This window comes from Cucumis sativus, chromosome 6, assembly GCF_000004075.3.
Source record: "Cucumis sativus cultivar 9930 chromosome 6, Cucumber_9930_V3, whole genome shotgun sequence".
Classification (NCBI taxonomy): Eukaryota; Viridiplantae; Streptophyta; class Magnoliopsida; order Cucurbitales; family Cucurbitaceae; genus Cucumis; species Cucumis sativus.
Genome location: NC_026660.2, coordinates 30,677,752 through 30,816,192, shown reverse-complemented (window position 1 = coordinate 30,816,192; position 138,441 = coordinate 30,677,752). Strand labels below are relative to the sequence as shown.

Genomic DNA, 138,441 nt, shown 5'->3' with positions numbered 1-138,441 from the left:
TTAAACTTGAAATCAGGGGGAAAATGAAGCTACAGATAGCAACCCCATAAACATTTCTGGAAGAAGTTGTCTTATATCCCCTCAACGGCAATATAAACAGGAATCCAAGAAGAGGATTAATTATGACTCAAAACAGCAGAACCAAACACTTTGGGGATGTTTAGAAATTGAACTTAAAAGTTACTTTCCCGTTTAGAAATTGGAAATAAGCATAGCTGTTGTACCCAGCTCTTTAACTTGATTCTCCCGTGTATATACTAGTCTTTATATGCTGTATTTTTAAGCTGGCATCAAAGAGAAAATGAATACAGACGAGAAGATAAAAACTCACTCTTCCAACAGCTTTCTAAATTAGAAAATAGATACAATATAAAAAAAATATAGGGATCTTTTTTCAGAAACGATTCTCCCAAAACCAAGCAACAGAGCCCATTACCATTTCCTAAGTTCCAATGTTAGACCAACGAAATCACCGGGGTTGAACCAGAAAATCTCACAAATTAGGAAAGAGTTGATGTCTCGGAATACAGAAGCGATCAGGAAAAAAAAGAAGATAAATAGAAATGAAAAGAAAAGTATACCATCTTTCGTAATTGCAACTCCACCGAGCTCAAGAAGTGAAGAGACAGGCTGCGTCCATTTCTTCCGGTGAAGGCTATCGGAGGAAATAGCTGAGGAGGAGGAGAAAGATGCATAGAGGACAGAGGTTCTAAGACAGTTTCTGCGTAGAAGATTTGAAGCAGTGGTGAAGAGAAGAGCCTGAGTAAGTGACAGAGTCGACGCCATGTCGTTCCGTCTACTTCTCGTCCTGCTCTAACGTAATCTTATCGCTTTTCAGGTGCCGTCGACCCAACCTGGGCTTTCTAGGCCCAGATTTTAAAACACCTTCAAGGCCCAATATAACTTCAGATTTTGAAACCACCAATCACCAATTTGGATATAATAACATTTTTTAAAAATTATAAAGGTTATAAACTTTTGATTGACCAACATTTGCAACATGGTCTATTGGTAATAGACTTATATGGATTAAACAAATTTTGCTATATTTGTAAATTTTTTAAAATGTTGCTATATACTTAATTATTTTGAATCTAGTTATTGATTTTGCAACTATCTTTTCAATAAATTCAAATAAAAATAACATTCTTTTTATTAGACAATATAGACGTACATGTGTATTTAACAGTAACAAAATATTAAATTTTTCAATTTCGATTTTTTACAAGTCCAAACTTTATAAAGGTATGTATCTATTCATTTGTGTCAAATAAACTGTATATGTTCTATTTTTATTCTATAGGCCTTTAAACACAAAAATAAGACATTAATGGTATGAATTCTTACACTACACTAATTCAATGAGAGAAATTTAAAAGTTCAGAATTTGTAATTCAACCAAATAAATGAAGTATGTTTAGTTAATTCTAACGGTATATGTCTTATTTTCAACTTAGCTATGCTCAAAGCCTCCAACCACCCAAAATAACTAACGTAAGTATTCAATTTCGTTTGCCAAGTGAAATGAATGGTATTAGCTTAATTTTCTTTTCGTAGTACTACTAGTGGTTAGTAACATTTCATGAAAATTAACAAAAAAAATTCCTTCCAAAAAAAGAGTATAAACCCGTGTCTCTAACTCTCAAATTTGCCTTAAATAACTATCAAATTGCAAATCTTCATACTCCACAAAAATTCTGTATCAATTCTCTCGTTAAACATTTTCGGCAAAAGGATTCTCATCATCGCACGAAAGAACAACTTGTTTACAACTTTTTATCGGTCATCACATTATGATGAAGGTTATCAAATTTCGTAACACTGTTAAATTTAAATACCAACAGTGAATTTCAGAATCTACTTGTCATCAAGTCGTAAACAACCTGCTATGTAATGGGATAAAGCAAAATAGTCATTTTTTGTAAACCTTCTCCATCATATGTTTAATGCCTGCGACATCAGCACCCACAATTTTACCAGCCTCTTTGCCATCCTGAAAGAAATGAAGTGTTGGCTGTTTGCCAAACACAAAAAATATGCGTATGAGATATAAATTGATCTACTACACAAATAAATATAACAAAATGAATTCTGACAAGTTTTTATGGTCGATTGAACGATAACCTTTTTGGATTTAATATAAAACTGCGTTCATAATGAGAGGCGCTTTAAAACAACCTAAAATTAAAATTACTGGACACTCCACATTCACTATTCATATTCATCATAGTCAAGGAAAATCACATGAGCTGATGAAATGTTGCTATGGGGAAATGTATAAGAAAATAAGAGTGTTTGTTCGTAAGTTTCGAAGACAAACAAATAAGGCCAATGTGACTGAAGGTTTTTCCCCGATCTCCCCTCTCATTTTCACTTAAACAAAGTGGAACGAAACCAAGTATATAATAAATGATAAAACTAACAAAGCAAAGCTAAAATGTCATCCAACAATTCTAAGAACTCGAGTATAAGTTGTACAATCTATAGAATAGATCTTGTTCAACTCGGTCATAAATGTGATCTAAAAGTTCTAAGTGGAGTGAAAATATGTACTCACTTACCACCTGTTAGAACTGACAAATGCAAGCAATGCAGAAACAAAGTTAATTACCTTGAGAAAAATAATCTGATTGGTTTGTCCTCTCAAGATTAAATCATATAGCAAAATTAGACGTAAACGGATAGATCAAATTGTGGAATGCAATCAGTAAACCTTGGTTGAAATTAGGCACGAAATTAGAAATGCTTGAGCTCTTGAGTTATTCACAAAACAAATAACAAGGCTGTAGTAAATTACAAGAGTTGAGACTCTTACCACAGAGGTAATATTTAAGTCGTTCAAAGTCCTTTCGAGGCCTTCCTGTAAAAGGAATACCAATATTCAATATGACCCATTTATAGTGCAAGAGATGATAAAGACAGTACAGTAAAGCGTGAAAGCATAAAGCAATAACCACAGGAAATGAAGTCCGCAAAAGATTCAATATTTTACAAGGCATAAAGTATTCTAAAATAGGCTTCTCTAGCATTGACAAAAATGGGAGAATGCTTTCAAATTTTAAAATACATCTTTTCTATTTATAATAATAATAATTTATTAAAAAAAATACATACACGCTCACACCCTTTGATTAGGAACTTCATCTAGAAGCTAGAAATAAACCGATGTCCTTTCTAACTAAAAGACCCAATATGAATCCTCAGAAACCTCCTCTTACTCTCTAACAAAACCGTTCACACTGAACCACAACATGCATTGATCTACAAAGATTATATATTTTAATCCTTCACTTAACCGGCATTGCAAAAATACCAAACTCCTTTCAAGTTCACAATACAGAAGGTGCTATTACCCTGACTGTTTTGTTCCATATGTGCCCCTTTGCAGATACAGTTACAAACTTACAATGGAGTCCGACCCTTCAATTTGAACAATTGTTTGATGTTCTCATGTAATAGGGCCCAAAGAAAGACTTCCCCTTGTGCAAAATACATTATTGCTAACTTACAAATCCCTTTTCTCAAAGTCGTCACTCACTGTTAACAATTAGTTGAACCTTATTCCACAAGATTATGGAACTTAAAAAGCTTAAGCCAACAGTGAAGTTAAATTTAATTATACACCACTAACACTCTCCCTCATTTGTAGACTTGAAATATTTAAAAAGGCTGAACAAGTAAAAATTAATTTTAATAGAGGAGTAAATAACATTGTAGGAGCTCCAACATAAAACCTCCCAAAGCCACCACTTTGATATCATCTTAAATTACCAATTAACCCAAAAACTTAAGCTAATTGGTGAAGGTAAATTTAATTATATATCATATTATCAGTAACAAAGTACAAACAAATCCAACATTGACAGTCAAACCTTGACAGTCATTTGAGTAATGATTCCAAAGAATTTTGCCTAATTTAAGGAATGCTGATCCTTTATTCTCTTTCATTCTTTTTCTTTCTTTCCCCCTTTTTAAATTCAACAATATGCGAAGATGGGGTGGGATTTCAACCCCTGTACTTTTGGTCGATTTAATGCCTCAAGAAAGTGAAACAATCAACATTGAGTACCAACCTGATCGATGTCAATTTTATATGTTGTCACCTCAGGATAGGTCTTACTCAAATCTTTGATCACGGGAGCTAATAATCTGCCTGCAGATATAGAAAGAAAACAGGTTGAGAGTTCATACAAATTATAATGCATCAAACAACTCCAGGAAAACTATAGTTTAGTTCAAATGTTTGTGTAGAAAAAAATAATAACAATAAACAACAAATTGAATTGAATGTACGTAATACTGGTTTGGAACTCACAAGGGCCACACCAGGCAGCTGTGAAGTAGAAAATTGCCGGCAAAGCTTCCTCTGATATGTTTTTGGCCAGGAAAAAAATCCGACAGTATTAAGCATCATAAAAAGGCAAAGTACGAAATTTATTGACCAAAATGATATTGCTAAAGGTGTATACCTCGTGCTTTGCTTAGTGACTCCTTTAATAGATTTTCAGACTTTACCAAGATAATGTTCGAAGGATCTGAAATCACGTTACTAAATCATCACTCATAGCAAGTTATAAGGTCACTGACAAAGAAGTAATGTTATCCACACCAAATGCCTGATAGAGAAGAACCGTTTCTCACTTAATTTCAGCCGAAGTGTAAAGAATAGCAGTATTCAAATCCCAAAAACCTCCAAAAGGAATGAAAAACGAAAAGAGCATACACCAATGTTTGAGATGTTAAGAGTCCACGTTCTAAAAAACAAGGAGGAGATTCACAGCATATAATATGGATGGGCTACTCCTTCCTCTCATTGCCAATTTTTTTGAGATGGAACTCATACTATCAAACATGCTATTGGGCTTGGCACCATCTAGAGACTGACGCTCTAATGATGGGCTTGGAACCCCATATTATCAAGAAACCAACCTAACGATAACTACTTTAAATAATTGTGCTAGAAACGAAATGGCAAGAATAAATACAACGGTTTCTCGGTACTTATTTGAGGAAAAATTTTAAGATCGCAATTTATCCATACCAGAAACAAGTCAATTCGCAGGAAATATCAGAGAACAAGAAATATTTATGGTGGTTTAATAATAATAACAAATAAATAAAAGACCTACGTCAATTGGTTCGTTTATCGAGCAGTGAACGTTGAGTACCGAAGAAAACAAATAGAAATGCTAACCTGACGCTGAGCATAGAGATCGACAGTGATGGCAATGCACACTTGGGAAATGAAAGTCCGGCGCGTGACAAAGGGAGGAACCGGAGGAGGTGAAGAGCAACTTGGAGAACGAAGACAACGAAGACGACGAGCTTCCAAGAAGTGTTCCAGAGCAACGGAGGGTAGAATAGTTGCGACAAAATGGAGCTCGGAGTCGATTGTCGTCAAGAACTCGACGGAGTAGACGCCAGTGAGGGACTAAATTTTTTCCCATTCTGCCGGTTCGCCAAAATTGAGGATCACTCTTTTCCCTCTTTCGTGTTTCCCTTTAACGGTGAAGTTTTCTGAATTGGAGAAAACCCGATGATGACAATTGAAAGGGAACTCTGCCTTGCTGGGCCCAATTCTGGTCCACAAAGCTAGCCCAATATAAGGCCCAGTCTGTTTGTAGGCAAACTTCAATGGGTGTTCCCTTTTGACACTTCTTCGCACCTTTCTTAGATTTTTTGCACATCTGATGTGAGTCTCCGCCTAAAACTCGATTTTGTTGGGTTACTTCTTTAATTCTATTTTAAAATAAAAAATTTATGTTATTAAACAATCTAAAAGTAAATATATAAATTTAGAAGAAAAAAAAATATTTTACATAAAAAACACCAAAAAGACAAAAATCATTATATTTGATTTTTTGTATGTACGATAATTTATAAATTTTACAGTTTACTATATTATACATACATATAAACATATAAATGTATGTATATATATAACACAATTTAAAATTATTATGGATAGTGATTAGAGTCTCAATCTCCTAATATAATGTAGGATTATAAATAATAGTGTGTTTTAGAAAAGTTGGTTTAGATCACCTGCTTTAACTGCCTTTTCGGACTTTGTGAATGGGTAGGTGGCCGGCTCCTCTAATCAAAATTATGTTAATTAGCTTAATTATAGTTCTTGGATTAATAGTTGGTTAATTAAATAAATAGATTTTTGTTAGAAATATTTAAATAAAATAATGTTAAATTTTATGTACCAAAAACACTTCTGATTTGAACAAAGTAGAAGCAAGGATATGATCACAGCCGTTTTCTTTTTTAACCAAGAATTAAGGGCAACAACTAAGTTAATTACCCACCACATCATGGTTGTCACTTCTGTCAATAATATTCTTTTTTATTGCCGTAAATAGAGAGTGTAAAAATTTAGACCTCTGACTTTAGAGCAATAAATGGTTATTTGTCAAATTTTATTATAAAATATGAAATATATACCCACTTCTACACGTAAAAATTAGGTGGTATTTTGGTCCCGGCGTTGGCCAATCCACTTGGAGCAACTTCTTTTCCTCTTTTAATTTTCCTTCATCATCAGTATCTTCAAATATATAAATCAATTCCCCATGCTTTTAACAAAAAGAAAAAGAAAAAAGAAAGGTTTGTGCATGGCCTTAACTTTTAAAAAAGGAAAAATAAAACAATAATGAAACATACCTCTCTTCTCTTATTCCATGTAAGCTATTATTGTTCTTAATTTTGTAACGTAATAATTATTTATATCGGATAATTTTTTAAAAGATTTTGGAGTATAAAAATGATGTAGTTATGGAATCAATTATATTTTGGGGGTAGAGGGTGTGAAAATGAATGCCTCAGTCAAACTTTAATTGGGGGTTGTGGACTTTATATCCCCATCCAACTTTAAATTAAAAAAAGTAGAGGACATAATTGTAAAAATATGGGTTCCACGTACTAAAAATATCCAGGTGGTGGAAGAGTGATCAAAAGTATATTCCTCTATTATTTGAACCAATTTCACCATCGTCTTCTTATATATATATGTATATTCGTGGACATTGATTATCTCTTTCCTTTTTGTTTGTATCCATAGTGGAATTTCAGTCACCTCTCCATTTTCCATTTTTCACAACACTACAATAATCAATATCATATTTATACCCACATTTCCACATCTCACATGCCCAATGAAAATTGCGTGTATTCTATATAATTTATACCCAAAAAACGTTGATAAAAATATGTGTACTCTGCACATTGTTGTTCTACTTCGACCAAAAGGAGTGGTGTATTGAGAAGTTTTAACACGTCTAGACAAAACACTTGCTTCCTTATCTTGTATCTTGGAAGCCATACTGATATCACACCTAATAAAATCGCCTATGTGCTTTCTTACCTCGTATCTCACGTAAGGTGTTGGTATCACGCCTAATCAAGTTACGTACTAGTCAATATGTCAAATGATTAAATGTTTAGTTAAATCGTATACTGATCAAAACACGTACTACAGAGTTTAGCATGTATATATATATATATATATATATTACTCTTTTCACCACGTCCGCCCGATAGTAGCGCGTGTAGAGATATCGACAAACTTATACTTGTCTATCTCTTCATCCCTTCTAACACTTGAGTGCCCTTATGGCCAAAACCTATGAATGAATGTATGGTTTTATAAATGAGACATTCACGTTACTATACAAGCAACGTGGGAATACATATTTTGAATATAATAATGAATGTATATTTGCTTACTCAAAATTTCCATTTAACACACGTGCACACTGTCACAAAAACTTATGTTTATGAGTCATTTTGACCAAAGTGAACATATAGTGAAAGTTAATTATAATCAACTATTGTTGTTTTTTTAATAAAGTTAAAACTTAATTAACACATATTATATAGAGAACTTGTCACGAAAGTGAAGTATGTTAACTGATCGATCAAAATATATGGTGAAATTTGTCTCAATTGCATAAACAAACACAACCAACTTTACTCTACAAAATCTTTCTAAAAAGACACATTGAAAATAAATGAACTAAAATTGAACAAATTTACGGGTAACCATGTTTTAATTAAACATACTTATGAATAAGCTAAATTACATTTATCTCCCTTCGAGCACAAAATAAATAACAATATTATATTAAAAAAAAAAAAAAAAAAAAAAAAAAAAAAAAAAACAACAACAACGCTGATTGAATAGTCACGTGAAGGGCACAAAAATGGGTTGGTGTGTGCTAAATGGACTTTGTCTATTTTTGATAGCCAAATACATAGCCAAGCGTAGTATGATGACCGGCCGTGTCCCATGACAATCTAACACCCTTACCGTGTTTACAAGGATATATGTATACATATCGCATACTTTTTGCTCTCAAAGCAGGAAATGGACAATGGAATTACACAAGGATACAATTACTAAATACACACATCTTTAAATGCCAAATCTGTCCTTCTTTTAATTCTCACATTTTTATTCACTTTTTCATATAGAAATATGAGGAAGAAAAGACAATGAACCAGCGTTAACGCCAAATGGGCAACAAGACAAGCAGGAAAAATCCCCATCAGTTACAACACGTTGAAACCAAGAAACAGGCCCATTTTATTACTTTTAGATTCTTACAATTCTATATGAAATCTTTTATTTTTTTAAATCTTCATTCTCAACTATTTACAATATATATTAGATTAACAATTTTGGTTTTAAGACATTATTCATTTTTGCATGACGTAAGAATTAGACATGAAAGCTTTTAACACCTAATTGATCTTCTTATCATAATTCACCTTTTATGGTTATCATAAATATGTTATTAACAATGCATGCTACTAATGAATGCACATTAATATAAAATTTATTGACTAACGATTATTTGAATACAGGGATTAAAAGGTGACTGCTCCTATAACTCCATAGATAATTGAATACACAATTATATTAAAATAATTATTTTATCAAAATAGAAAACTGAATAAACTGTATTATTGTGTAAATTAGATTTATATGAGAACTTATTTTTCACGTGGTAGTACAAGAAGTGAGTGAAAGGGAGGGGATGGGCCTGGATTGGCAGTACTAGAAGCCAAGGGAGTACAATTTGTAGTAATAATAATAACAAGAATGATATTTTAATTTGTTGGAAGGGGCAAAATGGGAAACGTAAGAAAAAGTATCGTTTCCCCACCACCACCACCACGACCACCTTCTCGATGCTGTCCCACCACCTCCACCTGCTTTAGTTAGAAAATTGCTGTCTCAACCTCTCTTCTTCTTCGGATAAAAGTCTCCCATTCCCTTCCTCATTTCAATCAATCCTCTTAAATATCTTTCCCAATTTATCTCTTTCATTTCTCTTTGTTCTTTTGTTTTTCTTTTGCTTCTGCTTCATTTCCCTTTTTCATTTTTGCTCGGGGGACCTTCAATGGCGCCGGGCCTCAGAGACCTCCAGCTGGCCCATGTCGCCGCCGATGACCGTCGCCTACCGGCTATTTCTGCGGCTGATGACATCCCCGAAGATCTTGAGGATGTTCGTTTGCTTGATTCGTACGAGAGGCAGGAAGAGAATTTGGGTCAAATTCGGGATGGTATGAACAGGGTTCAGGTCACAGTTTCTGGGATGACTTGCGCTGCTTGTTCTAATTCCGTGGAGGCTGCTCTCAGGGGCGTTAATGGCGTTTTGATGGCTTCCGTTGCATTGCTTCAGAACAGAGCTGACGTGGTGTTTGATCCCAGCTTGGTTAAGGTTTCTCTATTTCCTTTTATCTTGGTTTCTTCTTTCGGCCATAGCGTTTGATGTTAGATTGATGATGTAGGGACGAAATTTAGTTAACTGGATGAGGTTGTTGCATTGCAGAGTGTTTTATGAGGTTATGTTATGTAGGATATGACGAGAATTTTGGAAAGTTAGAGAAGCAAGTGGAATTTAACGAATTGAAATTCGGGAAGAAGAGACAACTATTTGTTTTGACACCATAAAATCAATGAGAATCAATCTCTTAGGCTTTAGGTTTAGATCATTCGTCAGTAACTTCTTTTGTCATTGGCTATCCATTTGGAGTTTATCGGTCTCCTATGGACCATCAAAAGTGATTTTAGTTTCCAAAAGAACTTGTATAAAAAATATATGTAGCTACCGAATTGCAATTTTTTCTTCCTAATTGTTAAAGAAAATCAGGAGGAGGACATCAAGGAAGCAATCGAAGATGCTGGATTTGAGGCTGAGATTATACCTGAAACCACTTCAGTTGGAAAGAAGTCGCATGGAACACTGGTGGGTCAATTTACCATAGGTGGTATGACATGTGCAGCATGTGTGAATTCGGTAGAAGGCATATTAAAAGATCTTCCCGGTGTTAGAAGAGCAGTAGTTGCTTTGGCCACATCGTTGGGAGAAGTTGAATATGATCCAACAATAACCAGTAAAGACGATATAGTTAACGCAATTGAGGATGCTGGATTTGAAGCTTCATTTGTACAGAGCAGTGAGCAAGATAAAATTTTACTCACGGTTGCAGGCATTGCTGGTGAGGTTGATGTACAGTTTTTGGAAGCCATACTTAGTAACTTGAAAGGGGTGAAACGGTTTCTTTTTGACAGTACATCAGGAAGACTTGAAATTGTTTTTGACCCAGAAGTTGTTGGTCCCAGATCCTTAGTGGATGAGATTGAGGGAAGAAGCAACAGGAAATTTAAACTGCATGTTACAAGCCCTTACACAAGGTTAACATCTAAAGATGTTGAAGAGGCTAACAACATGTTTCGGCTTTTTATCTCCAGTCTGTTTCTCAGTGTACGTGAATTTTCTTCCCTCTCGGCTACATGCCAATCTTAAGTTGAATATGCAATTTTTCATGCTTGATATCCATAGTTCTTAGGCTTAGCGTTACTTCAAATAACTACTTCTTTCACCACGTGATAACAAAAAATCCATAATTTGAGATCATGTTTTATTTGAATTTTCTTATTTGTATATTTGATCCCATTGTTACATAAAGAGAAGAGTTCAGTTTATTAAGAGATTTAAGAAACTAGGCACTTTGTTTACATGTATCTAACAGAAATTTTAATTTGAGTCCACGGAAGGTCTTTTGTCCTAACATTTGTGAAACCCTTGTAACTTGAATTTAAAGCAAACTCCTCTCCTCTGATATATTGGAAAATTTTCACGGTTACGTTTCTTCCAGGTACTCATCTTTCTCCAAAGAGTAATATGTCCTCACATTCCTTTAATCTACTCATTGTTACTCTGGCGCTGTGGGCCCTTCCTCATGGATGATTGGTTAAAGTGGGCATTGGTGACTGTTGTGCAATTTGTCATTGGAAAGCGCTTTTATGTTGCAGCTGCTAGAGCCCTTCGAAATGGTTCAACTAACATGGATGTCTTGGTTGCTTTGGGTACTACGGCCTCTTACGTCTATTCTGTTTGTGCACTACTCTATGGTGCAGTCACTGGATTCTGGTCTCCGACGTATTTTGAAACAAGTGCTATGTTGATAACTTTTGTATTATTGGGAAAGTATTTGGAGTGTCTTGCCAAGGGGAAAACATCAGATGCCATCAAGAAGTTGGTAGAACTTGCTCCTGCAACTGCTTTACTGCTTATCCGAGATAAAGGTACTTGGACTTTAAGGAATCAATAGATTTATAGTTCTCTTTATTAGGTTATGGGCATTTTAATGAATGACATTCCAGATATTTCAGCGTTCATTAATAAAAAATCCAGGTTGAGCATATTGCTGATATATGACCCCTGAACCATCTAGAAGTCATGAATCAAGTTACTTAAGAGAGATCAATATTGGGAATGAAAAAATTGGAGAGATCCCCCCTTTTCTATTTTATTTTATCACTATTATTATTATAAAAAAATCAAACTTAAGAGATCTTTTAGCACAGAGAAAAGTTGTTACCTGTCTTCTATATATTTGAGTGGTCCTTATTTGTGTTTCTAGGTGGGAATCTTATAGAAGAAAGGGAGATCGATGCTCTGTTAATTCAACCTGGAGATGTGTTGAAGGTTCTTCCTGGTACAAAAATTCCAGCGGATGGTGTTGTTGTTTGGGGTTCAAGTTATGTTAATGAGAGTATGGTTACTGGAGAATCTATACCTGTATTGAAGGAGGTTAGCTTGAACGTTATTGGTGGTACAATTAATTTTCATGGAGCCCTTCACATTCGAGCAACAAAAGTAGGGTCTGATGCAGTTTTGAACCAGATTATCAGTTTGGTTGAGACAGCTCAGATGTCTAAAGCCCCCATTCAGAAATTTGCTGACTTTGTAAGTATCATGATGAGTACTTTTACTTTTATTAGACAAACGTGTAAATCTAATCTAAGGCCTTCATTTATGGAACAAATAATAGTTTTTCTAGTGTGCTTATTTTCTACTGGGGGAGGGATCGTTTCTTTTTAATATTTTGTTGCATGAAGCGAAGTGGAATAGTAAGATATGAACTCAACAAAAGTATCATGAGTGGATGTGGAAGCTTATGTACCTTGGTTTTTCTAGCTTTTCACTAGAGTTAAGAAGTTACTAGAACATTGAAATACAACACCTAAGAACGAGCTGCTCGAATTATCACCTCCTGGCGTGGAACTTCATTAAATGTGAATGAGTGATATCCATCATATTCGTTTGATGAAGTGACCTACAGATTGTTGAGCATGCCATTTGGTTTATATATTAGTGGAATTTGCATATATGGTGATTAATTATATCTGATCTTATAGGCAGTATCGTTGAATGGGACATTGTATTTAAGCTTTTCCTTTTCCCTCCTTTAACTCCGTTTAGTTGTTTTAACTTCTATTTTGCTCCCAGTTCTACTCTGCTTCTTCTTCCTTTCCATGGACCAAATATTTTCTCGATGTTGCCAAGGGCTTGACCTGTTGATCTATTGATATATGTTTTTAAAACTCTCTTAAAAAAAAGAAGAAGAAAGGAAGGAAGAAAGAGAGAGAAAAAATAAATAAAAAGGCACATGGAAAACATTAAACATATATAGGTTTTGTTTTGTTTTTTTCCCTACCGGGATAAACGTAGCTGCACATTAAACAAAGATGTTAAAAATAAATTGTCAAATTGATTTGTTGGGCATGCATGCATACATATTTATATATATATATATACATACAATACATACATACGTATATATATAGGAGAGTGATGCAAAATCATCTAGAATCTGTCTTCCACGCTGCTGCACTCTATTTGGACGTGTGTTTCTTATACACATGGGGCTCTCAGAAATGTTGCCAATTTATTAATTTTGGTATTAATACGCTTCTCTTTGGCCTGCAGGTTGCAAGCATATTTGTTCCAACCGTCGTTGCTATGGCATTATGTACCTTATTTGGTTGGTAAGCATGACATCGATGCATTTGAAGTATTAGCTGAGTTGACAAATTTGCAGTGTGATTAAGAGTTGGACAAAAACATTATCTAAAGTGCTTGATGACATCTGTAGGTACGTTGGAGGAATCCTTGGGGCTTATCCTGCTGAATGGCTCCCAGAAAATGGAAATTACTTTGTATTTTCCCTCATGTTCGCAATAGCAGTGGTAGTTATTGCATGTCCTTGTGCACTAGGCTTGGCCACACCTACTGCTGTCATGGTTGCTACAGGGGTTGGCGCCAGCAATGGTGTCTTGATCAAAGGAGGAGATGCTTTGGAGAGGGCCCAAAAGGTTAAGTACGTGATTTTTGATAAAACAGGCACACTAACCCAAGGGAAAGCGACCGTTACTACGGCCAAAATTTTCACAGAAATTTCTCGAGGAGATTTTCTTAAGTTGGTTGCTTCAGCAGAGGTGAATTGCAATTTTTGATAACTTTAACCCATCTTTGAGTAAAAGACTTTAAACGTTATTATGTATGCTTAAAGGACACAAATTGAATCTTTTAGTATCTGTTGATAATTGGGTGTTGTGATGAATATTTCTGGTATGTTTTTGTGAACCTTCTCAACCATTAACTACTACTGCTCTTTCTTTTGGCCAGGCTAGCAGTGAACACCCACTGGGAAAAGCTATAGTTGAGTATGCACGTCATTTCCATTTCTTTGATGAGCCTTCTGCCACCAAAAATGTGGAAAATCAAAGTAAAGAGTCTTCTGGATGGCTTTTTGATGTCACAGATTTCTCTGCATTGCCAGGCCAAGGCATTCAGTGCACTATTGAGGGAAAAAGGATTCTGGTAAGAGTTCATTTTATTAGTTTAAGGAAATATGTGCGCTGATTTCTTCCATCCTGGAATATATATAGTTCTATTTCGTGGTTCTGCTTCTCAAAAAACCGTTGTCCTTAACAGGTTGGCAACAGGAAGTTGATGAATGAAAGAGGAATATCCATAGCACCTCATGTAGATAATTTCGTTATAGAACTTGAAGAAAGTGCAAAGACAGGCATTCTTGTTGCATGTGATGACAACTTAATTGGAGTTGTGGGAATTGCAGATCCACTGAAGCGAGAAGCTGCAGTTGTTGTTGAGGGTCTTGTAAAAATGGGAGTATCTCCAGTCATGGTTACAGGGGATAATTGGAGAACAGCTCGAGCTGTCGCCAAAGAGGTTGGCATAAATTTCTCTTTTCCATATCTTGGTCTGTTAAATCCTAATTTAGAGAATTAAACAATTGCATAAGCCTCCTGTTAGGACGTTATCAATTAAATTCAAGCTCTAAAAAATAATGTTGGACACTGAATTTCACGATGGTTGCTCATAGATCAAAATTGGGTCCGTTCGTGTTTTCTAATAGACAAACGTTCTCGAGGTAAAAGTTAATGTGTTGCATTCAATTTTTTGTGCAGCTTGGTATACAAGATGTGAGGGCAGAAGTAATGCCAGCAGGAAAAGCCGAAGTCATCCAAAACTTCCAAAAGGATGGAAGCACAGTTGCAATGGTAGGCGATGGTATCAATGACTCGCCAGCTCTAGCTGCTTCTGACATTGGAATCGCAATTGGTGCTGGAACTGATATTGCCATTGAGGCAGCCGACTTCGTCTTGATGAGAAATAATTTAGAAGATGTAATTACAGCCATCGATCTCTCAAGGAAGACTTTCAATCGAATTCGATTGAATTACGTGTTTGCAATGGCCTACAATGTAATAGCAATTCCTATTGCTGCCGGAGTCTTCTTTCCTTCTTTGGGGGTTAAATTGCCTCCATGGGCAGCCGGTGCGTGCATGGCTTTGTCATCTGTAAGTGTTGTTTGCTCATCTCTACTTCTTAGAAGATATAAAAGACCAAGACTTACAACAATACTCGAAATAACTGTAGAATAGGGAAATATCTTCAGTTTTATAATGTAAAAGGAAAATTGGAGGTAGAGAAAAAAACACTCAAGCTTTAGCTCTTTAGGGGAGGAGTGTGATAAAAAGAAAAGCCATTGTGTCCCATTTTTTGTGTTGAGATTAGCATACCAATCCCCTTGTAAATTGCACATGTATGATAATTTGTTTATGCCCTTCTCATTGTCTTTTTTCCAAGTAAAGTGATCTATAGTTGTTGGGGTTCATCCTACTCACACACAGCTCAATTGTAAGACGTTTCTCTGATTTTATTGATTTTTCTTTTGACTTTTGAACACTTTGAACATTCAATCTTATACTTGTTTTTGGAAGGACTGAAAAAAATTACAAGGTGGTTTGACCATTTGTCTCCAATTGATGAAATAACTGTGTGGGTTCACGAAAAGAGTTAAAGCAACTTCTTAAAAGCTGAGTTCTGCTAAAGGGAAAGTTCAATTTAAATTCAACTCTTTAAATTTTGTATTATATAAAACCTATATATATATATATATATATCTATGTATGTATGTATATATTATAATGAATTAGGACCAGGTCAAAAACTTGAACAGAAAAATTCAAAAGTGAGAGGGGATTGAATGGGATAGAGAGAGAATGGGAAGGGATACTTGTTGAAGTTCAATATCTAATGTTTTAAAAATTATTTAACAGTTTGTTTAATGTTATATGTTTACAAATTTTAATAAATGTCTTGAAGTTCACAAAGTTGCAAACATAAGCTGTGTTCCAAGTCATTCATTGACTTTGAATTTTCATTTTTCTCACATTTTGATCCACAGCAGCTTAGGTCTTCAATAAAAGAAAAAACCTTAAATTTGAGATGTAGCACCTATATTCCAGGACTTGACTATTCTTCTTATTTAACTTAATATGATAATTCAATCAAAGTAACTTTTTATTAATAAAAAAAAATGACAAATATTTAAAATAGAATTAAATCTGCTTGATAGTTGATAGACATAGACGTACAAGATGAATCAACAAAATCCTTTTTCTGGTTTAGCAAGATTACCTTTGAATCTCGATGATAATTTAGAATCACTTCAAACTTTCAAATTGGACAAAGGTTGTTACCCTAATCGCAGCATATTGACATATCAATTTTAAGTAAATGTAATCAAACGGTGACGTAATTGTAAAATTATTGAAATCGATAATTTTTTAGTTGTAGTAATAACAACAATGGTAGCTGTAATGTATTAAGACACAACCATACCATGTAATATTGGATTAAGCACTGTCAATTTATCCACCTGTATGCTTCTATATCATTACATATTTGAACATGGACTCCATAAGTCGGTACAATATACAAGTAAACGATAACGAAAATAAACAACTGAAGTTCACTATCTAGCACATTCTTACCGCAGGAGTAAACGCAACCAAATTCGTAGAGAAGGAAGGGCTTGTAATTTATTAGTACCAAACAGAAGTTAGAAAATGTGGAAGAAAGATAAAGACTGATTCAAAGTTCGGAATTTGGGGGAAAAAGATTGAAGATGTCAATTCCCCACTTTTCCTTACACTAATCATTGTCCCAAAATTTGACCCTTGGAATTTTGATGTTCAAAACAAACTATTTTTCTCTTGATCAAGTCATCTCCTCACCTCCTCTGGTTTCACACTAGCTATTGCCTTTATCTTTGTTTGCACCATTTGAAATCCTTTCCTCAGGGCTCATGTAGTTGAATCTTCTTTGTCAAAAGCTTAAAATGTTTACTTTTATGCTTTTTTAACTTCCCTTTTATAGTCCTTTTTTTTTAAAAAAAAATATTATTATTATTATTTTGGAGAGAATGGACATGTAATAATTAACTTCGAAAATTCTAAAAAATCTTAAAATTTAGAAAAGGCATAGAGGATTAGAGAAGGAGAAGGGTCGTCTTCTTGGTCTTTCTTGAAGGAGAAGAAGAAGAAGAAGAAGAAGAGTCTTTTCTTGTTTTCGTTTTTTAATACCCCATGATCAATGTTAATTTTGAAAATTTGAATTTATTTGTAGCATATAAGAAATTTGGTTATATTTAATCAATGTTAAGTAATGTACAGATTTGTTTTTTTTTTAACAAAAAATGGATGACAGCTTCAAAATACACAAATTAATCAGTTTCTTCTTACTACCATAGACGAAAAGTTTGATGGGGACCTCATTCTAAATCATTTTTTTTCAAGAACTCTAATAAACTAAAGTGGTTGAATGGAAAAATTTATACTATTTATTCCGTTCACACTCACTACTGCAAAGCCACTACTTATTCTTCTGTTCATCTAACTCTAAGAATTTTAGAAAATAATAGAGATCTTTGGAAAAATCCTTAGGTTTTGAAGATTTTATTTTTGAGATTATGAAGTGGAGTTTAGACGTAAGACATCCTTTTCAAATATTAAAATAATGATGTAATCTTGACCAATCTTTTTTACTTATTTGAATATTAATTAATCATATTGTAATTATATCCAACTATATGGGTCTTTATTTATCATTTCTCATTTTTATACATAGCACGTGACCAAAAACATTATTCAGTTGCCCCCTCCTTCATTCATTCTTTCATACACTCAATATTTGGATTTATAAGATTTTAGATCATCCATTCAATTCAATCAATTCAATATCTTTTCATTTCTAAATATTCTTTTCATATTTTGTGATAATTAAAATACGTTTCTTGTGTTTTTATTATATCCTAAATTTGAATTTTGAGTACTAAACTGTATCATTATATCAAATAAAGATTAAATATCGATGATAGCTTATTTTTAACTACGCAACTATAACTAATTTTATGATTCTTAAATATAATAAACACGTTTTTAAAATTGTTTAAATTATAATTTTGAATTTTCTATAGCAAATGCACATTATATTTTCCAATTTGGTGTGAAACAAACTCTAATGCATGCTTATTTATTTTAAAATTACAAGAGACGGGAGGATAAAATGTCAATTCAAATACATCAATATTATTGAACAATTGACTAAGACCATATCGAGAAGCAAGAGATTTGAGGTTTAAATTCTTTGTCATCACTAGTGAATTTAGTGTAGATCCGGGGGGCTCGAACCCTCATCAACTTTATTGTCTTTATATAATATGTATAAACAAACTCAATCAATACTTAATATTTGTAAACAGTTTAGGAGTAACTATACTTGTTGGTTTGTCTTCCAACTAGAGTTCAAGTTTTATCTATGTAGATTTTTTTTAGATTTTTATTTTTCTTCTCAGTTACAACTTGAAGTTTCCTGTCAATAAATTGACAAATATTGGCACTAAAATGAATAAAGAAAATGAGAAATGAGGGTTAGTTAAAGGGTCAAAATCACGTGTTGTTACTTTAATGAAGAACCTAATCTTTTACAATATCAAGGTATTGAATTTTATCCTTCTTCTTGCTATCTCGTTGACCCATTAAAATATGATGTATAAAATCATTTTAATTACAATTACTTACTACTTAATACTCATTTTCTTCTTGATCTTAATCCTACATCTATAAACACATATACACATTAATTTTTTAGTTCGAAAATAAAAGTCCTTTTTTTTTTTGTTTAACAATATTTTCTATACAAAAAAAAAAAAAAGTTGTTTATTAAATGACAGCAAAATCTATTTGAATTTCAATAATTTTCATTATTCGATCTAGAAGGAGGAATTGGGAAAGTCACCAACAGCAACCTCTAAGAAAAACAAGAAGATTTGTTTTGAGTGTTAAATTAATTAATTAATTAATTAAATAGGTTTTAGGATTTGCCTTTTTCTTTTTTCTAAAATAAGTATTACATTGAACAAGTTGGATAAAATATTCTAAAATTAAACAAAGTTCTTGGTCTTCTAACACGTTTCAATATATATTCAAAGCAGTGAGCAAAGCCATGAGCAATGTTGCACATATATTTTTTTACTTCTTACCCAATCTCCTCTAATATTTTTAATTATAACTGATATGTTAACTATTTTAAAATATATTTTGTTATAAATTTTACTATTTTTTATAAATATTTGAGATTGTGTTTTCTTTAAATATAAAAAATAAACCTAAGTTGAGTAAAAATTGCATTACACGTGGTATTGAATACTTGGTCACACAAAATGATTATAAAAAAATGTCAACTGGTTATAAAAATAACACATATTAGAAATCAGCTTTGAATTTGAGGGTACTCTTGAATTTGGGTTTTTATGAGTTTGTTAATTAAATTTTGATATTTATCTCTTTTTTTATTTTTCTATGCATAACAAATCATTTTAGAGCTTTTATTAATCCAAATGGCACGGACGTGTATATGTATATCATACAATTACGAACGTATCTTATTTTATACTAAGAATTAAACCACGAGGTTTGGTGGCACTCCAACCTCCCACAATCTCACCCTTTAACATGGAGGGAAAAAGAAAAAGAAATAAGCAAAGTGATAGCAACTAATATGAATATACAAAGAAAAGTTAGATTAGAGGGTTGGTGGGTGGCAAAGGTAACAAATTCTAACAAGGAAGGAAACGTATAGAGTATAGCATAGCCTCCTTAACTCCCAACCCATTTTTTATTTTCTAAAAAGAAAAAAAATTAATTGACCATAGAAAATGAAAGTGATATTATATAATAATATATATATTGATTAACTTAATTACCCATTATTATCACTTTATAAATTTTAATTTACCATTTTATGTCACCGTTAGCTTTGATGTTTACTTACGTAGCTTCCGGGAAGCATCACTTTCTTCCTCTTCACGTTCTCTTCCTTTTTTGTTTTCCAAATTTTCCATATATATTATAAATATTTATCCAATTCTTCTCCCAATTTAATTCCTCCCATCACCACAACACTATTCGCTCTCTCCTCCATTTTTAACTTCTTAATTTAATTACTTACTTACACATATGTCTATCACCAGCGATCAATGGGCCACCCAGTTCTACGGCCACCACTCCCACGGTGGTGTCTCCACCTCTTCCGCCGTCGCCCACCACGGCCCCAACACTAACAACTCCAACTCCATTTCCAAGCCCCGGCGCCGATCCCGGGCTTCCCGGAAAGCCCCGACAACTCTCCTCAACGCCAGCACCTCCAACTTCAGGGACTTGGTGCAGCAGTTCACTGGGTTTCATGCCGCCGGTGCCTCCATGCCTTTGGGCAGCCATAAGGGTCCGGTCAACCTTAGCTTCGGCCAGGGTGGAGATGATCACCTTCATAACAACCACCCTTCTGTTATGCTCCCGTTCTCCGACGGCGGCCTTCTTCAGCGCCGACAGCAGGCGACGCCGGAGCACCGGTTCCCTGTCCCGGTGGAAAGTAATGGGTTTTCAGTGGCGGGGGCGGCGGATCAATTGATGGAAATTCAAAATCTGATTGACGAGGATTTGAGTTACGATCTGCAGGAATTGGGGATGGAGTTTTGTTCTTCAAGTGGGAATGGGAATTACGGCGGTGGATACTTCCATTGAACAGATAAGATTAATTAATCTCATAATTAAATTAATTAAAATGCAATTTGTTGTAATAATATGAACATGAACAACACTAGCTACTACTTCAAATGCTAATCAAACAGTATGTAGCTGCATGCTCTTTGTCCAAATTTATTTTATTTTATTTTATTTAATCATCTCTTTTGTTTGTTTTTTCTGTCAATTTTGTAATACATCAGATTAGTGAATAGATTATTTAATTCTCAAATGAAAATTGGAAGTTAATTAGTTTTTGCTTTACTTGCAATGTGAACATTATTCTTGGTGCAGGTTTGTTGAAGTCTTCCAAAAAACCATTAAATCAAATATATCATTTATGAGGTCTTTGACCCCAATTTCACAACTAATTCCTGATTTAATCAGGTAGGATTTTATTGTACAATGTAAAATACTTTCTTCTATACCATTATTTTCTACACTTTTCTCTCCCTCCATATTTATCTTCTCTCTTTTCTCCTCTAACATTTTAACCAATGTTTAAAGCTTAAAATACTATTTGTAATGGTTCTTTTTAACTTCAACAGACATACATGGAACCAGCAACAATAAACTAACTGCATCACTGTTTAATTAATAGAGACAAAAAAAACACAACAATAATAAATTAATTACACTATTTTTAATAACCCAACCCTTATACTTACTATACTAATAATATGTTAGCTAAGTGAAAACAATATTATCAAATATTGTTACGTCTTTGAATCTTTCTATCATAATCGTAAACATTAATTACACATGTTATGTTGAATACAAATTACAAATAACAAACTCAGTAGATTCCAACAGTGATATGAATTGATAATATTAATTTAAGAGTATTGCTTGCAGCAACACACTATTAAAGGAGTCATGTGGTGTCTAAGTGTTTGACTTGAATGGAGTGATGAAATGAAGAGGACATACTGATAAGAAAGAATGAAGGGCCATTTTCTCCATTCTCTTTTTCTATAATAAATTCATTTTGTCTCAGTCAATGGTAAACTAATTTTGTTTGATTTTCAGTCAACCCTTTGAATACCAAAACCTTTTTCTAACATTATCTCAATTTTTGGCTCTACATATCCATTTTAGTTTTCTTTTTCTTTTTTCCTATTGAGAAATTGATTTTAGCCACTGTATATAAGATATGATTATGTTAGAATCACAATGACGCATATATATATATATAGTACAAATGACGATCGTAACTTAAATTAATTTATTTATAAATCATAAGTGTTTTTGCTGCCATAACCTAGGAAGATAGGCTAAAGAGTACATAATCTTTATTTGAGTGAATCAATTATTTAAAAATATCATATGTTTGAAGATAAAATGTATTGTATAGTAATTTTTAGCATATGACTACCAACCTTATTTGAAATATATATATATATATATATTTTCAATTTGACGTGTAAATTAAAACACACAAAATATTTATGTATATTAGTTTGTGTTGTTGACATGAGTGAAAATATTTATATCTAAGGATGAGTTGATTTAGAATGTTATAGTTTTATAGGTTAATAAATGTTATTTAATATAAAATAAATTCACATTTATGAGGCATAATGATGATAATTTTGAAGGATGATGGGGTGAGATTGAGCTACTTTGGCTCCTACACTACATATCTACCCCTTACGGCTTACATTACTTATTACTACCCCTACCACTTAGGCCAAACCAAAATCATTTAGGTTATTGTCACTAACGTCTATTTCTTTAGTTTTTTATTTTTTTCGTATCTTATCAACACGAGAATCTCCTTCTATAACCAATAATTTATAACATGCATCAAATGACTACTGTTTTAAGTTAAGTTAAAATTATACAATATTAGTGAGAAATTTTGAGATAGTTGTATAATTTAATCTATTAAGATTAAAAATGTATATTTTTAAAATTTAGGAACCAAAAGCAGAAGTAGTTTTTCCCAAAATTAAAACTGTTCGGTGTTATGAAAATAAGAAGCCGCGAATTCGGGTTTTGAGGTGCGATCGATCGAACGAACGAAGCTCCAGGGCGTGGACTGAGCAGATTTGAGCGCCAATATGTGGGCGACCACCGTCTCCTTCCCTTCAGTTTCAAATCTTCGGGGACCCATTTTTCCGAATAATCGACTTGTCGCTTCCAATCGCATATCTCTGAATCTTCGAGCTTCTTTCTTTGATTATCCTCTTGCCAGTAGACTCATGGTTAGAAGTAAATTCACTTCCCTCTTCCTTTCGTTTCATGTGATTTTCTTGATTTCCCATTTCGAATTTCCCCCCAATTTGTCGTATTTGCTGTTATTTCAGTTTTTCTGTTTCTCCTCTTAGGGTTTTCCTGTTCCTTTCCTTTTATTTTAGCTTTTTTGGTTGCTATCTTGATTCTTCTTGATTTTGCCCTATTGTTGTTATTTATGCTATTTTTGTGGTTTTGGTTTATTTTTCAAGGCTTTCTTCTGCTGAAAGTTTACGCCGTTGTCTCAGTTTGGTTTGTTTATTATTAGCAATGATGAAATTTGTACGGAAGCATAGAAGGCACCATGAAAGTTCTGCAGCGTTCATTGTAAACAACCTAGAAAGTTAGATATTCATTGCCATTGAATTGAAAATTTCCCAAGTTTGTTAAGTATTGTTTATGGAGTTGTAAGAAAGAAATTGACCCTACACGTAAAAAGGTGGGGGTGATAAATTATCCCCCTCCCCAAGAAAGGGAAAACTCCAAGAAAGTTCTTGAATCTAAATTAATGAACCAATCAGTAAGTGAAATTGTTTATGAAACTGTAAACTACCTAGCAGTGAGAGAAGCCCAGGACTTCGACCATGCGCCTGTTTAAAAGAAAAATGAACTGTATATAAATTGGGGACAATGTTAAAACAAAACCTGGTGACAATGTTAAAATAAAATCTTTTGTTGAATTGATTTAGATTGAAACTTTTCTTACATTTTCTGTGTGTAGGTGACTAGAGATACAGACTTGATTATCTTGCTAATGGAAATTTTAATGCCTTTAGATTCTTAGCATATTTTATGGCTTATTTGGCTCACTGAACTTTTAGTTAAATAGATTTAGAAGCTAGAAGGATAGTTTTTTTTAAAAAAAAAATTATTATACTTTCCATTAAGGTGACACATATCAATTTGGTCCAATTTGATTCCTGAAAATGGGATTAGGAAGTAAAAGCATAATAATGTTGACACCTTAGATGTCCACTAACATAATGATAATGATGCTTAATGCAAGTGATGTGGAGTGGATAATAAAGCATTTATGGAGTACGGGAACTCATGTATTGATAATTATGTGAGTTTCGACACAGCTCTTTTTCTCCTTACTTTTAAGAATACGGACATAAAGGATTAATAATTTATTTGAAGTGAAAAAAAAAAAAAAGTTAAGGTGAACTGTGGCTCTTGGTGTATATCTATGAAAATTATCCAGACCTTCCCATTAGCCTTTTTTTGGAGTTTCCAGTCAACTTCCTTTCCTCATTTTTTGTTGTTATGTGTTTTCCTGCAATATGAATGACTTTCACCCTGACCCAACTATCCAACCCAACCATCGTCACATTTGGAGTGTACTTATCCATATTGAGGTTTTCATGGAAAACTATTGGTGACGTTCTTCACTTATTTTAATTGATTCAGGACAGGTGAGAAGAGAAGAAACAAAGTAGCATTGCCCTGTTTTCTATCTGTTAGCTATTTTTATTTTCATCTTTTCCTGTTTTCATTACACTGATAATTTATTTAGAGTGCAGAGTTCTGTTTAAGCATGGTGTAACTTAATATTAGTCAAAGTAAAAAGTCAACAGAAAACAAATACAATAGCAAAAGAACCTTTGCAAACTGTCTTCTGAAGTAAACTAATTGAAAATATTTTTATTATTTTTGGAAAGCAGATTTTCAATAATTTGTGAGAGAAGTTTAAGAGGTCATTGTTCACTTGTAATTCATATGCCTTCCGAATGCAACTTTTTCTTCATGAATTTTCTTCTGCTATATTCTTGTTCTCGCTTTTTTTTTTTTTTGATGTCTTGTGAAGTTGTCTAGATTTTAAGAAGCCTTGTATAGGAGGTTATTGCAATATCAAATCAATGGAATACTTTTTCTTGAGCACCTTTGAATGCTCAAACTCTGCTTCCATTAATTAAAAAACTATATGCAGATTTACCATACTCCACCAATGAGAGTCGACTGCAAGAAGAATTCTCGAATTTTGGTGAGATTGCTGAAGGTAATTGCATTTTTTGTTGGCTAATCTCCAACCAAGTCCAATAAGCCTTTTAATCTTGTTGCTTCACTTATCAACCCATGGCAGTGTTATTAGCAAAAGATCGATCAACAAAAAGACCAAAAGGTTACGCGTTTATTCAATACACGTGCCAAGACGATGCGATGCTCGCTCTGGAAACTATGGATTGCAAGGTTAAAAACTTCACCTAGCTTTGTCTTTTGTAGATAAGGTAAATCATGCTTGAAAGTTAATGTTGTTTCTTCTGGGAGACAGATATTTGATGGAAGGATGATCTATGTGGAAATTGCAACACCTGGTAGTGGTTCCTTTGGAGGATATCCAAGAGCCTCTGGACCCCCAAAAGAGCGGCCTAATGAGCGGGCTAACGTGGATCAAGAAGATGTGGCAGATTGTTGGTATTGATCTTCCTTTTTCTGAGAAGCAAAATATTTATATAGGAAAGAGATGGCTTGACAGTTAATGACAGTTATGCCCAAGGAGATTTAGATCAATTTCAAAGAATCAATGAGTGCTGAAGTGTTTGCTGAGATGGATTCATTACATCTATCTTCGTAGTTCCAAGCGTTAGATGCTGATAAGATTGTGAAACTCTTCTCTTGTATTTTGTAACAGGAACAAAATATCTGTATTTGTAAATACACTGTTTAGGACACTTGACTGCATCTCCCAGTGCGTATTGCTTTTTGTAGCGTTGCAATTCAGATTGTGGCGAATGCGGAAATTCGTAATTACCTTTACAAGTCCTTTTTTTTTAAAGAAAAATTCCTTATCCAATAATCAGTTTCCAAATTTAAAGTTCCTTATTGTCTTTGCAATCAGATTTTAATTTCTTGACTTGCACTCAGCGGGTTTCATATCTTATACGCATGATCTACTTCCACAGTAAAAAACACTTTACTTCTTAAGTTTCAATTTTTAAAAAATTAAGCTCATTTCTTGCATGGTTATGTTTTGAAAACCTAGCTAAATTAGCCAACTTTTGAAAACTGAAAAGGTCATTTTTAAAATTTTGGTGTTTGCAATTTGAGTAAACAATTGGAACAAAAATAAATAAATTTTCAAATTCAAGGAGTTGTAAAACAGATTTAAATTTTCTACTTAGGACTTGATTTTTTTGAAACCATGGAGGTGTCTTCAAGGAGAATAATATATTGATTCTCCTGTATCTTCCACTTCTAGACGGGTCACAGTCCAACCACTCAAAGTGCTTTGTTCTATCTTCTCAAAAGGGAGACAATTCTAAAGTAGCTTTTATTTAGCTTTTGAAGCTTGATCGATGGATGTGTCGACTCTATACAGTTACCTAGTTTTATAGCCTTGATCAATAGAGTTCTATCTTCAACTCAAAAGAAGATAATCAAAAGCATAGGAAACACCAAAATCTAGTTTTATTGCTTACTCACTTCAACTAATTTTATCAATCAATCTCAACTCTTGGAATCATTTTTATTTCTTACCTGATTCACTTTAAGTCTACTGCTTCTTCACTTGTTCAATTTTACTTGACATTATTACACAATGTGATCTATAGAGTCCTTGGACTTGAGCTGATGCCTGCAGGTGGGGCAAGAAGAGTGAGACAGCAACCATTTATCAATGCAACTGACATGATACCTATGAGCACAGTTCGGCAGCACTCGTACTTTATCCCCGTTTGAGAAGTCGATGAGGCAGATAGCACAGGCTGAAGTAGATGAAGGCGAAATCGGTGATCCAGAGTTGGTGTAAGTTGAAGTTGGGAGGGCAACCATGTCTTGCTTCTTCATGCCTGAGTTCAGTCCCCTTAAAGCCACCCATTGGACTGTTTGTCTAAGAGAGTGATTCGCACATTGAAGTATACATATCAGCATGGTATTTAGACCAAGCGTGCAAACAACGGCGCAAACAATTGCAACGACGAGAACAATGAGGTTGAAGTTGCCACCTAGTACATGCTCGTGAGGGTCCGTGATAGACACGCTTGGGGATGGATTAAGGGAAGGAGAAGGTGAGGGCTCCATGAACGAAGAAGCAAGCATTCTCCACTAGGTGAAATGGGTGAGAAGAAAGCAATATAAACACAGTCTCATACAAAACAAGTTAAGATGAAGAAACATAAGATTTGAAGAAGGGCATAGGATCAAAATTAGATATTTGTGGACAGAGAGATAGGTGGGTTGAATGCAAGAGGGAGGGGGAGAATGTGATGGGGTAGTGGGGTTATTCGAAAAATGAATCAACCTCTTTGTTGTCTTTTGTTTGTGCACTATAAAGAGAAAAGACAGTCTCATTGTCCCCTCACTTTCTTTCATCTTAGCACCCAAGAGTTTAATCAATTTTCCACGTGCCTCTATTTTGATTGTCATGGACCATTCTTACAAAGAATCATCGAGTGATGAAACGGGCTCTCTCGAGAAGGAAGAGACCAAAAGAAGAGAGGAAATTGGGCTGAGCGGCCCAAGGTGCTGGCCTCGGCCTTGATTGATTATTATTTGAGTGTGTGATGTTGGCGTCAGGCGTGGGTTAAAAAAAGAAAGGGAAAAAGAGAAGATGAGTTGGTTCGAGACGAAAAAGCAAGTCTTGTTTTTATCGTTCTTCCAGACTTGACAAAACATTTGCGAAAGCAGAGAACAAAGCCAACATTTCACATTGCCTTCTTTTCCATCCTTCCACCCAATTTTGAAACTACCAATCACTCTACTTACTTACACTTTCTGTGGTCAAATTCAATCATAATTTATTTCATTCATAAAATCTAATTTATTAACTTTTCTTTTTCTTTTTCTTTTTTAACCATTCTTTGTCTAAACTAACTCGTCCCCTGATCCACCCTCGCAAACACGCTTCCCACCACCGCAACGTCCGTCTCAATCACCACCCGATTATCCGATACATTTCTCACTATATGCTTCGGAAATCCGTTGTCAATGCTTCGAAACGTGTACTGAACGTTCTTAATGAGATTTGGAAACAACAGAACAGGATTGAAATCCAGAACCCATGAAGTTCCGTTTCCTTCCAATTCTGCGCTTCCAACCGTTGATTTCGCTTGCATTCCTCTCACGTTGTTTCTCTCTACCACCACTTGATCTACTTGCTTGAATGCCGATTTGGATTCGTCCAGTTGAACGATGGCCACTCCTTTGTCCGATCCACTGAACATATTGTCCACGATGTTCACTCCACTCGCCACGCCGTTCATTGATTTCAGCGTGATATAAGAGTCGCCAAGGAAGAATGTGTTGGCAATCTGGAGTTGAACTGGATCTTCCGCTACGATTCCGGTGTAATCCATGTACGAATTCAAGATTCTAGTCTGCGTTAATCCTGGTAATTGCAAGTAAATTCCTGTACCCCCGAATCCAGTAGCCTTGTTGTAGCAATGAACGCCCGTGAGAACGTTGGCTTGACCTTGGACGAGGACTCCAGTGGCAGCGGAGAAAATGACAACGTCAGTGACGGCGTTGTCATTGCCAAGGAGACTGATTCCAGTTCCGGAGAAGTTTCGTTCACCTGGATCACCGCCGGCAGTAATGTGTTGGCCGAGGAAAGAGGAGCGGATGTAGGTCTCGTGACCGCCTTGAACAGAAATACCGATGGTGGTGAAATGAGTAATGTAGCAATTGTCGATGGTTATTCTTAAGGAATTGAGGACGGAAATGCCGCCACCTCTGAAATTGGAATCCAAGAGAAGGTCTTTGAAAGAGATATATTCGTAATTATAGGATGAAGGAGAAGAAATAAGGATCGCATCTTGAGATGAAGAGTTGATGGTTTTTTGGTTATCAAAACTGTTCTTGGGGGCTGAGGAAGACGATGATAATTCGATTAGGTATCCATCCGAAGGAAAATCATCTGAAGCTCGTAGACTGCCTCCGTGTATCTGAAATTTCAAAAACCATATCTCAAACACCAATTTGGATTTTTGTTTTTGTGTTTTCAATAATCATGCTGAAAATTAATTTTGATATTGTAAAAACGAGTTGGTTGGATTTGAAATAGATATGAGAGTGAAGGCGTTTTGTTTGATATTTTTCATAATCCCAAGATTTGAAAAATCGTTTCTTCCCACTCATTCCATTAGTACTACACATGTGGGTGTATAATACAATTATAAAATACACAAACGTGATTAATCTTTTATATAATCCACACACACAAATCGTTGTTTGCTTTTTTATACAATTATATGACATTTCAATTACAAAAACAAATTTATAAATATTTTAGAAAATGTAAATAATCTTTTTTATTCTACTAAAGATGTGTATTCAAAACTCATGCTAAACATTAGTATTCTGACTACAAAATAAAATGTATTTTTCTCTTATTATATTGTGAGGGGTAGATAATTGGTATAAACGACGTAAAAGGTATCAAGTTAAATACACCAATTGGAAGAAAACTTAAAAAAGGAGAACAAAAAAGAAAGAAAGAAAACTTAATTAATTGTTTTGGATGACTTTGTGAGAAATCAAGAAAGCAAGATTTGGATTTGAAGAAACAGAAATGCGTTTCCGTAGGAAATTAATTAATTGAGACCAAGAAAAACAAAGCACATTGTTTGAAAAAAGTAATGCTTTTCTTTCCATTTTCAAACAGCTACCCATACCCTTAATATTATTTCATTTTCAATTAAGTGTTTGAAATCTGAGTCTTCATCTATAATTAAAATTTATATATAATGGACACCTCTTTTATTTGATGTGAATGTGCCATATTTTATTTTTTTAATTTCTTAATTTAAATCGCGCCATCCAAAACTTCTATAAATTTAAATTTAAAAAAATACATAAATTCTTATGTTTCATTATAATATAGTATAGATTTGGCAAGGACAAAATGATATTCGAAAACACAAACTTGACTCCAAAGAAATTATGAAATTGAAATCATTAAATTGTAGTGGGAGTGAAAAATAAAAGATTAGATTAAAATTGATTTAAAATAATAATAAGAAGAAGAAGAATGAAAATAAAGAAAATAATTTGGATAGAAATACTTTTATGACCCTCCAAAATTGGAGTTTGGAGCATGCAGGGAGAGAAGGGGTAAGTGAATTGACTTTTAAGACCCTCTTAATAATTTTCACCAACAACCTTCCTTACCATTTCTAACGGGCGTTACCAAAATTAGTTGCACTGCTCACTTCACCTAATTAAACACTTTTCAATTTCCAATTAAATTCAACCTTTCTTTTTCCCTTTTCTTTCTAAGAATAATAAATAAATTAGCACAAAAGTGAAAATCATGTAATCAAGTGGGGGAAGGCGTACCACGACATTGCCTACACCGACACCAGGTAAGCGCAAAGGACGACTAATCATGAAATTACCACCGTCCAGATTAATCTGAACGCCTCCTAGATTCTTGATGCCCTCCATCAACGAGCCTTCACCGTTAGAATTGTAAACGTCCGAAAATGCCTTCAGAAGCGAATCTGTGCTATCGGTTTTTCCGGTGGGATCGGCTCCATACGATGTCACGTGATACACACGAGCGCCAGATGGTGGCTACACCAAGCAGTCAGCACATCCTCAATTACGTCAACACATTTTACCCAATGATTCGGTAAACGTGCAACATTTTGAAAATATAATTAAACACAAGAAAACAATAATAACTTACTGTCGTTATAAAACTGGGATTTGGGGCAGAGGGGGCGGACTCGTGGCGAACAGAGAGGGAGGATTTGAGTTTGCGTAAATTAGAGAAATGGCGGTGGTAATGGGAGGAGCTTCCGCCTGAAAAATGGGTGGGTGGCGCCGGAGAAGAATGGGAATCCAAACTTGGTGTTGCAGAAGAAAGAAATGGGAGGATTGGAAGGGATAGTAATATGAAAAAGAGGAGTGGTTTTGATGCCATTGTTGTTTATTGGTGTGTGGAGGAATATTGTGTTTAAGGAGAGAAGGGGGTTTTATAGAGATCACAGGGAGAGAGAGAAATAAAGGTGGGAAATTGGGATGCATGGAGAAAAGAGAAGGGGTTTAACTGCAAAAAGAAACCAAAAGGGGTCTAGAAAGATAATTAATTATTTCTTTTTATATTGTTTAGGGAAATGTGATAAAGAATATGAACTTAGCAACATAACATTATTATTATTTTCTAGGAATTTTGTATTTATTATTTATTGAACTATGTATTAATGCTAGTTTAGGTAACTGTTGTGTTTAGTGATTATTACACCCAAACTCTTGACGTGTACATGTGTTCTTTAAATTACAATACATAATTAGCGTGTTGGGTAAATGTTTAATAGATAAAAAAAATCTTAATGGTTAATTAATAGAAACAAAATTAAAATTTTAGAATAAAAGAGTAATCCTGAAATTTCAACTATATGATTTTAAAAACCATGGAATAAAGTGTAATTGAATGTAAGAAATTAGGAAAAAAAGAAAGAGGAAGAGGAAATTAAAAAAAAAGTGGGACATGTGATAGTTCGTTTAGAAATGGGAAAAGAGAAAAAAAGAAAAGAAAGGTTTGATGCAAAGGTTTTTTCATTTTAAAATTTGGTGTGGGTTTGGTTTGGTAGCCTAACGAAATTGACAAAAGGGTTTAGGGGTAAGGTATTTTTACCAACTAGGTAAAGGTTATTGTTGAAGCAACCCCAAACCCCTATGTCAATAATACCCTTTTTTATTTTCTATTCTTTTTATTTTTTAAAGTTTATGATGTCACAATCTGTCAACTTTCCTAAATATTGTTTGCTTTAATATTAAAACAACAAAAAATAAACAATTGTTTAAATTCAGATTTTTTCAATTATTTAAATGTAAAATGAATAATGTGAATGAGAGATTAGTTTTAAATTATATGTTTGTAATAGATTATTTATAGTTTAATCAAATTTGTTGGCGTTTGGATCTCGTTTGTGTTGGTTGTGGTTGGAATCCTCTCCTGGATTTGCCATTCTTCTCTCTATCTCATTTTGCTTTCCTGGTTTGCATGTGTAAGAATGTTTAATATTGGTGTGGTGTCGAGCCTATCACGCTCAAATGCATGGTAGAAAATGTATAGTTCATCTAAACATACGAGTCATAGAGGTTATAACTCTTTTCTTTTCTTAAATTACTTACCTTTTTTCTTTATCTTGGCTACGTGTAACACCAACGTTGTTATGGTTGTTTTTAGCATTTGAAGTTATAATGTGTCGAATAGAGTACAACTCAACTATTTATTATGATTTTGGTATATATTTACGGGCTTCGTTGATCGGTATATATAGTCTTTGATATACTAACTTTTTCTTATAGGGATGCATGCATTCTCTCAACCGCTTTTCAATTTGGTTATTGCCTATCGATCACTTTATATATTTAGTCTACAATTTTTTCAATTATGTAGGTATATATGTTTTTTATAATATATTTGTTATGTTTGATTTCATGTCTAATGTTGAGTGATATGGACATAACTCAACTATTAATACGTTATTTTTTAAAAAGAAATTTGTCCAAAATATATAAAATATTTATATTTTATATAAATCAAGCGTAATTAATTTTGTTTCTTAGTGATTTTTTTCATATTGTGGAAATAGATTTTTTTTATATTTGAAAAAACATTGTTTTAATCGAAGAGATAATTTGATCGTTTGACATTAAACAAATAGACAATATATATAAACTTATCCTATCAACTAAATACAATTGAACTTTAAATAATTTATTTTTCATTTTTTTTTCTAACCGGCACAACGTTGGTTGTTGTCTCTTTTACGTCCATTTTTTGTATAATTTATTTTCGGATACGACCGAATGATCACTTACTTAATTTTCTTATCCTCGTCATCACCGGTATTATTTGTAAAGTCTATGATTGTACATACTTATAAATGTTTTGGTACAAAACCTAAATATGGTAATAATTGGAGAAGATGATTAATTATTAACATATTAAATGTGGTCTAAACCTACAAACATAGGGTGCAATACAATGACAACGGGACAACAAGGACTATTAGAACCTAAGTCATTTCAAGCCTCTCAATCTAACTATGTGACATTTTTTTTTTGTTAAACTAAACAATAGTTTCAATATAATTTTCCACGTCCACTTTAAAAAAGAACACATACAATTAATAAATATTGATAATATATTTTCAGCAGAAAATAAAACAACCTACAAAATTTATATTGAAGCTATTTTTAAGTGATATATTTAAAATTAAATTTCAGCCAATAATAATGAGGAGATACAATCAGAAGTAAACATGTAATATAATGAATTAATATTATGATTGCAATATTTAACCACAAACATTATTAAAGAAGCAACCTTGAATGGGAAGTTATTCTTATATTAAATATGCTTTTTCTGAAAACGAGTTAATTGTTTACAAATTCAAATGATAAAAAGTTGGTACTATGACATAAAATGTATATATAACACAATATTATTCTTTTCCATAAATATATAATATGTTATTTGATCAATTAAAAAAAAAGAAATATAAATATATATCATCCAAACTTAATAAATTTTAACTTGTTATAAAAGTAATGACAATAAATTTCAACTAATATACTTATGCTTCATATTTTATTGTTAACAATTAGTTCGTTTGGATCGTGGTTAGTAATTAAATTAAATATTTAATACACCAAATTTAATGAATGTTTAACGTAAAATTTTGATTTTGTAATTCATTTCCAATATTGATGTTTATTTTGTAGGTTCGTATGAAATAGAGTTTAATTTAGCTATAATTATAAATTAATTATAACATTTTTATAAAAAAATATATCATATTTTCATAAAAGGGAGACTTTGATGGTTTCAATGATAAGTTTTAATTTATAATAAACAGCAATATTACATTAAAAACAAATAACTTGAAATAATTAATTAATCTACATGATTTCCATATGTTTAACACAATGCCTAAGGCCTTCATACTCATCATAGATCTTTCTTTATTATGACTTGTGAGGATGTAATGCAATCGTAGCATAACATAGAAGATTAGGACACGATCAAAACATGTTGATTCCCTAACATCGATCATACATGGTCTTCCACTAATTGCTAATGCTAAGGTATATATGGAAAAAGGAGACTTATTAATAAGTTTATTATTAATCATAATAAACTTAGCACGATTCAATTTCCTTCCTCCTTTGCTATACTGCACTATACAGCCCTAAAATCAAATAATTAAAGAATACACGAGAGAACAAATCATTTTATGAGATAGTTACAAATTTAGCAATTAAATTCAAAATAATTAAGTATATAGTAATAATTTAATTTTTTTACAAATATAGCAAAATTTATCAAATTTTATCAATGTTATAAGTCTATCATCGATAGACCATGTTGTAAATATTGGTATATCACTGATAGACCATACGAAGTCCATCAACGATATAAATCTATCAGTGATAGTTTTGTTATATTTACAATTTTTTTAAAATATTACTATATTTTTAACTATTATTCATAAAATGATCATCAATTGCAATTTTCCATTATTTTATGGAGAGTGAGGTAGGTATCAATATCATATTGTAAAAAAAAAAAATATCATTTACGAAGAAATTCAGAATAATGACAAAAATTTTGGGTATATTTTTACAAATAATTTTACAAGTACCATATTTCATAAAATAGCATTACTTTTATTGTTTAGCTTCAGCTCAGCCCCTTTCCTAAAAAACAAACCCTAAACTACTCCTCTCCATTCTTCAACCTTCGGCCTCTCCCCTCCGATCAGACGACGCCGGCGAATTTAACTCCGATCAGACCACCCCACTCGCCCTCCGTTTTGGTTATCGGTTTAAAGGTTTTTCCCTTCTTCTTCTTTCTTTCTCTCTCTCTCTCTCTCTCTCTCTTTTTTTTTTGTTGTGTATCGATGTTTAAGAAATGTTTCAACTGGTTTGGTCAAACACACACATATATGTACGTAAATGTGTAAATATGTAGTCCTAACCGAGATGTTGAAAGTTATATGAAACATGGTTATGGTTTAGGCCTTGAGCTTTTGTGGTACATTTTTTTGTATTATGTATTTTTGTACTTATTTAATCTTTAGTAATTATCACTCAGTGTCCAGTTATTAGAAGTGCAATTGTTGTACATTAAAATGATGGGCTTGTCCTTCACTAAAATGGTTTAGGAAAGGCTCCCAGTACTGTAAAAGAAACCTTGCCTTTGGTTTTTTCAATTGTGCAGCTTAAATTTACTTTAATCCTGGTGTGTATTGGTAATGACCAGCGGTTAGGGAAAGCGGGAAGGTGAGCGGCAGATCGGTTCAGGGCGGTGCAAATTAGGGTCGTCGTTTGACGGTGTCTGCAGCAGGACAAACGAGGGTTCCCGGGCTCAAGCATATCTGGGCAGCTGGAACTCCACGAAGGTAAGCGGTGTGAACAGTGCAGATCGTCGGCACGGTCTGGACAGTGCAGCACAGTCGGGTCAGAGGCTGTTAATGGTGGCAGGGTGAACTGAGGTAGGCGGCCGCTGAAACTTGATAAATTGATACCATGTTGATAATGATATCTTATTGAATGAATAATTGGACGGTTCTCTGCATATCTAGATACAAAAACATATATACGTGGTGGTCTCGTATACATGGTAACATTTAACAATACGAATTATGTAATATGTATATATGGAACTTGTAATCGAGACTGCATATTTATTTGGTGGTTTTTTACTTCTTCTTCTTCTTCTTCTTTTTTGTTTTGTTTTATTATTTCAACCGTAGATGATTTGAATTGAATGCTTTACTGTCTTTCCGTTTTCATTCAACTGCTTGTTCTTGTGGTATACATGATACTAATGAAGTTGATGAAATCTAATTTGGGTGGATTTTCGTATTATGTTGTTAAATTGTGAATCAAAACGCAAATTACTCTCTGAAATAGTGTATGCTATTTAATGTTTCTTTACGCCGCACTTCAAAGTATTTTACCTACAATACTCTATTTTGCCACTTGCCCTTAGAATCTCCACATGTGCAAGAATAAAGAAGAGGGCCGAACAAAGAGCTTACTTTAGTAAAGCCATCTCTTTTCTACTTTTTAGGTTTAGTTCTTTGTCTTCTTCTTTCATTTACTTGCAGAAATCTTTCTACACCTTCCTTTTCCATTTAGAGAAATTGAAATCGATCTCATAAGGATTTCTTTGTTTGCTGTATGGCTAATCTCAAATCTTCTGGAATCCATTGTGTCCTCCAAGGATAATCCTGGAACTTCTCATAAGGGTTTTATTTGTTACTAAATTTGTTCTATTTTCTATTTTGAAAAAAATTTGTTTGAAGGCACTTAAACTCTTCTTCTTGTTTAGTATTTTATTGATCGTACATCTAACAACTCTCTCTTTCCAGGCATTGTTGACAAATTGGAGGTACCAATGGCAAACGTCATTATGAAGTTCTTTATTGCATCCCTGTTTATGTGGATAACTCCCATCACATTGTTACATGGTTTTAACCATAATTGGATTCCTGGTAAGATTTATTGATATGACATAAAATCTAGCTACTATCACCTATGTGGTTGCTTTGCACTCGTTTGGTGGTCATCTTTTTATTCTGCACGGTTGTTTGTGGAGATTTGTGTTATGCATCCAAGATTAGTTTTATGTTGGTGCCGGATGGTCTTTCTTTTAATTAGTGTGATTGGCCCTTCATTAGAATGATCAACTGCCCCCCTCACCCACTTGACTGACTGGTTAGTGATTTGGTGGAAAGGCCAACTTAGCTATCATCTGTCCAAAAGCACCCTTCATAACACACATTCCCTAGCATCCTTAAAAATCCTGCTCCATATTACACTAAATTTCGGAATTGGACTTCCTATTTGCATTTTTTTTTCCAAAACCACGCCTCTATGCATTTGTAATTGGAGGCCTGACACTAATTTACCTCCTTTTTATCTTAAGAACCCAGCCTCTTCTAGGTTTTTTTTTTATATCCTGATAATTACCGGTAAGTACAATACAATAAGTGCATTTTTGTCTTGTCTAGATGGTGTTACTTAAAAAGCATGGTTTAGTATGTGATGGTCTAAGAGTGGGTGACTAGGGAGAGTTACCTCAAAGAATCAAATCAAGGATCTTTATTTAGAATGAAAGGTGTTTAATACGTGAGAGGTGGTCAGGCGGGAAAAGGGAGCTGTCATAGAGTCCTTCCCGACCAACAAATAAGATTTATAGTTACCGATCTAAACTACTTATTCTACCGAGTAGCAGTATTATTGGAAACCTTGAGGCCCACATGTTTCTTCCTAAACTAGCTCAATGTAAACTTCTCAAGAATAGTTGTTTGATTCCTCACTACCCTCTTTACTCATAACCGCTGGTCATTACCAAATCACTCACATTACCTTTGATTGGTTCCTTTAAGATGGTAATCTTTCTTTTTAGCAAAAATATCACTTCATATTAGTTGTTATTGTGTGGATATTATCATATTAATGTCATCTTTTATTGGCCTTTTATTCATTCTTATAGTTTTGATCTTCTACTTTTTGTTGACAATAACCGTCTTTTCTTTTCCTCTACTTTCTTCTTCCCTTTTATTTGCTTGTGTTTGATTACACTTCTCAGTAAATACTCTTCTTGGGCAGGTTCAACACAATTAAACCCTCATTCTCTTACACTATTGAGTGGATTCCTTGCTGTCATATCAGTCAACGTTGTCATTGCTATCTATATTATAATGGCAATGAAAGAACCTTCTAGTAAACATGAACCGGATCCTACATTCCTTGCCGAGGCGAAGGCTAGCATAAACCAGTCTACTGGGAAAGCAGATGGCCCCTCGCAAGCTCAAAATAAGAAGGAAGAATAGGCAATGAGAGAGGGAGGCTCTGATTAGGAACAATCTCAAGGCTAATCTCCCAGGATTTTTTATGATAATCAGTTTGATATGCGGTCAGAGTGCCTGCTTGTCGATTGGGACTTGGGAAGAAAGGAGGCTTTGTTTCACTAAAATAAATGCGAATTAGATTTGATCCTATTTTACCACTAGCGATGTTCTTTACTATGTGTTGTGAAATCTTCGCTTCTGCCGTCATTACGTGAAGGGATGTATAGCATTTTGGGAAAATTAAAAAGAAAACTTAGATTGTTTGTATTTGTGGAATCCGGATGGTTTCAATCCTTTCATATTACGAGGAAAAGACCATTTCACCACTCATACTTTCAGCAAGAACAAGAGCTTTGAATCTTTCATGAGTAAATTTTATGGCTTTCGTGCAGTTTGAATTGATGAGATAAACTAACATCTTAGCAAAGTTGCTTATCATTGTTCATCATCAACCATCGTGAAATGTTTTCCAATTCATCTTTTTAAGATGTCTAGTTTAACCATCGTTTTTGTCATCACAAACTATGTCAAAAAGGCACTTGCGAGGTTCCTGCTATTTATTGATTCATCTGTTTTAATTAACTTTTTTCTTCACATTGATTTTCCTCGTTTTCATTGAAGTATGTTCTCCCCCAAACCGCAGATACAACATATGATTCTTTTTCTTTTTTTGGCTCAAACTGCACTTCAATCTTGAAAGTATATTTATTTGGTTTGTTAACTAATTAGACAAGTAACTGCATTTGTAATTTTTTTATAAAAAAATTGGTATAACATTATTACATTTGCATCAAGAGTGAACTAGATATTAAACACAACTCATCACTAAGTTCACAATAAACTTGTAATTGTTGTTAGTAGCATACCCAATTATAATGGGGACTTGGTAGGTTTTAAGTTTTATCCCATATAATGAGGTGTACATAATAATTAATTATTGAGTAAGCAAATAAAAATTTCAAATTGCACTCATTTTTGTTACATAATTACAAGTTACTGACTTGGTATATGATTTTTTTTCTCCACTTGTAATTATAAGGAAATAAGAGAAGCACGAAGATGAAATGTACATGTAGGATGTATTACTCGAAGTAGTATGCATGTAGCATCCATAAAACATTAGGAAAGTCTCTTATTGTATGCGTTCATACTTCTCTTAAATCACGTCATACTAAATCCATATCTAAACAATTTTTTTCTATTTTATGAAAAAGTGGAATGTTAGTATGAGATTGTATCCTTCTGCATTCTTAATTTTTTTTAAAAAAATAAAATATAAAGTAATAAAAGAAATAATGGGTGAAACTATATACATGTTTTATTTAATTAATTTATAGATATTGAACTTAAAAGTTTAAAATTGAAATATCATTTTTCTAAACAGAAAAATATATTTTCATTTATAATTTTAAAGGTTATGGATATACCAATAATTTATTACAGAGGAAGAAAAAGAAAATATAGAATTAAATAGAGAAAAAAAAGGGAAATTGTAAAACCTAACTAATACGTATAGGGTATAGTATAAACAATATAAATATAAACAACTATGCATTTAGAAGGGGAAGAAAATTAGAAAGTGAAAAATCGAAAATTGGAGGAAGCGGGTAAAATCAGAGATCGGCGTGAGACAAACGAAACCCCCCTTCCCTTTCCAGATAGGAGAACGCCACGAACAAAACCCTAAATCTTCGTGATCTCTGCTCGTTTCATTCTCTCCGGTTCTTGTTTTTTTCCCCCCATAATCCTGTGCCTTGGTAACCACTCTATTGGTTTCGGGATTTGAATTGAGAGCGCTACGGTTTGTGTTCTCGTTATGGGGAAGAAGAAGAAGAGAGTTTCGTCTAAGGTATGGTGCTACTATTGCGATAGAGAATTCGATGACGAGAAGATATTGGTTCAGCATCAGAAGGCTAAACACTTCAAATGCCATGTCTGTCACAAGAAGCTTTCTACTGCCGGCGGTATGGTCATCCACGTTCTTCAGGTCCACAAAGAGTCAGTCACCAAGTATGTCAACTCTTTCCCTCGCTCTTCCTTTCTCTCCTCAACTACAAGTCTACAATCAACTTCTTTTTTTTTTTTTTTTTTTTTTTTGCTTTATTGAGTGCAAAGATTCGAGGAATCGAGGGTATACTGTTTTGCTCAACCCACTTATTTTACGACCGGTTGTGGTTTATAATTTAATTTATCTTTCTTAATGTGTTTGAATGATGAAATTTTTGTTCACCAACAGTAAATTGTTCCATCGATGGACTGGATTATAAACTGCTCACTGTCGTAGGAATTAATTTCGTAGAGTCCACTTTTCTTCATTTCATAGATTTCCACATGCTGGGTTCTAAGATTATGAAAAGATATTGAGATATTGAAAGATATGCTAGGTAGAATTGCCCGTTCTCTCAATGGAGCTCTTAATTTTTCTATGTTCAAACACTTTCCTATTAATTAGTTAACTTTTGATTCTTAAATGGTGCTTTTTGTACTGGTCACGTTTATATTCTAACGTTTCTATTGTTGGTGGTATTTTCGTGATAGAGTTCCTAATGCAAAACCAGGCAGAGAAGCAACAGATATTGAAATCTATGGAATGCAAGGAATTCCTCCTGATGTGTTGGCAGCACACTATGGAGAGGAGGGTAAGGAATCTGTATAACTTATCCATGCTCTGTCTTTATTTTTATCTCTACTTATTATCTGTTATTCTTCTTCCTCTCAAACTCTTTCATGCATGCATATACATATGTGCAAATAGACATATAAGAAGACTACGAGTTTATGGGTATGTTATGCTTGTGTTTAGGCGAGGATAACTCTCCTATAATTACAAAGAACTTATATTCTTTCTATTTTCCAAACTGCCTCTTATTCTCATTTCTTGTCTAATGGGGGACAACCTTTAACTTGGAAGTTCAGTAAAAACGTTAATTTGTCCCACCTCCACCCAGATCATAGTATCTTGGAGTTTCTTTTTCTGATTGGATCAGTCTGCGTGCGTTTTATTATTAATTACTGAAAATAATTTATATTTGATTTTTTTGGACTTGGAAATGATTGATAAGATGGAATGTACAAAGGAGTAGTGCCCACCAAAGAAACTGGAAATTATCAACCTGCCCAGGCCACCAACAAAAGGTTCTTTCCGGAAGTTATGTGTAAAAGTTGAAACAGATTGATCATATGACCTTATGTCAGGAAGTTAGTTGGAAGGGACCTGCATCTATGTTCAGTTGGTAGCAAATTGAGCCATGGCTATGTTAATTTTTGAATAGGTGACAATCTTCAAAGTTTCTACATGACATGTACTGTTCAAGGGCCAAGGAGTAGAAATGTATTTGTATTGGGTTCTTAGGATAATGATACATTCAAATCTACCCATGGAAACTAACCATAACACAGATCTGATTGTCTATCGTGACTATTGGTTAAGTCAGAGTGTCCATGGAGACTAGACTAGCTGTTGTAGCCTGTAGGTTAGGAAATATAACGCTTTGTTTTTAGAAGAGGAATTTTTCTTGCATGTCATCCAATAAGATCTGAGGATGTTTGTGTCTGCCATTTGAATTAGTTGTTGTTCAGAAATGCAAGGCATGAGACAATAGAACTTGAGTTGAGAACCCTATTTTATGATGAAGGAGCTTGTTCTAGTTAGTGTGATAAGGGAGGGTGAATAGGTGGACCCATTAGACCTAATAGGTAATTAAAGTGGGAAAATTCTTGGAGACTGATGCTTAGATTGAGGCAGTAAACCTAGCTAATGACCGGACCTCCTTACAAGCTCTCTACAAGCTCCCATAAAATTTTGTTATTCCTTTTAAGCCGATGACTCCAAACGACCACAAAGCCAACTTGCCACAAAACTTGATGCTTGTCATGCTTAATTATAAATATTCTTTATTGTCCAATATGCTTGTCAAGCTTAGCTATTGATTGATCCTAAAAAATCTAATATTGTTGGATCTTTTTTTAAGAAAAGAAAATTATGAGGGGGATGCGGTATGCTTATTTTTGCTGTTCTTCAAACTTTTCTACTCTCTTATATTGAAGGAGTTGATTTCTTTTCCACTCTCCCTGAGCCTTTATACTGCTCACTGATGAATGCCATTTTTTTGTGTTGTTTCTTATTGCGAGTGGTGTTGGAGAAAGTGGTACAACTAAGAAATTATTGTCTCTCTTGTAGAAGAAGAGTCCTTGTCAAAGGTGGCCAAAGTGGAGATGCCATCAACTCAGATGGTTGGAGGTGTGGTGCCCGGATCGCTGGGTATAATGTACCCTCCTCAGCCTGGTTTAGCTTCAATGCAACCTATGTAAGTATCTACCTGCATTTTTCTCTTCCATTCACTATTACTGCTTCACGTGAAGTTTTTGCATCTTATTGTGTTATCTTCAGTAATATGTAGAGCAAACCTCTACTAATTTTTATCAATTACGATGTGACTTTAGTTATCCTTCAACTGGACAAGCACAGCCTACTGCCTGGCCTGTTCCACCGCGTCCCCAACCTTGGTTCCCCCCAAATTCAGCTGTTTCAATTCCTCCTCCTGTCCAATTGGGCTATGCTCAGCAGCCCCTATTTCCTGTGCAGACTGCAAGGCCTCCACTTCCAGTATCATCAACTCCTATGCTCCAGCCTTTACAGATAACGCCTCCTGGATTGACTTCAACTACACCTACAGCTTCTGTATCTCAACCGTTGTTCCCTGTTGTTAGTAATAGCCATGGACCTACCCAAAGCTCTCCTTTTTCTTCATCTACACTTTCAGCAAGCATTCCTTTGACCTCGGCAGCAGATATAAAGGGCTCAGTGACACATCTCGGTACCAACTTTTCTACAATTGGAAATCAAGTTGCAAACATTCCAGGTTCAATTAATTACTTTATGCAGTCCCTTATATTCATGTTTGTTGATAATTGAAGTTTGGCTTTTGCTTAAACAACTAATCTTAAATCTTATATATTCGAGCATGTTTGCCACTTCCACTACTAATTTCAATTGAGACTACAATCTATGCATCTGTTACTGTAGTTTCTGTTACAAACTCTTGCACAAAATTTAGAAAGTTAATAGAGCCATTATCGGACTGAACCTTCAAATTGTGTATGAAAGTGACCAATGCCCATCCAACATTTATGGGAATAGCCTTTTCTTCTTTCTCTATTCTAAGAGATAAATCTTTGCAATTTCCAAAAAACTTATAATCTGAGGAATTATTAAAATTGTGACTCCCAAATCCATTTGTTAGAACTTGTCTTTGTCTTGAAGTAGAATTTTTTTTAAAAAAAATTATTATTATTATTATTATTATTATATGTGTGTATGTATATATAAAATTTACTTAACAGGTTATGTAACTCCATTTGATGCTGTAGGTGGAATATTAAGCAATTCACACTCCTATGCTTCGGGACCAAATACAGGTGGTCCTTCTATCGGACCACCTCCTGTAATTGCAAATAAAGCTCCTACTCAACCATCAACAAATGAAGTATATTTGGTTTGGGATGATGAGGCAATGTCTATGGTAAGTTTTCTGGTGCGCTTATTTACCATGATTTATCTTTGATATTTCCAACATATTTTCACTTTCTTATGATAAACATGTGCAGGAGGAGAGAAGAATGTCCTTAACTAAGTATCAGGTGCATGATGAAACTAGCCAGGTAAGTTATACTACAACTTAAATACCACGTGCGGTAGGCTATACATGTTTCTGATTTTGGATTCTTTGTGATATACAATTGGAAATGTAGGATGCGAACGAATCTGACTTTTAATTCATTTACAATTTATATAATGTATTTTTCTAAGAACCTTGAGCCTGAACTCACTTTTTGCCTTGAAATTCATCATCAAATGTAAATGCTGTTTTCTTTTAACTGACATTTTCCAGTTTGCACGCCATACCACCAAATCTTGTGGGCATCAAAAGGCTCAAGTAGGTATTTATGTTATCCCACTTACAGTGTGTGTATAAAACCTTTCCAAATCTTGCTGTAAGAAATTTCTACCTATTGCAACAATATGATTAAGAAAGTAGTATATTCAATTCTTCCTTTTGGTTTTGCAATCTATTATATGTGATTCACTCTCCCTATGCTTGATGCCAAAGTGTGGGGATTTGGGTGGAACAAGATTATACCCTACAGATTTTTGCTCATTCGTAGCATCATTACAATTTATTTTATGATCGATCAGTGAATACGACTTTGACCAGGTCAGCCTCTTTTGCAAAGTTTGGCACCTCTTGCATAGGACTCAACCATATGATTTGGCGATGGCATCATTTCTATAATTTCTGTCTAATCATTTTTGTGTTGTATTCTTGTTTCAGATGAGTTCAATTGATGCAGCCATAGACAAACGAATCTTGGAAAGCAGGCTTGCTGGCCGAATGCCATTTTAGTTCAAGCCACGATGACAGTTTCATGAAGCTCTTCCAAATAGGTGGTTGGTTGGCTGCTGTAGGTTCCAGAAGAAGCTATGACATTTGTAAGTCAGTCAGCAGGCAATGTGTTGGGAACATATTTTCTTCACAGATTAACTGAAAACATCTACATTGAATTCATTGCCATAAATTGGATAGGAGAGGACAGAGTTTTCTTTTTCATGTTTATGTTGTCAATTATCTCTAGGCGATTTAAATGAGAGCAGGGTGCCTTCTTTTCTATCTTCTTTTCCCTCTTTGTATCAATTTTATTCACCCGTTTTCACAAGAAAACCCTACTAGTGTCTAATGTTAGAGGAAGATTTATATTTTGTTGGTTCTCTATTCCTTTCTGCCCTTGGAAACATGTTCTGCAGTTTGTTATATAAAGTTCTATCTTCAAACGAAATTAAAATTGATTAAAGTATAACTTTTAGTCTGTTGAATCAATCTTCTTGTCAACCTCCCTCACCATCTTCCTAAATAAGATTGTTGCCTAAGTTTTATATCATAGCCTCTAATTTTAAAGTCAAGAGTCATGTAATTGTATTGCATTCCTTTTCTATAATTTGATCACAAACTTCATTGTAAAATTTGATTAGAGTGAGTTTTAGGTTTCACAGTACCTGTACTCATGTCATCACCATCCTTTCTTCTCTAAACTAAGGTCTGGGAAATATCTTTCAATGAAAAATATTGATGTTCTTAAAACTTGCCAAAAGTATATTTTAGATTTTCTTTTCTTTGTTTCTAGAAATTCTAATTATTCAGACAATAAGATAATGTAAAAAGAAAAAAAACTACTTGACCCTAAATAATGTTTCCCTAATTATCATTCGTAACAATAATAGAAACATATGGCATAAAAATAGGTTTGATTGAAGATTCATCAAAATCTATAAATTTCAACAAAAGAAAAAAAAAACAGAAAATTTTCAAAATAAAATTTGAATAAAGAGCAAAATTGTATTATAAGGATTAGGTTGCACTATACAAAAAGGTTAGCAACATTTATCTTTTCCTTTTTTCTAAAAAAAAAAATTGTTTATGTAAGTTAAAAGTGGAATTTGATGAAATTACAAAATTTAGGGCTAAAATGGATTATAACTCAGAAGGATTATAAGGTTAGGGTCAAAAGTGAAATTGATATTGAAAGGATCGCTGATTGAGTAATAGCCTTTAAGCACAGGAGTGAGCTTTGTAAACCCCAAAAACCCCGACGGCAGTGAGCAGAGACCCAAAACCTCTACTTCGCTTCTTCACTTCTTCACTTCATATCTTCCTTCTTTCATTGATGCTTTGAATGAGAATTTGAGATGAAGGCTTTAAGGGCTCTGAGAATAGCCACCACCATTCCTCCTAAATCCCACCGGCCTTTCCTCACGAATCCAATCTTTCCCCCTCGATATTACTCTGCTCAACCTGAGCAAGATGATTCCAATCACAACCCTACTCTCTCCGACACTGAAAATGCCCCCGATTCTGTATTTGATAGTTCGCAGTTCGACATTCCAACCATGGATTCAACTACTAAAACCGAGCCTGACTCTGGTTGGGATAAGAAATATAGGGCAAAAGCCGACAAACTGATATTTGGGAAAGATTCCGAGGGAGTGAAATACAAGCTTATGGAGGAGGAGGAGGAAAGGCGACGGAGAGCGCTTGCCAAGTCTCTCCTTGAGGCGGTTTTGGAAACTGCTGATGATGACCAAGAGGATGGCGAGAGAACTGTGAAAGAGGAAGACCAGAAGTCTCTGGCAGTTGGGATAGTTGGCGCACCAAACGCGGGCAAGTCCGCACTGACTAATTATATGGTTTGTTCTTTAAGCTTTCAAGCCTCTTGACTGCACAACTTAGCTAATTTTCGTGTGATTTTTTAAACTTACGGTTGCTTAGAGCATGGAAGGTGTTTTCTTTTACATGCTTAGCTTTCCTTTTATAACAAATTCTAGTTTGATATGACTTCCTTTGTTGCAAATTCGTCGGATTTGTGGAGAATTTTTGGGTTGTTATTCGTCCTTTCTTGCTTCGAATTGTTGTTCGTTTCCTTAAAATGCAGAATTGCCTCCTTCGCCTCTTTTAGTCATAAGTTCTTCATTTATTTAGTTTTAACGTTTCTTATTATGAAGGGGGTTATGTGGAAGCAATCAGCTTTTATTGATTATGACATGAGAGATTGTAAATAGTAATTTTGTTATGTTTTTTTTTTTTTGTTTAGGTGGGAACTAAAGTTGCGGCAGTTTCACGGAAAATAAATACCACTACTCACGAAGTCCTAGGAACAATGACTAAAGGAAATACCCAAATTGTATGTATCATATTTTTATTTATCTGTAACTATTCAATTACAAGTGGTGTTGCTACTCTTTACCTAGTGCTTCTAGTTGGAGTTGTTTCTCAGTTTTTCGTAGTCATCCTAGTTTTTTCACATTAATTCATTGGAGAAGTTGTTAATCTTCCGTTGTTTTTGGGATGGAGCATAAAAGCTGAAGTGTGTCTCCTTTTCAAATAGAATGCATTTGCCTGTATGAACATGATTTGGTACATAAAAGCTATAGCTGTGTCGTCTATCAGAGATTTAGGGCAGTGATATTACTGTGAGAAGAATTCAAGTAATTTTAGTAGGATTGAATGTTTGTTGGAGATTTATTGGTTTGACCATAGGAATGTTGAAGGTGTTCGTTTAATTTAATTTGATTTAGTTTTCCATATAATGGCTCCTTTAGAAACTAAATATTATTGTGAAAGAGAGAACGATATGTAAAATCTCATATTATGCATCTTGAAGAGATTCGTCACTGTGTTCTTTCTTTTTGTTATTGCTACAGACTACAGAGGTAGTTAATTTGGGCTTTTTCTGATTTATTATGCCAATTCAGTGTTTCTTCGATACACCAGGGCTAATGTTAAAGAGCAAGGGATTCCCTCATAAAGATATGAAAGCTCGTGTGCAAAGTGCTTGGAGTTCAGTTGAACTTTATGATGTGTTGATAGTTATTTTTGACGTTCATAGACATCTTGCAAGGTTAGTAGTAATTTCTTCTGTCTCATTATAGAATATAGGGTTCTCAAATATGAAACTTAGTAACCACAAGCTTTACAATTTTTCCTAGTTTTTCCTTGAATGGTTTAGAAATTTTAGAATTACACCAGAAATTTTCTTTTTTTCAAAACTTCTCTTTTGTTATACTTTGAGTTGATTCCAGCTCCATTATGCTAGTATTGTGGTCAACCCTGATGGTTTAGCAGTTGACTCTTGGACTTTGTTTAGGCCTGATTCGAGGGTGGTAGGATTGATCAAACGAATGGGAGCATCCCCACACCCAAAACAGAAGCGTGTATTGTGTATGAACAAAGTTGATTTAGTCGAAAACAAAAAAGACTTGTTAACAGTTGCAGAACAATTTAAAGATCTTCCTGGATACGAAAGGTATTGCTGGTTCTTGTTTCAGATAGTTGACTCGCTTAGAGGCTCTTGAACATTCGTTTTCACTGAGAGAACAAACTTTGTATAGGTACTTCATGATCTCAGGGCTAAAGGGAGCTGGAGTAAAAGATCTTTCAAAATATTTAACGGAACAGGCATGTTTCCTATTTGTTCACTGCTATTATTCAGGCAAATATACCTAACGAGGATTCTCCACCTGATAAATGAATATTCCAAATGGTCTTCAACTCACCTGTGCTTGAACTAAGTTGAATTATAGTTTTAAAATTTGAAAATTAATTCTTTTAATGGTCATGCACTTTAGTAACAGGCATGCTTCCTATTTGTTCAATTCTATTGTTGTGTTTTAAGAAAACTAATGTTAAGAATTTATTTTTTATTATAACAATTCTATACTTGGAGGGATTTGTTTTAGCAACACTTGTAGTTCATCGTCATGTTCATTGGTGGTTTGTGCATTTAGCAACATTTAGAGGCTTAAATGCAACAGCTTAACCTTTGAAGGTGATTGATCAAATTGAAGTTTTGAGGTTTTGAATGTAACGACTCCCTATAGTTTAAGGGTGGCTTTATCAACTTTTTCTATCTTTTATTGTCATTGTCACCACCAATTATTCTGTTTATTCAGCTTAGACCTGCATTTAACTGGCTTACCCATCCCATATTAGGCCGTCAAAAGACCTTGGGATGAAGATCCATACACTATGAATGAAGAAATGATGAAGAACATATCACTTGAAGTTGTCCGGGAACGATTATTAGACCATGTGCATCAGGTGGAGATTATCACTATTTCCTTTTTTCTGAGTTGGCCAAGATATTCTTTTTGGTTCATTAACTTTGCTTCATATTTCAGGAAATTCCTTATGGAATTGAGCATCGCCTGGTTGATTGGAAAGAATTTCGAAATGGTTCTCTTAGGATCGAGCAACACTTTATCACTAACAAACCAAGTCAGCGCAAAATTCTAGTGGGGAAAAACGGCTCAAAAATCGGGTAAAGTGATACCTTGTGAATTGGGCGTATGTCTAGACTTCTCGCACTTTTTGCATTCAATTGAATTTTTATTACACTTTTTTGTTTTCCTCGAACTAAATATTAATCTTTAGTTTCCAGCGTTCCTCTAGTTCTTCACAATAAATTCCAACCATGGTAATTTTGGTTCCTAATCACCAGAAGGAAATCCATGTTCTGAATTTCAGGAGAATAGGTGTTGAAGCAAATGAAGAGCTAAGGTCTATCTTCAAGAAAACAGTGCATCTCATCCTCCAAGTTAAACTTAAATAATGCATCTGCCTGCTTCAACCAATTGAATGGAGAAAACTATAGCTCCCCTTTGTACATATACAAAATTGTTGTCGATTATCCTAAATTTGCAGATATCTTTCACTCCTTTAACTTATGTTAGGCATGAAGATGGAGGCTTCAGACACGTTTATTGTTTTAGAAGGATGGAAAAGCAAATTGAGGAAGAGAAGATTGTGGAGGACATTGTTCATGAAGTCGTCGGTGAGAAATGAGGTAGTGAGATTAAGAACTACTTGCTTGGAAGATTTTTGATCTATAATTCTAGTTTTTTCTTTCTCTTGTTCTAGAAAGTTTACTTTTTGGTCTTTATTACAATGTTGTAATTGTAAGCATAATGCAAGGTGCTTCAATTTTCAAGAGACAGGCATCTTGGCGTTGGTATTTAATTTAAACAAACTAGGATGGTAAATCAATTTATTTATATTTTTTTTTTTGAATTGTTGGTTTTATTTCTTTAATAATGAGATCCATGTCATGTTGTGGCTTATTTTGATATTCAATTTAACCCCCCCAAAAAAATTGTGAATATATATGTGTGTTGTGTATTTGAGTTTGGGAATTATTACCCTTAAACATTGAAATAACAGCAACACAACTCCTGAAAAATGATACGTATTTAAGTCTTGGTAAGAAGCTAGATATGGTATCCAATGTCATATTTTAAGATATACTTTCAACCATCAAACTTTCACTCTAGTTTCCAAATATGTTTTTAGTTAAAACATTTAAAAGTTTAGTTTGGTTTGTTGGTGGTTGGGATTGTTCAATTTGGATTTTGGATATCGTGTGTTCATCCTAAATTAGCAAATGTTGAAGTTGGAATAAGATGTTGAGTTTTTTATTTCAAGCATCTGAAGAGTTTTAGATGTGAATTCTTGAATTGAAGATATCTTTTTTTTTTCAACCTTCTTTTCTTCATTTATATAAATTTTACCTTTCTTTAATTTATTAAAATAAACATAGTCTATTATATTACTTTTCTTCGAGTGTATTGTAGTTAATTTATTTATTAAAGAGAGATCCGAACCCACCACTCCATTTTTACCTTAAGGCCCATTACGCAAATAAAGATGCAAGAGATTTTTTTTCTTCATATTAAATCTTCGTAAATGAAACCCTTTCTTTTATATTCTTTCACCTCATTCTTCAAGATTCAAAATTCAAAGAATTTAAGCCATAGCGATACATGTATGAATGGAATCATGAAAATAGTCGTGTAACGGTACTTGACATCGTCTTCATTCTTAACACCGATTTAACGGTAATGTAATGTAGAGGCAGCACAGAAAGTAACAATGAACCTCAAGACCAAGTCTTTTGCCGTAATCTGGTAATGGTTAAGCCACCGACTCCGAAGCCATCCATTATAGCGTTTGCTGAAGGGAACTCGGCTCTTGATGTCAAACTACAAAGAAGCAACCATGAAGTTGTTATATTACATCTAGAATTGCAGATTAAGTCGATTGCTATAAACGATATGGACAATAGTTTTTCTTTTTATCCAAGTCCCACTCAACTCGAGAAAAACTTTTCCTCCTGAATCAGAAACAAAGTTGACGAGATATATAATCAAGGAGTCTAGCCTCTTAGAGAAATGTAAATGCTACCTTTTTTCTATATATTGTAATGATGGAACCAATTTGGTAATGTAAAGAGTCTCGTCAGAGGTAACAGATTGAAAGCACATCTCATACGAAGAATGAAAGTGATTGGGTCGCTTAAACACAGTAAATACAAGAGTGATGGAATGTGTCGACTATGAGTCATTTCAATATTCAATCTAGACCCTAGATGATATATTGACAAGGAAGAGGAAGGAGAAGGAGAAGATGGCATTCCAACAGTTGTATTCAAGAGTTATCGGGTCTATCCTAGCTCAAACCAACTACATTGGGGATTACCTGCTTCGGATCACAATACGTGGCATTCCTATTCGTTCAGCTCCATCAATCCCTGACTGGGTTCCTGCAACAAGGATGCAATTGGAAACGGGTGTGCCAGCAAGTTCTGATCCAGCACGCAATGCACATATGATCTTGTCCAAACTTTATATAAAAAAAAAAAAGTCATTAAATAATGCACGTGATAATACTTTTTTGTAATCAACATATGTAATATTAAACATTGCAGTCAAATAAATCATCCATTCAATTATTTAAAATAAAATTAATAAAATTTAATTGAATTTTTCCCCTGTAAGAAACAACTTCTCGTTGACGTAATGAGAAGGAATAAATCTTCAAGGAATGCCAACTCTCCAAGGAAGTGAAAATAAAGAAAAAAGCAAAAAATTAGAGACAATCACAATCAGATCAAACTCGAACATGAGAAAACATTTAAAAAACAATGGACCGTTCCACTATTCCAAGATTCTCGCCATTTGAGAACCATACGATTCATAAACCACATAATGAAGATACTAAAAGTGTCCCATAAATACTACAAAGTTCACTACCAAGATACACGTGCATGTACATGTAAGTTAATAAGATTGAAAAGCATGCACAATACGTATTTTTGTGCAGAGATGAAATAGAAGAGTTTCCAAGAACGGTGACATATCTTTTTTCTACAACCATAAGTGAATTGAACCATTGGTCCATATTGGTTGCTTCTATTGCATCTCCATTGTTGCATTGTCTTCTAACACTCATTAATTTTCATTAAGAGGACATTTTGTACGACAGAAGGTGAAAGCAGCTGTGAAATTAAGTTCAAGAAGAGATGATGAAAGGTTTGTGCTATCTCCCTCACTTGGTAGCTTACTCTCCATCCCATGAGATCAGATACCAGGACCAGTAAGCTGTAAAAATCCAGGGCCATCTGTTTTCTTAAACTCTATATGACTTCTCGAAAAGTGGCAATCAAGCTAAACCACAATGATGAAGCTCTCCAAGAAATTAAGGCCAAGAAAAGAACTTTTTCCAAAGTTTCAAGTCCTCAAAAATATGTGTAATGTTATGTGTGGATTGGACCGCAATTATCCACTTCTTTCTTCTCATATTCCTTTTAAAAATTGCATGCCAACTAATTCATTTAGATGATGCATTATGTCTAGAAGACTTGAAGTATCAAATAATTGCAGATCCTACATTTCATCGTAGTCTGTTGGCCATTAACATGAAAACTATAATAAGAACAATAACAATAATAATAACAGAGAAATTTTACAACAGGAGTAAAAGCAAATCATAATATACATTCATCAACTTTATTTTAAAAAAAAAACAAACGGACCTTTCAGATGAGGTAGTATTTATCTCGACACTCAACTTCAGCGCCGATGCAACCTTCTTGGCTATCCTTTGTTTCTCAGCAGAAGCTAGCCCGTCAAGCAAGAATACAGCCCTTCAGTATCCAACCTTCAATATTTAAATTTGGAATAACAGAAAGCATGTCAACCAACATTGAAAAGGGACTACCTGCCTTCATTGCTTCTTTAGCTAGTTCCTCTTCCAAACCTGACTGCTTTGCTTGACCACTCACAAATTCACTATATAAACTCTGTCTCATCTCCTCATTCCCAACAATCTTTACTTTGGATATTCTCTCAGGTCCAAGCTTATTGATGATAGATCTAACAATTAAGCAACACATATTGGAAATCGTAGCATTAACATTGAGATTATGAAATTGTAGAAAAACAAATGAGCAAACAAGAAAACGAGAACATTGTGACAAAACATTCTGTAAATTGTGTGAAAGACTTTTGATCCAAATTTTCATCTGTGGTAATACTTTAATGGTAACAGAAACAGACCTAGCAATTTCTTCTCCACTCTTGCTGTAGGCTGTGAGAATAATCACAGGTATTCCCTCGTTATGAGCATTGTCAATGAAACTGCAGAAATGAAATGTAGCTCCTATTAATAAAAGGAACAATCGAGAGTAATTTGTAGATACAATTTGATAATTGACAATAGCTTCTGATATCAACTACTATTGTATGTGTAATCTTATTCAAAGTGAAGTGTAGAAAGTGACCAGCAATCATGCATAACATGATATTGCACAATATCTGAAATGTTAAATGCGAGTTAAACTGCAGATGCATAACCTGATATTGAGCACTATCTGAAATGTTAGTGTGAGTTTTAAACTGTAGATCATACTGTTATATTGAGAAATATCTGAAACCGTGCCTAAAATCGTATCTTCCCTTACAACGTTCCTAACATTTATTAGATTGATAAATGACAAATGAGTTGCTAATAATATTTAGTTTCCCCAATTTTCATAACATATCAAGGATAAAATCCTTACATTTTGTAGAATTTCATAAGCCAACTTCATTTAATGAGGATATTGATTTAGCTTAAGCTAAACTTGCTAATATGCCTGCCTATTTTATCTATCTGTCTTTTGATGCTGCTGCCAAGAAGATTGATAAGCTAACTGGGACTACTTCGGAAAGATCCCACTCTTGCAGGTCATGGTCATTTGAACTAAATGAGCATTACGAGAATCACTCCCGGATGATTTCATTAGAAATAAGAGAAGAATCAAGAACTTGCGTACCCTCCACAAAGGTGTATTCATAATCCATGATGATTGATGGAAGCACCTTCTACCATCATGGATTGAAGGTTAATTTCAACCACAAAGGTGCTTCCATCAGGCATCAACCATCAAGGATTATCAATTTTTCAACACTCTATCCAAGCATCATAGAAAAACCATATATTTCCACTTGAATATGAAACAGAAGCCTTCAAATTAAAAGAAGATGGATTAACTGACCATGTACCATTCAAACAGGATGCAGTTCAGAGACTTACTCTTCAACTCCAGGCCGTAGAGGTAAACTTTGTGAAACCATCAATTCATCTGATGCCTTTTTCTGCCAACGATGGATAAAAAAATGTTTCTTCATATTTTAAAACAAAACAAATTAAATTAAAAATTAAGAGAGAGAAATGGAGGGAGAGAGGGGGGTGGGAGAGAGAAAGACAGAGAAATTGTTGCTAGCCTCAATTTGTATTGTTAACAGTAAATAACAAAAGATTTATGTTCTAAAAAAATAGTTACAGACGAAGAGGGGAGGATAGGGGCATGCAAAGCAACTTATGCACCTGAAGAGATTAATGAAAATTGAAAAATAGGACCTAGATGGAGATGTTACTGGTTAATCCATAAATTTTTCGTTGTCAATAGACTCAATACACTGTAACATTATAAGCATTTATGTTCAAATCCAATATCAACTAGACCATAGATTTGTGTTTTAGATTGCTTATTCACTGGCGGGTCCTCTCTTCACGATGAAAAATGCCATGAGGTAGTTTAGAAAGGGATAAATAAAAGATAGTTTTAGGAAAGGGATACAGGGTCTTGTATAAAGGGGAGTCAGTCAGTTTTTTTTTTTTTTTGAAAAAGTCTTATTAAGTACAACTTGGGGATGAGGGGATTTGGACCCAGGACCTCTTATCGGAAACATACAGATGCCAGTTGAGCCGAGCTCATTGGCAAGTCAATTGGGATTATCAAGGCTAGATGTTTGTTTTCTACAAGGAAGTGCTTTAATTTTCCATTTTGCTTTATCATTCATCCAGTTCAAAACTTTTGTCAAGTAATTCATGGATGTCAGGAATTGAAGGATGGCAAATCCTCACCGGAAGCTTTTTTACCAAGTACATTTCAATACACAGAATAAACTAGTGGTCAAACCCTCTTCTCGTGAGGAGAGGAAACTTAAAGATATATGCGTACATTTTACAGAACTGGAAGTGTCTTTATATAAGCAAATATCTTTAAGAAAAAGAATGGTTATAGACTTCTCTTTGAACTACCTGCCTAAGGGAACCTACAATCAAGCAACTTAGCAATAATTGTCAGGTATTTCATTCATATATGGTTTATAGTACCTTTTCTCGCAGAACACTTTTAATAAACGATTCCTTCTCATTTGTTGGTAGTGAAGTCGGCCAACCAATCTATAATGAAAGTGTTACATAACCAATGAAAAAAAACAATGACCAAAAGTAATAGTTCATAATTCCAATACAAGAAAAGAAACTTACACGATTAAAATACATAATTAGCATCCGTTCCTCGTTAGCAGCATTCTTCCTGTGATAGAAATTAATACGATTTTCAATAATCTTAACTCACAATAGTGATAGAGCCTTAATTAGAATAAAGCTGTGCTGCTGTGACAAGTTACTGAAACAAGTAGATTTCTCCTCTTCAATGATCTTTTGTTTTTTACTATAAATTGGCTGATAACCTCTTCCCTATTTTCCTTAATCATCCGTTAGAAGATGAGGCAAAATTTCTCTGGCTCAACTGTATGAAAAGCTTTTCATGGCAGGTCAGATAGAAACATCAAATAAGACTTGAGATGAGGAAAGAGAGAGAGTAAAGTTACAAGTCTTTTCTATGAGAAACAAATTTCATCAAAGAAATTAGAAACATAAAGTTATAAGTCCAACTTAAATCTGAGTTATAAATATAGTTGCCATGGTTCGAAGTTTGATAAGTTTGAGGGATAAAAGTAAATATAATCTTTAAGATGCCAAATTTATCATATATTCAATTTAAAAACGAGAAAATTAAGAAACCACAATGACATCCTTTCAAAATATAGATAGATTAGATAGTATCAACAAGAGTTACACCTGACAAGGTCTGAATATACAGGTTCAGTCCAATTTGCACAGTCAAGTCCAAGCTTACGAAATGCTGTCAGCGCAAAGTTAGATAATGATCATTCAAAACACATATAAATCCCAATTAAATTAACTACAGAATTCAGATAGGTATGATAATTTGAGCACCTTCATTAAAAGCTTGGCGATTAGTTGAGCGATATGCATCCACAAGGACTCTGGAAGGAAGGGAGAAAAGAGTTAAGGGAAGAAACTCCAACCTTGCTTGACTTGTGAAACATTGCAAACTTAAAAAAGCATAGAAATATTGATTGTTTATTATGTCAAATCACCTAGACAATATTGTCCAACAACCCGAACTCAAATCAATGTTGCCTTGAGCCTATTGCCACCCTGGGAACATCCCGTTTACACTTGGCTACCTTTCTTAGCTTTTATTGTCAATATTTTTTCGGCTATTTTTTTTAGCTTTTAATGTCAATAATTTTTCTTTCTTTCTTTCTCTTGGTTTATCTGCAGAAGCTTTTATGGGCAACACTGTCGTCAAAACTTAAAAAGAACTTAGTACATATTGGATCTAGATTTTGTAAGAGAAAAGGGTTAAGTCATCCAAATGCATGGTTAGAAAAATAAATACCTTCTTGGTCTACTTTAACTACAGACAAGGGCCTTTTTAACGTGATTGGTAGATTGACGGGAACAAGGCCACGGCTTAAGATGAGTGATCCAGTACTTGCTTGGTTCTTCTTAGTTAAATCTTATTGGAACTGGTTGTTTACCTTGTATATTTAGTTATTTTCCCCCACGTCAAGCGGCCAGGTGTAGTTAAAACTGTCAGTTATTCCTAAGGAAGTTCGATCATTTTTCAAGTCTGAATCGGATATCTTCCGTCTCCTAAAAATTTATTATTATTAAAATGAAAAAAAAAAAATCAAAGAACTTTCCCACTTTCTGATTCTTTAACATTTATGTACAGTTTATGGTGGCTAACGTTGTCTCTATTGATGAAAGTGCTCGTCTAAGATTTAATTCAGCGTTTTTTTTTTCCATTCAGATCTATAAATGAGGGAAGACAACCAATCTTCCGGTTTCCATGCTTGGGCCGTTCGAAAGATCGTAGGTCCAATAATTTAAGAGTCCTGTCTACCGAACTTCAGATGGTGTGCAATAATGGCCAAAACTTTTCTTTAATTCAAAATGCCAACAAGATAAAATGACGAGTATGGTCAGGAACGTGATAAAACAAAAGAGCCTACAGAAGTAAAACTGCAAGCAGTAAACACACTGAATTAGAAGTCTAAAGATATATTGGTGAGGTAAAAATGGTGGGATTAATCGTCGCAACCCAATCATCTAGTAGACTTTACTTAAATGGTGTCCATCGGAAGGGCGTTTATGCGGGCAGATAAAAGAAAACAATAATACTGGTAACAGTACAGAAGAAACCATAAAGCTAGAAACAAACCAGCTTCGTGAATTTAAAACATAAATCGAACGGAGAACAAGAAGCGGTGTTACAGCGTCATTACGTCTTTGAAATTGAAAACTGGCTAGATATTTGTCTAGTACTTATCCATAAAGAGAAGAAGCAAACTCAGATAAACCGAACAATTCAAACCACAAAGAATGAGTAAAAAGATTGAATGCATGAAATAAAAATAACAATAGAGGGAAAATCACCCTTCGACTTCGAGAAGAACTGCGAGTTCTTGGGGTGAGTCATTGTTAGAACTGCTGGAACTGCTGAAAGCTGTTAATCTTCTAATTCGTAAACTCGAGTCTACAATGAAATTGTAGCTTCTGGAGAAAACAGATAGACGTGGAGAAGACGGATAGAATCTGCTTGGAAGGTGTTTAGGAATGGCATGGGAGTATGAGCAATTGCAAGCTGTGGTTCTTTTGATAGGGTGAGTATAGAGAATGGAGGAGTAGGTAATTTCCATGGCAGTTGCTGAAGGTTTTGGAGCGCAGCTCTGATGACCTTCGCGCTGATTTCACTACTACTTAAGTTTTTTCTTTTTGCCCTTTGCAAAAAAAGATCTGTCCACGTCCGCTACTCAGATTATAGGGAAATAAACACTTGGACCATTGTTGTTTAGTGTAAATCACTCAAATTAATTGACCAAACTGTGTTAGTTATCTATAAACAGTTATTTAAGAATCCGTTGGACCGTTGTTTATGAAGATAATTATAATTAGTAAATAAATTATGGGATACGGAATTTGGACTACGCTAAATACGTGAAATCTTCAAGCCTCGTTTTTTATTTTTCCATTTTTTTTTTTTTTACCTTTTTACATATTGTTTTTGCTAGGTATTAAGTCGCGGTGAGTTTATAAATATTTAAAGATATGGTATATTGGTCTACGAAATTATTTTCTCCTAGTAGTTATTACGGTGTATCTATAGGCATAGTTGATTAGATCTTTTGTATAAGGTTCATAAATGTTGAAACCAAACACCTTTTTGGTTGTATCTTGTACCTAAATGAGTGAAGCATGCACCATGGGAGGTCTTGTAGGGTCGTATCTTATACCTAATATTATCTATTGGAGATCAATATAAGTAAAACATGCACTGTTGGACGTTTTGGTATGACTGGTGTTGACTCGTTTTTACTGGACTTGCACTGTCACGTTTTCAACTATGACTTTGTGTGTATTCATGGATTTATTGTTTTTGTTGTTGTATGTGTCAATTATTTATTTTTATCAAATATCATGCATACAAAGTATAGATGTTGATATTATTGAAGTGGAGAAAATAAAATAAAATATGCATAAACGATCAATCAAGTCCAAATGAACGTGCATCGTATTTAGTTGGTTGATACATATGGTTAACACCGCAAGACTCGCACCTAAGAAAGGCAAAACTTTGGCTAAGTGTTAAAAGAATGTGTTTTGATTGGAGTTGGGGCAGTAAGAGATTGGTGATTTGACGTAGTACGCTAGAAAACAAGGTTATGCGATAAGACTCTTAGTAGAAAAAGTATTGTTATGCACACTACGAGAGAATAAAGACTTTGCGATAAGAAGTTCAAGTAAGGAAACTTCTCGAAAATCTTATAAGCATGTTTAAGTTAAATCTGAAGCTAACACGTGCACCACTAAAAGTATGAGTTGGCGAGCTAACAAGATTTTAAGGGTAATTAAGCTAATTTGGAAGTAGTATAAATATAGAGCTTTAGCCAACTTTTTTAGTATTGTTATTATGAATATTTTTTTAGAGGAAAACTCGAGAGTTTAAATGCTTCCATCGTGTATGCGCAAGAAGAATAGGAAAAGAGTCATTTTGAGGTTAAGTATTTAAGTATTCTTAGTATTTTTTATTTCAAAATATTTTAAAGTATTGTTGATTTAAAATGATGATTTCGACGTGAATGTTTTCAAAGAGATTCATAACCAAAGTTTATTATATGGTTTAAGCATGTTTATTATGTTTTAAATCATGTTTTAAGTTTGTGTGATCATGAAATGGTATTCAAACAATCGACTTACTTCCTATTAATGAACTAACTATTGTGTGAACATAAAAAAATGTAAAGGCATACATGTAGAAAAAGATTGTATGGTGGAGTGAAGCTGACCAATATAGAAAATGATTGCATTGTGTTTAGCGGACTGAGCAACAGTAACTAATCAAGAAAAATTCTCATGTATCGATGGTGAAAAGACAATTTAAGTAGTCTAAATGCGGGATAATAAATCCCTTGCATAAATAATAATTTGTTATAATTGGCCAAAGGAATGACTCGATTAACGTGTGACATGTGAAATGTATATTTGACGAGAGATGTGAAATGACATGTTTATATGAAAAGATGAATTTATGTGATTTGATATGTTTTATGAAAATAATATTACGAAAGGTATTTCACAAAAACGACTTCTTAAAGCTTCACTGAATATTATGACTTATGTTTTAAAGTTTTATCTTTTGGACATCAAACATTAAGACCAAAATAAGGAAAATGTGAAAAGTTTGCTAGGCGATAAGAGATGCATGTTGTTTTGCTTTTTAAATTTTAAGAGTTGTGTTTGTGTTATATTGCAAAGCTTGTTGTAAAACGTTTTGTAATGGTTAACAAAGATTGTTTTGTCTTCATTCAAGGTTAAGTTATTCATAGCGCCTAAAGTTTAATTAGGCTTCCAAGTTAAGACAAAGAAAAATTACCAGGCAATTAAGTAAGCTTAAGAATCTAAAGACATTTAACGCGTGAGAGATACTCAATTCATGCCACATCATGCATACCAATCAAGGGTGGGGTGAGATGTGACACGTGCTCCATCACATCATCGATTTTTGTATTTGAATAATTAAATTACAATATATATTAAAAAAGAATTGATTTTTGTTTTTTATATATTTTTTTGGTGAAAGAATATTAAAAAAAATGATTTATTGATTGATATGGAAATATTAATTTGATAAGTTGTTAAATAGTATTAAGAGAAGGGAAAGAGAAGAAATTTAAAATAACAACGGAGAAATGAGAGGGGGAGTTAATTGGAAAAATGGGCATTTGGGAGCTTTTGAAGGGTTTGAAAACGCGAATGGCCTAATTTAAATAAAATCAGAATTAATACAAAAAAGAAAATCCAACGGGCAGTTGGAATGGATCAGTATCCGCTCCCCTTCAAGTCTCACTATAGTCTTGTTTATAGCTTTGTTTCGGACCCCACCCATGGACCCTACAATTTGAACCGCTCAACCATTGTAAAATTAAATATAAAATTACTTCACGCGCCAAGATAAATGTTGGCAACACCACCCGCTTTTTACTGCCACGTTGTCATTTTATGATTGGCTTGTGCTGACACGGGTGCAGGCCGACGACTGGGGAAATGGCTTTCCCCGAATGCGTACACCCCAAAATACCCTTCTGCCTCACAGGGAATGAGAAACGAAAAAAGGGAAGAGCAAAATCTCTTTCTTCCACTCTCTCCTCCCCCCATCGCTTCTTCTCTCTCCCCTCCCCTTCCTTCTCTGTTTGTTTCCTCCGATTTAGGGCATCGCTTCCAAGCATTTGTTCCTCCACCCTCCTCTCTTCTACCTGTTGCAGGTATTTGCCGGAGAGGATTGTAGAGATAGAGCCAATTCTGCATTTGTTTTTCTTTTTGTAGATAGGATCAATAGTTAGTGAAAATGTCGGAGGAAGAGAAACTGCTCAAGGAGGCGAAGAAACTACCGTGGGAGGATCGGCTTTCCCACAAGAATTGGAAGGTCAGGAACGAAGCCAACATTGATCTAGCTGCCGTATGCGACTCCATTACGGATCCTAAGGATTCTCGTCTCCGTGAATTTGGTGAGTCTACTTAGGTTTATTTCCACTTATTAGATCTGGTATCGTGGCTTTGGAGCTCAGTGTTGACGATCGAGTGCACTGATTGCTATAGATCTTTGCTCATGCATTTTGTTTCTCATTTCTTTAGGTCCGTTATTTAGGAAGACCGTTGCGGATTCTAATGCACCAGTGCAAGAGAAGGCACTGGATGCGTTAATTGCTTACTTACGAGCTGCTGACGCAGATGCGGGGAGGTGGGAATTCTTTTGTTTTTCTACCTGAACGTGTAACTTTTTTTAGTCATCTACATTTGTGTTTCTGGTGATTTAGAGTTATCAGTGAATGTTCTGATTGTGTTTGCTTTTGGAAATTTTCGTTTATAGATTTGCCAAAGAAACTTGTGACGCAATTGTTGCAAAATGCTTAACTGGTAGACCTAAGACCGTGGAGAAGGCCCAAGCAGTTTTTATGTTGTGGGTAGAACTCGAAGCCGCGGATGTTTTCCTGGTAATTTTTTTTTCTATGCATCTCATAGCTTCAATCATCGATTTCAGAATGTGGCATTTTTATTTTAGCCGTTTATCTTTTGCGTTAGAAAATGTACTTTCATTACATAACAGTTTTTTAGGATTGCGAGTGGCTAATGAAACCTATAGAGAATTTTACTATTTGGATGTTTTTACATGTTTTCCTGGTAATGGAGGCTTTATTTATTTATTATTATTTTTTTAAAATTTACCAGGGGTAAAACTTCAAACTTATCTGCCATTTTAATGTTGTAATCAAAGTTAATTTTGAAACTACTTGTTTATTTCCGATAATAATAAATATAATAATAATAGTATAATGCATTCGTGCACTATTCCATTGGAATTGGCTCGACCATGATGGTGTAGTCTCATGGTGGAGGACATCTTCATCATCCCTCTTTCGTGAGAAGGGTGCTTCTTTGAGGCTCAATAGGCGCAATAGGCATGTGCTTTTCAAGAATATGTGGGCTAGAGTTTAATAAAAAAATAAATTATTATATATATTTTGATTGTTGTTGAATGCTGACTAGTTTTCTGTTAGTGTTTTGTTTTTTTGGGTTGAAAACTAATATTGTAATACTTTGTACATTATAGTTAAGTCTCATTTCCACCTTGCTTATATATTTATATTTTATACATTGTTGCTCCTTTCAATTTTGTAGATACATATGTATATATACATATACTTATATATACACACACACACACACACACACACACATATTATTTATATATAGTGCGCCTCATGAAAAAAAGCCCGCGCCTTTTTGTGTGCCTTGCGCCTAGGCTCCAGAGGACCATTGTGCATTAGTGTGCCTTGCGCCTAGGTTCTAGAGGACCATTGTGCATTAGTGTGCCTTGAGCCTTTAAAAACATCGGGCTGGAGAGGCCTTATGGTGTGGCCTTGCTAGAGTCCCTTGTTTGTTTAACTGGGCCCTTGCCTTTTATTTTTAGTTTCCAATTTGCCTATTATTTTTTTTGTTTGATCTTCATGAGAACTTGGTCTCTTATATGAAAATGACAATAATGTGTACATGCCTTCAAAAGATATTTTTTTCCTTTGAGAAAGATGCCTTCAAAAGATTTATCTTTTACTAATATTCAGGGTTTGGTGTATAGGTCACCTTTTCCTTAGATCAACCAAATGCCCTTGTCAAAACCATTTAGGCAACCTACTTTCGATGTTTGATCATTTTGCTAACTTGACTACCAAACTTTGTACAATGAGATTTGGTCCCCATTTTCAGTGTTTATTTAAGATGTCCTCCACCATGAGAGGTCCCCGAACTTTGTACACGAGGGCTTGGTAAAGTCAAACCTTTTGAGAAATTCCATTTTTCACAATAGATGGGAGTTCTTGGAGAGTGAAGTGGATGATCAGCTGATGTCTAGTTACACATCGTTGATGACTGGAAAGTAGAAACTGAATTTATTGAAGAAAAATTAAGAGAGTTTATATTGATTGTTGCTTTCACTGAAGGCTAAGTTTAAAATTGCTTCCAATTAAAAAGTTTCACTGATTTTTATGCTGCCAAAGCATAATATTATGAAGTCCATCTAATGGTGCTAAGCTCACTTTGTCTGTTGATGGCTTCCTCGATTCAATGTACTAGGGTATATTTTTGAGTCTAGCATGGGCTTCTGTTTCTCAATACAAACTATCTTGCTTCTTTCTTTCTTCTTCTACTTTTAAATTTTTTTCTGTGTGCTTGCATGATTTTTCTGGTGAACTGGATTTTCTTTTCTATGGATCGCATTTATATATTTCATTTTTTAAAAATGAAAAACAAACACAAACTGCAATTTCAATTAATTTGAAGATATATATGTATATATGTATGCATTGAGGTTTGTTCTTGTATCTCACTAGAAGGCTTATGCTAATATAGGATGCAATGGAGAAAGCTATAAAGAATAAAGTTGCAAAAGCAGTTGTACCTGCTATTGATGTCATGTTTCAAGCTTTGAGGTTTGTACTTTGAATTTTATCATTTATTTTTACTTTTTACTGTGTAATTCATCTATGGCTTTCCTTTCTAAAATAGTGACTTTGGAGCAAAAGTTGTTCCTCCAAAACGAATTTTAAAGATGCTTCCAGAACTCTTTGACCATCAAGATCAAAATGTTCGTGCATCTTCTAAGGGGTTGACGCTTGAGCTTTGTCGTTGGATTGGGAAAGACCCAGTAAAGTCGATTTTGTTTGAAAAAATGAGGGATACAATGGTATGATCAATATTGATGGCTAATAATTTATATAACGTTCTTTATCAGTTTCTTATTGTAATATAATTTTTTAATCTTGAATTTTCAGAAAAAAGAGTTGGAGGCGGAGCTTGTCAATGTCACGGGGTCTGCTAGGCCTTCTCGAAAAATAAGGTTAACATCTAGTCCTTTTACATTCTTGCCAGTGCACTATTTTTTTTGTAAATATATTATTATTAGCCTGATAGTGACTAGTTCATGCTTTCTAAGCTGCCATAATTCACTTGCCGTGTTCACTTCATTTTTTCTTTCATTGGAATGGCTAGCATGTCAATTACTACTATGCTGGATCCTCTCGATTTTCTCTTCTTCTTCTTTAAGTAATGTAATATATTGTTCAGGTTGTGGTTTAAATGACATTTTTTGACGTGAAATACTTTTCATTGCTATATGAAAAGGAAGATAAAAAGATACAAGTTTCCATTGGAAATGAAGGAAGACAATACAGTAAAAAAGAAACAAGGGCCCAAAAATATAAGAAGATAAAAGTCAAACAATAAAAAACAAATAACAAATAACAAAGCAAAGACACAACTGATAATCTTCAGAAGGAGCTTCACTCTAACTAAAATTTCAGAAACTTCTTATGGTAGAAAATAAGCAGGAATCTCTAAATTGTTGTTTTCCTCGAAAAATAAAAAATAAATCCACGAGTAGAAAATTCTAATGATACACTCTCTGCTGCATGGATGGAATCGGAAGGCTAATTTTAAGATCCAAATAGCTGCACCAATTAATCTAGTTTTTGATAAAATTCTTCATTAGATACTCACAGCTATTTTGGGGCTGATCATGGAAAAAGAAAAAAGCTAGTCTTAAAAACCAGGAATTAAAAAATAGATTGTCCGATTCCTTATAAACAGATAACCTGTCAAATAATGAGTGAGAAGTTGCGTCGCCACACTGTGAATAGATGTAATTTCAGCATACCAAGGTCTTCAACAATATTGTTCTTTCTCTCGCAGTCACGATTCACACCCTTCATTTGCCTGCCAACTGGGTCCAAGTTGATCTACCCATTTTCTGTCAACCGTTCCGATATTTATCTCCCTGAATTATGACCATATCTAGGCACTGATTTTGAAGATCTAAAAGAAAAACAAATCACTTTGAAGGAACCTAAGTCCTCTAATACTCTATGAAATTATCTTTATTGAGGAAATAACCAAAGAGGAACTATTGAAACTCTTATCTGAGCCTATGAGGTGACAAAGGTGAAATTGCATGAACCAGTTCTTATTTTTACTAGGACATTGGCAATTGTTTTTTTGGGTTTGCTAACACCGATGGTAGATTCAAGGTGGTGTGTTTGGTGTGTGTCTGTGTTCTTGGACAGAAAACACGTAAAAGAGACCAAAAATCTTCTTTTGGAATTTTTTATTATTAAAAAACACAAAATGACAAACTAAGGATTTTTATACTAAAACCCAAAAGCAAAAAAATTACATCAGCCTAATTATACAGCTTCTAAAATATCAGAACACATTTAAGATAGTAACAGTAACTAAACAGTGAGCACAAACTAAATACATCACAAGGTAAATTTTCTTTTATCAATTTAAGATATAATTTTTTTAAATTGTAAATAAGTCTGACATAGTTATGATGATCAGTTGAATATTGTCGCTGTGTCAACAGTTCATTGGATTGTTAATTTGAGAATAACTTGAAAATTTTGCTATTTCTGAAGACTCTCATGAGTTATACGTACACATGCTTCTTGCATTCTATTAGTGGGGCTTGCCCCAGGGAAACAAAATGAAAGGAAGAAACATGGGGGTAGTCGACAGCATATGTAAAATAAAAAGAGGAGGAATGGATAAAAGAGTAAAAGAATGGGAGAAAAGTTAAATGTAGAGAAAGAGAGGACAAGCAAGCTGTAGAGTATTGTGGGTGGTATACAGATGATTGGTGGGTGGACGACTAAACTTATGGTGCTTATCTTGTATGAAGCTTTTTGCTGCAAAGGTATAATGATAGCATAATACCACAAAAAATTCAGCGTCTGCTGCTAATGCTAGCCAATGTATCATAATATTTGTGATTTTACTCCAATTAACTTTTATTCAGCTCCTTCTCTGTTGTTCTTCCTTCTACTTCATTTTAAACTGTTCAAATGATTTTTTTAATTCCTCAAATTCTTCAAATTTAGAACTTCATTTTATTTTTCAATACTAACATTTTCTCTATTGATTGCTTACCAAGATGTTCTTTGTCGTTTAACAAGATGATCAGTGTTCTGTAGTTAGTTCTGGATTTTGCATGTCTCTTATATAAATCCCAAATTAGCTATTTTTATATGTACCTCTTCCATAGCAACCATTTTAAAGGTTTCTTTATTGTATTTGTGTTGAGATTAATTATGTTACTTAGTTAGGTCCGAGCAAGACAAAGAACCAGAAAAGGAAGATACTTCTGAGGCTGTCGGTACAGGACCTTCTGAAGAATCTGTAGCTGATGGTATGCAGAAGTTTGTGTGACTATTTTATTCATTTATTGATTAATTTTTGTTTGTTTAATGCTATGTATTGAACAAAGCATTTATTAGTCACAAGCTTCTAGTTCTAACACTCCAATACACTTAATTTTTTTTTTTGCTTATTTTTCTATTTTCCCTTTCATAGGTTAATGTCACTTTGAGCATTAATCTATTTTCATTATATCAACAAAAAATTCATTTTCCTTTTTTTTTTTTTTTGAAAAAAGACTAATACACTTCAATTGTCAGTTCCTCAGGAAATAGATGAATACGATCTTGTTGATCCAGTAGACATATTGACTCCATTGGAGAAGTCAGGATTTTGGGATGGCGTGGTTGGTGATTTTAATCTTTTGTCTTACAGTATATATTTTCTTTTCAAATATATATTCTGTACTCAACCATTAAACTTAATGTTTGTAGTTCTGAACTGCACTAATTTTACTACCCCCACAAACTTATTTGTTTATCCTTGTTTTTTTCAGAAAGCTACAAAATGGTCAGAAAGAAAAGAGGCTGTTGCTGAACTGAGCAAACTTGCTTCAACAAGAAAGATTGCGCCCGGTGACTTCTCAGAAGTTTGTAGAACTTTAAAAAAGGTATGATATCTTCCACGTGGCCCTGTTTTCTCTCCCAGAGATTGAATTGATTTTTTTGGACAGCCGTATACCTGAATTTGCTTGCACTTGTTGAAGAAAACTTACATGCATAAAAAATGAGTTCCGGTTCCACTATTTGACTTACCAACAAAAAATTGAAAAAACATTGCAGCTGATCACGGATGTGAACATTGCTGTTGCTGTTGAAGCCATTCAAGCTATTGGCAATCTTTCCAGAGGCCTCAGAGCTAACTTTTCTGCGAGTTCACGATTCCTATTGCCAGTTTTACTTGTATGTATATTAGCTCAACTTTTCCTCCAGTAAATTATTATAGATATCACAATCAATATATTTGCTTTACATGCCACAACGATTTATATCTTTTTTCTATGTTAGTGGTAAATTTTGTTAATAATTTTTTTTTCTTATGCTTTTTGGCACTCGCCTTCATAGCATGCTTAACAACTTGCTCTCATTGTTTTTATAGGAAAAATTAAAAGAAAAAAAACCTGCTCTAATGGAGTCCTTAACTCAAACTCTCCAAGCGATGCATAAGGCTGGGTGCCTAAGTCTTTCTGACGTCATTGAAGGTGAGTTCAATTTGTTAGATTCATCAAATAGCAACTTTTTAGGTTTGCCTCTGCGGCAATTTATTTGACACAGTTACCAATACTTGTTCACTTTCTTTTTCGTGGTAAACTTGGCTGGAGAAAATGAGGAGACTATTTCCATTACTATTGGTTGCTTAAACAATGAAAGTGAAAGTTACAAAGGCAAATGTCCTTGAGGTTTTAGGTCTAAATTATTGTAACCTTATCTGATATTGTAATAGATCCTTTAGAATGCCCTCCAATTGTTGCACTAACAGAAAGTATTATTAAAATGATATCCTATAGGTTTCTCCGTGAACACATTTCTCTAGAACTATATGGTGTTCTTGGTTAGTTTGCGTGGATGCTTACCAGAATCCAAAAAGACAGAAAAATGAGAATAGTTTTAGCTGTTCAAACTTTTGTCTCTCATCCCTAATTAATTTACCTTATATCATTTTCAATCCTTTTTTGTTTTTCAAGAAACGGATATATTAAAAAAAACAAAAGAGATCAGTCTAAGGGCAGGGGTCGAGAGAAACTAATAAATAAGAGCCTTCTAATTGTTGAAAATCATAGAAAGGATATAATTACAAAAGTGTTTGGTGTAATTGGTACTCCACCAAGACGCTGGATGGTGAACCACAGTCCAAAAAGAAACAAAAAGTTCTACTGTTTCACTCATTCCAAATGCTCCACGAAAGAGATCAAGTAGCGCAACATAACAGCATGTTACCCTTTGGATGAAAAACTTTGCCATTGAGCCCTTCAATCATCCAAGTATCAAACTTGCTAGGAAGACAGCAATCCAGATTGAAAGTTCTGAAGATCAGAGACCAGCTTTCATACGAAATCGCAGTGCAGGAATAAGTGGTTTGAGGTCTCCTCATTATTAAACCAAAGGCAGCACATAGATGGATTAAGAGCAGCATGATGAAACTTTCTTTGGAGCATATCATGAGCATTAAGGCTTCTATAAGCTAGAGACCATAGGAAGAACTTGACCTTTTTCTGGACTTTATCCTCCAAATATTGTGCACCAAGTGTAAGGCGATAGTGGGAGATCTTTTGGTTAAGTTTAGAAAGGTCGACTTTGTAGTGAAATTTCCAGAAGCATTGAGCTTCCATTTAAGACTACGCGCTCACCAATTGGAGCCCATGAATGAAGAATTTCCAGAATAGCAGTCACATTGTCAAATTCACTATCCAACACATTTCTTCTTAGACCCAAATTCCTGGAGTGACTGACGGTGCACCAATAATCAGCAACAAAAGCGTCCTTATTCAAAGATAAGGAAAAACATCTAGGAAGTGCAAGGGGTTGAGACTGACTCAGACCAACTATCTTTCCAAAAGCTGATGTTTTTAACGTCCTCAACATAAAAGCCGCGGAATTAAACCTTATATCATTTTCAATTGAAGAATAATTTTTTGCCATTCTTTCCCAAGTTGAACATGGTGGCAATGATTTTTAATCAATACTTTTCTTGCAGATGTCAAGACAGCAAGCAAAAACAAAGTTCCTCTTGTGCGCTCATCAACTTTAAGCTGGGTTACTTTCTGTATTGAAACTAGTAACAAAGCTGTTATCCTGAAGGTGCATAAGGAATATGTCCCTATATTTATGGAGGTCAGTGAATCACATGCTTCTTCTATAGTTAATTCAGTATTGTTTTTTCTGTTTCTTTTTCTGGTTTTCATCTTGTGCATTCTTAACTATTTCAGAAATTTTCACGGTTGTTTCTCTTTCAATTCTTTCATCTTTTTTCATGGTTGAGGCTGTGAGATGGGAAGTTCTGATAGGGAGAAGCAAGACAGTTCTATGACATGGATATATACGGAGGGGATACTTTTTTTTCCTTCTGTTTTTTCTTTTTTCTTTTGCTTCCTTGTAATTTATTTTGCAAACTACTCTATTTCTGTGATTGTTGCCACTTAGCGAGTTAAACCCTCTTTTTCTTGAAGCTTGCCGAGCAATTTTGTTTAGTATCCTAACAATTTAGTTTCCTGTTGGAAAGGAAAGCTAAATCTCTTTTCAAACGTTTTGAACAAGTATCATTACTTATTCATATGGACAGTGTGCATAAACTATGCTACTTAATGCTCATGTCATTTTTATGTGTATGTGTCTGACTATGGACTACTAACACTTTCTATTATTATTCCCTTTCTTTAGGCTCTACCCCTTTGTTTATACTATTGAATCTTAATATAAATTGTTTTCTTCATTTTAGAGCCTTAATGATGGAACCCCTGAAGTGAGGGATGCTGCATTTTTGGCTTTGGCAGCAGTAGCTAAGGTAAGTAATTTTAGTCAACTATATATTTTATGTACTTTTAAAAGATAATTCTCTGCCTCCGTGTGGTTTTAACCAAAATAACCAAATTTTCTATTAAAAAACCAATTGGATACAAAAGGTTGGGCATTTACACTAGTTGGCCCAATAATAAAAGACCCAACCCATTAACCCAATAGTAACTCAATTACAGGTAAAATCACAACCTAAACTAGCCGTAACAGAATGTTTTAAAAGAGAGAACTAGGTATGGACTATGATATGACATTACGGCTGCTTTAACAAACTTTCTTCTTTCACTATGATAGTTGGTTGGCATGAGACCTCTTGAGAAGTCCGTGGAGAAACTTGATGATGTGAGAAGGAAGAGATTATCTGAGATGATTATGGGCTCTGAAAGCAGCGTACCCTCTAATGGCTCAGGTTATTGACATTCTAGTAATTCGACATTTGATTAAATATTTAATATTACTTCATCAAAATTTCTTTCATTGATTTTCTAACTTTCATGCCCCCCCCCCCCCCCCCCCCCTCCACCACCTCACACACAACTTTTGACGAAGTTTGCTCTCCTATATTTAATGTCAACTTTCTAAAGTATGTCTCGTGGCAATGCAGCAAACCCAGTTCCTGGAGCAAGCATGCCATCGGTTTCGGTAGGTCATAGATATTAAGATGTGTTTCTACCTATGTTCCCTGCTTTGTTGCTGTATTTAGTCTATATAGTTTTTCATGAAATATTATTAATAGCAGTCTACATTAAAATGATTTAAACTTTAACTGTTTATGAATCCAAATGAATGATGCATTTCTATATCATTTTTTAATATAAGAACCTAAGCTTTCTGGGAAAATGAGAGGGTACAACGTTTCATTTCTATATCATATACAAATTGGATTACTTGGTGCCTTGATTAAATGGGCAAGCTGTTAGGCGTATACCTTACGGTTACAAGTCATAGCTTTAAACCATGGAAGTTGCCTTTAAGGGTCATAGCTGTAAACCCATATGCTTTTCTATGAATTTAGATACTTAATCCTGTCAAGTTGGGCTGTCTTGTGGGATCTATTCAATGTGTGTGTGATAATGTGAAATTCCATGATTAGAAAAAGAAAAAGCACTTGTATTTATGTTAGTTATAATGAAACAATAAAAAATAATAATAAAGAGTAAAATGATAAGTTGTCATCAAAGATGTGAACTTTCCAGATTGAATCTCTCTCTCTCTCTCTCTCTTCCGGTTTTGGCATGTTGGTTCCTATTTACTTTGCCTTCATTGTTAACAATCAGTTGGATCTTGTATTGGTTTGTCTCCACATGATATTATCTTAGTCTGTCTTGGTCCTATTTTCTCCTTTTCTATTCTGCTAGTATCTGTTTTCTTTTCATCAATAATTTAACTTTTCCTTCCAGAAAATTCTTCAAGTATTTTTTGTTTATTCTCTTAGTTATTATATAATGGTAACATATCTGATCAAACATTTATGCAGGATTCAGATGGTTTATTTGTCAAAAAATCTGCAGCCAGCATGCTTAGTGGAAAGAGGCCTGCACAGGCAGCTGTGAGTAAAATTTACAAGTGTTCTGGTTTTGAAGGCAAAGAAATTTATTCACTTTTTATGCAGTACTTTCTTGTCATTATAATATATCGTAATAGGTTTATTTTTATTTTCCAGCCTTCTAGTAAAAAAGGAAACTTGGCAAAATCAGGCACCAATAAGAAAGCAGATGGTAGTGTACCTAGTGGTGCACCACCAAAATCTTCCAAGCCCATTGAAGTTCCAGAAGATGTTGAGGTAATCTAAAACTTGTCTAGCATGTGCTGTCGATTCATGGATTTGGTTGGTTGGCATTTTTGATGTTTCTTCGGCTGCTTCAAGATTGTGTGCAGTTGCATGGTTCCAAATTTATTTATTTGTTTGTTCCAAGAATATAATGTTGATTGGAGCTTTGTTTATTCTCATATCGAATTCCAGGTGGAATTGTAATATTTAATTTGTTTTAGTTTTTAGAAGATCAAAAAAGATTTTATTGTTTTGATTCTTACAAAAATATCCTTGTTTATGGTTGGCCGCTCTTTTATGTATTGACTGTTCTTGCTGCTTTCATTGAACATTTGTAGCCGGCTGAAATGAGCCTTGAAGAGGTGGAGAGCAAATTAGGTTCTCTTATTGAAGCAGATACAGTTTCTCAGTTGAAAAGCACTGTGTGGAAAGAAAGACTTGAAGGTTCTCTTCTTAATGTCATAGCAAGATAGACAATATGTCAAATTCCTTTTTCCTTCGTTACTCTTATTGTCTCAAAATTTCTATGTCACTTTTACTCCTAATGAATGCTAAAGGACCAATTTGTTTCTGGAATTTATCTTGCTACATTAATAATTGCCTTTCACTTTTCTCTCCATTTCAAACCTAGCGACTAACCAACATTAGTTGTCTAGTTAACAACAGTTATGTTTTAGTTGTGATGCTTAAATGGAGAAAAACCTATTAATAGTTATTAAAAGAATAAAAGTTAGCCAATGTGGGACTGCCATATTGGTTCATACAACGTCATATTTCTAGCTTTACTTTTCAGGGGTCTTTCCCTTTTTTGGATGTGCAACGGACTGATATTTTAATGCATCAACTTCTTAAAAGTATCAACTTATTCTTTCAGCAATATCTTCACTGAAGCAACAAGTGGAAGGTTTGGAAGATCTTAACCCGTCAGTTGAGATACTCGTTCGTTTACTATGCATTATCCCTGGTTGGAGTGAGAAAAATGTTCAGGTTTTATTCTAACTTTGCTACTTGACATTTCTCTTATTTATTTGCTTTGCTGGGTTATTATATATTTATGTGCTCAATCTCAATGATGCAGGTTCAGCAACAGGTTATTGAAGTCATTACTTATATAGCCTCCACAGCAAAAAAATTTCCCAAAAAGTGCATTGTACTCTGCCTTTCAGGTGGTTAGCTTGGACCATTGCAATAGTTAAAACATGTTTAATCTTGATAGAATAATTTTTGTAAGCAAACTCATTTTCACCAATCCAGCTGATTAGTTACAATTTGGTTAATTTTGAGAGAAGAAAAGCTAACAATTCTCAAGATAAACTATATTAGCAGTTAAATCCAGCCCGGTTTAAATTATAACCCAATGCATATAACTGGTGACAACCATTAAGAAAAATATTTTGAAAAGGAATTACATTGAAGACCTATGAAACTGAGCCAACTTAGAGATTTCAATCTCGTTTCTTTACATTTGAAAATTCTCTAGTTTCTTTTCAACCAAATACACCAGGCAAAGTTCTTTTAAGTGTGTGTTGGCACAATTTTGACCAAACAATAGCTGCTTGATTCTGTCTTCAGCTTTTCTCAAAGGCTCCTTAGCTTGAAACTGCTGTAATAACTGAACTAGAAATTTCATTTATTTAAGTGTGGAAAGACTAGAAAATTCAGCTGCAAGAAAAATAGGAAGGCTTCACTTTGCGTCATGTCCCTTTTTTTCTACATTATTATTATTCTTTTTTTGGTGATATCTTATTCCACATTGTTAACCAATGAAAATATGAATGCATATATATTATGTACTTGATAGGTATAAGTGAACGTGTAGCAGATATTAAAACTCGTGTTCAAGCGATGAAGTGCCTTACGACTTTTTCAGAAGCAGTTGGTCCAGGATTTATTTTTGAAAGAGTATGTTTCTGTGGTCTATAAACCAGCATTATAATTATGACAATTCATTTACTTATTTGCGCTTTTATACCTATTTCTTTACCGCTGCATGTTTGTTTTCATTTGTGCATAAAGTGGAGTAGACATAAGTTTCATGTAATTGCAGTATTCTTGTATGTTCTATGTATTAAGTTGCTGTTCCTTTGAACTTTTAGCTCTTTAAAATCATGAAAGAGCACAAAAATCCGAAGGTCCTTAGTGAGGGACTGTTGTGGATGGTTTCTGCTGTTGAGGACTTTGGTATATCTCTTTTAAAACTCAAGGTAACTTGGCTCCTCTTCTTCTTTGAAAATTGGAATTCTTATTCTTCTTTCTGAACATTTTAGGGTTTCATTGCTATATATGACCTTTTTATTAATAGATGAAAATAAATCACACAGGATTTAATTGATTTCTGTAAAGAAACGGGTCTTCAGTCCAGTGCTGCGGCTACAAGGAATGTTACTATTAAGCTTTTGGGTTGCGTGCATAAATTTGTTGGACCAGGTGACTGGATCCATTCTTTCTGTTTCTTGGACCATAACTTGAATCCTTGATAATATAATTCCTCTTCTCTAACCTTCCTTCAATTTTTGCAGATCTTAAAGGTTTTCTCTCAGATGTGAAACCTGCACTACTTACTGCAATTGACACTGAATTTGAAAAAAATCCATTTGAGGTATGCAAGGCTCTAGATGATACATACTTCAAATATAGATTCTACCTTTTTCGGAGTTCATTTGTCTATTATCTTTTAGGGTACCGCTGCCGCTCCAAAAAGAACAGTCAGGGCAGAAGAACTAACATCATCAACATCTGTTAGCGGGACAGATGGCCTGCCACGAGAAGATATTAGTGGGAAGATCACTCCTACACTGCTGAAGAATTTTGAAAGTCCTGACTGGAAGGTACTATTATTGGTTTTAAAATTGTGGTCCACTGAATTTGTTTACTGTTTTCTGTTTAATAGTTGACCATGCTAGAAATTATTTATTGAACTGCTTATTGCTTAATATACTTTTCTTATATTTCAGGTTCGTTTGGAGTCTATTGAAGCTGTCAATAAAATGTTGGAAGAAGCTAACAAACGCATTCAACCTACTGGGACATGTAACTGACTTTGGACATATTCCTCTTCTTTTTCCATTTTGATTATTGTCTTCTGTTTGTTGATTATTCATTTGTTCATCTTTGCCAGCGGACCTGCTTGGAGCTTTAAGAGGGCGCTTGTATGATAGCAATAAAAATTTGGTAATGGCAACTTTGGCAACCATTGGTAATGTTGCTTCTGCTATGGGGCCATCTGTTGAAAAGTCAGGCAAGGTTTGTCGCAGATCCTTAGATTGTATTTTCTTAGTTTCTTATCCCTTAGGAAGTTGAACTTCAACAGTTCGTTATGGTTTTATCTTGTGCACAGGGAGTTCTATCAGATGTCTTGAAATGTCTTGGTGACAACAAGAAGCATATGAGGGAAGCCACTTTGACTGCTTTAGATGCCTGGCTAGCTGCCGTCCATTTTGATAAAATGGTATTTCTTTTCCCTACATATTAAAGTTGCAATCAATATCTATCTTTATATGACTAGCAATTTGTCCTTCCTTCAGATTCCTTATATGATATTAGCTCTAGTGGATAATAAAGTCAGTGCAGAAGGACGGAAGGACCTTTTGGAATGGTTGTCAAGGAAGCTTTCTGGAATCAATGATTCATCTGATGCCATACAGCTGCTAAAACCAGCTTGCTCTGCCTTGACGGTACTATATTGCAAACAATTTGGTTGGAATTTTTGGGCATATAGTATGCTTGTCCTTCTGTAATCCTTACGGAATTAAATTTAATTTAGGACAAATCGTCTGATGTTCGCAAAGCAGCAGAGTCATGCATTACTGAAATTTTAAGGGTTGGGCGACAGGAAGCAGTAGGCATCATGAAAACTATTCTGCATTTACTATTCTGTTGAGTTATGAGTATTCCCTGAGCTTTCTGTCTTCGTTATCTATAGGTTGAAAAAGTAGTTAAGGATATTAGTGGGCCCGGTTTGTCCCTTGTTCTTGAACGACTAAGACCCTATGGTGCTCTTCAAGGTATGTTGCTTGCTCTATAGGTTACTTTTATTTCTGTCTTGTTTAAGATTAAGATGTTCAACTTTTTTCTCGCAGAATCCTTTGACTCAGCTAAACAAGTTACCTCAAGCTTGCCATCCAAAAACGCTATCAAGGTTGGAAAGGCCACTTCAAATGGTGTTGCTAAGCATGGAAATAAAGCTATATCATCAGTATGTTTCTTTGGCTAGACTCCGTAGAATTTTTAATATCTGCGAACTAATTTAGCTACCCTATTAGTCCCTTTTGTCTGCCCTTAACAGTGCCCGTCTATTTTTTTAGAGAGGCACCATTTCAAAGGGAAATAGGACCGAATCCTTAATATCAGCACATGATTTGGCCGTTCAATCACAGGCTTTGTTAAATGTCAAGGACTCAAATAAGGTGCTTCTCTTCTGATCAACCTTCAAATCTGATATTGTCAATGATTTGGTTTAGTTTTTCATTCGATTAACTTGTTTATTGGCAGGAGGAAAGAGAGAGAATAATAGTCCGTAAGTTCAAGTTTGAAGAACCACGCATAGAGCAGATTCAAGATCTGGAGGTTTGGATATAGTTGTGCTGTGAATCTGTACTTGTTGAATGAATTTTATTTTGTTTTAATTTCCAAATGTTTACTTTGATACATTTTTTAATTTCTGAATCATTGTTTCTATGCAGAATGATATGATGAAATATTTCAGGGAGGATTTGCAGCGAAGGATGTTAAGCACTGACTTTAAGAAGCAAGTTGATGGTATAGAGATGCTGCAAAAGGTGTTTTGCTATGAAATGCCATCTTTTAATTTCACAGCACATTTCGAAATGTCATGTTTACAAACTTCCATGAATTTCCAGGCACTTGCATCAATTGGAAAGGATGTTATTGAGGTTTTAGATATTCTACTCAGGTGGTTTGTTCTGCAATTTTGTAAATCAAACACAACATGTCTATTAAAGGTATGGATTTGATATTCCTTAAATAGATATTTTGTTTCAATTTGTTTTTGCACACATTGTTTCCATCTGGGATGTCTAATTAGATATAAACAATCAGGTGTTAGAGTTTCTTCCTGAACTTTTCGAGATCTTAAAGGATGAAGGGTACTGTATAAATGAGTCTGAAGCGGCTATCTTCCTTCCGTGCTTGATAGAGAAGGTGGTTCATAGTGCTCTGGACTTGCTTTCAAGTAGTTGATTGTATGGAATTTTATGTGTGTTGTTTTGCAAATATTGAGATGTTAAATTGCTTTCATAAATTGTTTACTTGTACAGTAGTGTTTTTGTTGTTTATTCTAATTTTTTTTGCATCTGGAAAAGACACTTATTTGCACCCTGTTGCAGTTGGGACACAATATTGAGAAAGTGAAGGAAAAAATGCGGGAGCTGACAAAACAAATCATACAGGCTTACTCTGCAACGAAAATGTTTCCTTACATACTTGAGGGTTTACGTTCTAAGAACAATCGCACTCGGATTGAATGTGCTGACCTTATTGGATTCTTAATTGATAATTACGGATCTGAGGTAGAAACATTGACTAATTTTGTGTATTTGAATTTTTTGGTTTCAACTAAATGCTTGTTTTCCCCTCCTTTTTCTAGATTAGTGGGCAGTTGAGGTCATTGCAACTTGTTGCAAGCTTAACAGCTGAACGTGATGGTGAAATTAGGAAAGCTGCTCTAAATACACTTGCTACTGGATACAAGATTCTTGGTTAGTTTTGATGCCTGCCGTTGCTCCATCGGGAGGAATCCGATGATAATGAAAACCCTTTTACACCTGTTTTTTTTAATCTTCATCCCATGTTTTCTACATCCAGTTGACCAAATAGTTTGTTGTTGAGTGTGTGCGTGTGTGTTTATGGAAAGTTCTCTTTATATCCTTTGATAAAAACATATACGTGTTTCATGTACGCTCTGTCCTTCATTTATTTACCAGTATACATTTCAGTTTGTAATATTGTATTGCAACGTCAAGTAAAGTTCCTGATAAGGAATATTATGATTTCTTTTGCCTATGAAGATTTCGGAAGCCTGTTTTTTTTAAAGAAAATATTTTGGAAGCCTATTCCAAATAAGTTTCTAAGTTTGTGATTGTTATGGTCTCTGTATCTTATATCCTTGTTCTTTTTCACTGGAGTTGTATCTTTGAGCAATACCTCTTTTCATCTTTTCAATGAAAATTTATCTCGTGTTAGAAAATGTATTTCATCATTTTTCATGTTAGAGTTAGCGAGAGATCGATCTTAATTTGGCCTTTTTCACCCTTGTATCTTGTTGTGACAATGTTCGGAATGGCTGTAACTAAATGTTTGTTGTTCTTTGTAGGTGAGGAGGTGTGGAGATATGTGGGAAAACTGACAGATGCTCAGAGAAGCATGTTGGACGATAGATTTAAGTGGAAGGTTTGTTTATATTTTACTTGTATAAATAATCATGCATGTGTATATTTTACTTGTATAAATAGTCAAGTGGAGTGTTCAGGTTTTTTTATCTTACACCTTGGATGAAAGTTAAGTTTCTTATAAAAGAAAAAAAGTACGAATTACATGGTCTATTTTCTACCAAGTTGCTATTTTCATTGTGCACTCATTCCAGGTTAGAGAAATGGAGAAAAAGAAGGAAGGGAAACCTGGTGAAGCTAGAGCTGCTATGAGACGGCCTCTTAGAGAATATGAGTATGTACCTTGTTACACCTAATAATTTGTAGTTTGTTTTTCAAACGGTTTGATGTTGTGACATGGCATGCGCTGATAGTGAAACCTACTAGAGTGATTGTTTTCTGAATGATTGTGAAAGGTATTGACCTTTGCATTACCAAATGTCGAGAGAATTACAAAAGATCTAGGGCAAAATCGCAGAGACAGTCACAGACGGTTGTCTTCCTCTCTGTTCTCATTCTTGTGACATATCAATTTCCTCCCCTCCATTCTACCTACATTTTCCCCATTTAGATCTCCCGCCCAAAGCCTACTACCTACCTATGGTCTCTACCTTTACTTTGTCATTCCCCTTTTTATCCTTGTGCTAGTATTGATACATTTCTCGATGAAACGGATTGGTGGATTAGTGTTTCTCATTTAAAAGAAAATGTATGTGAATATTGTACAGAACCTGGCACATTATATGGCTTTTATGTTGAGTTTTCCAGTTATGGGGAGATCCTTTGTCACAAAATTCATTGTGGTATGGTGTTCTTTGCCCCATAGTTTGAACTTCTTAATCTTAGTTTTTGTAATTTCATTCCAGATCTGAAGTGGCTGAGCAAAGTGGGGAAGTTTCTAGATCCATGTCTGGAACAATTTCAACAAGGTATTTGGATATTTCTGATCTTTGAGACACTTCTGCACCAACAAGGAGGTGTCGTAATGTAACTTGATGCCATGAGTGCTATGCTCTATTTTCTGGGGAAATAAAAAGAAAAATTATGCTAAACTCTTTGATTTTCAGATGGGATGCCTATTTCTTGCAACGATTTAAAAACAACTTCAGTTTTCTAGTTTTTCATGTTTCATTGTACTTGTGATGCATAACGTCTCATTTTTGTTGGCCTCAGATTCCTTATTGGTTATAATTATGTGTTTAGCTCCAGGAAAAATTATGGTTCTGAGCTTCATATGGAGAGACAATCGGTGCCTCAACCACTTACAACAGCCAATGGGCCCACAGACTGGAATGAAGCAATGGACATTATTTCTTTTGGCTCACCTGAGCAGGTGGACAACTATTTATTGATTATTGCCTGCATTCAATAGAAGAATTTTAATTTTTAATGAGTGTGGGGATTAGGTTTCGTTGAAAAATGTTTGTAGATACTATAAAATCTATAGAAATGCTACTGAAGATATCTTAATTTTTTAATAACATCTTACATTAGGGATTATGTTTTAGATTGAAATATTTTTGTAAATACAATGAGGTAAGAGGTTCGTTGAAAATTAATCATCTAGTGAATCAGGGATCCACTTAAAAATTATCATACAAAGTGGAAACTATTGAACTCCATGGTATAAATCTGTAAAACCACAGTCGAACAACTAGTACAATGTTAAGTAAATACTGTTAAACATTCTCAATGATCAACCTCATACTGAAGGATTCTTTTTTTTGCATTAAAATGGGAATAGTTTCAATTTAAGCCAAAAGCACTCTTCCATAGAGGTATACTTTCCTTCATGGAAAATCATCTATTCTCTCTATTTTATTGGATTCACATAAATCAGAAATGTATCATTGATTATAATATTTACGTACAATTCAGCAATAGGCTTTTCACCTTTGATCACTTTTTCAGATGAATGGTATTCGACATCTAGTTTCCATTTTATTATATTAAAATTATTGGCACCCAATTGTAGATATCTTGTGTTAATTTTTTTTTTATGTGAGTTATCAAAATCAATATTGGGTACCTTTTGCAGTCTGTGGAAGGAATGAAAGTTGTATGTCATGAGTTGGCTCAAGCCTCCAGTGATCCAGAAGGCAGTTCAATGGATGAGCTGGCAAGGGATGCTGATAGACTTGTTTTATGCTTGGCAACAAAAGTACGAAAAGAGCTGTTTCAGTCTCCCATATTTGTATTTTTTTGCTCATTTTGTGAATTGCTTGCATCTTTAATCCGTGTATAGGTTGCCAAAACTTTTGACTACAGTCTGACTGGAGCTTCTTCAAGGTCCTGTAAATATGTTCTCAATACCCTTATGCAGGTGCTTACCAGTCAATTTTTATTTGGTTTCTAAAAATTATGCTTTTGCTAATTCAACACAGGAGTTGTAGGAACCGAAAACATGCATTAAATTTTTTTATACTTATTTTATATGAAATGCCCTATCTATGTTTGTAAGAAGAAACCTTTCTTGTTAATTGAAAAGTTCATTTTTTCTGCAGACGTTTCAAAACAAAAGACTTGCTTATGCTGTCAAGGAAAAGACTCTGGACAGTCTTATCACAGAACTTCTTTTGTGGCTATTGGATGAACGAGTCCCGCATATGGATGATGGCAGCCAACTTCTGAAAGCTTTAAATGTTTTGATGCTGAAGATTCTGGTCATTATTTTCTCAAGATGCTTCTTTTTCTGAGTGTTGTTAGGAAATTGTTCTTAAATAGTTTTTTTCTCTTTGGTTTATGTTTTTGTTTTTTGTACAGGATAATGCAGATCGAACTTCTTCATTTGTGGTACTCATCAATTTGTTGCGTCCATTGGAACCCTCAAGATGGCCTTCAACTGGGTCCAAAGAGTCATTTGCTTCCAGAAATCAGAAGTTCTCTGATTTGGTTGTAAAATGTCTTATTAAACTTACAAAGGTATGTATTCATTATTCCCATTAGTTTGATTACTCTTTTTTGTATGTTTCTCTGAGCTAACATTGGCGGAGCTTTATAAAATATTTAAAGTTTGGTTCATTTTTCAAATTGTTTATGTCATCCTTACCCATAAATAAAAGCCCATCCTTGGAGAGAATTAGAGCATATTTTAGATCTTTCTAATTATTTCAGATAAGTAAGGAGCGATTTCTCTAGATATTGAGTATTAGATATGGGAATGGAGAGGGATGGTTCTCTCTTCATTATTGATTAGTAAAACAGATGTGGACGATTTTTGTGGTCTTCTATTGCCACGATAGTGGAGTTCCAACTGTTTAGTTTTTCTTGGATCTGTGAGGTTTTGTTTCATTTTATTTTTAGAAATAGGGACTGAGGAAAAAACTTCAAGAAACTGGATTTTGTATTATAGAATGGTATACGTTTTAATGCTGTGTTTGTGTACATGTATGCATATATATTCCTCCAGATACTTGAATTTGCTTCCTGGTGATACAGGTTCTTCAAAGCACTATATACGATGTTGATCTCGATCGCATCTTGCAAAGCATCCATTTATATCTACAAAATCTGGGGATGGAAGAAATTAGGAGAAGGTATCTCTATTGTATTGGCACATGTGGAATTTAACATACATCTTAATTTTGAAGGTTTTCCTTTTGGTTTATAGCATTGTATTTATGTGACTTTTCTTCTTCCTTGTTAAAGAGCTGGAGCTGATGATAAGCCCCTTCGAATGGTTAAAACAGTTCTACATGAACTTGTAAAGCTTCGTGGTGCTGCAATAAAGGGTCATCTCTCCATGGTTCCTATTGATATGAAACCACAGCCAATTATTCTTGCTTACATTGATCTTAATCTTGAGGTAGAACCATTTAAATGGTCAATTCTATTCTTATTATTATGTTTTTGAGGAAGACTGATAACTCTTGATGTCTCTACTTCCAAGTAGACTTTAGCCGCTGCGAGAATGTTGACATCAACTGGGCCTGCTGGCCAGACTCATTGGGGTGACTCAACAGCAAATAATGCATCTTCTGGCACACAGTCTGCTGATGCACAGTTGAAGGTATTGGGCCTTTGCCTAAAAAATGATACTTTTCTCATTTGGCTTCGAATTTATCTGTCATTTATGCTTAAGTTATTGCGTTTATTTTCTTTTACCTTTCTAGCTTGCATCTTAGATCAATCAAATTCTAATTTTCTGCATTTTACTGCAGCAAGAACTTGCTGCTATATTCAAGAAAATTGGGGACAAGCAGACATGTACCATTGGATTATACGAGTTATATAGAATAACTCAACTTTACCCTAAGGTAATGAACGGTCTCTTAACATTGCAATTATAATGAGTGTGAGAACAGAGAAAAGGTAAGATTTTCATTCAGAGGAAATGCAACCGTAACAGGCTCTATAACATTCACCTACAGAATATTAATCATCCCTTGCTTTGGATTGACCTAGATGTATTTTCAAGAGGATGACGATGACTTGCTTTGCCTTAAATTATTTAAGCTAAACATAAACTGAGAAGCCTCTGCTGGTCTTGCTTTTCTCAGGTTGATATATTTGCTCAGCTTCAAAATGCTAGTGAGGCATTTCGTACATACATTAGAGATGGTTTGGCCCAGGTTTGTATCTGTCTTTTTCGTGAATAACTACTGAAACATTGGAATTATCATGTTAACAGAACATTAGAGGATTTGAAGAGATGTTTTTTTACAATTTCCCCGATGTTTAGTTTTGGCCATTTGTTCATTGACTTTGTTGGTTCTTATTGTTTGTGCGTGGCGTGAAAATATTATTATTTCCCAATATTGTAGCAAACCTACATTTATGTAATTCACTTTCATTGCAGATGGAGAGAAATGCAGCTGCCGGTAGAACACCTTCAAGTTTGCCATTGTCAACTCCTCCTCCCGCTTCCATGAACTCTTCGCCTGATTTTGCACCCTTGTCTCCTGTACATACTAATTCTTTAACCGAAGCAAAATCATTGAATGTGAAACCTGAACCCACTAACTTTACTTTGCCACCATCATATACTGAAGACAATAGGATTATTACTTCAAGAGGTCCCGGGCCTGATTACTCACTTGGAGATCAAAGGAACGACAAATACATAAGTGGAGGTAAAAACGTCACTATTCTTTTAGTCATGCTCAAAGTATTTTTATGTTTTCTTTTCCTATTGGGGATCTGATAGTGGAAATTTTTCTGGAAAACGCAGTAACGAGTGGCACACTAGATGCAATAAGAGAGAGGATGAAAAGTATGCAATTAGCTGCGGCTGCTGGAAACCACGAATCGGGAAGCAAGCCATTAATGTCTGTAAATGACAATTTGCACCCCGGAATGATTGCTCAAATGTCTCAACCATCAGAGCACATCGGCGTTGAGAATTCTGCTCAAGCTGGAGTCCTTCCCATGGATGAGAAGGCACTATCTGGACTTCAAGCCAGGATGGAAAGACTTAAAAGTGGAACTATTGAACCTCTGTGAAGCACGAGACAAGATGTGAGAGCTACCAATGTTTCAAAGTCAGTCTGAACACGAGCCGTTATCGTGTACGATACAACGGAGGCAAAAGTGTGGATGCCGGTAATAGAGATTAGTGTTATCGTTTATTGGTTGCTGGTGCTTATTTTTTTTCAAGCGCTGAGTTTATTGAAATTTCAGGATCGGGTCGTTCAAAGTCGCCAGCCAGCTTTTGTATTTGTGCTTTTGAAGAATTGCTATTAAACCAATGGCAGTCACTTCCATTAAAATATATATTTTGAATCACATCAAATTTTATTCTTTTTGTTTTTTCTTTTTATGCCCAGCTGTATTTTCCCCCCCGTATAATACTTTTGAACGTAAATGAAAATTTACTTCCGGCTTCTGTTTTTAGTCATATGGTGCTTAATTGTTGAGTAGCATCCCCATTTGTTTTAGTAAAGCACCTTCTCAATTTAACATTTTATAGGTTGGATCACTAAAATCACTTGTTTGTGAAGTGTAAGATGTAATAGAAATGTAAGACTTTCGAACTATTATATATATACAATTCATGTTTCTAATCCAATACAAAGATCACCACAACACCAATTCATATTTCTCCATTTTGAGTGCAACGAAAAGGTTTACCTTTTCTCTACGTTATATAGTTAGATACTATCTTTATTAATAGATAATGAAATACTAGCATGATAAGTAATTATGGTATTTAAATCTTTTCACAAGATAAATTATAGTATTTAAATTGATATTATTTCTCCAAAAGAAATTTGATGACATTTTTGTGAACATTAGCTGATGAGCCATCGTGGGGCCGTTGGTGTTTTTTATATATACAAAAATATAACCTCTCGCTGTATTAATTCCTAAACCTTTGATATTGTTTTTACTTTTTTCCCCCAAATTTTAAAAGTAGCTTAACTAATCTAACTTGGTCGATTTGTTTATACGAGAATTTGGAGCTCAAATTTACACTCAAAATTTTGGTCTTTCACTCTTTTTTACTTGAAAAAGTATTGTAATATAAATAGGAGGAGGAAATTTGAACCTGAAGCCTCGTGTTCTTGGATACATACATGTATCCATTGAACTAAGCTCATGTTGGCAGTCATTTACTATTTTGACACATCTTACTTCACATCTTGCTTAATACACTGAGCTTAGAAGTAGAAGGCCATTTAGATTTTTGTTAAAAAGTTATTAAAATAAATACTTTTTAAAAATTTATGAAGCAAAACTATTATTTTTAAAAGTTTGAGGATTCAAAGTTTGATATTTGTAAACTCGATACTAAATTGCTTTGAACACGTGTCATATAGACACTTATTGATTGATTTAAGTGGTGTATTGAATGAGTCGGAAAGTTGGATTTCACAATTTTTCAAGTTAAGAAAGATCTTGGTTTTGGTCGATACCATTAGTTTTCCATCAGCTACAATAAATGAATTATAACTTTTTATATATATCAATTACAAAGGTGACTTGACAACACTTCGTTGATTTTAATTCTTGATTTCAATTCTTTCTTTTGCTTCATCATCTTTAGTCTTTCTATGCTAAGCCTCCTACCAACTATATATAACTATTCAGGATTCACACAAGTAGTCATCAATATAAAGTGATTATTATTTATTAACTTATTTAAAGGAGATCACATCTTCAAAATAAATAGTTAAATTTGTATATTTAAGAAAAGATGCAATATATAACAAGTCTATCTCAACTTGGTCTATAGTATGAAAAGGTTTTTTGAATACAAGAAACGAACTGTTCACATGAAAAAAAAAAAAAAAGTGGAGAAGTTTTGGATATGGATGGAGTTGAAACTTTAGACTAATTTGGTTTTTTGCTCCAAACAGATGCAATTTGATTTTAGATTAGAATGATTTGAAGTCAAATAATAGAAAGAAGAGTACAAAGAGCCGACCATAATATTCTCTAAAAAAGTTAATTTGTCGGTGAGTGAAGGCCAAAGCCAAAGCCAAAAGGAATGCAAAGCAATCTCTCTTCTCAACCACTTTTTCTTAATTTTGGGGTCTTAAGTTCTAACATCACCAACCTTCCCCATAGCTTTTATTTCTGTATTAATTGAATGTACAATATCTGTTCAACAGCTGCAGCCCCCCCTTCTTTTAAATCAATACAAACCCCATTTCATTAACATTTTCAATTCATCCTCACAAGGGAAAAAAAGGAAAAAACAGAACATATCCAATCCAACTCCATCTATCTATATTTATACTTCAACTTTAATCTTGAAGTGGACGATAGTTAACTTGTTCTTCCTTCCTAAAAGTCAAAAGTATGTTTAGTTTTAACTATTCAAAAGTATGTCTTTGTCACATGCTGAAAATTCAACTCCAATCACTATAAAAATAGTCTATATCAATTGGTTTCAAATTGTTTCAATTAAAAATATTTCAAATTTGAGTGTGCTAACTCTATTTAAATTCTCTAAAAAAATGGTGGAATGATACAAACGATTTCATACTTAATTATAATAGATGTTTGATATCCTATTATGTAGTTATTATACTAAATAAACTCTAAATTTGAATAAATAGTCCCTTTAATTATTCTTCTAAATGTGTGAATGTTTTGAGGTACTTAAGAATAATTGTGTAGCTAAATAGAATTTATTTGTTTAGTGTTAGTTTTCCTAACATCTAATCATGGTTGGGAAGGATATGTGCTTTATTAGTTAGGTTTAGGGATTCTAAAGTTTAGTCTTTGCTTTTTTTTATGACTTATTTAAATTATGATAAGGTTGGAGCATTTTGATATTATTTTTGGGTATTTTATTTGGTTGAATCGGATGTGATTGATAAGTGGACAAATATTAAAATTGCTAAATGTATTATTGAATTGGATGAAATAGAAAAGTATAGAAGATTGAATTGGATGAAAATATTTTAAGGCGGAAAAGAAAGAGGAATTAATAATGTGACATTAAATAAACACTATGATCTATTACAATTTTGGGCCTTGTTTGTTCTTCCCAAAGGACCCCATGTCCTTTGTCCACTAGTGAAAGTGATTATAAATCATCATCACACACTTAACTCAAAAAGAGAATACAAACACAAGAAAGAGAGGTTAAATGCCCAAATTTTACCAATGGGATATTATATGTAAAATTACACAAAACTCAAACCTCTCTCTCTCTCTCTCTCTCCCTCTTTCTTTCTACTCTAAAAGCACACACTCTCCCCATAAAAAAAATGAAAAAATGAAAGAAAAAAATCTCTCTCAGTTTGTGTTTTTAAACTATACAATTGGGGCATTTGGAAAGCCCTCATATTTGTTTGCAACAACCACACCCCAGAAGGATTCAGTAAAAGAAAAAAAAAAGGCAGCTCAGCTCAGACTCGGACGTTTCCATTTCATCGCGAGCGGCAGCAGCATACATAATACACAAATTCATCGTTTTTTTTTGGGTTCATGATCGATTGATTGATTTATATATATATATATATATATAGAAACTAAACTAACCACCAAATTCAGAGTGTTTTTTTGGGTTTGATTGAAATAATTAAGTATTAGCATGAAGAAATTGTGGAGAGTGTTGTGGCTGAAGCAGAGGATGTTCTTGGGGATGGAAATGCAGCTTGTTTCAATAATACAGTTGGGAGGATGCTACTTTTTCTTCTCTCTTCTTCTTTGATTACTTCTCCACCAAAAACCTCAAGTTTCTCTAAATTTGTGTTCTCAATCATCTTCTTTCCTTTGAATAAAATAGCTTCTATGTTCTTCTGTGTTAGCATTTCGTCTGCTTTTTCCAATATGTTTATCCTATTCATCTTCTGCCCTCTTTTTCCCTTCTCCAAACCCCCAACAATCCCATTTCCCTGATAACATCAAATCAAATTCAAGTTCCATTGTTAATTAAACAGTTTCTTATCAGACTAATAACTGGAAATAAGGAAATTTAACGCAGGAAAAGTCTGAAGTTGAATAACAACAACGCAATGATAATGTATACCTGAATACGAATATAATTGGTTGCCCTGTGCGGACCAAATGCCATAGAAACAGCTTGATCAACCTATAGAATAAAAGAAAAGAAAAGCACACAAATAATTAATAACCTCACCAACCCCATTAAATGAATTAGCCCAATTTCTACTCTGTATGTGTTTTGTGCTAACAAATTAAGATTCTCTATTTTATTTTTGAAATAAACAAAGGGGGGGTTGAAGGAAGTCTGATTTGTGATGCAATAAAGCTGTCGAGTCCAAATACGGCCTTCTTTTTTTCTTTTTTTAAATGTTTGTATGCACAAAATTAAATGAACGCCGAATCTCTTCGCTATTGTATTTGTCTTCCTCAACCGACAAATTTTGTCCTTATCAATTCAATACAAAATTTTACTATGGATTGTTCATCTTTAAACCATTTTTTAGAAGTGAATTAATTGATTTAAGGAATTGTTGTATGTATATAAAGGGTAAGATTAGGTAATTTACCACGTCGGAAGCTCCCTCTCCGGCGATCCTTGTGAATGAGGCAGGAGATGAATTTAGGTTTACGGCGCTGAAGTCTGACTCTCCGTTTCCGAGAGATACTACGAGGAGATCTTCCACGGTGTTGCAAAACGGAAATTCTTGTTTATTGTTCAACACGTGAGTGATTGCAGCGGCCGTCGGGTTATTCATCGCTATGCCGCCGTCGACGGCTGCGATTTTCGTTCGCTTGTCGACGGATGACATTTGGACAGCTCCGGAGACTGTCGGTTCTGCAGACGTCGCAATACAAATGTCGCGAATCTTGAAATCGTAACCGTCCATTTCGTGAGCGTCGGCACGAGAAAACAGGAATGGCGCTCGTGTGGAGAGATCGTAGCACGGAATCAAAACCGATTTCAACGTGTCCTTCAACGTGCACTCTCCAAACGTCTTCCTAAACAACTTCTCCACTTTCGTCGAGCCGAACACTCGTCTGAGGATTCCTCCATCCGATGACCGGAAAATCTCCCGACGGTTCTTAATCAGAAAATTCAAAGCTCCATCCGCCGTAAACAGAGGATAACCATCTTTCCCCTTAGTAAACAGCAAGGCCGCGAGAATGCCTCCCGCTCCCGAACCAGCAACCACATCAAAATAATCTGCAATGCAGGCATGAGGGTTTCCCGACTTCCGACGGAGAAAATCCTCAAGATACGTAAGTGACTTAGCAGCAAGGACCCCATCGGTAGAACCTCCACCATCAATACTCAAAATCCTAACCTTCCCTGAGTTATGCTTTCCAGATTTAAAGGCATTGGCATCCACAAGAGGAGGCTGAGGAGCGACATGTAGCTTCTGATCTGAATCATCGCAACCAAATAGAAACTTATTTTCCAAAATAGAGAAGATCTCATAAGTAAGCTTATCAACATCGAAGCCAGCCATGGCGGAATCGATATCGTTAATCTGAGGAAATGAGGTAAGAGCAGCCATTTTGCAGAGATAAAAAAGCAGGAAAGTGAAGAAGGAATTAAGATTAAAAGATTATGATAATTAATAATTAGAAGTGGAGAAAATATGTGAGTTGAAGAGAGGAATTGGAAATGGAGAATATGAAGAGATGAAGAAGAAGGAAGTGGCGGGGGGGAGTTTATATAGGAAAGAGAGTAAAGAGTTAGGTACGTGCGGCACTGACTTCCGGAAATGCGCGCGTGCGTTCTATTTCATCCCATCTTCCCTCATTCTTTCTATTTTTATTTCTATTTTTATTCTTTTGTATATATATATATATATATTATGGTGGAGGAACATTCCTTGAATTTGATACACAATTAAATTAAATAAACCTCTTCTTCTTCTTCTTTTTCTTTTTCTTTTAACCAATATTTGAATTTTAAAATGGAATATGTTTGAAGGCATGTTTATTGTATAATGAAATTAATCTGATATTGTCTGTTAGGAGGGTGGACAAAAATAAATGATTCAGCCATATTTATCATTCATTGCCATTCAACACTGCTAATTAATAATACTAATGTTGTAGGATTTACATTTATTTATTCAATGGGTGTGTTATTTTAAGAGAGGAAAAGAAAAATGAATGATTTGATTAATTTAAAAAATAGGAAAGAATTTGGGGATGCATGGTGTCCCCTTCCCTCCAAAAAGAAAACAAAATTAACTTGCGTTGAAACCAAAAGCAGCCCTCCAATTACATTCCAAAATAAAGGAAACGGGACTCAGTTTGCTTTTTCCCACTTTGCTTTTCTTTTTACCACCAACACAAATTCAAGAAGAAGAAGAAAACACTTTCCTATTTACGATTCAAATTTGGGGCGGGGATTATTGTTTCAACTTTCAAGCTTTTTTTTTTCCCTTTTAGTAACGGGATTTTTTTTTTCACTTTCCTTTTCTTTTTTTAATTTATATATATTATTCTTAAATTTTGTTTTTATTAGTTTTTCTAAATAACACCACTCTTTTAACATATTTGTTATAAATTTTTGCTATTTTCATAAATCTTTATTTACATCTATAACTAATATTTTAAAATAGCTCCAAATTAAATTTAAATTCACTACCTCTTTTGCCAAATAAATTTATATTTAGAAACTAAAAGTTAGGCTTGGTAGTATTTTTTATTGGAATTTGTCAAAAGAAAAAATTATTAGAAAAATCAACCGTAATAAATTTTGTTTTTTATGGGTTTTGTTGGAGTGTAAATAGTTTGTCGTTTTTTTCAAAAATAAATTACTATTAGTTTAATTATGCTTAAGAAAATATTCAACTCTAGGTTAATTGCTTAGATATATACTTTCTAGCAATATTTTAAAAAATCAAGACACCGTATTAAAATCTTTAAAAGTTACCGACTTTGTTTAAAAGTATTTTTTTTTCGTAATTGAGATTATGGAAGTCGAGATGCATTTTAGTGTACCTCAAACGTCAGGAGTCATCTTGATTATATAGAAATGAGGTTTGTAATGGTTCTGTTAATTAACTTCTTATTACTAACCATTGTAGATTGTCGGATTCATTTCCCTAGTGGTTCTCAAGTATATGCTAAAATACAATACTTAGAACAACATTTATGTTTATAGGGTCGATCTCCACAAGCTTTAATTATAACCGTCCCTATGGATCAACTTGCATAATATGTAAGCATAAATATGACTTTATGGTTGACTCGTTGAGTAGGCCTCCATACTTAACCAAATAATTAATTAAAGTGATGACTTGCTTCTACGCTTAAGACAACGACATATTTTTTAGAGGGTATGCACCTTTTAACCCACATCAAAATTTATAATTATATCTAATACATATTTGTTATTAGCTATGTCTCTCGATTTAACAAATTACACCATCTAATATACTTGCAATACAATTTGTAATTTACCCTCCAAGTACCGGAATGTGAACAAAATTCTCGCGTAAAGGAGAATATATATGAGACACGAAAGGAAAGTACAACCAAACATCTCTATTAACAATAAGTGCGGGTAAAACCAAAAATAAAATTATAATAAACATATGCATGCATAAATCCAATGGTACTACAATATACTATTGTTGTAGATCATCCCGTGACACAAAAATAAAAGTGATAGGAACATATACTTCAACCTTCAATTTAATGGTATATAACAACAACCTATCTACATACGTGAGAATCGTATGGTGGTACAGTTTCTAACCTACCGAACATTGAATATTTCGTGTATGTGGTATTCTAGCCACCCATTGTAAAATAGTAAGACTATTGTCACGCCCCAAAAATGACCCAACAGATTTTTCGCAAATTAAGGCTCCCTAGCATTGCCCAAGAGGAGCCAACCAAGTCCCAAGCAGTCCAAAGACCCAAGGAAGAGGAACAGGTTCACGCCAAGCCTATGACACGCCAATGTGCAGGAGATTGGCGCGCGCGGCCCTGTCATGACATAGGCGCGCGCGCGCGCAAGGGCGGCAGGCAGACAAGCGGACGCGCACGGCAGATGGGCGCGCGCGGCATGGACGCGCGCGCAAGGCCAGTCGGACGCGCGCGCTACACTAGCGCGCGCGGGAAGCGGACACGGAGCGCACGGAGCGCGCGGAGAAGCATCCGGGAACCTCTCGAAGGTTCCAGAAGAATCGCGAGCGGCCGGGAAGGCTCGCGAACACGCGCGAAGGCGCGCACGCGCGGAAGCCTCCAGAAGGCCCGCGCGCGCGCCAGACGGCCCCAGACGGCCCCAGACGCTTCCAGAAGCTTCTGGACAGTGTCATGAGCGCTCGGGAATGTTCCAGATCGCTTTTGCCGACCTTGTAAGGCGGTTTAGGGCTTGTAAATAGATTGTATACTTCTATAAATACCCCAAAGGGGTCCATTTGTAAACACAACACAGAATCCTTGGGAATTCATCAACAAAGCTCTCTTAAGCATTTTATCAAACACCTTGTCTACAACTCTTTGCCTACTTCTTACCTACGAATTTCCTTCTTCCTTAGTTTGTTCCAACAAGTCCAATTACTCTTAGGCTTACATTGGTGCAACCCCAACACCTTTGTGCCGCACGTTGGTTCTGTGATTAAAATAACCACGTGACACTATGCCTACTAAAAAAACGTGAAAAATGAAATGAAAGTGATATAGAAAAAGTTATAGTCACAAAATTTATAAATTAATAATTAATTTGATTTTACTCACAAACTAAACTATGGATACTATTATTATTAGTACTTCTATTCCTATTAAATTAACTAGATTGATATTTTTTGTTTGGGTATGTTTTATAAACAAATTATTGAAGAGATGTATGAGTATTGATATGAAGCATAGAAGTATGGAGGAAGGCAGTAAGGGAAAATGTGAAAAAACTGTTGAGTTTGGTAGTGTGGAAAGTGTTTGCACCGTCAAAAGGAAAAGACCAAATAATGGAGTAGTCATACATATCATAATAAATGAGAGAGATATGGGGTTGGGTGTGCTTAGCTATATATATTGTACTCAAACTCAATAGCATCTTAGATCCTATTTGGTCCCCCATCCCCAATCTTTAAATATCTCTTTCAAATTTTGTTACCCCTTTTTTTCCCTCTACTCTCTTTGCTCTTTTATCTTTGTTCTTTAACCAAACTTTATCTCTTTTTATTTTTACTCCATTTTAATTTTCTTCCATATAGTTAATCACTACCTATTACACACTTTTCCTCTCTTTATTAACTCAACTTTTAACCCTCTTGGTTTTGGATCCTTGATTTAAGGCATCTCACTTCATATGTCTTATCGCTACATTTAGCTCACACTTTATTGTCTTCTTATGAGTTAATACATGTCGCTTCAAACTAATTTATATTCACTAGCTAACATACTTTTTTTAAAAAAATTCTCTAAAGATATCACTCACTACTGTATATGATTGTTCTAAAACAGTAAGTACACTCTCTTCACAAGGCAGAAATAATTATTGGGTTTTCAAAAAAATTATTCTTAACGATACTGCTACAGTTCATAATCTCTTCTCTCTACATCCGAAACATGACAAGAACTCATATATTTAGGAGTTACCACAATTTTACTTTTACAGAAAATAACTTTACACACATTTGAGGCTGTTTAGTTTCTGATAGGTTACACTTCAGTTTCTATCATTTATATTTCCACTGTGGACTTGAGTTTCTTATGGAAAAAAAAAAAAGTACAAATCACACAAATCAAGAGAATAAATTTCTACTGCATGAGAGTTTGAGAGATGTGCAAATAAGTAGATTTTTCTCATATTCTGAGTAAAAGCTTGGTAGAGAGTCTCTATTATTTCATAACAGTACTTCTTCTGTATTAAACAAAGCCATTACGACAAATTCCAACATTTAGATCACAATGACAGAATTTAAACTTGTTCTAAACTAAGAGGTGCAGTTCTGTAATTTAACCCATTTGTATTGGGTAAGTGTACGGTACAATGAATGGGTTGTACAATTTGAATTTGATATGCAGAGAGGCAGAAATATAATGTTGAGCTGGCAGATACATATTATCAGTTTGGTTTTTTGACCAAAACTTTATAGATATATACACACAACACAACACAACACAACAAGAGTAGTCAAAGAGCCAAAAAAGAAAATGAAGGGGTTGAAAACTATATATATATATATATGAAAAAAAGATGAAAAGGAAAGAAAAAAATTAGTGTTGAGTTGACACTTTCACTCACAGTTGTACAGAGCCCGTACCCGACGACATGTACCTAATGCCTGAGCTGTGCCTTATACTTTATTTTATATTTACATTTCACAACACACGTGGATTCTATTCTTCATTCTTCATGTATAATTCAAACTCTTCTATTCACTAATCCTAACCCCTAACTAAGTTTTCATCATCTTCAAAATTATGTTTACGTAGTTGTAGTATGATCAATCCATGCACAAAAGAACCCACCACTAATTTTCTCGATACTTTATAAAGAAAACAAGTGTTGGATACTTTTGATTTTAACCATTTTGCTAAGTGTGTGGGATTGGGTTATATTTAATTTTCATAGGGATAAATGTGTACTTTAGAGGGCCAATGAGCAACAATGTTCTTTAAGTGTGTTTGTTGAGACTTCTATTTCATTCAACGAAATTTATGGAGCATATATGCTATTAATTGCCCTAAGTCCCCACTCCCTTTTTTCAATCAACATAAAATATCTTCTTCTTCTTTCTTCTTTATTTTTATTTTTTTATTTATTATTTTCTTTCCCCAACTCATAAATACCATTCATTACATTTTAATTTGTTGTCAATACCCAACATCTTCCACTACCATCTTATTAATTAATAAGGAGAGAGAATTTTGGTAACTTATTAAAATTTATAATCTATCTTCATTCCTTTTTCTTTTTCTTTTCTTTTCTTTTTTTAATTCCTAAAGGATAAACCTATCATTCCATTGACGCCAATTAAGTCGTTTTTGTCTCTGCATGAAGTAGATTAGTATTTAATAAATTATGCACACAATAATTGTAAATATATGTGTACTTATTATGGTATCTTATGCACTCTTCAAAATTCAATTTGTATATTTATTACTAACAACAACAAACAACAAATTATATAAATAAATGGAACTTTGAAGTTTTATCTTCAAGCATAAGTCTAAAATATGAGAGGCTAGCTAGTTGTATTATAATCGTGTTTTGTCAACTTCTTGTTAGTCAATATTTCAAAATAGGAAAATATTTATTAAACTAATTAAGGCTCACAAATATTGTTGTGATCACATCCTATATATGAAATTAAAAATAATTAATGCCATGCATGCATTGTTTTCTAAGATTAATTTTACTTTTCCTAAGCCTTCAACTTCATTCTCTTTTAAATCATTCTTTTCAACTTCCTCTACAATTTTCTTGACTTCTTCAGAGTTTGTGAGGTAGGGTTTTAAAGCATTCCCCCCTATGTTTGTTATTCTATTTAGAACATATACTTAATTTCCATTTAATTATTTTTATATTTCTTGTTGATCTATGTTTAAGTTTACGTGCATTGAGTTGCTTAATTAAATGAGTTACTACAAACTTTTGATGTTTTTAACTTTTAATGATAGGGAATGGAAGTATATAGAGGGAAGATTTGGGTGTTTTGATATTGATTTAAAAAGGGGAAGAGAAAGAGAAGAATTGAAGGTTTGGATTATTGGGGAAAGTATATAGAAGAAAGTCGGTCCAACTAATTTCTTCCTCGAGGGACATATACTTCTATATACTATTTATGAAAATACCCTTTATTATTGCTTTCCTATTCTCTACTCTCATATCCCTTTCTTTTCATATTATTTTCTTTCTCTCCTCCTAATATATATTTGCCCACAAATTATTTTATTATCATCCAATGAAAGAGATAGCAAATAATGTACTTCAAGGAGGTTATGATATACTTCCACCACTTACGTTTGAAAAGATTTGTAGTGTAATTGAGTCAATTGCTACTTTCAACATTTGATTGAAAATAACACTAACAAATTGGTATAGAATTGAATGGTCATCTAACTAAACGAAGAATAATTATTGAGAGAAGGTACGTAGAACAAATTTATGGTATTTGATGATTATTTTTGTTGTTTTGTAATATGAGGTTAAAAAGATAAATTTTACCATTAAAAACATGCAGAATATAATATTATTCAACAAGATTCTTGTAAACTTCTGCAAAAATAAAATCGTTGAATTTAGGTGTTTTTAAAAGTTGAAACTCTTTGCATTAAATTGGTTTATTTAAACACACATGGGAACAAAAAAAGATAATATGTCTTTTGGTATTAAATGATATAATTAGCAGTCGCAGAGGGCTAATTAGAACATTAAAGGGATTTAATTAGTTATGTAAATATAGGATGGGGGCATACTAATCCTGAATTATTATTGGAGTGCGCAATTAATTAAGAAATGTGATGCATGTCAAAACATTTGTTAATTTGGCTAATGAAGAAGCACACAACTATTATTATCCAAACATGCCATGCTTAATTCTAATTTTGGGAACTTTTATATACATAAAAAAAGAATTATTATTGATTGCCTCCCAAGAGCTAAATATAATCATTCCCTTTTCAAGCCTGATCATTCAAATCATTATTAAAAAGAAAAAAAGAAAAAAAAAAAGAAGCTCCCGGCGAGGATCGAACTCGCGACCTTTCGCTTACGAAGCGAACGCACTACCACTATGCTACGGAAGCCATTGACCACCAAGTTATATACTATTTTATCTCAATTTAATTACATAGTTTTAGAGAATTAGATGATTTAAAATCATATAATAATTAACTTAGTCACAACATGATATATATACTATAATTTTTTTAAAATATTCTTAATGTAAGACGACAAAATGGAGACAAAGAATAATCTCTAATTGACTTTAGGGGTGGTGATATATAATCAACAACGTTGACAATAATAATATTGAATTTATAAGAAGAAATTACGAAAAGAAAAATTGTGTAACGTGTGTTTTGATGTTTTATTTATAAATTTGTAAAAGATATGGGATTGCATTGATTTTTATTATGATGATGATACTAGGATGCATTGATATTGATATTTGGGGAAGGTGGAAGGAAAAAGATATTAGAGAGTTTATAGAGAGAAATTTAGAAAGGTCAAAATGGAAATAGAAGGGAAAATGGGGAATAATGAAAAAGGGTCCCAAAAAAACAAAATAATTATTATTATGACTTTCTCTTATAAGTTATATAACTGAAAACAAAACCTCGTCAATCATCTTCAATATGTTAGAAATTAAAAAGAAAAAGAAAAAAATTGGGCAATCATATTGTGGTTGAGATGATATCACTTTCCTACGCCCCTTCCCTAATTTAACCACCACCGACACTTCCTATTTCTTTATACTCATTTCCCCTTTTTATATTCTTTTTTAAAACAACATTCTATTCTATTCTATTCTATTCTATTTTTCTTCTGGAGCTCCCCCATTATTGTTAATGTAATAGTATATATGATGGACAATTTTATAAGAATATTGATGGGGTTTTTTTAATGACATGTTATAGAAGGGGTGTGACATGTGTAATTGTCTTTTATTGAGATAGATTTTGGAAAATTTTGAAAGGGATTAGAATATAGGGAAGGAGTGGGAAAGTAGATGTAAAGAGAGGTTTTGGAGAATGGGGGATGAAACTAAATTTTAATATATGGTGATGAAAATATAATATAGAGAAAAGGAAAATGAAAGGGACAATGAAATCCGAAGGGGTGATTGTGTCACCCATGGAGGTGGTAGGGACACCGCCAAAAATAAGAAGAGAAATATATGTATATTTGGAGAGGGAAAAAGGAAAGAAAGAAAGAAAGAAAGAAAGAAAGAAAGGGAAATGAGGTGGTAGGTAGCTGCTAATTAAAGCACTTCCTTTTAAAAGAATTGCTATCAAAGTTTTGTTTCTATTTCAACATTGTCATCACGCTTTCTTGTCTCCCCATTACTTATTTACTTATTTATTCCCTTCGTATTTATGTTAAAACTATAATCTAGGATCATTACATTATTTCATTTGTCATTATTATCTCTAATGTGGCATTTTATAGATTAAAACTATTATACACAACATAACTTGTTTATGGATTGTCTTAGAATTTAAGATTGAGTAAAGAATTAGGGAAAAAAAAAACAAACAAACAAACTATTGTATAGATTGTTTTAGTTGGATTGAAGCATATGAAAACAAAAATTTATCAATCATGTGTCCAAACAAACATGATGGCTACTTAACTAGATTATTAAGATTTTGTAACTCTTGTAATGAGTGATTGATTTTATCATTGTTATGCGGTTTGGAAAATTTGTTAATACTTGAGAGAAACTATTTTTGAAAAACAGACTTAAGGCATGTAATTAAGTGCTAATTTAACAATTTTCTATATATAACCATTCTTCTAATGAAAATATATTTTAACTATATAATTGGATTGATTAAAATATTATGTAATTTTGGTTAGAATGTAACACGTCATAATGGAAGGTATACAGTTGCGTGAAAATAATTAATTAAGGTACCCACAAACTAAAAAGAGGCGAGGGGAAAAGTGAAATTATGGAGTTTGATTAACACTAATCATGGAGTGATTGGACATGGAGTGTATTAAGAAAATGGTTGTGTCTGCAATTGGAAGGTAAGTAGATGAGAGTGTTATTATTGTTAATTTCTTTATGGAAAGGGAAGGATGATTAATATAATAAGATGATAAATGGAAAAGGGTTTCTTAACGTGAAGGGGAAGGGGAAGGAGGGGGGGCAAGTGGGCAGATTCTTTTTGAGTAAAATTAATATAATAATTAATGTTTTAGTTAGAGCACTAATGATTAGTAATAATCATATGATTAAAAATATATATCTATGTTTGTGTGTGTGTGTGGAGGAGAGGAGAGGAGAGGAGAGGAAGAGGATAAAATGTGCTGAATATGATACCATAATGCTATAATTTGTCTGATGGTACTGTACAATGAGAATCAATATTCTTTCAACCCAAGTTTTTCTTCTCTCACTCTTAATATATAAATTAATAATGTAGCTGTTGAAATCCATCTCTTTATAATTCAATTATTCTTAATAAATTTCTAGCCCTTTAAATTGTCTTTTATATAGTTGCCTTCCTTTCAAAACAAAGACCAATTTGTGTTTTTGGTTCTTCAATTATAAGGCTGGAGATTTTAGGGTTTGTTTGGTAGTGGTTTTAAGATTATCAAAATCACTTTTTCCTTCAAATGTGGGTTTGATATAAACTAAATTTGATTTTAGAAAAATCATTTCAAGTTATTTTTTGAGGCATTAGATAATATATGATTCTTGTTTAGTGATTAGAGTGAATCCAATATGATCATTGTTTTGAGTTTTCTTTAAATATAAACATATATCAACCATATATATTTAACAATCACATTAATAGAAATATATATTAATTTACCATAATTATTTAGTTAATTAAATAATTATTTCTCAAATATAAAATTAACTTTTAGAACTAAATATATATAATTGGAAATATATGAAAATCAATTTATCTTTTTTTTTTTAATCACTTATCAATTATTACTATCAAATAGAAATAACATCCTAATTGTCTATCTAACATAAAATATTATTACTACTCGGAATAAATAAAAAAAATTATTTTATAACTTTAGAGATAAATTTAACACAAATATTAATACTAAAAACCCAAATTAAATTTCACTAAAAACTAAAACTTAATTCCTTTATTATCCATGGAACAATTATCATATAGCCTTATTAATTTAACACATAAAATGTTATCTAATTTATTTGGCTAATCACTGCATTACATCAATTCAATCAAGGCATGTCTAACATATATATATACACATCATATTAGGATTACGTTAACAACTATGAAACGGACAAATTAATTATTCGTGTTACTATCAACACTATATATATATATATATATTAAAAAGTATTTTGAGTTCTTCTATTAAATAAAATAACTCATCAACTAATTATGTGGCTAAATATAAATGATGAGGGAAGTGGGCTTTACATATCCATTATCATTACAAAGTAACAGAATTAACAAACTATTAACAACTTGATTAATAGTAATTTACCCTACCAAATATAATAAAAAGACCCATTTTCAAAAGTATAAAAAAAATATTTAAATTATTTATAAAATAGAGTAATATTATTAATCATTACACGTTATTTGAAATTAATTAAAATTGTTCGTGATTTGAACCCTTGAAATTCAGGTTAACTTTACTCAAAATATATATATATATAAATATTACTAGAAAAAGAAGTTTTGAAATGAAAGTGTAATGATTGGTAATAAGAAAAAGATTAGAAAGAAATAAGAATTAAAAAAAATGAGAATGAATTTTTGTGTGTGTGTGAGGATAAGATATATATGGATTGATGAAGTGAATTAAATGGAAAGAGAAGGGAAAGGGACATATGGTGAAGGAAAAATACCCCTTTCGTTTCAAATTAAAAGAGAGGATGCAAATGTGGAAAAGGGCCTTTTGGGAAAACGACGCGAAACTCGGCCGACACATTTTGGAATGCAAAATCATTTTTCTTTTTCTTTTTTAAAAGAAAGAAATAAAAGAAAGGGCACGAATTGCACGTTTGGTAGAACGAACCCACACGCTTGCACCTCATCGACTTCTTTTCACCCCTCAAGCTCTCATCTCACCCGCTGTTTTCTATATATATATATATATGTGTTTGTCATTTGTGTACAAAACAATTCTCAAACACTTTTTTAGGGTTTTTCTTTTTTTCGTATTATTAAACTAATTGTTGTTCATAATTAATTATATTATGCATCATTATTATTATTGTTATTAATGTATTTTCATATGACTGTTTAGTTTTAGGACTACCTATCTTATCTCATCCCCTCTTGCTATCTACTTCTTGATTAGATTGAGATGTGGTAACAACACAATCTTAATATTAATAATATTAATGTCACTTCTCATTTAACAAAATTGATTACAATTAGTTCATCTAACTATGTTGACTTATGATACCAATAGCACGTTGATTGATTCGAATTTATAAGAGTTTCGTTAAGAAAAAACGTCTCCACTTATGTTACAAGACAAAAGAAAAAAAATCATTGAAAAAACTTTAAATATGGACAAATTTTAATCAAGATTTTAGTTACAATTATATGTGATAATTCTTTCTCCAAACGCAATTTATATTTTGTCAAAGTTTAAAATATTAGTGGTTGAAAAGAGAAAAGATAAATAAATGTTTGATTTCAAACGAAGAAAAAAAAGCTTCGTCGAGGTTGTATTCTTTTTCGTTAACTACAATATCGTTTTTGTCTTAGATTGGATAGAGTAAAATAAGAAAAATAATATATATAGAGAGATAGATGAAGTAGGGATGGAACTTTGGGTTTAGTGTTTGTCAAATTGTTATAGGTCTTAGTCCACAAAAGTTAAAGTTCATTTCTTCTCGAAACTTTTTGGCTACTCTATGAATGACTAATGGATTTGTGACCCGATCTCAATGAATCTCTAAAAGTTAATAACAATTCTCGATTATTTCAATTTAAACACATAAATTTTGAAAACGGTGATGATGTGAAACTCGTAATTTGTATAAATTAAACTTCTAAATTTTTATTGGTTATTCATCTTTATTCTTCATTGAAATTATTTTAAAAATCATTCACACGTTAATTTTGGATAATGATTTTCATAAGGAAAAATTCTAACCAAGTTTATAAATCGAGCTTTTGTAACACGTTGATTGTTTTTAAATTAAGTTTTTTTTTTTTTTGTCATTTTCGTTTCAACCATCTTAGGTAAAATAATATAATTGAAATTTTAGCTGAATTTCAAAATATAAAAACAAGTTTTCAAAAACATTTATTTTTTAGTTTTCAAAATTTCACATAGTTTTTGAAAAACATTGGTAAGTGGTTTGTAACAAAACAAAAAAGTTTAATTAATTCAGAATTCACAAACCTATTTAATTGAAATTGGGCTTGGGTTGTTCGTTATTCAATTGACAAACCACGAGGCCCATCATCTTGCAGAAGAGGCCCATCATCCATCATCCCGTGTTGACTGATATCTCCAAATAGATTGTAATCATAACTGAGGACTCTTTTAACAACATTTTAAAAAAAATTATAAATATAGCAAAATTATCGTTGATAAACTTGTATCACCGATAGATTTGTATCACTGATAAATTTGTATAATTTATCAATGATATATCAATATTTACAACATGGTCTATCAGTGTGCTTGATTTTTATGAATATAATTGAAATTTCATAGTTTTTGATGAATGTGTGTGTTTGGTTTATAAGTTTTAAAATAAACATTTTTAGTCAGATGAATAGACCAATTTGGTAATCTTGAAAAGATAATTTTTTGTCTCAAACTTTTTTAAAATAGATTTAAAAGCTCCATCAAATAACTTTATACTTCTATTTGAATTAATTATACGATATTTTAAATGGGAAGAATAACTTATAGAGAAATCACATCATCTCTGCAACTATTTTTACTAAGAAGATTGTGATTGCATTTCCTCCGTTTGGAATGTGAAAATAGATTGAGCCGTTTGGGAGAAGATGAATATAAAATACAAAACTTTGTAATATATTCAGCAGGGGTAGTTTAGGAAGTGGAAATTTGTAACGGCTACTTTGATCACCGCCGTTGGAGCGACAAGAAATTTGAGCACGCTCTTCTAGGAATCACACTGTCAGCTTCACTTCACTGCCTACCTTCCAAATTCTCTATTTCGGCTTTGGAACTGTGAAGATTGTCGCGTTCAGCTTCGATCGCTACGCACATTTCCTCTCTGTTTCTGCCGTCAACGAACCATGAGCTTGAACATCTTCAGGAAGAAAACCTCCCCCAAAGGTCTCATCAATTCCGATCTGCTCCTTCTTTGCTTCCTATTTTACGTTTGTTTTGTCCATTCAAGCTTTCCGGTTTCCCTCTTTCTTTCCCAATTTCACTGTTTTTTACCCTGACTTCCCTTAGTTTGTATGGTTTCGACGTTTTCCATACAGATCTTTAGGGTTAATATGCTGTGTTAAGATATGTTTTACATTTTCTATTAAGTGTTTGGGGCTTTTCTCGATGCAATTAGAACGAGTGAAAATGGGTTTTCTCTTATTGTTTGAAATGATATTTATTTCTGCCACTAAGGGAACTTTAGTTGCCTGGGGCTCTGTTAATGCAGAAATTCAATGTGACTTGGTTAGATTAGACATGAACAATGACATTGTGTTTTTATTACAGATGCTCTTCGCACCAGCAAGCGAGAAATGGCTGTTGCAACTAGAGGTACTACAGACCTTCTACTTAATAATTCTTTAATGTCTCTGTTCCTAAATCTGATGGACAACCTTGAATTATTAGACAATTCCCCAGTCCCCAGTGTTAGCAACGAGAAATCTCTTTTTCTATTACACCTATTCTCTTTTCATCCGGATGCCATTAGGCTTCAGACAATTAGCACACCCAAAGCTATTAATGGAGGAGCATTGCTCCCTTTCGTTCAGCTCCTCACTCTGTTAGTGAATTTTGGCATCTTGTTAGTTGTCACTTCATCTGAAACTACTATGCTGTTCTATTTTCTTTCCTACCTCAGTTGTATAGTGGAAACATTTACCAAAACAAGCTATTAAACAATTTTCAACTGCCTAGCTATACTTTTAATTGCACATACATGGTATTGGTAATTGTGGCATTTATGGAATAAGGTTTTTAAGTGAAAGGCCTGTGAGTTAAGGGCCAAGATCCCTTTCCTTGCGTGCTTTCCTCAGCCTTACTACTTCATCAGTAAGATACAGACCTGAAATTTACTTGCTCATATTGTAGAATTTTCAATCAATACATTCATGAGTCATCAAACTACGTCCTTGAATTTACATTTTTATGAAATTTGTATGTTCGCGGCTCACATGTTTTATCAATTTTAGGAATTGAGCGAGAAATCTCATCTCTTCAGTTGGAGGTATGGTGTGAACTCCCTTTTGGTTTTCATTTCTATTAGCACCTTCGGCTTTTTTACTTCTCTTACATTACCCTACTCTTTATAATTTCAGGAAAGAAAATTGGTGGCAGAGATAAAGCAAACTGCTAAAACTGGAAATGAGGCATGTCAACTTTCTTATTTCTATTGGTGGTGGATATAGTCTTATATTTAGCACTCTGTCGCTTGCACAACTGTGCAACCATGTTAATCTTGTTTATGCATTGTTCCATCAGTTATTCACGATTCTAAAACTTCAAACTATTTGTACTGCTTTCCGGGCTTTGTATGTGATTAGTTTTGTTCTACACTTTCATGATTATTGGTTGGTTTGATATTTTGGTTTTCATGTAGTGAGTCACTAAAACTTGAGTGCTTCATATTTTCCCTTGACTGCAATTCTATGCACAGTGCAACTAGTGAAATAAAAATTGCATTAAGAAAAGGATAACCGTTGTTGAGATGGCAGCAAAGGAATTTAGAATACGATGTTGCCATTTATTCAGAAAATTATTTTACTGTCGATATTCATCTTGAGCACACATATAAATATTTTTGTCATTTGTACTAGGATCCTAATATTAAGGCACGAGTAAAAACGTTTTCATATTCACTTTTCTTTGCAAGTTAACGTACAGGCTGCCACTAGAATCCTAGCTCGACAGCTTGTTCGCCTGCGCCAACAGATTACTAATTTGCAAGGGAGTCGTGCCCAAATTCGAGGTGTAGCTACTCATACACAGGTCACCATCCTTACTGTGGAAACGTGTTGGCCTTTGTTTTAGTTTAGTGGACTTAATTAGCTGATGGTGTCTTTTTCCAGGCACTATATGCTAGCACTTCAATCTCCACTGGAATGAAGGGTGCTACAAAGGCAATGGTTGCAATGAACAAGGTGATCACCTGAAAGAGAATATGATAACCTTAAATTTATTATGATTCTACTTTTTTGAAGGAAGAGTGAGACACACTATCAGAGAACTGGAAGTCACTTGCTTGAAGTTTTTTATTGGCGTTTCATATTTGATTAACATAATTGACTGTAATTTGATGAGAGAATAAACTTAAATGACTTTTTTAAAAACTTACATATAGCCTACTTTAGGCGGAAACTTCTTGGCTTCTATATTATATATATCACCAAACGATCAATTTTATCATCTTGGCTTTCTATTGCAGCAAATGGCACCAGCTAAGCAGGCTAAAGTGATTAAGGAGTTTCAGAAGCAGTCAGCACAGTTGGACATGACGGTAAGTCTAACATTCCCAGTTTCACTATTTTCTTTTTTTGATAGCTGTTGAATATGATTTAGTTTCCAAGGGAAGGGAGAATGAGTTGATTTATACACCAATGTCCAAAGCATATCTTTTTTTTAATCGATACATCTGAAATGCAAGAAAATGGATATTAATTCTGCTTTCTACTTCATTGAAAGTTTTCTACTTATGGATACCTCTGTCTGATGTATATTCATTGTACTACATAGTTTTTATCCATCGTATTTTCATTGTTAACTGCTGTTTGTGTTCTTTGTGAGGACAGAAAAGAATCGGGAAACAAATATAGGAGAGGAGAGAATTAAGAATTGAGTAAAGAAAAAAACAGTTTGCCCTTGTATTAACTTAATCTCGCCCATCATAAAGGTCCAGCATATTTTCCCCTAGTGCTAGATGCAAAACAACCCAACTATAATTCTGTCCTTGAGCTAGTAGATTTTTTTTTTCTTTATCCACTCGTGCAATATGTTTTTGTACTTTTTTTCTCCAGATTGAGATGATGTCGGAGTCTATAGATGAAACTCTAGATAAGGATGAGGCTGAAGAGGAAACTGAGGAGCTTACGAATCAGGTAAATTCTTGCAACATACTTAAGTGAAGTAGGTTGCATACCCTATACCCTATACCTTTGATTGAAGGATTTTACTAATTAGATATTTGTTTTTGTTGTTATCTTCATAGGTGCTTGATGAGATTGGCGTTGATATTGCATCCCAGGTTGGTCTCTTGAAAATATGAACGCTTTGCTTGAATGAATCTCTCAAATATGTTCTCATTTTTTCTTTCTTCATTTGGAAAATTTTACTGCTCTCTGACATTAATTTTTCCTGTTGACAGTTATCTTCCGCTCCCAAAGGCCGGATTGCAGCAAGAAAGACTGAAAATACAGTTGCCAGGTACCCTATGTACCCTATTTGGATTTTTCTTGCTCTGGTATCATACATTTTATAACATACACTGGTACACACATATAATATATAATCACTTACTGGTTCTAGTCTGTATTGTATGATGATTGAATGTGCACACAAGGGTAAATTTTACTGGACCTTGGACAATAGTTTGTGAGTATTTAGATAAATACATTAGATGGAATGCTTTCACTGTGCTGTGCTCAATACCAGGTGCAGACAAGCTTTATAGTAATATTGCCAAATATAGTTTCTTTTGGACAAAAGCTGTACATAAAGAAGATTTAATAAACCTTTAATCAAGCCTCCTCTGTTTGGGGATATTTCTTTTTTGGAAAATTCCAAAAGGTATACCTAACTTCCTATCCATATGGGTGTGGATAAGGTCAATATATAAAGAAAGAACTATCTAAAGGTTTCTGAGACAAGGATAGTTTTGATAAGTAGATTCTAGCAAACTCGCAGTAGGTTGGCTGTAAATAACTAAGAGAGTCATGGGTTGAATGTACTATGCATTTATCCTATGAACTACACTCGAAGTGATTTAGTTGATTCCTTCAATAAGATGATAGTATTTGCACTTTTCTGCAGTTTCTAAATTCTAATTTACATGCAGCTCTGAATCTCCCGACGTTGAGGATCTTGAAAAGAGATTGGCTTCTCTTCGACGAGACTGAACTCAAATTGAATTCCACAAAGCTCTGGGATTTACAAATACACCAGTTTATTACATGTAAAGTGAAATAATATTGTGGACATTGTTATAGCGAATCGTATTTCCCTTTGTTAACATTAATTATTAGTGAATGTATATTTGTTGTGTGGGACTTAGCAGCATGGTTGTGTTATATAACTTATATTATATTTATTAGTATAATAACCTTATTCATTCAAGCCAACCTCATTATATGTAAATGATGCTAGATGTTGAAGATTCATCCATTTAGATACATACAAGGGTTAATACGTGGAAACTTCCAAGAACACCATACCACAATTCTCATAAATTTTTTGTTGTTATATCTGCATGTATTGGAAAATGTGTCTGCTATATGGTGTACATAAACACTTGTTTCCCAGAAAATTTGAGTAAAGATTTTGAGGAAAAAAAAGGCATTAAAGAGGAATAATAGAAACAAAAGAAGAAATAATTTATGAGTTTTATTTTGTTTGTAGATCAGAACTATGAAATTAGGAGAGTATCCATTGATGTAGAAATGGAAGTAATTAATAAAAAAGTGGAAGAGAGAATTGACAGAACATTAATGAAAGTCCACGTAATTAATAAAAGGCCTCTTTCCTTCCACAGCTGCTTTGGATTTATTCTTTCTGTTTATTTCGTTGACACCATCCACGACGCGCTTCTCTATTAAATTAAAATAAACATCAAAGTAAAAAAAAGATAAATAAAATCTCCGAAATTCCTCAATTCCTCAATTCTTTCTTTCTTTCTAAATTTCTATTTTGATTTTTCTTAAAAAGGAAAAAGGGAAAAAGGAAAAAAAAGAAAAGAAAAGAAGAGAAAATATTCTTCTTCATTTCTTCAATCTTACCGTCTTCTTTTTCTATCCCATTGTCTGGCATTTCAATTTCCAACCGCAGTTCTCGCTTCCTTCCCCATCCGCTTAAGCCGGCCTCCTCCATAGCTAATACCTTCTTCGCCTCTTCCATCGTCTTCTTCATAACCAACCCTTTCTTCCTTCTCTCCTCCATCATTTTCAGGTAATTTTTTTAAAAAAATCTCCCTTTCTCTCCCTCTGCGTAATTGTAATTTCTGTATCTTCAAGCACTATCTTCTCTACTTTTGTGATTTCTATCCTTTAATGAGATTGGTGGTGATTTGGACATTTGGGTTTTTTTTTTTTTTTTTTTTTAATGATTTGACAGATTTCCTTTTCGGGGCTTCTAAGTGATCGTTTCTTTAGAAAATCGGTGGTCGCGAGGAGGATCGGGAGAAGGTGATTGTTTTTTCATTTGGATTTGGAAAATGAATATCGTTTGTTTGTTTGTTTGTTTTGTTTGCTTTTACAGACTTGGGCTTTTAGATTTTATGCTGCCCTAATAATTTTCATTGGGTGGACCAATAATTCTTTTTAACTTGAGATGTCTTTTGCTGGGGAATGCATTCTTTTATAGTGCTTACTGCTTATTTCCCTCTTACATGCTGTCCTTCAACGTTGCAACGTTATATATATATATATATATATATATATATATATATTTGCACGCAACAATGAAGCGGTTTCCATGGACTTTCCCCGACAAGAGATTTAATTATTGATCTCACAAGCTGTACAAATATGGCTGAGGACAAGAAGATCTTCTTAATCCACACGGTTATGTGGATCATATTCTTGAATTAGCTATTGTTGATAGAGGGAATGAATAATGAAACCTATCCGGTGGATTATGGTTTTTTTTTAGGGAACAGAATAATCAAGTGTTTAGAGGGCTGAAAATGAGTCTTGTGATGTTTGGTCCCTTGTTAGTTGGGAGATATAATTCTTTTGTTTGGACTTCGATTTTTAAGAATTTTTGTAATTAGTCTATAGTTGTAGTTGGAGCCCTTTCTTTAGCGTGTTCCCTTCTTTTGTATGAAAGATATTTTTTAAAGCCTGTTTTCTTTCATTTATTCTAAATAACATACTAATAATAAACAATTGAAACCTTGCTGGTAGAAGGAACCAAAGACATACTCTGGTGATCTTAATTGTCCCCAAGGGTCTTCAATATCAATTATTGTTCTAAAAAATTATTTGTGCGGTTGATCTACTTTTATTCCTGTAATTCCTCAACTTCAGTCAGTTACATTTATTTTCAGGCTTCAGCTTTAGAATCTAATTTCTATTTAACTACATCAGATATTTATAGCAGACGAGGGGAGTGTTTTTTCTAATGATTTTGTATCCTTGCGAATCATCAGTGGACTTATGTGAATTATTGTTTAATATTGAATCTTGTTGAAGAGAAGTTTAAGCTTCTGAAATTATTGTGCATAGAGGGTAGTTTCGTATTCGTTTATTTTTTTTCAATCTTGCACCTAGCTTATGATGCTGCTCTTCATTAGCAAGTTCACTCATGACAAGCTCTTGATTTTTTCTCTCCACTTGCTGTAGCAGCTATGCAGAGTCAACTTGTATGCAGTGGGTGTAGGAGCATTCTTCTTTATCCAGGGGGGGCAACTAATGTATGCTGTGCATTATGCAATACAGTCACCTCAGTTCCTCCTCCTGGTATACAATTTTTCATATTAATTCTTCTCCCCTTTATGGTTGTTATAAGTGTTGAAGAAATTATGATAAAATAATGCAATGTGCTAAGTAAACTATAATCACTATCTACTTGATAAACTATTTAATTTAGGCTAGTTGGATGATGGCCAAGTACATGACTTCTCCTAACCTAAATATGGCATGTAGGCAAAAATATATAAAATTGTAGACGTTTTAAATGGCACGAAAAGCTGACTACAATAAAGGGTGTGGATATTTACACCAATAAAGAACATGGAATAAAATAAAGTTTAGAAAAGATTCAAATCATAAGAATGCATCCCTGAAAATTCTTCCATTCCATTGACTCCTAAGATTCCAGAAGATAACCCTATTGATAGCAAGCCATAAATTTTTTTGATAATCATAGAAACAGAAGGCCTCACCCCCTCCCAAAAAAAATGAAGAAGGAAACAAAAAGAGGTAAGGATATGATATCATAAATCTTGCTGAGCATAGCCATAGACCAACTAAAAGTGTCAAACATAAAGAGACAGTAACGCTGCACAAAAGGAAAATTTGCCAACAAATGATAAGGATGCTGGACTTGAGTACTTGTAAAGCGTTAAGGCCTCTTGTCGTAGGTGAGCGTCTGGCTGTGGGTGTGCCTCAACAACATTGGGACAAACAAAAAATGCTTTAGAACGGTCTTGTGGCCAAACACCACAAATCTTTAGCATTCTGTAGAACAGCCATAGAAAGAAGATGGGAAAAACTAGCTCATTCAACCATTTCAGGTGTTGGTGAGGTTCCTTCAAAATATCTAAATCTCATGTACCACGATAAAAAAGGTCATCTACACAAAAGAAGTCCGAATGTTAGGTATCTCAACTGAAATAGGGTTTTTCCCCCTTTTTGCTTTAATTGGACACAAAACTTAACTTGATGAAGGATGCATGGGTAAAAAGGGCATAGGCATACACTACCAAAATCATCATTTACAAGAGCATAAATGTTGTTCACTATTGCATGGGTCAAAATGTTGTTCACTGATCACCTTTAAGGCAACAAAAGGGCTCTTATGGGATTACATTAACAGAGTCATTTTTTGGAAGATTTGGAATGAGAGGTATTCTGGGATTTTTCAGTGGAAAAGAAAGATTTCCTGGGGGTTTTCTTGAATAATCTGTTTTTAATGGCCTTTTTGGTGTAAAAATTTGCCGCTTCTCAATAGTTACAATTTAAATTTCTTGTTTTTAATTGAAGGGATCTTTTGTAATCCCTTATTAGGCTCATTTTTACTCTTTGGAGACTTCATTCATCAGTGAAATAGTTTTTATCAGAAAAAAAAAAAAAAAAACCCCATAAGAAAAACACATTTTTAAGATTTAGCCCAAGTCCTCCAACAATTTGGTCTTTCATGGATTACTGCGATATGCAAAGCAAAAGGAAGTCAAGGATATGAATGCAACTTGTCTAGTTCTAGTAGGACACGGACACGTCAGGAACATGTGCATTTTTTATTTTTAGAATTAGTATATATGGTATGTATCTATATATTAATACTTCCTTATACGTAGCCCATGTAAATTTAACCTAAAAGCAATATATACCCCACCTAAAACAAGTAGTCAATTAGGGAAAATTATTTTTAATGACGACTCTAAAGATATTTACAAATATAACAAAATATCATCGTAATAGACCAAGATAGACTACCATTTGTGTCTAGCCTTGGTTTATTGTGGTCTGTCATAGATAGATTGTGATATTTTGCTATATGTTGTAAATATTTTGATTCATTTTGCAATAATTGAAAATAGCCCGTTAATTAGTGATATTTTGAAACTTAGAAGATATAGAAGGATTTGGTTGGCTATGATTAGAGGTAGAAGATGCCATCTTAATATAAGGAATGATCAATATGTCAGGTCTAGAACCCCTGTTCTTTTTCATAATTTTTAGATAATTTTTTCAAGTCAGCCTGATTTAGGAGAAAAAAATATCTGGCAGACGAATTTTAGTATGTTGGACACATGTCCAGTGCGTGTCCTTGCCTTCAAGGTCACAATAGTGTTCTCCTTCAATAATGGAACATGCTCATGTGAAGATGTTCCAAGTGGAAAATTATTATGTTGAAATGTGTTGAGTAAGATGTTAGACTTATTCATAATGAATATTATTTTATTAGTTTCTAATTTTATTTTGTATTTCTTATAGAATAACCATAAAGTTCTGATAGTAGAGTTGTTGAATTGACTCTTGTCCTGTAACATATAAGTCTGAGCAATTGCTTTTGTCCTTCATACCACTATTTGTCATTTGGCTTCTCTTCTGAAGTCTTATATCAGAGACTTGGGCCTTGCATTTGCAGGAACAGATATGGCTCAACTTATATGTGGAGGTTGCAGGACGTTGCTTATGTACGCACGTGGGGCAACAAGTGTAAGATGCTCATGTTGCCATACAGTGAACCTTGCACCTGGTATGAAGAAAACTACCATTGATTTGAGTTTCGGGAAGAATATGTGGATATTTGAAACTGACAGAGATACTTATACTTGTTTAAGCTTTTATTTATTTAATGAACTGGGGATAAGGATAACAGTATGACTTGCACATTGATAATCGATTTTTCCCATTATAATCTTGTTTCTCTTTCATATCTCATATTTCTCTCTTTTCTTCCTTTGCCCTTCTTGTTTATTGTATGCTTCTGGTAGAAAAGAAAAATCACAATATCTTTGATAGTAGGCTTTTGCTTTGCTTGAGAACAAAAATGAACGTGTTGTTACCTGTCTCTCTTAACACTGCTGTTTTGTTGCATTTTCTTAAAAATAAAAATATATCAATAAAGGATTCGTTTTACGTCTTTTTATCATTATTATGGTTACAACCTAGAGGATTTCTTTTTAGTTCCTTCTGTGGGATAATCTTTGCTTGGGAAATGAAATTTTGGCTTTTCTCAAGTTGGATGTGAGATCTTATTTCTGGCAATTCTAGTCTTGTTTATGCTGGCATTTGTATTATGCTATTAATTATTAGACACTCAAATTTTCTGATGTTATATTAGTTAGCTATCTCACTGACTTTCATGTTTGGGTGCTTGCGACTGTTAAAAAAGCTACGAACCAGGTTGCTCATGTTAACTGTGGAAACTGCCGAACAACACTTGTCTTTCCTTATGGAGCTCCATCTGTCAAATGTGCGATCTGTCACTATGTTACAAATGTTGGTGTGAGTATAATCCATTTCTTTTCAAAGTGCCTAAAATTTCTTGATTTTTTTAGTTTGTTGAGTTGTGAATGTGGTGGGTTGGAAGTTCCGTGCCTCCTCCATTTGTAGATATTCTTTATTTCGACTTTGGAAACCAACTTAGCCTATTTTGGATGTGATTTCAGTTGAACTTGTGTAGCGTAAGAGGGTACAACTAAATTTTGAGGTCAAAATTAAGTTGTTAAATTTTACTTGGTTACATTCCGAAATAATGATGCTGTTCTACATGTCAATAGGGAATATTAAGAAAGAACTGAAAGTTTGAAGTCACAAACTTGTATCCAATCCAAGACATTTAATCTATAAACTTCCCATGAACCTGACATTGTGCAACTTGGATCTGTTAAATGCTTCTGATTACGTATTCTCTTGTTAATGCACAATAAGTGCTAATATTTTCTACCAGGTCTTCATGTTTTCTCCATTGTATCATTGCAGATATCCAACGTGAGGGTTCCCATTCCAGTGCACAGGCGTAATGGAACAATTAGCTCTGGAATGCCCCCTTCATCATCAGTACGTTCTCAAGCTTTTCATTTCTTTAGTCTCCTTCCTGACAGGCCTCTGCATTGACTATTTAGTGGATTAATAATTTTGATTGTGCGGCATAGTTGAAATAGGATGGCTCACTAATTTCATTTCCTGCAGTCTCAGAGCCAAACAGTTGTAGTTGAGAACCCTATGTCTGTTGATGAAAGTGGCAAATTGGTAAGGAATTCATGCTCTTCTCATTTTCATTTCCTGCATTCTTTTCACTCTACCCTCTTCAGAATCCTGTTCTCTGATTTATTACCAGTAAAATGTGAAGACTACTAATACTCTGAATGGCAGGTGAGCAATGTCGTTGTTGGTGTCACAACAGATAAAAGGTAACTTGGTGAGATCATGGTTGATTGATGACACTTACTATTAGCGGCTTAAAAGGATGGGAGGAAGCGATCTATATATCTCTCTAGTACATCACTATACTGCTTGGAATATGATTATGGTTGTGGAAATTTCTGTATAGTTTGTCTCCGGATTTTTCCTTAAAGGTCACCATTCATTGTTGAGTCAACTTCAATTTGAGGTTCAGATAACTTTTTACCCTGTGAATGCGATGTATATTATGGACCTGAAGAATTTGAGGGTCTGTACTGTATTACTTGTGTGATTTCTGTACCGAATCATTGAGCTGTCTCGCAAGTAAAAATATTATACATCCATCGTATCTCCTCTGGTAAATATGAGTATAAACGTTGTCTTGTATTGTCTGTTTCCATAATTGTTGGTGGTATGTATTTGGAATTTCCATTGGTTTTGTTCATATACTTTTGCCAATAAATTTAGTACATTTTTCTCCCATAGAAATTGTTAGGTCATGTGATGCTTAATACGGCCGAAGTTTCTCGTTGAGATTTTAAAGCTTTCACGTAAGGTTTTTTACACTTCATGCCTAAGTAACAGTGTGATGTTGAACTGAGTCAACCCATGACATGTGAAATTTTCGTATTATTAAAAGAGTAAATAGGTCTAGAGTAAGGGCTTCACAATGAAGATAAAGAAAGTGGTGTATAAGCAATACTTTCTTCTTTTCTTTATAGACGACAGTACTTTTTTGCACTTACTGAAGGAGATCAGAGGAAAGCCCCACAAAGTGGAAAGCCTCTTTTTAGTAATGATACTCCTGTAATTCATAATGACAAGCATTCTCTTGTTCTTTCAACCACATTCTACTTTCTATCATTTAGTGACAAGTCAGGCCCTGGCGAAGTTGCAATAAGTAAAATTACTCAGAGAGAGAGAGAAGTCAACTTAGTTATTACCTCACTTTTGAACTATAACTACATTACTGAAATCAGCTGCATTTTCTTTCCTTTTCTTTCTTTCTTTCCTTTTTTTTTTTACTTGTTTTACATTCGAGAAAACATTTACATCCAAAAAAATGAATGAAAAAATTGGTTAACACACCTCCAAATTATTCAGAAGGAAGAAGGCAAAGCCCTGGACAGCAGAAGGTAACAAACATAGAGAATACAAGATCTTTTTTTGTTCTTTTTCCTTTCACGAAGGGAGAAGAATTGACTCACCCTCCAAAGCTCTCAATTAGTAGTATTGTTATATGAGATCTTCAAAATTACTGAAAGAGGGATGTTGATTATATGGCCTGCACTCCCGAAAAGTCCAATTCTACCAAAGCTAGCAACCGAGCTGTTCATCGTGGAGTTGAAGAATATGGTTAGCTCTTGTTTCTCACCACTGCCGATTGTAAATCGAATTGGAGAAACTTTCAAAGAAATCCCATAAGGAGCACTCCAACCAACGCTGTAAAACTCAGGTCCAGCAATGTTGGTCACGGTTCGTTGAACTACTCTCGACTGGTTAAGTTTTGCTATAGTCACAGAGGGCAAGTTCAAATCAGCTCCAGTGATGCTAGAATTGTAAAGCCCACAGTTCTGGCCTGTGTAGTTGAATACCACAGGAGATGATCCATTGATACCGCAAAGAAACGACATATAATCACTATAACCTACAAGAAGCAAACTCGAATGTCATACTCATGCAGTTACTACCAAAATGATCAAAGCAAAACTAGGAAAATAGAGAATTCCACTACAAAACTTCAATGCCATCCCTGGAGAACTCTCAGTTTCCAATATTTCCAAATCCATTCTCTACTACTCATAAAAAGTATGCTATAATATTAAATGTACATACTGGAATCAAATATCAACCCTGGGTTGAGAGCTGCTGTTGCATTCACAAAACCACTTCCCATATCAAAGGGTGTAGCTGGAGACTGGTTCTGTTCGGGGTTAGCATAAGCACGCTGAGCCATGATTGGTCCACCAGTCTTGTCATAAAGAGAAGCTGTGGTTGATAGTGCAGATGCAATGGCTGAAGGACTAAAACTAGGATACTTCTGCTTTATGAGTGAGGCTAGGCCAGCAATATGAGGAGCAGCCATGCTTGTTCCAGACATCATTGCAAAGTTTTCCCCTGGAGAGTTCGTAAAAGTTAACATTGATGTCTGAGTTTTAATGTTGTATGTAAAATCAAAACCATTGCAGATGATTACCAAGAAATTCGATAGAGTCGGTGGCAACAGAACTCCAAGCAGCCCAGATAAAATTTCCAGGAGCTACCAAGTTGGGTTTCATAATATCAGAATCATCAAGAGAACTGTCTTCAGGATCTGGTCCTCTAGCAGAGTAGTACATAATTTGTGGGGCAGAAGAGCTATAATTTGCCTTCAATCCTCCACATATGCTAGCAACAGCTCCAAATTTAGAAATTTTCTTTGTTAATCCATCTACTTCCAAGGAAGAATTGTAGTATTGAAGAAGCATCTGCAAAGAAACCATGAATTTCAGAGCCATAGAAAGCAAGAGTGTGGGGGGAGCTGCTAATTATGAACAAATGAACATAGTCCATTTTAATGCCCCAACTTATTACATTGAACCATAAAATCTAGAACCTAAGAGTGGAATAGTTGAAGGGCATGTTGATTCCTAGTAAAAGGGAAACAAGGTAGAGCACAACCTTGGAATCTTCTGGTGATGAAACAATGATGCCAGGCATTTTCATAGGAATTGGGTTGAGCCTAAAACCTATCACAAAAGAATCCATATAGAAAATGACACCAGCAGCACTCAAGTTTTTTGCTGTCTGTAAAGCCTGTTTAACCGTGGAAAGCCCTAGCACAAATCTGATTGAGTAGCTGCAGATTAGAAGGTTCCCTTCAATCAGATTCTGATCGAAGTTGCTCGAGTCTTGGCATTCACCCACGTACATATCCTCCGACACGCTTGTGTCATTGTTCAATGCATGTATTGCAGCAATTAGTTTGTACTTTGTGTCATTATAAGTTCCAGCTGAAAAGAAGAATATGAATAAGATTTTGATTTTTATCTACCAAGAAAATAGGAGCATCCATTGCATATATTCAAGTAGTTTCCACGAACATCATTAAAATGAAAGCAAGGAAAACAAGAACCATAATGACAAACAAACACCCTACAAAATTACATACTTGAAAGAAATGAAGGAGAAGACGTTGGATGGACTAATAGAAAACAGTGGAAAATAAAAGAAAGGATAATGATCAGATAAATTTAAAATAGACCAGGGAATACAGAACTATAATTATATCCTTTAATTTGGAAATGGTACCTTGGAATCCAAGTTTGTATATTACTACAAGAAGGGGATGCACAATCTATTCATTTCAAATTTCTGTTGAGTAACTAAATTTAACAAATGGTACTATATTTCCACCTGATCATTAAAAAAATTGTCTCATAGAGAATCATTGTCATATTAAGTTTAAACTAAACAGAGCATCTTCAACTTCAGCTATAATTCTGACTATGCTTAACATTTCCTAGACAAGTTCCTAATCTGGTCAATTCAAGACAGTATCCAAATTCAGTTCCCCCTGCTTTCTTATAAGAATGAAATCCCCTGCAGAAGAGTAGTACAAACAGAGAAGACACGCAGAAACTTACGTGCAAGTCCAACTCCCGGGATCGTGATATTATTGCCAAGGCTTATAGAGTTAGCATAGCTTCTATCGTGAGAAGCAGCGCCAACAGTAAAGATCCATGGACTGAAGGAAGACATGCTCTTTGGTGCCGGTCCAGTGTTGCCAGCCGCTTGCACAACAAATATACCAGTCTTTACAGCAGAGAGCAGTGCCATGTCAATGGGATTAAAAAACGTTGCAATACCAGGAGGACGTCGATTTGGTGTGATTGATAAACTTATTATATCCACCCCATCCTGAGCAGCCTACAAAAGACATCATAGATTACTATAGAACACAAAAGAATAGAGTTGTATTCTCAAGAGTTGAACTGCTTACACTTATTCTAAATACAAAAGTTTGATACTAAGTCCTCAAGAACTTCTCAACTCCATCTCTCATTGCAGAGCCAGAAACAAATTAAACAACTATTGTAATGGAAAACAATCAAGCATATCATACACACCTGATCAACTGCAGCAACAACATCAGCAGCAAAACCTCCAAAACTTTTGTACAGTGCCTTGTAAACAGCAATGCTGAATAAAGAATCATAAGCAAGCATTCAAACAAGGAAGCAAATGAAACTCAAGCTATATGACATGTATTTTAAAGTATTAGTAAAATAAGAAACTAGCATATCAAAGGGAAAAAAAAAAACAATAATAGCTCTAGGAGCGTCAAGCGACTGTAGCCCAAGCCCAGATTAATTACTGTGAACGAGGAGCCATCCCACTGGCATTTCCAAAGTGATGTCCAGCAACTATGACTGGAATGCCATGGTTTCCAGCAGCAATTGAAGCTGTGTGCCTGCAGATAGTAGGGTCACACCATTTTTCTTAAAATTAGTACATAGTATGGAGGCAACTGAAAGGGAAAAAGATGTATCCAAAGAAATGGAATAAGTGAATATCCACCAGGATGAACCTAAAGTGGAAAAAAGAAAGGGAAAAAGAAGAAGAGAACTGAAGGGTGGGTGAAAGTGGGGAAATAAAAATTAAAAGATTCTTTGAAAAAAAAAAAATAACAAAACTTTCATTGAGAAAAAATGACAGAATTAAGGGAATACAAAAAGGAAAGAACCCACAAAAGGGGCGGCAGCCTACAAAAAGAGGCCTCCACTCCAGTCAAGCAGAAATTTATAAGATATAAATAGGAATGCAGTCTTTTCTTCTTTTTTTCCAAAAAAGAAAAAAAGGAACTAGACATGCATTCAACCCTAACTCGAAAACAAAGTTAACATGTTTATCCTCCTCAAGAGCATAAAAGTCAAATGTCATTTCCATCATCCAAGCTTCCCTAAAACTTTATCACTCTTCATTTAGATTCCATAAGGAAAATGTAACAAACAAACAAACCAGAAATCATGTTCTCATCACCTTCTGTAAAGCCTTTCTCTAAAGACAGTATTAGCTTTATGGAAAGAAATTATATGTAACTATTATTTTATTGAAAATAATACATGTAAATATTTTCATAGTTTCAAACCAAAAATGAGGAGCTGGGTTTATGACGTCATGACTGACAAAGACAAGAACCAACAGAAATAATAATTTGATCCACAAACTTCCAAAAAATAAAAGAAACACTTACGTGCCATGTCCATCACCATCGAATGGTGATGCATAATCCTGAGTTGCATTAAATATTCCCCTTGTTATAGCTGATGCTGCAAAATGGCGTGCTCCCACAAGCTTCCGGTTGCAAGATCCAGAAGGAAAATCTGGAGTTACCTCACAGATTCCAGAGAAGTGAGCCGGAATGGGAAACGGATTATCAGTCAAATCATCAGCAAAACTGGGGTGCGAAGGATCAATGCCAGTGTCAATGAACCCTATCACAATCCCAGCTCCAGCAGATTCAAAGCCACCATCTTGAGACCAAGCTCCCTGCGGGAGACCCAAGAACTGTGGAGTATGGGTGGTAGCAGTTCTAACAGAGAAATCCATGACAACATTTGCCACCTCTTTCCTCTTTGAAAGTTTATTTGCCTACAAATTAAAAGTACCAGCAAATCAAAGCCAATTTGATGAATCTATTAGACTACAATGTTTCGTTTATTAGACACCGAAGTGTTAGTAAACAGCATGTAATTGCTTGTGAACAAATTTTATAAGGTAAACACTAACAATTAAAAAGCATCAGAATTCGAAGCGGGGGAATCATCAATGTTGACGATGCTAAACAGAGAGAAAAATTTTCAAAACAAGTACCTGTTCTTCGGTAACAAGCACAGCAAATCCATTGATCAAGAAATGGTAACTGTACAGCTTCAGATATTTCTCCCCCCTCAAGACCTTCTTCAACAGCGAATCATGAACTCGAGCTATGTAAGATCTATATCTTCGATGCTTTCTTGATATGTTTCTACATAAAATAAAATAAACATCAAACAGTAGAGATTAAATTACAATTTAAGAAAAGAGAATTATACTACCTGAAAAATAATCAAACAGACTAAACAAGAGGAAGAGCAGAAACGAAAAGGTATAGCATTAGGGCCAATCACAACTTCAAGCAATAATTTCAGTCAGTAATTATTATTTGCGCGTCGACAATACATTAAACAAAACACCGACAATACATTAAACAGAAATTTGCAAAGCAACAGTTTCTACAAGGTAGTGGGACAGTTTTCATGAATCTTCACTGAGAAGAAGAGAGAGGAGATTAGTAAATGCAACAAAACTGTACACAAACAAATTCTGCCTTCTCCCAACACAATAGAAGTACCAAATGATGAAAAAAAAAAAACTTTGACAGAGAAAGTAAGATAAACTTCCAAACCCCAGAAAAAGTAATCAATATCAACCAGAGAGCATGTCAAGAACTCATGCTTGAACAAATATGCCCACGTTGGGGTTTAAGAAAATTACAGTAATTGCTAATGTCTTATACAACAAGTTTTCATCATATTTCAAGTAAAGCACTAAAACGAGAAGCTTAGAGCTGCTTAATGCAAGTATAAGAGAGAAGGGAAAGGAGTGATGGAGAAGTACCTTGCTTTATGGATGCTTAATCCACCAGAAGTACTAAAAGAAGTGGTATTTTGTCTAAGCTGACCATAATAATGAGTAGTAGAAGGAGGTTCCTTGAGAGTTACAATGTAAACAGCTGTTGAATCACCGAATTCATCCAGACAAGATGCGCATACAAACACCCCAAAACAGACAACAACACATAGTAGACGTGTACAGTGAATAATATCCATTAGGAACAGTAATTAAACCCAAAAGAACACTCTTCTAGTGTTGTAATCAGAAGCTCTTTCCCCTCATATCTTGAAGCATAAGCCTGGTTGTAGTCTCTTTTGAGTACTCAAAATTGGAGCAAGAGATTCACCAACACGAAACTAGAAACTCTAAATTTAGAGGCTAATAGTCCCAAGAAGACAGTGAAAAAACAGCCATGAAAACTTCCCCTCTCAAATGGGGAAGTGATAATAATGGCCAAGAAAGCAGACCCTTCTTCTTTTCGGTGATAAAGAACCCACTTTAGTTCACTTTTTGTGCATCTACTGTAGGTATTTTGAGCGAGAGAGAGAGAGAGAGAAAGGTAAAGGAGGTGAGAGAAGAAGAGATTGTATTAATGGCAGCTGTGTTGATGGAAATAGTAGCCAATCTGCTAAAACTTTCTTGGGTAATGTGAATTTGAACGTTTTAATAACTCAAAGCCAAAAATGAAATGAAAGAAAATACAGAGAAACACAGAGCAGAGGCAGAAAGGTAGAGAGTATTAATCCAAGTAAAGAAACAAAAACGTTTTCTTTGTTCTTATTCTACAATCTGACTGAAGGGGACCTTTTGTTATTGGGCTGTAAGTCAAGAAATTTTGATTTCAAGGAACAAGAGAAATTTTAACATAGAATCTGACAACTACATTTCCAAAAAACATCAAACAAAATTGCTCCTGATAGTGAAATCCCATATAATCGCAATGACCCACATTCAAACACTAATTTAAAATGAAGATTTCCTAATAAAGACTGAAATTTTATTTATATTTCATAAAAAAAGATTGAATATTTAAGCAAACCATGTACAAAGAAATTCAATGGAAGTACAAAGGGGGGAACAAAGACGTTGAGAGAATATGCTAAGGAAAAGTGGGGTACGTGTACGAAACTGATAGGTTCACTCATAAATTTACCCTTTCTTTTCCATTACTTTCTTTATATTTGTCCATTAGCTTCCAACGTTCGATTTTTTTAAGCTCACCCGTGAGAGAGAGGTTTAGTCTTTGTGGGAGTAATGTGGGACGGTGGAGGCTCGCACGTGCCAAAAGTAAGAAATTAGTGGACTTTCTCTTTTTAATATATTCTATTTCATATTTTCATTTGCACTTCAACTTCCCTTTTTTACTTAATTTTGTTTCTTAATAATCACTCAGCAATATTCTTTTTGAGTAATTAATTAGCAATTAGGATGATGGTTGGGCCATACACAAACAATTTTTGCTTTTGTCAAAATTCCACTATTTACTTTTCTTTAATTATTGTCTTTGTAGTAAAAAGAAAAATATTGATTTTACTTTGTGAGTTGAGCAGGAGTTTGATCATAAATGCTCCCATGCTTCAGTAATTAAAGTTACCCAATTTGAACATGTAGTGACCAGTAACGTATTTTGTTTAATGATCTACAGACTTGTCAACACTATAGAGATGGAAAGACATTAATTAGTACACTACTGTATACACTCTTTATTAATATTACTTTACTATCTACTGTTCATTTACTTTAGTTGAATTAAGCACATTTCATACATATTCAACTTTCTATTAACAATAAATCTTTTAAATTATATTTGAAAACACGTTACTATAATGAACTATCAACCAAATTGTGATGTGTTGTTTGATTCAAGGGAAAACTTTTTACTTGTATACTTGAGTTTTCTAGGAAACGACACCTACTCTAAATTTTCTTAGTGTACTTGTTCTATCGTTTTGTTTTAAGAAGAACGCGCATCTTTGTTAGGTTTAGATTACTTATTATATCTTGGTGTATTGTAGAACAAGGTAGAAAGATACATGTGGTCTTAATAATAAGTAACCTACTATGTAGAATTGACCTGAGATAAAGATTAGGGGTTGATAAGGGAGAAAAGGAAAGGTGGATTTACAATATCAACTTTTTTAGGCATGGGATTCTAAAATCCAATTTGTTATTGATAGATAGGGCATCAAATAACATTTTTATTTGTCAAAGTGGTAGGCCCAATCCAAGGCCATCATATGACTAGCTGACCATCTCTAAAGCTAACAAAAGAAAATACATAACCAATTGAAGGATATTTTTTCATCTATAGTTTTGACCTAAAGGAACCTGATTCCATAATCATTTACATCACTTCCTCTAGGATTTCCATCTATAACCTTCCCCCCATGTGTACCAAACAATTTGTGTTGCTCACCAAAAGAAAAGTGCTAAAGGATGAACACTCTTCCCTTATCTTCATTCTTGGCATAATTACATACGACATTGTAACGCATTATACTTTAAACTTTCATTTTTAACCAAGCCCGCTTCAAATGTATGATTGTTGCAATACCTACAACTTTTTTGTTTTGCAAAAAATCCCCATAGAAAATGATACTCTTACCAAAAGAGCGAAGGTTTTTTTTTTATCCAAAACATTTCGACATTTATGTCTTCAACGCTAACATGGTTAAAGTGATTTGAGAGTAAATATACTAAATACAATTATGAGAATTCATTATACTCCAATCATTTTACAAATACAAGTATGCACTTGATCACATCTATAAATACATACAATGCCAACTATGAAAATGATGCTTTATATTCAATCATTTTTCCTTTAATTATGATAAAGTTTCAAGCAAAAATCCAAGAGAAGCATACAAATTATAATGTCTCAACAAAGAAAGACAAACAATCACGCGATCTGATAAAAAAAGGAAAATCTCTGAACTTTTGATTTCCCCTTGTCAAGGACGGTAACCAGACTTTGCAGCATAGTTACTGTTCTCATTAATATAGTTTGCATTATAAGTTATAACACTTGGTTTAGATTTCCATTAAACAGATCACGAGCAAGAGTAGCATAAAATGTAATACAGACAAGAGAGAGATGGTCCACTAGAAGAATCCCGTCTTGTTCAAAGACAGTGACAAAACAGCGGACTATCCAGATCTCTGAAAGCTTGGCCTTTTAAAAGCTTAGATCTTGGTTGGTACATGCCTCCACAAAGTTGGGCATTGTGTGGTTCTTATACATGGTAATTGACCATACCACCATTAATATTCAGATCGTTTATACTTATGAAAAGTCAAAGAGCCACTCAGAACATGGCATTACTTCACATTAATGCTAAATGGAAAGAGGTTTGCTTCTTCCTACCCTTTTATATTTCTCCAATCTTCAGTACATATGTTTCATGAAAAGAACACACACACAACTCATGCACACAAAAATATGTAGATTTTTCTCCTTTCACAGGAGAGGTTCCAAAATACAGAACCTTCAGTTCGTACTATTCAGACTTGAGGTCCTTGAGTAATCCTATATAATGCCTAACACAGAGATTAAAAAAGTGAAAGGGGCAAGTGAATCTACCTAGAGACATGGTGATCAGGAATTGGAAATTCACATTAAAATCTTGCATTTGAAGTATATCTCTAACGGTTAAATTGCAAAACCAGGACCACAATTTGCTAATAACAGTACATTGTCGAATCCTACAACAGCATCAACACAAATTCCAAGAGAGATTGGGCCCAGGGAGATGAACCAAGCTGTAGCCCCTGGCAAGTGAACCTTAGGTTGAAGCAACACAAGATAATATCCACTGAAGACCTCCACAGATCATCACATGCAATATGTCTGCAACAAATAACTATCAAGTTACTGAAATGAAAGATTGCAAGATAACATTGATGTTTGATAATTGGAAAGAAATTTCGAATCCTAGAATGGTTGGATATTTGTAATATGTAAAGATTAAAAACTAAAGATCGTAACAGCCTTTACCACATCAATATACCAATCAATCGTCCAGATCTTGTAAAGAGGGGCATATATTTTCCCAACCGAGTAGTTAGAGAGAGAGAGTGGATAAACAAGCAATCTTGACATACACTTGAAGGTGCCATCAAAGCAACAAGAAAGAAATACACAGTAATTTGTGACATCTGAATAAACCATATAACATTGCACAAGATGGCCGAAGTTAAGATCATAGCTAATTTTCTGAGTCAGTGACTCAATTGAGACCAATTTTAACTACCCAACTTTTCTAAACCTTATCAAGAACAAGTGCTATCAACGAACTAGAAAGTTGGGAAATAAACATCCTCTTGAAAAAAAAACCCCTCGAATACAAAGCAAATTAACACAAATTTCTGTTTAGAAATCATATAATATTATCACAACTTAGCAAACTAAGTCATTTAGTCAAACCCTGAAAAATGTTCGATTTAAAATTTTAAAAGATAGAGATTTTCTTATAGGTTGGTCAATCCTAAAGTATTATGATGATAACTTCTTCCGGCCATAGCCAACTAAGTATTTCAATATCTTTTAAGATTTCAAATACTGTAACTTGTAAGATTAAACTTCGTATGTTTTAGCAGAGTATATTATATTTTTTCATTAAACTTACAGAGTAACATTAGCTGTGTTTTGGGTGGAAATTTCCTCCACCACATGCCCCTTTTCCTTTTTCTTTGGGGGGGGGGGGGGAGGGGTGTTCTCAAATTAGTCAGTTTGGTTTTAAAACCACCTACACAAATCAGTACATTCCTCCAGCAGTCATTGTATATAGCATACTGGTTAACACTTAACAGTTCGACATATTCATCATAAGGTACCATCAACATAGAACAAACTACTCGTATATCCATCCTATAAAAGCCCAAGGTGTTATTACTCAATGCCAAAAAAATTGGTGCCCCAGCAAGAAGGATCAATGAGGTGGCTATGTAAGTTATATAATTAAAAATAAAATAATAACTTCTGGTCTCTAAATTTTAACATGTGACTATTTAGTCTATACTTCAATCTTGTAACGATTTACTATGTAATTCAACATTTGTAACAATGTAATAGAAATTTTCACTTATATACTGTTAGGTACCTAGATAACTGATAAGAATATCAGTACCTTCGTATTAAGGAGTGACCATTAGAAATTAGTTACATAATGTTGTATAAATAGTAAGAGGATGTGTGAGTGAAAGTTAGACTATTTTCTGGAGTGATCTAGGGCTCGGATGAGAACACTCAAGAGGGAGGTTCCAAGCTCCTTTACACTTGGATTATCTTGTAGTTTCTTCTTTAATTCTCAATATATTTCAGGTCTTGAATCTTGTTAGCAAGTATCCTAGCATATACATTGATAAACTGTTAGGGACCAAGTGTATTTGCAAAATGTGTTACATAACTAAGAAATACTCATCATTCCTTCCCCTTGTCCCTTGATAAGATTTTTCATGAGAAGGACAAAACAATTACAAATTATAGAAACACTAGAACTAAACCATTTCAGGCTAGCTAAAATTCAAAAACCGAATTGTTGCAAATTCTAGAACTGAATTTTTTACTTCAATGAGAGAGTATCGGAACCAGGAGTGTTTTAAACCGAAATAAATACAATATCGATAAACCTAGATTTCTCTTAGAAGATCCTGTAGATTTTCTCGAGCAAAAGAACCATAAAGTAACCAAAAAAAATCAATCCAGATGACCTTATCCTTGCCAGTGAAACTAATTCCGAAGATTCCTAAGAATAAAACCTTAATTCCATAAAGTCAAAACCTTCAAAGGCAGTCCCTAACTCAACCAACCGGACACCAAAGCTAAATTGGGATTCCAGGAAGTTGGAAACATACCAAACAATGCGATCCATTCTAAATATAATACTCATAAATTTTTAATCCCGTAACAAAGCAGATCAGTATACTTATCAGTGATGCGCAAGTTTATTAGTGATAGCTAAAAAAAAATTGAACGCTGGAGGGGTAGTGCTAAAGACTTTCAAAGATGAAGACGCGTACCCACTCTATTGCTGTTGATTTTGCTGTTGGTTCTGTGGGTTGGGCGGAGGTGGCATGCCAGGACGAGGTGGTCCGTAAACAGGAACAGCGCCACCGGGCGGAGGAGGCATCCCAGGTCGAGGAGGGGGAGCTGGCATTCCAGGCCTGGGCGGTGGTGGCGGTCCCCTCATCACCTGTCCGGTTGGTGGAGGTCCCATGGGTCTCTGCGCAAATTGAGGAGGACCCGGGAAAGGTTGTGGCGGGGCTCCCCCTGGTCTCGCTCCAGAGAATTGTGGTGGAGGCACCGGAGGAGGCATTCCTCTCCCGATTGGAGGTGGAGCTTGCCCAGGAAACATCGGCATCTGACCAGGTGGACGGATAATGGGTGCAGCCGGATATGTCATTGGCGGAGCGGACAGCTGAGGTACTGGCGGGCGAGAGATTTGAGGCTGCATCATCCCCGGAGCAGGTCCACCCACTCCACGAACTGGCCCTGCAAGACCAGGCTGCGCCTGAACCAAAGGAGCAGTCGGGATACCCCTACCAGCGGCACGACCAATACCAGGACCAGCCATAGCCGCAGCATTGACGGCCTTCGCACGTGACTCTTCAGCAGGCGGTGGACCCTCAACTGTCATGGAAATGACCTCTTCGCCGCGGAGAAGAACGAGACCAAGGGTACGACGCTCGTCACGTTCCTCGTTAGTCTTTTTACCCTTAGCCGGAGGAAGCTTACGAAACTCCTCGCAGTCGCCGAGGACGAGGTTCATGTGCCGATCGAAGGCCATGAACTTGCCAACCAATTGGCGGCCATCTTGGATGGTGACTCTCATCCGGTAATTAATATACTGGAGCATCTTCGAACTCTTAGACATCGACATTGTGCCAGAATGTGGAACACCAAACTGAGATGCAACCTAGGGTTTCTTCCTTCAGTAAGAACTCCAGCAAGAAAAAATGAAGCGGGCGGGGGAGTGGAGGAGGGAAAACCTAGGGTTTTACAAATTGATGCCTAAATTTGCTCTTTCAAATTCCCCCTCGACAAAAATAAAATGACGGGCCGAACCAACACCACTATTTCGGCCCACCGGTCCAGGTCCATCCCCGTCTACGCATAATTCATATTTGGTCAATAATTTCTTAGTTTTCAAACTATTTTCCATTTTCCATTTTTTCTTTTTTGCCTCAAATTTATATTTATCCCTAAATTTCAATATCTTATCTTAATTAATGATTCTTTTTCAAAATATACAAATTCTATTTTAATGTTTACAAGATAAATAAATTTTAAGAAAACGTTGATTAAAACTAAAAAGAAAAAGAAACAACAACTAATCTATTAGACATTTATTTATTTATTATTATTTTGAAACAAATGAACTTCTAATAATTTAATCTTATTTATTTAAGAAAAAACAAAAACAAAAATATTTTTGGACCAAGAAGTAAAGCCCAAATTTTGGTTAAACGTTCAATTGCTTCGTCGGTCTTCTCTCTTTATCTCTCGCGTCTACTGGATTCAGATCTAGAGGAAGGAACTTGGACGAAGGAAGAGTAAAACCATGGCAGCACCAGATCATTTGTTCAATCTGAGAAATAATTTCTATTTGGGTGCGTATCAGGCAGCCATTAACAACAGTGATCTCCCCAATCTCTCCCCCGATGATGTAATCGAGAGGGATTCCATTGTTTTCCGCTCTTACATTGCTCTTGGCAGTTATCAGGTCTGTTCCCTCACATTACTCTGGCTCTGAGTATATTGATGCTTGGTTTGAATTTGTTTTGAATCTCTGTCCGTCCTCTTTCAGCTAGCGATCAGCGAGATCGACTCATCCGCCCCGACGCCTCTTCAAGCCGTCAAATTGCTCGCTCTGTATCTGTCTGATCCCAGTAGCAAGGTTTCATCCCTGGATCTAGACCCTCTTTTTAGCTGATTACCTTAATTGGGATATAAATTATTTTTTGTAATTCATAGAATTTCAATTATATTATTGGGTCACACATTTCTAACCTATGTCACTTCATTTTATAAATTCAAACCATACTTGATACCGATCTAGAACGAAGTACTTGAAGTCTCAAGAATTTTTTACTGGGAATTCAATGTTCATGACTCCATTTTATTGGGTAGTAATGTATGCTACCTTTTCATTTGGGGGGTGTGAGTGGTGGTGGATGAGGGAAGGGGAAGCAATGCATAATCTCGGTAATGAACGGATAGAAGTTTTTAGTATTTCGTAATAGAAATCTGTGCATAATTGGATGAATATTAAAATGTCACGTAACGTGTGAGTAAGCTAGGCAATTCAAACCAACCCAAAAGATTTCAGATTTTACCACTTGTACTGGACGATCGGGGTTCAGAAGAAAATGAAGACGTTTTTCTTCTTCATGAGGGTAGAGTAATCATAGTTTCTTTACCGATGAATTTATTGAATGTTGTAGGAATCTACCATCGCAAGTCTACAGGAATGGCTATCAGATCCAGCCATTGGAAACAATTCTACTTTGAGGCTAATTGCCGGAATCATATTCATGCATGAACAAGATTATAATGAAGCCTTGAAACACACAAATGCTGGAGGAACCATGGAATTGTAAGTCTCGTTTTGAATGTTTTACAAGTATTCATATCTTTCATCGTTATGGTTTCAATTTTTAGATGCATTAAGGGTGAGGTACATAGACTGTGAAGATTTTCAAATACTATTATTTATTTATTAAATATCTTATTTTTCTATATATAAAACTCGTAACCACTCGGCAGAACTGGTAATTTTAATTTAGTTCACTATGTAACTACAAACTAGTAATGGTAGACCAGTGTCGTCTTTTACTCTCTTCCATGTAGCCACCATTCAATTATCTTCGTCTTGCTTTCTTTCTGAATGTCCGTTTTTCTGGGGAGGAATACAGTACCGTCGTCACGTATTGAAAACCAATGTTGTCACTGGAAGTGCATACTGTAATTATCTCGAGCCTGATTTTATTTTTTCCTTGCAGGCATGCGCTGAATGTTCAAATATTTCTTAAGATGCACAGGTCAGATTATGCAGAGAGACAGCTGCGAGTCATGCAACAGATTGATGAGGATCACACATTAACACAACTTGCAAATGCTTGGTTAAATCTAGCAGTGGTTTGTAGTTTATATTTTAATTACTCTGAAGAAAGGAATGTAGACTTTTTGGGGCTAGTCTCATTATTCTGTAATTTTTTGCTTGACCAGGGTGGTTCCAAGATACAAGAAGCATATCTCATCTTCCAAGATTTCTCCGAAAAGTATCCCATGACAAGCTTGATTTTGAATGGAAGGGCTGTCTGCTGCATGCATATGGGAAACTTTGATGAAGCGGAGACACTTCTTCTTGAAGCACTGAACAAGGTTGTTTTCGGATGTCTCTGCATTTGATTACTTATACTGTATAACTGAAATAGTTTATCTGTCGGGATCAAGATTATTGGCGCAGATTAGTGACTGATAAAAAAGAAGAAATGAAAAAAATCTGTCTTTGTAACTTGGTTGTCTTCAGTGAGATTCCAATTTGGTCAAAGTTTCAGATAGATTGAACATTTTCAGGACAACTTAGGATGTAAGTAGCATCTGTGAATTTTTTATTGTAGTAAGAAGTTTCTTTGTTTGTTTTCACAGGATGCAAAAGATCCCGAAACTCTGGCCAATTTAGTTGTATGCAGTCTTCACCTTGGCAAACCAACTTCTCGTTTTCTCAGGTAATTGGTGGGGATTGATGCCCAGAAATCTTTTTCTTCCTTACTCTCTTCTTTTATGTTTGGTTGTTTGGTCGCAATACTTTTGTATACTCTGCATCTTTGTGGGAATTGTGGACTGAAGCTAGTTTATTAGCTAAATTCTATGTTCACCTAAATTCTAGAAAGTTTTTTAAAGGAGGTTGGAGGGACATTTTGAGAGTAGTATTTTGAAGAAACTAAACCCATTTTCTAAAAATATTTAATAGGGGATTTAATGTTGGTTTGAATATTGGAGACTGATATTTGAGATTCTTCTATTGTACCGTAGGTCTTGTTTTGCTCGTTTAATATCTATATTCAGAAATTTTCTTTGCCCTACTTCTGTCTTGCATCTTCATATTTAATATTTAATGTTTACCTGGAAATACGTTGTTTGTTTTTATTTTAACTGCTGTTATGGCAAATCCATCCACAAGTTGGATTATAATTTTATCTTTCATGGCTGCTGCTATTGCTAACAAACTCGCCACATATTTTCAGCCAATTGAAAATTTCGCATCCCGACCACATGCTTGTTAAACGCATCTCGACCGCTGAAGAAAACTTTGATAGAGCTGTTCAATCTGTTGCTTAGAGAACCCCTTGCTGCTTTTGAAAGAAGATGAACGATGTTTACTAGTGTTAAACGACAGTCAGTCTTGTACCCCGCGGCTGTTCACTGCCAAGGGGCCGTTGATTTTGCTCAAACTATTTGGCTATTAAATACCAAATCGAACCAAATGTTTGACATTAGAAGTTATAACGCATAATTGTGGTCATTTTTTGTACTAAGCTTCCTGAATGTGATCCATACTTATTCTTTACCATTTTCATTTGTTAAGTCTTTGGTTAAAGACGACGGCTTTTCAAGTTTCACTGTTTAATATTATAGTATTATACCACAAGCTACAGCCAGTGTTTAATAATTATTCTCATTCTCAATCTAGAATAATTTTTAAAAGTGTTCGAAGCATAAGAAATTCCATCTAATTTGAGTGTAGCTGACTAACTAACGGTTTGGTTATTGAAGAGACTGGGCACCAGCACCTGTAAATCGAAGCTTCAAAATTCTCCAACCGAACCTTCAAAAATTTTAAAATGTGTGAAGTACACAATGACCTTTTCTATTGATTCTACATGAAATGGGTGATACAGGTACTACCCTCCATTTTCAAAGGTTGATATAATTAATTAACTGTAATGAATTTATTCACAATTCAACATCTACACGTGCCTCCAGCCATTCATTCTAAAAATAAACAAAAAGAAGTATGTATGTATGGATGTATGCTGTAATTGACGTTTTCGAGGTTTTTGCCACCATAATTAGTTTCAGAAAGAAGTCTATTGTTTGTAAACTCATTAAAGGTAATCTGACATCAAATTTCTGCTTGGGCATGCTTCGTTAAAAGTTAAGTAAATAACAGAAGCAAAACTCATTTTCCATTTACTATCTCAATGAGGAAGGGAGGGTGGAGAGAGATGATGGGAAAGAGAACAGGCGAGAAAGAGAAGGGAAATTTCTGCACATACATCATTTATTTTCTCAACTATATCGTTTCGAGTTCATGAGACAAATACGCTGTTTCCTATAACTAATGCATATTAAAGTAAGGAATGTGATTTCATGTAAAGGTGAAAATTGAATACAAGAGAAAAAAAATTCCCACTACTCTGCCTCCAATCCAGCTGCTGAAGTAGCAGCAGAAGCACAGCTGAAATTGATGCCTCAAAGGGTATTTCCCAACGTTCTTTCTCGGGCCAATTAAAAGCTCTCTTCTTTTATGGAGGAGCCATTTAAGAGTTTTCATAACCATTAAGATGTGACTTCTGCCATCTCCAAGCTACCTTTAAACTTTTTTCAAGATCTGTGTACTGAGCTGTCCAGTTTAGTTCCTTATTTATCTTTGTTGGGTCACTAAAGACTTTGGCATAATCACCCGGTCGACGGTCGAGATAATCAACTTTGATAGTAACCCCGGTTGCCTTCTTGCATGCTTCAACAAACTCCTTAACTGATCTACCTGATTAAAAGACCAAGAAAACGAGTCTGAGAAGTGACATCATACAATTACTTCATTACAGGATGTTGAATTTGGAATATAATTGAAATGTATGTTTTCTTTTTTCATCATATTTTGGGATGGACAAACCTTTTCCAGTGCCAACGTTATATATTCCAACTTTTCCAGCCTTTGCCTTTGCAAGAGCTTTTACATGAGCGTCAACCAGATCAGTGACATCTATGTAATCCCTTACACAAGTTCCATCATCTGTAGCGTAGTCTGTTCCTCTGACCTGCAATGTATCAACTTCAATGACTTTTCAAGAAAAACGAAGAAGAAAAGGAAGGGCAGTTTTGTAGCTTATTGTTGAGAGATATTAAATGGATTTGCATTGCTCCTCTCTGTGTTAAGTATGTTAAATAGTCAGTTTCAGTTTGAAGTTGAGAACGAAGAGAGGATTATTATACCTTGAGTCCAGGAATAATGCCACGAGCTGCATCGAAGCAAGCACCTGATATTCGTCCCTGCTCACGAAGTTCAGGTCTAGGAGCTTCACCTAACCTACCCTCTGGGTCTGATCCAATCACATTGAAGTATCTGAAAATTTAAAGATACCAGAACTTTTACGTTGTGATAAAAATTATATAAAAAAAGGTAAAACTCAAGAAAGAACAAAAGTTTCATAATGTTGAGTAAATAAAGAAGTGTTTGAAGTTTGTCACTTAGATAAGAAAGCACATAGAGTTCGACGTTTTACTTATTCTGACTAAGAAAAATGCAATTTGAATAGGCCTAGCTTATGGGCCATATCAATTAATCTGGCAACAGTACAGTTGTACGCTTCCAAGCTGATGATGAGATTTTTAATGTATTTTTATCACTAACATTGGAAATAACTCCCCAGTCCTTAAGTATTAGACTTTCCAAAGTAGACAAAAACAACTGATAAACCAAGAGAAGAAAAATATATGCCGGGAGACTAACATAAAAGGCGTTGGATGTAATGAAAAATGCCAAAAACAAAAGAGGAAGGATTAGTCTAAAACTAATGTACTAAAAGCACAATTCCAGTTATTGATAACAAAAACAATAATACGAACCGCAAGATCATGACAGCCATTTTTGAGTTTTTGGAAAAATCTTTTATGATATCTTCGGCCATCTTCTTGGCTTTCCCATAAGGATTGATGGGAACCTGCGGCCATATAACCATATAACTCTGTTAGTTCCACCACAGAAATAGCCATCTCCTTTGAATTAGTTGAAGCTAAAAAAAAGGAATCAAGTTTCATGTAGTGGATAAAAACGCTATCATTTACAGAAGGTTCAAGTAAAATACTTGTGGAGTTTCTTCGGTGATAGGCATTTTATCTGGTTCCCCATATGTGGCACATGTACTTGAATATATCAATTTTTTCACACGATGGGCAGCCATTGCCTCTATAAGCGTCAAGGTATTTGATGTGATATTGTGATAGTACCTACATAAAAAACAAAACAAAATTATAATTAAATACTCGAATGCATTATTTTTCAAGCGATAATCCTTCGGAGAAAGAGTTGTGGCCTCATGTGGCAAAGACAACTTAAACTTTAACTCTAATATTCTAGTATAATATTATGACCAAAATGAACGGACTATAGGCAACTCAATTCCCTGTACAGAAAGAAAAAGAAAAAGACCCTTCTTGATTTGTTACACATAACATAACTCGAGAAAGAATACTTACTTCAATGGATCAACAGTGCTCTCACCGACGTAAGCAACCGCTGCAAAATGCATCACAGCATCAAAAGCATTCTCTGAAAATATCTTGTTAACCTGAAATCAAACATCCATGATGGAAACAATTCATAGTTAGAGTTGATCATAAAAATCTCAAAAAAATATTTAATAGAACATGTTGAAGTCAGTACAGCTTTGGGGTCTCCCAAGTCGGCATATATAAATTGAAGCCTCCCAGGTTCTGGAAACAGTTCTTGCAGAACCCTCACGGCACCAAGATTTCCTCGTGACAAGTTATCCTGTTAAGTTAAAGAGTTGTGTCTAGGATGATTAATATATAAGAGAGAAGGGAATAAAGTGAAGTTGAGAATTCTACGGAGATTTACCACAATGGTTACACGATAATTGTCCTTCAGAAGTCTTAGTGTAGCATGTGAACCAATGTATCCAGCACCTCCTGTTACTAGCACATGAGTTACCCCTGGCTCACGCACGCCAAACTGAAGAAAATAATATTTTAGAATTGTGACTGACTACGAACCCTTTCCTTATAGAAAAATACATAGTGCTGAAAAGTCAAGTTGTAACAGTCAAGAGCCAACAGGTTTAGATGAACAGTTTGCAGGCAGCCATACTATTGTAAGCACAAGAGTTACAAAGCAAGAGGCTAGGATGTAATGATCAGCATGACCATCTTTACTGTTTACAAAAAGATAGAAGATCTAAGCACAAGATCAAATAGATACCTGGCTTGGGGCACTGAAAGCCGGTGATTGCTTAAGCATGATAATGCATAAAGCTGTGAGAGTGGCAGCCAGGATAAATTTTCCCACAACGTTGTTTTTCTTTTTGGGATCTGAATAATCCATACCTATAAGAAAGTCAAAATTGGAAGTCCAGATAAGGAATACTAGAAAATCCACGGACAACAAGCAATCAACTTAATTGGCCTTGTTTGAGAGACTGCATATGAAACAATATTTTGCTCTTGGTTCAAACTAGTTTTTAAGATGTTATGCAAAGGTTAAAATTATATGATATCATAGTTTACAAGACCATGATTTTTTTTAAAAAAAAAGACAACTTTAGTAATTCAAAAAAACGGGCTATGTGGGGAGGGGAGACAATCATCAAAACTTGATTGGGTTGAAATTTTTTGTTGGAAATAAAGATAAAAACGTATTTGAATTTAAAAAGGTGAAATCCATAACATCGACAGTGATGATAATTTGATTTATGAGCATCTTCCATAGTTTCTTTTCCAGAAGTTACCTCCTAATGATAAAGATCTGTTGGACCTTGGTTGAGTTCTGCTTCTGCCAAAATTTAGCATTTGCCACTTTCTTCAGCTAAAGAACCTACGCTTTAAAGAGCAGATTCCAGCCTGAAACCGGTCCAAAAAGTCCAACTAGAATATTGCCCTTTGGTATTATTTTGCTATGATGGTCTGTAACAAAAGCCGAAAGAATAATCAACCATAAAATTCCAATGCACAAGAGGTCAAGACGAGAATAATTCAAACTTCCTTGTTTTAAAGAAGCCTGGAAGTCTATCACTTGGAAAGAATTTTCTTTTTCTTTTAAAAGCAAAATGAACGTAGAAGACCCGGCTAATTTTAAATTATAAGTTGCTAGATGAAAGAGAGAGAAAAAACATTGCAATTCAGGACCCATGTCTGAAAGCAAAAACCAAACAGAGATAAATGCATCATTTTCAGACGTGAAAACGACAGATACGCGGTTGTTATACAAAAGAAAACACCCGAATTTCCAAGAGACGAGACCCAGAAAAAGAAGAGATCATTCCCAATATTGGAATTGGAAATGATATAAAACAAAAGACAACAATTGAAACGATGAGATCCATGGCATGGCAGGAAAATAACATGAACACCCTAGAATCTGCTAAAGAAGCATGCATAGACAATAATTACAAAAACAGAAAGACACCCAGATAAGAAAGAAAGCAGAGAAAGAGAACCTGGACGAAGAAACGAGAAAAGATTCAAAGAAAATGGTGTAAAGCAAAGAAATACATGAAAAGGAATAGGAAAGCGTTAAATAGAGGAATCGTGCATATTGGTTTAATCCCAGAATGAAAAAAAGACCTGTGGGTATGGAAGTCAGCGCGTTGGGAGAGAATCCCAGATGAAAAAAGGTGAAGAGAATTGAGTAGAAAGGAAGAGGAAGTGGAGAAAAGGGGGGGGATGAAAAGAGGGAGATGGAAGATTGAAGGAAGGAGAAAAGGAGGGGGGGAAGGTGAAAAGGAGAGGGAGTTGAAAAAAAGGCGGAGAAATGTGGGCATCCATAGCCATAGGAGAGGTAATATAGTTGGAAGGAAGGTGGGATAGAAGAAGGGAAACAGACATTTGCGTAGAGATGCGTGGACTTTTCAACAGAAAACCAAAAAAACAAACAAACAAAGAAATTGTTGAACAAATGGGAATTGGGAATTGGGAAATTGGAAAAATAAAAAATGAGAGAGAGAGAGAGATAGAGAGAGGAGAAGGATGGAATGATGTGATGGATCTGAGGAAGATGAGTTTCAGGGAAAGAATGTGGGAATTGAGGCTTTTTGCTTTCTGGGTATTCCACAAGCCCACATGTCCTCTCTCTCTCTCAATTCTCTAAACCTTCTTTTCTAAATTTACTTAAATTGTTTTGTTCATAAACATTATGATATCAATCAATATTTCTCTTCCTGATCTTGAGATTTTAAATATATTGTCAATATTTTCAAATAAAGTAGCCATGTTTTTTTCTTAGTGTTTGCACATTAGTTCTCTAAATATGAATCACTATACTTCCAATCAAACTTAATTATAATAACAATAATAATAATTAGAAATTAGAAAATATTCCTTGTGAAATAATACAACAGGGGTTTGCCTAATTGATAGAACAGAATATGATATTATTGTAATGTCCAAAAAGGGTACCCTATTAAATGACATTAAATTATATTCCAAATTCATTGCTCTCTCTCTCTTCCCAAAGTTACCAAACCCAACATCCCAACGGAAACCAAAATTAACCTTTCCCTCCCACTAATAATATCCCATAACACATTTTTTCATTTCATTTAATATCAAATTCAAACAATTCATAACACAATATTAAATTGTCATTTCAAAAAGTAATAATCAACATCAAACATTCAATAAATGGATCAATTCCTCATTTTCATATCAAACTCTTAAATCGCGAGCTAGTCGAAGAACTTAATTATATAATCTAATACTCTCTTTAATTTGTAGGCTTGAAATATGATAAATGTCATTAGAATTAAGATACCAAAGTTTAAAACTTAACGACTAAAATTCCATCGAAAATGTATAAGGTCGTGTGGGTAAAAAATGATGCCTAAGATAACATCATATTTAATCAAATCAAATACGGAAATCTACGTTTACTATTGTTTTCTTGATTTTTGAATGTCATATTTGGAAAATTATGGCAACGTAACATCGCATTTAATCAAAGACAGAAATTTGTTCATTGAAATTCCTATTTTAGCCTTATATTCACTCCCAGTCGGTTTAAGTAATGAAAGTCAAAAGTCCGTTTAAGTAATTTGAATTCAACATTTCTTTCTTATATTCTGATATACCAAATTACCCCAACTGAACTTTTAATTAAATTAAATTATACAAAACAATTATATATTCAAATTTTTATAAAATAATAAAAAACCCATTAGATGTCAAACTTTGGTTAAGAAAAAGCGCACATGACCGAGTTTAACCGTTAAATTTGTAATAAAGTTTTCGTAAGAAAAAAGTGAAATAAAGAATAAGTCGGAAGTCCAATTAACTCATATGAAGTCTGAATGTATATTTATTGAGAATTCTTCTAATCATATGAGATTTAAACTTTGTAACATACATTAAGAAATTACTTTTTCTAATCTTAAACTTAGGTTAATTTTATATTATATTTATTTGAATTGGGTAGGTAGATAGAGTGTACATGACTAAAAGTAATAATGGAGGGTTAGGCAGCTTTGAAGACATTAGAAATAACCAAATGTTGACATTTGAAAATTGAATTATAATGCTTTAATTAATTGGTCTCATATGCTACATATATTTGCACGTTATTGACAGACTGACTCATTTTTCTAATTTACATTTCCACTTTAATTAAGTTGTAAAAAAATTGTATGTTATCATAATAATGGACTCAATAATATTCTATACTATATCAACAAAGTTTCATATAATACAATACAATATAATCCAATGAAAAGGAAGAGGATTATGGCTTTACCAGTTGTCCATTTTAATCCAAAGAAAAAATGGTGATGATGATGAGCTACAAGAAGAATATTTGTTAAATACAATCCAACAATTATGTTTAATTAAACTAATACATAAACGTTGACTTAATACAAACTTATTAATTGATTTTTTTTCCCAACTTGTTCATGAGAGTTGAATAGGTAAGAAGGAGAACTTTTGTACTCTGTCGAGGTTCATTGAGAAATTTATTAAAACGTTTTATAAGATTAAAATATCCGACTTAAGACTCCAATGAATCTTGGGATCGGTTTGTCACGAGAGAGCTAGCGGACAATCCAATCTACACTTAGTTCAAGTCCAAAGAGAGGATAGAAAACTTCTCGGATTAATTAGACTATGTATATTACTATGACTTTAAACTTCAAAATTTGTATTGCCTAAATAGCAACCGGTAAATTTAGATTTGTTGTCACGTGACGATAAAGTGCAAATTTGCCATCTACAACACCATATAATGTATGAGAAGTATGGCTTTATTTAAATTTAAAGCAAGAACATGCTTCCCAATTTGCTTAATTTATCTAATTTGTGTGGCCACATGTCTCTTTTACACTACCACTCTAAGCAACCTTTAAACAAAAATTAAAAAATAACTAAACTAAATTAAATTAAATGAACATTACATTTTTTAAAAAATGAATTCTTTATATATATATATATATATGTTTTTAATTTGGTTCAAGAGTTATATATTGTTGTCGTTATACCTAAGAAATAAACTATATATCTTTACTTCAATTTTAATCAAAAAACTATCCTTTGTCCTTTTTCATTTTATTAACATACGTTTGGAAATTGGAATAAGATATTAAATACATATTAGAAATCACCTCTAAAATAATTTTCCCTAAATTCTGTTTTAGATTTTATTTAGTTGATTAACAATTTATAAGTAAACTTATTTTTCAAATTTTAAATAATGTAGAGTTCACAGTTGACATAAAATAATTCCAAAAATCAAATTAGAATAATGCATATAAGTTTAGAAACGTAATATAAGGTATTGGAATCGCCACTTTTTCAAAGAGGGAAATATATTTATACAAATTAAAATAAGAAACAAATTAAAGGGCATAAGTTATTTAAATTGTTAATTAAAACAATTAATACCATTTATTGGATCATTAGATTACACATTAAATTTTAGTTGAATATAACTTCTACTCCTTAAGTAATGTTAAAATTTAATGAAATTTATTACATAAATTAATTAAAGACTTCCATATTTTTACAAAATACAAAACTTACATATTAAAATTAAGAAAAT

At 34.1% G+C, this 138,441-nt stretch overlaps 17 protein-coding genes and 1 non-coding gene across 26 annotated transcripts in view; 8 read left to right on the top strand and 10 right to left on the bottom strand.

Annotated features, from left to right (window-relative positions):
* LOC101205162 (phenylalanine--tRNA ligase, chloroplastic/mitochondrial) overlaps positions 1-842 on the bottom strand; it is a 7,908-nt gene extending 7,066 nt beyond the window's left edge. For all 5 annotated transcript variants that reach the window (XR_004217504.1, XR_004217505.1, XM_011660040.2 and 2 more), the window contains exon 1: positions 582-842. Coding sequence is in view for 3 of the 5 variants with exons in the window: in XM_011660040.2 (XP_011658342.1) it covers positions 582-786 (205 nt within the window). In the remaining 2 variants the exon portion in view is untranslated. The remainder of the gene's footprint in view (positions 1-581) is intronic.
* Positions 843-1,632: 790 nt separating this feature from the next.
* LOC101205405 (thioredoxin O2, mitochondrial) lies at positions 1,633-5,527 on the bottom strand. The gene is made up of 6 exons (XM_004134489.3): positions 5,195-5,527; positions 4,470-4,535; positions 4,316-4,366; positions 4,074-4,153; positions 2,816-2,860; positions 1,633-2,014 (listed from the first exon to the last, which is right to left on the bottom strand). Exons 1-6 carry the CDS (start codon positions 5,445-5,447, stop codon positions 1,913-1,915), a joined length of 597 nt encoding a protein of 198 aa, XP_004134537.1. The 5' UTR covers positions 5,448-5,527; the 3' UTR covers positions 1,633-1,912.
* Positions 5,528-9,256: 3,729 nt separating this feature from the next.
* On the top strand, positions 9,257-15,579 carry LOC101205642 (copper-transporting ATPase RAN1). Its single transcript, XM_004134490.3, has 9 exons — positions 9,257-9,731; positions 10,164-10,778; positions 11,173-11,602; positions 11,941-12,266; positions 13,290-13,348; positions 13,456-13,798; positions 13,989-14,183; positions 14,298-14,555; positions 14,795-15,579. The coding sequence occupies exons 1-9, from the start codon at positions 9,411-9,413 to the stop codon at positions 15,269-15,271; spliced, it is 3,024 nt and encodes a 1,007-aa protein (XP_004134538.1). The 5' UTR covers positions 9,257-9,410; the 3' UTR covers positions 15,272-15,579.
* Positions 15,580-22,649: 7,070 nt separating this feature from the next.
* On the top strand, positions 22,650-25,809 carry LOC101206110 (glycine-rich RNA-binding protein 4, mitochondrial). The gene is made up of 4 exons (XM_004134492.3): positions 22,650-22,969; positions 24,921-24,989; positions 25,074-25,180; positions 25,263-25,809. The coding sequence occupies exons 1-4, from the start codon at positions 22,819-22,821 to the stop codon at positions 25,410-25,412; spliced, it is 477 nt and encodes a 158-aa protein (XP_004134540.1). The 5' UTR covers positions 22,650-22,818; the 3' UTR covers positions 25,413-25,809.
* A 567-nt stretch (positions 25,810-26,376) lies between these two features.
* Positions 26,377-27,428, bottom strand: LOC101207706 (RING-H2 finger protein ATL73). The gene is made up of 2 exons (XM_031887175.1): positions 26,654-27,428; positions 26,377-26,564 (listed from the first exon to the last, which is right to left on the bottom strand). The coding sequence occupies exons 1-2, from the start codon at positions 27,026-27,028 to the stop codon at positions 26,484-26,486; spliced, it is 456 nt and encodes a 151-aa protein (XP_031743035.1). The 5' UTR covers positions 27,029-27,428; the 3' UTR covers positions 26,377-26,483.
* A 129-nt stretch (positions 27,429-27,557) lies between these two features.
* On the bottom strand, positions 27,558-30,915 carry LOC101205875 (polygalacturonase QRT3). Its single transcript, XM_004134491.3, has 3 exons — positions 30,618-30,915; positions 30,266-30,502; positions 27,558-28,872 (listed from the first exon to the last, which is right to left on the bottom strand). Exons 1-3 carry the CDS (start codon positions 30,852-30,854, stop codon positions 27,799-27,801), a joined length of 1,548 nt encoding a protein of 515 aa, XP_004134539.1. The 5' UTR covers positions 30,855-30,915; the 3' UTR covers positions 27,558-27,798.
* A 3,702-nt stretch (positions 30,916-34,617) lies between these two features.
* On the top strand, positions 34,618-38,217 carry LOC101206493. Of its 2 annotated transcripts, XM_004134494.3 has the most exons (4): positions 34,618-34,776; positions 35,208-35,439; positions 36,322-36,444; positions 37,565-38,217. In XM_004134494.3, exons 3-4 carry the CDS (start codon positions 36,348-36,350, stop codon positions 37,786-37,788), a joined length of 321 nt encoding a protein of 106 aa, XP_004134542.1. In that variant the 5' UTR covers positions 34,618-34,776; positions 35,208-35,439; positions 36,322-36,347; the 3' UTR covers positions 37,789-38,217. The 2 variants fall into 2 exon arrangements, with proteins under 2 accessions (XP_004134542.1, XP_011658340.1); XM_011660038.2 differs by lacking the exons at positions 34,618-34,776; positions 35,208-35,439 and adding an exon at positions 36,048-36,198.
* Positions 38,218-39,359: 1,142 nt separating this feature from the next.
* On the top strand, positions 39,360-44,635 carry LOC101206973 (protein SUPPRESSOR OF FRI 4). 3 transcript variants are annotated; one of them, XR_969952.2, is made up of 8 exons: positions 39,360-39,816; positions 40,345-40,445; positions 41,987-42,113; positions 42,250-42,668; positions 43,177-43,328; positions 43,414-43,467; positions 43,698-44,021; positions 44,139-44,635. XR_969952.2 is itself a non-coding variant. In XM_004134496.3 (7 exons), exons 1-7 carry the CDS (start codon positions 39,623-39,625, stop codon positions 44,208-44,210), a joined length of 1,119 nt encoding a protein of 372 aa, XP_004134544.1. In that variant the 5' UTR covers positions 39,360-39,622; the 3' UTR covers positions 44,211-44,635. The 3 variants fall into 3 exon arrangements, 2 of the variants coding, with proteins under 2 accessions (XP_004134544.1, XP_011658337.1); XM_004134496.3 differs by lacking the exon at positions 43,698-44,021; XM_011660035.2 differs by having other exon boundaries at positions 43,698-44,635.
* A 741-nt stretch (positions 44,636-45,376) lies between these two features.
* LOC101207216 (GTP-binding protein ERG) lies at positions 45,377-49,474 on the top strand. The gene is made up of 8 exons (XM_004134497.3): positions 45,377-46,045; positions 46,450-46,539; positions 47,111-47,256; positions 47,503-47,661; positions 47,747-47,813; positions 48,348-48,455; positions 48,536-48,675; positions 48,882-49,474. The coding sequence occupies exons 1-8, from the start codon at positions 45,548-45,550 to the stop codon at positions 48,964-48,966; spliced, it is 1,293 nt and encodes a 430-aa protein (XP_004134545.1). The 5' UTR covers positions 45,377-45,547; the 3' UTR covers positions 48,967-49,474.
* Positions 49,475-50,058: 584 nt separating this feature from the next.
* On the bottom strand, positions 50,059-57,620 carry LOC101206737 (CBBY-like protein). Its single transcript, XM_004134495.3, has 11 exons — positions 57,276-57,620; positions 55,764-55,813; positions 55,605-55,668; positions 55,008-55,056; positions 54,852-54,920; positions 53,766-53,827; positions 52,748-52,828; positions 52,410-52,564; positions 52,225-52,309; positions 50,889-51,032; positions 50,059-50,392 (listed from the first exon to the last, which is right to left on the bottom strand). The coding sequence occupies exons 1-11, from the start codon at positions 57,536-57,538 to the stop codon at positions 50,290-50,292; spliced, it is 1,125 nt and encodes a 374-aa protein (XP_004134543.1). The 5' UTR covers positions 57,539-57,620; the 3' UTR covers positions 50,059-50,289.
* Positions 57,621-60,506: 2,886 nt separating this feature from the next.
* On the top strand, positions 60,507-83,673 carry LOC101207953 (protein MOR1). Its single transcript, XM_011660034.2, has 54 exons — positions 60,507-60,904; positions 61,032-61,137; positions 61,267-61,390; positions 63,303-63,382; positions 63,459-63,636; positions 63,725-63,789; positions 66,053-66,135; positions 66,404-66,489; positions 66,640-66,753; positions 66,926-67,045; positions 67,242-67,344; positions 68,838-68,974; positions 69,579-69,644; positions 69,950-70,064; positions 70,260-70,297; positions 71,133-71,204; positions 71,319-71,438; positions 71,765-71,870; positions 72,301-72,413; positions 72,505-72,592; positions 73,228-73,328; positions 73,523-73,630; positions 73,748-73,853; positions 73,946-74,025; positions 74,105-74,254; positions 74,381-74,456; positions 74,545-74,669; positions 74,764-74,874; positions 74,951-75,100; positions 75,190-75,264; positions 75,349-75,430; positions 75,506-75,621; positions 75,731-75,832; positions 75,918-75,992; positions 76,109-76,204; positions 76,286-76,387; positions 76,485-76,586; positions 76,772-76,954; positions 77,032-77,143; positions 77,758-77,834; positions 78,028-78,107; positions 78,679-78,741; positions 79,016-79,145; positions 79,851-79,973; positions 80,058-80,135; positions 80,317-80,475; positions 80,576-80,734; positions 81,251-81,348; positions 81,461-81,617; positions 81,705-81,821; positions 81,973-82,068; positions 82,312-82,383; positions 82,611-82,884; positions 82,983-83,673. The coding sequence occupies exons 1-54, from the start codon at positions 60,745-60,747 to the stop codon at positions 83,252-83,254; spliced, it is 6,081 nt and encodes a 2,026-aa protein (XP_011658336.1). The 5' UTR covers positions 60,507-60,744; the 3' UTR covers positions 83,255-83,673.
* Positions 83,674-86,177: 2,504 nt separating this feature from the next.
* On the bottom strand, positions 86,178-88,830 carry LOC101208196 (patatin-like protein 3). Its single transcript, XM_004134839.3, has 3 exons — positions 87,721-88,830; positions 87,237-87,299; positions 86,178-87,102 (listed from the first exon to the last, which is right to left on the bottom strand). Exons 1-3 carry the CDS (start codon positions 88,690-88,692, stop codon positions 86,794-86,796), a joined length of 1,344 nt encoding a protein of 447 aa, XP_004134887.1. The 5' UTR covers positions 88,693-88,830; the 3' UTR covers positions 86,178-86,793.
* Positions 88,831-95,827: 6,997 nt separating this feature from the next.
* TRNAT-CGU lies at positions 95,828-95,899 on the bottom strand. Its single transcript has one exon. It is a non-coding gene; the product is annotated as a tRNA-Thr (tRNA).
* A 6,006-nt stretch (positions 95,900-101,905) lies between these two features.
* LOC101208440 (vacuolar protein sorting-associated protein 2 homolog 2) lies at positions 101,906-113,200 on the top strand. Its single transcript, XM_011660224.2, has 18 exons — positions 101,906-102,095; positions 102,480-102,524; positions 103,163-103,197; positions 103,289-103,339; positions 103,854-103,958; positions 104,039-104,110; positions 104,395-104,466; positions 104,984-105,064; positions 105,175-105,210; positions 105,331-105,389; positions 106,021-106,079; positions 107,315-107,362; positions 108,524-108,637; positions 110,991-111,101; positions 111,741-111,853; positions 112,331-112,408; positions 112,541-112,600; positions 112,724-113,200. Exons 1-18 carry the CDS (start codon positions 102,056-102,058, stop codon positions 112,763-112,765), a joined length of 1,221 nt encoding a protein of 406 aa, XP_011658526.1. The 5' UTR covers positions 101,906-102,055; the 3' UTR covers positions 112,766-113,200.
* Positions 113,201-113,671: 471 nt separating this feature from the next.
* Positions 113,672-120,129, bottom strand: LOC101208681 (subtilisin-like protease SBT2.3). Its single transcript, XM_011660033.2, has 10 exons — positions 119,396-120,129; positions 118,610-118,763; positions 117,990-118,387; positions 117,111-117,206; positions 116,863-116,935; positions 116,380-116,662; positions 115,415-115,746; positions 114,951-115,221; positions 114,590-114,871; positions 113,672-114,401 (listed from the first exon to the last, which is right to left on the bottom strand). The coding sequence occupies exons 1-10, from the start codon at positions 119,605-119,607 to the stop codon at positions 113,974-113,976; spliced, it is 2,529 nt and encodes an 842-aa protein (XP_011658335.1). The 5' UTR covers positions 119,608-120,129; the 3' UTR covers positions 113,672-113,973.
* A 2,601-nt stretch (positions 120,130-122,730) lies between these two features.
* On the bottom strand, positions 122,731-126,405 carry LOC101207463 (small nuclear ribonucleoprotein-associated protein B'). Its single transcript, XM_004134498.3, has 2 exons — positions 125,414-126,405; positions 122,731-123,242 (listed from the first exon to the last, which is right to left on the bottom strand). The coding sequence occupies exon 1, from the start codon at positions 126,271-126,273 to the stop codon at positions 125,419-125,421; it is 855 nt and encodes a 284-aa protein (XP_004134546.1). The 5' UTR covers positions 126,274-126,405; the 3' UTR covers positions 122,731-123,242; positions 125,414-125,418.
* A 406-nt stretch (positions 126,406-126,811) lies between these two features.
* Positions 126,812-130,047, top strand: LOC101207704 (coatomer subunit epsilon-1). Its single transcript, XM_004134499.3, has 7 exons — positions 126,812-127,116; positions 127,201-127,290; positions 127,838-127,989; positions 128,396-128,531; positions 128,622-128,777; positions 129,045-129,124; positions 129,644-130,047. Exons 1-7 carry the CDS (start codon positions 126,955-126,957, stop codon positions 129,735-129,737), a joined length of 870 nt encoding a protein of 289 aa, XP_004134547.1. The 5' UTR covers positions 126,812-126,954; the 3' UTR covers positions 129,738-130,047.
* Positions 130,048-130,646: 599 nt separating this feature from the next.
* On the bottom strand, positions 130,647-135,368 carry LOC101207951 (UDP-arabinose 4-epimerase 1). Of its 2 annotated transcripts, none has more exons than XM_004134500.3 (11): positions 134,982-135,368; positions 134,147-134,321; positions 133,621-133,745; positions 133,261-133,374; positions 133,066-133,173; positions 132,879-132,970; positions 132,488-132,629; positions 132,249-132,343; positions 131,616-131,745; positions 131,296-131,440; positions 130,647-131,166 (listed from the first exon to the last, which is right to left on the bottom strand). In XM_004134500.3, the coding sequence occupies exons 2-11, from the start codon at positions 134,205-134,207 to the stop codon at positions 130,940-130,942; spliced, it is 1,239 nt and encodes a 412-aa protein (XP_004134548.1). In that variant the 5' UTR covers positions 134,208-134,321; positions 134,982-135,368; the 3' UTR covers positions 130,647-130,939. The 2 variants fall into 2 exon arrangements, with proteins under 2 accessions (XP_004134548.1, XP_031743144.1); XM_031887284.1 differs by lacking the exon at positions 134,982-135,368 and adding an exon at positions 134,855-134,959.
* Positions 135,369-138,441: the final 3,073 nt, after the last annotated feature.

Excerpts from the sequence above, each read along its gene's own strand:
- LOC101206110 (XM_004134492.3), top strand. The coding sequence starts at position 22,819 with ATGTGGGCGACCACCGTCTCCTTCCCTTCAGTTTCAAATCTTCGGGGA. Across the intron at positions 22,970-24,920 it reads CAGTAGACTCATGGTTAGAA|ATTTACCATACTCCACCAAT; the intron begins GTAAATTCACTT and ends AACTATATGCAG. Across the intron at positions 24,990-25,073 it reads TTTTGGTGAGATTGCTGAAG|TGTTATTAGCAAAAGATCGA; the intron begins GTAATTGCATTT and ends AACCCATGGCAG.
- LOC101205875 (XM_004134491.3), bottom strand. The coding sequence starts at position 30,854 with ATGGCATCAAAACCACTCCTCTTTTTCATATTACTATCCCTTCCAATC. Across the intron at positions 30,503-30,617 it reads ATCCCAGTTTTATAACGACA|CCACCATCTGGCGCTCGTGT; the intron begins GTAAGTTATTAT and ends TGCTTGGTGTAG. Across the intron at positions 28,873-30,265 it reads TCGGTGTAGGCAATGTCGTG|ATACACGGAGGCAGTCTACG; the intron begins GTACGCCTTCCC and ends TTGAAATTTCAG.
- LOC101206493 (XM_004134494.3), top strand. The coding sequence starts at position 36,348 with ATGGCAAACGTCATTATGAAGTTCTTTATTGCATCCCTGTTTATGTGG. Across the intron at positions 36,445-37,564 it reads TAACCATAATTGGATTCCTG|GTTCAACACAATTAAACCCT; the intron begins GTAAGATTTATT and ends CTTCTTGGGCAG.
- LOC101205405 (XM_004134489.3), bottom strand. The coding sequence starts at position 5,447 with ATGGGAAAAAATTTAGTCCCTCACTGGCGTCTACTCCGTCGAGTTCTT. Across the intron at positions 2,861-4,073 it reads ATAAAATTGACATCGATCAG|GAAGGCCTCGAAAGGACTTT; the intron begins GTTGGTACTCAA and ends TTCCTTTTACAG. Across the intron at positions 2,015-2,815 it reads ACTTAAATATTACCTCTGTG|CCAACACTTCATTTCTTTCA; the intron begins GTAAGAGTCTCA and ends TTTGGCAAACAG.
- LOC101207463 (XM_004134498.3), bottom strand. The coding sequence starts at position 126,273 with ATGTCGATGTCTAAGAGTTCGAAGATGCTCCAGTATATTAATTACCGG.
- LOC101207953 (XM_011660034.2), top strand. The coding sequence starts at position 60,745 with ATGTCGGAGGAAGAGAAACTGCTCAAGGAGGCGAAGAAACTACCGTGG. Across the intron at positions 70,065-70,259 it reads CGTACCCTCTAATGGCTCAG|CAAACCCAGTTCCTGGAGCA; the intron begins GTTATTGACATT and ends GTGGCAATGCAG. Across the intron at positions 80,136-80,316 it reads TTCTCAATACCCTTATGCAG|ACGTTTCAAAACAAAAGACT; the intron begins GTGCTTACCAGT and ends TTTTTTCTGCAG.
- LOC101208681 (XM_011660033.2), bottom strand. The coding sequence starts at position 119,607 with ATGGATATTATTCACTGTACACGTCTACTATGTGTTGTTGTCTGTTTT. Across the intron at positions 118,388-118,609 it reads TGCTTGTTACCGAAGAACAG|GCAAATAAACTTTCAAAGAG; the intron begins GTACTTGTTTTG and ends TTTAATTTGTAG. Across the intron at positions 114,872-114,950 it reads CGACTCTATCGAATTTCTTG|GGGAAAACTTTGCAATGATG; the intron begins GTAATCATCTGC and ends CGAACTCTCCAG.
- LOC101207216 (XM_004134497.3), top strand. The coding sequence starts at position 45,548 with ATGAAGGCTTTAAGGGCTCTGAGAATAGCCACCACCATTCCTCCTAAA. Across the intron at positions 46,046-46,449 it reads CCGCACTGACTAATTATATG|GTGGGAACTAAAGTTGCGGC; the intron begins GTTTGTTCTTTA and ends TTTTTTGTTTAG. Across the intron at positions 47,257-47,502 it reads GTTCATAGACATCTTGCAAG|GCCTGATTCGAGGGTGGTAG; the intron begins GTTAGTAGTAAT and ends GACTTTGTTTAG.
- LOC101205642 (XM_004134490.3), top strand. The coding sequence starts at position 9,411 with ATGGCGCCGGGCCTCAGAGACCTCCAGCTGGCCCATGTCGCCGCCGAT. Across the intron at positions 13,349-13,455 it reads TTATGTACCTTATTTGGTTG|GTACGTTGGAGGAATCCTTG; the intron begins GTAAGCATGACA and ends TGACATCTGTAG. Across the intron at positions 14,184-14,297 it reads TTGAGGGAAAAAGGATTCTG|GTTGGCAACAGGAAGTTGAT; the intron begins GTAAGAGTTCAT and ends TGTCCTTAACAG.
- LOC101207706 (XM_031887175.1), bottom strand. The coding sequence starts at position 27,028 with ATGCTTGCTTCTTCGTTCATGGAGCCCTCACCTTCTCCTTCCCTTAAT. Across the intron at positions 26,565-26,653 it reads ACTTCTCAAACGGGGATAAA|GCATCAGCTCAAGTCCAAGG; the intron begins GTACGAGTGCTG and ends CCCCACCTGCAG.
- LOC101206973 (XM_011660035.2), top strand. The coding sequence starts at position 39,623 with ATGGGGAAGAAGAAGAAGAGAGTTTCGTCTAAGGTATGGTGCTACTAT. Across the intron at positions 39,817-40,344 it reads CACAAAGAGTCAGTCACCAA|AGTTCCTAATGCAAAACCAG; the intron begins GTATGTCAACTC and ends TTTTCGTGATAG. Across the intron at positions 42,114-42,249 it reads TTAGCTTCAATGCAACCTAT|TTATCCTTCAACTGGACAAG; the intron begins GTAAGTATCTAC and ends ATGTGACTTTAG.
- LOC101208440 (XM_011660224.2), top strand. The coding sequence starts at position 102,056 with ATGAGCTTGAACATCTTCAGGAAGAAAACCTCCCCCAAAG. Across the intron at positions 104,467-104,983 it reads CAGCACAGTTGGACATGACG|ATTGAGATGATGTCGGAGTC; the intron begins GTAAGTCTAACA and ends TTTTTTCTCCAG. Across the intron at positions 107,363-108,523 it reads GCGAGGAGGATCGGGAGAAG|CTATGCAGAGTCAACTTGTA; the intron begins GTGATTGTTTTT and ends TTGCTGTAGCAG.
- LOC101206737 (XM_004134495.3), bottom strand. The coding sequence starts at position 57,538 with ATGGAAATTACCTACTCCTCCATTCTCTATACTCACCCTATCAAAAGA. Across the intron at positions 55,669-55,763 it reads TCGCCAAGCTTTTAATGAAG|CATTTCGTAAGCTTGGACTT; the intron begins GTGCTCAAATTA and ends TTGCGCTGACAG. Across the intron at positions 51,033-52,224 it reads AATACTACCTCATCTGAAAG|TTTGGACAAGATCATATGTG; the intron begins GTCCGTTTGTTT and ends TTTTATATAAAG.
- LOC101207704 (XM_004134499.3), top strand. The coding sequence starts at position 126,955 with ATGGCAGCACCAGATCATTTGTTCAATCTGAGAAATAATTTCTATTTG. Across the intron at positions 127,291-127,837 it reads TGTCTGATCCCAGTAGCAAG|GAATCTACCATCGCAAGTCT; the intron begins GTTTCATCCCTG and ends TGAATGTTGTAG. Across the intron at positions 127,990-128,395 it reads GCTGGAGGAACCATGGAATT|GCATGCGCTGAATGTTCAAA; the intron begins GTAAGTCTCGTT and ends TTTTCCTTGCAG.
- LOC101208196 (XM_004134839.3), bottom strand. The coding sequence starts at position 88,692 with ATGGCTGCTCTTACCTCATTTCCTCAGATTAACGATATCGATTCCGCC. Across the intron at positions 87,300-87,720 it reads GAGAGGGAGCTTCCGACGTG|GTTGATCAAGCTGTTTCTAT; the intron begins GTAAATTACCTA and ends TTTATTCTATAG. Across the intron at positions 87,103-87,236 it reads CCAATTATATTCGTATTCAG|GGAAATGGGATTGTTGGGGG; the intron begins GTATACATTATC and ends TGATGTTATCAG.
- LOC101207951 (XM_004134500.3), bottom strand. The coding sequence starts at position 134,207 with ATGCTAAATTTTGGCAGAAGCAGAACTCAACCAAGGTCCAACAGATCT. Across the intron at positions 133,375-133,620 it reads CTTTCAGTGCCCCAAGCCAG|TTTGGCGTGCGTGAGCCAGG; the intron begins GTATCTATTTGA and ends TATTTTCTTCAG. Across the intron at positions 133,174-133,260 it reads ATTATCGTGTAACCATTGTG|GATAACTTGTCACGAGGAAA; the intron begins GTAAATCTCCGT and ends TTAACTTAACAG.